This window comes from Indicator indicator, chromosome 34 (assembly GCF_027791375.1).
Source record: "Indicator indicator isolate 239-I01 chromosome 34, UM_Iind_1.1, whole genome shotgun sequence".
Classification (NCBI taxonomy): Eukaryota; Metazoa; Chordata; class Aves; order Piciformes; family Indicatoridae; genus Indicator; species Indicator indicator.
In genome coordinates this window covers 3,503,878-3,645,182 of record NC_072043.1, presented here as the reverse complement: position 1 = coordinate 3,645,182, position 141,305 = coordinate 3,503,878, and the positions used below count along the sequence as shown (strand labels likewise).

The 141,305-nt window shown below is 45.8% G+C and overlaps 4 protein-coding genes across 4 annotated transcripts; 1 reads left to right on the top strand and 3 right to left on the bottom strand.

Annotated features, from left to right (window-relative positions):
* The first annotated feature begins 3,484 nt into the window (after positions 1–3,484).
* BSX (brain specific homeobox) lies at positions 3,485–5,336 on the top strand. The gene is made up of 3 exons (XM_054395722.1): positions 3,485–3,752; positions 4,762–4,958; positions 5,100–5,336. Exons 1-3 carry the CDS (start codon positions 3,485–3,487, stop codon positions 5,334–5,336), a joined length of 702 nt encoding a protein of 233 aa, XP_054251697.1.
* Positions 5,337–13,452: 8,116 nt separating this feature from the next.
* On the bottom strand, positions 13,453–31,505 carry JHY (junctional cadherin complex regulator). The gene is made up of 7 exons (XM_054395719.1): positions 31,120–31,505; positions 27,073–27,562; positions 19,023–19,657; positions 18,178–18,439; positions 15,824–15,904; positions 14,701–14,826; positions 13,453–13,653 (listed from the first exon to the last, which is right to left on the bottom strand). The coding sequence occupies exons 1-7, from the start codon at positions 31,503–31,505 to the stop codon at positions 13,453–13,455; spliced, it is 2,181 nt and encodes a 726-aa protein (XP_054251694.1).
* A 3,031-nt stretch (positions 31,506–34,536) lies between these two features.
* On the bottom strand, positions 34,537–47,777 carry CRTAM (cytotoxic and regulatory T cell molecule). Its single transcript, XM_054395569.1, has 12 exons — positions 47,729–47,777; positions 45,012–45,158; positions 43,307–43,459; positions 42,985–43,116; positions 39,219–39,389; positions 38,406–38,468; positions 37,935–38,042; positions 36,632–36,703; positions 36,325–36,426; positions 35,818–35,961; positions 35,391–35,474; positions 34,537–34,667 (listed from the first exon to the last, which is right to left on the bottom strand). Exons 1-12 carry the CDS (start codon positions 47,775–47,777, stop codon positions 34,537–34,539), a joined length of 1,356 nt encoding a protein of 451 aa, XP_054251544.1.
* A 7,869-nt stretch (positions 47,778–55,646) lies between these two features.
* Positions 55,647–121,850, bottom strand: UBASH3B (ubiquitin associated and SH3 domain containing B). The gene is made up of 14 exons (XM_054395661.1): positions 121,690–121,850; positions 75,258–75,311; positions 74,510–74,696; positions 73,797–73,995; positions 72,310–72,479; positions 69,976–70,184; positions 66,106–66,241; positions 65,347–65,467; positions 64,401–64,523; positions 62,285–62,377; positions 61,335–61,479; positions 58,343–58,449; positions 57,575–57,684; positions 55,647–55,784 (listed from the first exon to the last, which is right to left on the bottom strand). Exons 1-14 carry the CDS (start codon positions 121,848–121,850, stop codon positions 55,647–55,649), a joined length of 1,953 nt encoding a protein of 650 aa, XP_054251636.1.
* Positions 121,851–141,305: the final 19,455 nt, after the last annotated feature.

Below are 141,305 nucleotides of genomic sequence, written 5' to 3'. Positions count from 1 at the left end.
ATTTCCCCATGATATTTTCAAATGATCTTAAGTAGTGCAGATGTTTTCAAAGGATCTTAAGCAGTGCAAGTAATGACAAGTGGTGGTTATGAGAGCAGAGCACATGTGTGTTATGTGTGTTCATGAAATCATGGAAGGAGCTGTGTGTCTATACAGAGAGCTATAGAATGGCTTGAGTTGAAGAGGACCTTCAAGATCACATGTGGGAAGGGGGATATGCCTGCATTGCTATCAGCAATGTTTATGAAGTTGTTGGAGCCTGTAGAAATCATTTTATTTTCCTTGACTGAAGAACAAGGAACAACCTCCACACTAGTGTAGCTGGCTGGGTTCAGAGATGCATGGTCTCAATTGGTTGGGGTTCCAAGCTGAGTTGGTTTGCAACCCAGCAAGGTGTTTGGAGGAGAATGCAAAAGCAATTCTAGGTCTTCCTCACAGAGAAGGAACACACAATGAGTAAAACACACAACAAGTCAAATAAACAAACCTGCTTGCACTGACTCCAGATTGTCTCATTTTCTCCCTTAGATGTGCCATTCAGCCCAGCAAGACCTCAGCTTCTGCCCAGTTTTGGGACAGTTTCTGCCACATCTGAGGAAAAGATGTAGGACTACCTTGATAGGGGACACCACTTCATTGAGAAGAGAATTTCTTTGGAGCCCCAACTCACCCATGAATTTGGCAGCAAAGTAAGGTGTTTGTGTATGCAAAAATACATAGGAATATCAGCTTGTGTGCATATCTGGCCAGACATGGGTCAAAAAATAAAAGAAGGAAAACATCTAATCTATGATCTGGGGACTAGTCCTCAGGGAGGACTGAAGGTGCAGTTGGGGATCAAAGTGTTTGAGGGTCCTGGGTTAAGATCCATACTGCTGGGTCCCCATCACCATGGCAACCTGCCTAAAAGAGGAAAAACAGGTAAGAGGCATGTAGGGCAAGGAGGCCACCCTGCCAACAACACCCACTGGTGGTGGGAAGCACCTGCCCCCATTCCTTGTGGGACAAAAAGCCAGGAAATGTTAAATTTAAAAAATCCATGGGTATGAGAACCTCAGTGCAGAGGTCTCCCTTTCCTGAGGGTTATCTTCCTTTCATGGGATATCTCCACAGACAGGGGACTATCACCTCTCTTTCTTGCCCTTGATTTAGCTCCAGGGAGATGCTGCTATACCTGAGGCACCACTGCCTAGCTTGGGACCAAGTTTTACTGCTGTTGCTACAAGGTAAGAGCAAGACAGCAGCCACACTTCTCCCTCCCCAGCTCTACCCTATATAAAAGAGGGACTCAAACAGCAGCCTCTCTCAGTATCTCTCAGGCAAGCAAGCTCTTGTCTGAGTCCTAAAGCTCTGACCCAATCTGGCTGAAGTAACACGCCTTTAATCTTTCAGATCTACTTTAAATACACATATACACACCCCCTGGTGATGAGCAGAGCTGTGCTCCCCCCCAGTTAAGCAATCTGAGCTGATGAAATGGCCAGTCAAGCTGCTTACACCCCCCTGGCTGCACTCCCTCTATTAACAAGTCAGGCATTAGACCCATTTCATCACTGTTAATTCATTTACTTACTCATTTGCTCCTCAGAGAAAGTTGTTAGCTGGTTGTATTTTTAAACCCCTGGCCAAAATCCTGGGCTGATGCTGAAATGAGCATTTCAGGAGGGGACAATGCAAGGGACTTTAAATTTTTGTTGCTGTTGTTTTTTTTTTTTTTTTCCCTCAAGGAAAAGAGGGAGTTTTGCCAACCTTTCCCCTGGCCCTGCCCCTCCCAAAACGCTCCTGCCTCTGTGCAACGCTGTGCCCACATCCATACTGCGTGGGCACAGATGTATAGCAGATATAGATACAGAGATGTATGTGTTGCTTTCAAGGGTGATGCCCACACCTGGGTACCACACATCTAAAATAAAGCATGTGCATGGGCTGCTGTATCTAGAGAGAAAAACACTCCTATGTTTTTTTCCTGCTGAGATGGGGAGCTCTCCAGTCCCCTCCAGCTCTGGCCAAGTGGAGCTGATGTTGGAGCCACCACATCTGTATTTCCAAAGCTGCCTCATGAGATAACTGGCTACCCTGGTGCCCTGAGTGGGCACCACCCACTGCTCTGCCCACATGTGTGGTGCCAGGGAAGAGCAGACACCACTGGAAAACTGCAGGCACCACGAGTTGCAGGTTCATTAACGCCGGACGCTTGCAGTTTCTATTCTTTCAAAGGTTTGGTTGTTTTTTTTTTTTCCCCCTCATCTATTTACCATTTACCAGCTCATCCATATGGAAGACGTGGCTTACACTTCCCTGAGAACTGTACTTTTAGGACTAATTGATTCTGGTAATTAATTTGTTCTACCTGCTGGATCAGATGGAAATGCTGTCCGTGTGCCCAAGGATTAGCACTTGCCTTTCTAACATCTTTCTTAATTATCTAATAGCATGGGTTGTGCGAATTCTGGCTCTATTAGAACACTTTTACTATTAACAGTAGTGATTGGAATTGTGATGACAACTCGATTTCAACAAATTAGAGCTTAAAATCAGGAGATGAAGGAGAAGTGCCTTCTTTTAATTTCCCTGAGTTTAACATCAATAATTAGAGCAATTTTCTGAGATGCGAACCGAAATTATCTCAGCTCTGATGTGGTGTATCACCCTCATTTGAGCAAATTGACTCCTGGGAAATGAATGTTACAGATTAGGGGAGGGGGAAAAAAAGAAAAGAAAAAACAAAAGACAAACAGAGGAAAGACCCAAAACAGGAACTAAAACCAACAACCAAAAAAGGGTGAACAAACAAACCCACAAATAAACCCACAAACAAACAGAAACAAACTATGTGTGAGCACAACACTGAGCAGGCACTGGATGGGGACAAAACCCCAGCAGGGTAAGAACCTGAGTGGAAAAGGACAAGTAGAGCATGGAGCAGGTCGGGAAAGTGCCACTAATGCCCCCTCACCTCATCATCCTCCCTTCCCCCAGGTTTTTGCTTTTAAAAGGAAAAGGACCAAACACCTGTGTTTGGGAAAAGGTCCCAAACCCATCGCTGGGACCGGGGCTGAAGCTGCTGCGCTGCTCGGGGGAGGCTGCGCGGTATCGGAGAAGCTCCGCGCCCCCTCCGCGGTTCGGGTGGCTCGTCCCACCCCACCCCGGGCGTTGGCGATTGGTTCTCTGCAGAGCCCACTGCCCACCGCGCCTCAAAGGTGCGCAGCTCCCCGCGCAGCCCGCGCCCACCCACCTACCTCTCATCCCCCGGCTCTTCCCGTTTATTTCTGGCTGGGGGGGGAGATTTTAATTTTTTTTTCCTCCCCTCAAATTGTTGTTATTTATTTTTGCTCTGGATATTTTTTTAAATCGTTATTTATTTATTATCTTTATTTTTGTTTATTATCTTCGGTCCCGCTAGGTGCAGGCGGCCTCCCTCTCCGGCAGCCAGCGCTCAGCCCAGCTCCTTCCCTTCCCTGCTGCCTGAGAAGGGACAACAGTAATGAACCTCAACTTCACCTCGCCCGTGCACCCCGTCTCGGCGCCCAGGCCCACCTCCTTCTTCATCGAGGACATCCTGCTGCACAAGCCCAAGCCCTTGCGGGAGGTGCCTCCCGAGCACTTCCCCGGCTCCTTGGCCTCCCGTGTCCCCCTCTTGGACTATGGGTACCCCCTGATGCCAGCCCCGACCCTCCTGGCGCCTCACCCTCATCCTGCCCTGCATAAGCCGGAGCATCACCACCACCACCCCTACTTTCTCACCACCTCGGGTAAGTGCAGCCCTTCGCAGGAGGAACTTGTGGAGTTTGTGGCCAAGTGGTGTCGAGGTGGGGACTCGGGTGGGGACAGGAGCTCGCAGCCTCGGACGGGACAGGCTCCAGCAGGGAAGGACGAACTCTTCTGTGGTGATGGGCACCTAGCCGCATCCTTCACCTAAACCCCGGCTCCGGGCAGCAGCCATCAGCTGCCCGAGCCCCGCCGGCCGCAGCCCCCAGCCCCGGGCAGTGCCAGCTTCATTATCGGGTAAAGGAGCACCCTGCGCTGCGCTCGTCAGGCACTAGATTGATCAAGATCTTGATTTATACTTAAAATTACTTTTATTTTGAGAGCGCTAGCATCTCTTTTTCCTTGCGTTGTCCCTCCAGACGGTAACCGGGCTTCGCTTTCTCCCCTTCAGCAGCACTGCTGGGGCTGTGCCTGTTCCACTCCCAGGGGCTGGACAGGTTTCCTCCCCCGGCTGGAGCCAGGGGCTCTGCCAGCTTGGTGATGGGCACTTAGACCTTCCCGGGCCCGTTCCCTGCTCTGGAAGCAAACCCTCTTTCAAAGTTTCTCACCGGGCACCTCAAGTTACGCACCGGTGGGGCTGCTGGAGGATCACTCTCCTCCCCCCAGCCTTTTCTAGGGTTGCTTTGTATCTTTCCGCCTCCATTTCGTTGTGGTTTAATTGCCGGCAGGTGAAGGTTTTCCTGGCAGGGCTGAGCAAGTAGCCGTGGGAAGGTTGAGGGAGCAGCCCTCTGCTGAACCCTGCCTTGCTGGGTTCAGCAGAGGAAAAGCGCTTTGCAAAGCCCCGTGTTTTCAGAGCAAGAAAAAAAAACCAAACCGATAAAATAACCTCACAAACGAAATAAACGGGTGGGGAAAAAAAAAAAGAAGGGTGAGAGCCCAACTCCGAGCCTTTGCCGCCCAGCCGGGGGTCGTAGAGGGCAGATGTCCTCGGGCAGCTCCGGGACCGGCTCCCTGCCCGACGGCAGCCCGGGTCTCGGCTGTGTGTCCCCCCAGGAGTGCCGGTGCCAGCCCTATTCCAGCACCACGCTCACGCCGAGCTTCCCGGGAAGCACTGCCGCCGCCGCAAAGCCCGCACCGTCTTCTCGGACTCGCAGCTATCCGGCCTGGAGAAGAGGTTTGAGATCCAGCGCTACCTGTCCACACCCGAGCGGGTGGAACTGGCCACGGCCCTCAGTCTTTCCGAGACGCAGGTACTGCTGAGGGGGTCTTGGGAGCCGTCCCCATCCCGTATCCCGCGCAGCATCCCCACCTTCACATTTTAATTTTTATTGCCTTTTTTCCCCCCCGACTTTTTAACTATTATTTTTTTCCCTCCCTCCTGCTCTTCCTAGGTGAAAACTTGGTTCCAGAATCGGCGGATGAAGCACAAAAAGCAGCTGCGGAAAACGCAGGATGATCCGAAGCAGCCGGGTGCCGAGGAGAGCCGGGAGCTGAGCTCTCCCGAGCCTGAGCTGACCGAGGGGGCCGGCGCCGAGCCCCGCAAGGGCCCTTTCCTCCTGCAGGACCCCGAGGACGAGGTGGACATCCTGGAGGAGGGGGACCTCTGCGCCGGCCCCCACCGTCTCTAGCCGGCCCGGGTTCACCTGCCCCTCCGGGGCGGCTCTGCCTCAGCCCCAGTCCCGCAAGCCGCCCCTTATCCCCAGCCTCCAGCTGTGCCGGAGTCCCGAGGAAAGGGGATCACGTTTTGGAAGGAGGTGTTGATGCAGGGGGGAGCCCCCTCCCCGGCGAGCAAGCCCAGGGAGAAGGCAGCGGAGCGGTGCGGGGGCACCGCGTTACCCCCGGCATCACCCCCGAGCTTGGCCCGATGTGGCAGAGCAAAACAAGGCAAGTTTCCTTTCCCTTCCCTTCAAAATATCGGACTTCTTCCTGTTCCCCGAGCTTTCCAATAAAGGTGCAACAGTAGCAGCTTGCTGTGGTCACTGAGCGGCAGCGGGGATCCCTCGCTCTGACCCCACCAAACCCCGCAGAGCACTCCCGCGCTGGACTGGTGCTCGCCGCATCCTCCTCGGCGCAGTAGGTCGGGGTTTCATCCCGGACAGAGCTTCCAGGACACCGTATATTTAAAATAAAATTTAAAAAAAAAATCACAAAAAACCCCAACAAAAAACAACCGAAAGAACAAACCCAAAGAATTGTACAAAAGCACTCGGAAGAAACAGGTGAGACCAAACCAAGCATTTATTTAATTCCGAGATGGGGAAAGGGAAGGGGGAGCAGCAGGAATCTCTCGATCCTGCCGGGACTGCTCGGAGCAAAAGAGATTTTCTCCATCTCGGAGAATCACCTGCATGGGCAGCCTGACTCTTTCACGGCTTCCAGTCGTGAAACACCTTTCGGATAGTTTTTCTTTTCCTCTCAAAGAGCCGCAGAGCTGCTCCCACCTTTGGCTTCTGTTCTCCCTCTCCCCAGCCTGCTTCTGCCCCAACGCCTCTCTGAGCTCCCGTACTGCAGTCAGATAGAGCAGCCACCCTCCGTGCTCGCTTTGCCTTTTTCTTCCTCCCAGGGAAATGGTTTAATTTCCAGGTAAAAGAAGAAATTATTTTTTAAATTATTATTTCTTTGGGTTTATTATTATGTTTGTTTGCTTGCTTGCTTTGTTTTGTTTTGTTCTGTGGTGAGCTGCTGGCTGACAAATGCGCTGGGAGTGCACTGGAGACTGCATCTCCAGGGGAAGGTTGGAGCTTTCCTCGGTAAAAACCTGCAGCAAACGCTGTGTTTGCTCAAACGCTGGCTGTGCAACCCCTCTGGCATCTCGGTGCCTCGTTGGGTTATTTACCCCCCCCTCTTTTTGGTTTGTGTTTTGTGTTGGTTTTTAACGGGAAGTTAATTTGGTTGTCTGATGTCGTTAGACATTTCAGGGCATTTTGGACTCTGGGACACGCAGAAAATGTGTCCCTGTTTAATGTATGATGACTGAAATGTGTATGTTTGCTTCATTTTTGTGGGTTTTCCTTTTGTTTCTTTCGGGTTTTGGTTTCTGGTTTTGTTTGGTTGGTTTTTCGGTTGGTTTTGGTTTTATTCTTTTTTTACGTGTAAAAGAATGAAGATCAGATATCGGGAAAGATACTCAATACCCAACCATCTGTCCAGGAACTGGTTAGTTGTCTTTTAAATGGTGTACAGAAATATTTTCAGGACAAGTATTTTCATCAAAAAAAAAAAAAAAAAAAAAAAAAGGTAAAATGCCACACACCTCCCTAAAAAAAAAAAAAAAAAAAATTCAGAAGAAAAATGAAACCAATTTCTCCCTAAAGCCTTGGTGTGATTTGAAGATCATTTGGAGAGCCAAGTGCAGGGTACAGCAGGTTGTTTTCCATTGCCATGGTGCTGGCTGGAAATGCTTCTTTCGGCTCGTGGCTCTTCCTTTCTCTCCACACCTACCCAGCTGTAGGCAGGGAGGTGATGGAAACCACCTCAATAAGCTTTGGACTCGGTGCTGTTGTAGATCCCTATTCAGTCGCCCACCACGTATTTTGTTTGTTTTGCTCTGTGCTGATTGTCAGCCTCCCCCTGAGTGTGCATTTCATTAGGAACTATTAAAAGTGATATAAAAGAGAAGCTCTACTGTGATATTTACATGGTAATTCTTTTCTTTTTCCTCTGACTATTACTGCTCTTTCCGGAGCTGTGGATGTGCTGTGGATGCCCAGCTCAGAGCTGGCCTGGCAAGCCACACTCTGCTTGCAGGGGCTACTGAATTCACACCAGTCACTTGCCTTTGGTAATAGGATTGGGCAGCAAAGTATTTAGGGAAAAACAAAATAAATCCCTTTAGTGAGAGAGAATCTTAGGAGCAAGTCTAAAGTAAAAAAAAAAAGAAAAATATATATATATATTGCACCTAGGTGAAAAGGGACATTAAAAACATTTTTTTTCTTTACAGTTGTGTGTGATTCCTTTTACTTCTGCAAATAAATGTTCTCTCTAATTATAAAAGAGAAAGGTGTGTAAAAAAAGACTTCTGAGCTGCAAAGAACATGAAGGGAAAAGGCAGGAGAAAGTAAAAATAGAAGATTAAGATGCACAAGTGACATTTTTTTTGGGCATGGGCACACAAAGTCAACTTTTTCCTCCTCTATGCGTTTGCAGCACTCTTTTGCAAGGCATGCAGGGGATGTCATGAAAGTGGTGGTGTCAGCACTGCCATGCTCTGCCCTCCCAGTGCAGATTGAGGAGTGTGTAACCAAGTACACTCCTTCTGTGCCAAGCACCCCCAAAATTGGTGCTCATTGCAGGGGCAGGGACTGGAGCATTTGCACACTGGTGGTTCTCAAGGAAGGGAAGTATGCTGGGATTCAGGAGTACATCCAGGAACAGGCTCTGCAGCACAGGACCTTTACTGTGCCACAACCCAAACAGCGCTGCAGGTGGGAGGTGAGGGCAGATAAAACCCTCAGGTATCCTCACCTCAGACCTCTGGGCAGGGCCATGTTCATGGGACCCCTTTAGCAGCAAGGGGCCACAGGTTTTCTGGGGCACAGTGAAAGACATTAAATAAGCCTAAAAGTCATGTTCCATCATTAGATCTCTAAAGACACACTGTCAAGGATGAGGACTGTAAACCAGATGAGATTCTGTCTAACTCCCAAAGTCACTGAATAGTTCAAATAGGTATGAACAAGATGTAACATCCACGCTGCCCACAAGCCAAGCATCTGATAACTATCAGCTCCTGTTAGGGATTGCTTCTACAGTAAATTGCAATAGCATAAAGAATATGCTTCCTCTTTAAAAAATGTATTTATTTTTAATTTATTTTGCATGCTGCCCAATCCTAAGGGCTCTCTGTGTGAGAATAAGGAAGCCTGTGAAGGAAGGACCAGCTTTGGTGAATGTGAGAAAGAGCTCTAGATGCACAAACCCAGTGTTAGGTAAAGGCAGTGAATCTCCACTGGTGACAGCTGGCAAGGGTGACTTAAAGCAGCCTGCCTTACAGAAGAGCCTGCTTTGGACAGAAGTGATACTGAGCCAAAAACCTGGATAGAGCAGATGCTAAAGAAGCATCCAGCAGCTCAGCAAGAGCTTTGCATAATCGTGAGAGCAAAGCAGGCAGCTGCAGGTAATACCACAGGGCTAGTTTTCTGAGTCTCACAGAAGCACTTAAGGGTTTGTTCCAGCAGTCACAGCAAAGCCAAGATGCACAACACCAGAGGATATTGAGTCTTTACTTTAGGAAAGTAAGCTGTGTGGCCTCAGCAAGACCCAAACAAAGTGAGTCAAAAGACTTGGTCAACTTGCCTTTGCTCCAGGCATTTCAGAAACCTGTTACCTCGTTACCCTTACTTCAAACCAACTTCTTCCTTGAAAGACTATCTGTGCCCTAACAGGTAGAAAAGGCACTGCAGCCCACTCTGGGATCACATTTTCTTAAGCTACACTTCACACCCTCCTGCCTTTATCACCAAGTATTGCTACTGCTATATGAACACTATGTCAGGATCTGGAGCCAGTTCAGGGCTCTCCAGAGCTACAAGTGTTTCATTTAAGATTATTATGCTATAGAAAGAAGATAAATCCAAGACATAAGCCAACTTTTTAAAGCTAAGACCACTCAAGCAGGAGTTTGTAATTAATTCAAGTGATGATGCTTGTTTTTGTGACTAGAGGAGAGGAAGAACCAAGTCACAAGTTCAGGTGGCTACAACACTCAGCAGGAGTGCTGCAGTCAGCATCTTCTCTACCTTCTGGGGCACAGAGGTGTGAAAAAGAGCCCAATTCCTTTTCTGCCACCAGCATTATCACACTTAGGACATACCAAGTTTATCAAGAACAATCAGAATATGCATCAAATAACACCCAAGCCTCTGCTGACTCTCCCATGCCACCATAGGAACTTTCCTCTTCACGAAGCATTTATGCTGATCAATAAAATAAAATTAAATTCCCAATCACCCACCTATCTTCACCTCTCTGTGGTTCTAGGCACCTTGGCTAACATTTAAAACCGCAACCACATTTAAAACCAAAAGCAACCTCAGTGATAAACACACAGAGAATGTGATTCACCCCATCCCACCCCATTGAATCCCCATCCCAGCCTATTCCTGAGCATTGCAGGGAACAGGAGGAGACTTTGGGAACAGGCTGCTTATCCCAGAAAATTTAGTTCAAACAAGGGCTAACCCCCTGAGACTGAGGCAGAGGAAGGAAATAGTTGCTACCTGAGACATCCTCTCCCTCACCAGCCAGCTCCTTGCAGGCTGGGAAGCAACACCTGCCAGGCTGCAGAGAGGAAGCTGGCATGACAGCATCTTGGTATCACCATCAGATTCAACTCAACCCATGACACACTGATAAATCAGGATGGCTTTGTCAGTCAGCAGCCTGTGAGCCAGCTCTTGCTACCTTTTGTGAGACAGTGGTGACTTGAAACCTGCTGGTGATGCAGCAGCCTTGCTCCTAACTAGAAGTGACCCTGGGATATTTGACCACTGAAGGTGCTCTCAGCTTCTACACCTCCTAAATCTAAAATATTGAGGCATCAAGAAATATTAAGAAATTTAAAACATTAAGAATGGCACTAGAAAGGGCCCAGCAAGTACATGTTGAGAAGTGTACACAAATACATTCCTGCCCCTGTGAAGGCAACCTGTGCTCATGATGAGTAACACTGCTGGAGCCATGCAACTATGCCAGGCAGGTCCAATCTCTCCCTGAATACTTAATGCAAAAATCCAAGGCCTACTTCATATTTAAATCCCTTGCCTTCCTAATTTGAAAGACATGAAGTTTTGGCCTTTGCTTTTAAGCAGAGGGATGCTCATCCTTTACTTTTATGGTCCCTTTTTGTGCCACCATACCTGCTAGGTGCAGGGGAAAAAAATTGCATTGGTATTGAGGTAGATCAAAAGGTTTCCTTCCCACGTGTGCTGCAAATAATGCATTTTTCTGGGAGAAAAAAAAATAACAAAAAAATCCCAACCCAGTCCTTTCCAAATGGTTTGTGAGATGATCATGATCAGTGTTCTTAAAGCAATTCATCTATCTCCTCTCCCTGAAGCAGCATATTATGGCTTCTAGTCTAGTGTGGGTTTAGTATTTCAAGGGTTCCTAAAAAGTTCCTTCTTTCAGTGAGGACAAAAAAAGCCCAAATGACACACACCACCCACCCAGAAAGATCACCCTCATTTCTGGGAGCTCTAAAAGGTAGCAGGATGACAGATAGGGGGAAGGTGATCAATTAAGACATTAAGCATTTTGCACCACATGGACGCATCTGCATGGCAGCCAAATAATAAGGCCATCAGCTCATTTTCAGGGGGCTGTTGCCTACTTCAACTCAATCCTCAGATCAAAGAGAAAATGTCTGCTTGCATTTTCTAATCAGAAAAGGGATGCTAATTTAGGTTCCTTAATGTGTGGTGGTAAGAGACTTCTTCAATTAACTGAATTCTATAGCTCAGAAAATAAAAAAGGGGGATACAAAGGGAGTCAGGATGGAAAGGCAGAAGTTCTCATTAAATCAAAGGTCCAATATTCATTACCTCCAGCATCTGGGGCTAAACACTAAACATGGAGATCATCAAAGGGGGTTTAATGGGTTAAATTGAGAATATAATCTAATTAAAATATTAGATACGAGTAAATAGCTCTTTGATATTCATCTGAAGGTTTCATTAAAATGGGTACTTGAGGTTTGTATGAAGGGGGGATTATCACTTTTAAGCAGAAACAACAAGTTGAGGTTCCTGAATCAGAAATGCTTCAAAGTGTTACCATTGGGCTTAAAATTAAAAGTAGAAAAGCAGCAACTGGCAGAGGACAGAGACATTTAGCCAGCCTAGCTTGGTGGATCACACCACAGGCATGCATCTTGGAGAAAGAGAGGGCAAACACACTTCCCAAAGGCAAGGAGGCTGAGGCAGAGAATGGGCCTGTTCCAGGAGATGCAGAGGACATTTTGAAGATGTCTACTGTTGCACTTTGATCTGCAAAGCATTTCCTGACCTGCATTCCCCACACTGGAGGTCACCTCTTCCACCAAGCTTCCCCCAAAGGGTTATGGAATCATAGAACCATAGAATGCTAGGGGTTGGAAAGGACCTCTAAAGATCATCAAGTCCAACCTCCCTGCAGAGTGTGGCCACTTAGGGCAGGTCACACAGGAATGAGTCCAGGTGGGTTTGGAAGCTTTCTAGAGAAGGAAACTCCCCAACCTCTCTGGGCAGCAGTAATGCACCTCACATTAGCCTGTGAAGGCTAACAGTTTAATTCAGCACATGTGGTGGGAAACAGCCAACAGGGTGGAGAGTTTCCTATCTCTCAGATGGGTCAGGAGGACTTCAAAGCAAGGCACATGTCCCTTTTCTGCGATGGAGAGATAAGGTATGGTGATCAGCTTTCCTCTTATTAGGTTGGGTGCCTGACTGGAGATCCTGCAGGGTGCATTTCAGCAACTAGCTCACTTTCAGAAGGACTGAGGCATCCTGAGGACTATGGGATAGAAGTCAATGGTCAGGCATCAGAATAGGTTACCCAGGGAGGTGGTGGAGTCACTGACCCTGGAGGTGTTTAAGAAAAGTGTGGCCATAGCACTTTGGGACATGGTCTAATGGCTATGGTGGTGTTAGGTGGATGGTTGGACTCCATGATCTTAGAGGGCTTTTCCAATCAAAATTACTCTGTCATTCTATGAAACTCAGCCAGGACTCTCCAAAATGAGAGGTACAGAGCTTTTCTACCTTCTCTTTCTATTGTTAGCCTCCTTCAAGGAGACTCGATCCCCTTTTTCTTCCCCCAAAGACTAGTCCTCCCTCTCCTCCTATACAAAAGGGGACCCAATAAATTGCATAAATCAATTACACATCATTACAAGGTTGTTGCTGTTTTCCCCTTTTAACTAGCCCATTTTCTAAGAGGTTTTTGTGTGTTTCCTTCAAAATTCCCTTGTGTTCTAATCACATTTCAGATGTTGCCCTAATTCCCAATTCACTGAGTTAAAGAAACAGAACCACTGTCAGAAACCCATCTGTTTGTTGTAACTTTGATAGAATTAATCTGTTAAAAGCTGCTTCCTCTCCAACATGTAGCTCTCAATTATCCTCAGTTAGTCAATACATTTCCCAACTGCTTCTGGCTAATAACAGATTGTCTGCATGATCAGCCACTACTTGGTTTGCATTTTCTTGCCCCACATGAAGCTCCAAAACGTTGGTCTTGATGTGACAACTATTCACTAACAGAGTAACATCTGAATAATTAGCATTGTACCATTACCAACTGCTGGCTTTGGTGCACATTTTTTGTTGTCTTTCTCATCAGCAATGGATTCTTTTTGGCCTTTATTTCTGGATAGTCTGCCAACATCTCCTCTGCACTTCAAAACAAGAAACACTGCTGGTATTAAAATCATCAAATGAAGCTGCTGGTTAAGGCTCTGCAGATATGCTTGTAGGTTTGATATGGCTGAAAATGACCCAGCTGTGACAGTTTGAAAGATGCAACTGCTAGATCAGTGGACTTGGAAGCAGAAGAGCACCACAGATGACATATTTCAAATGCTACATAAGCAACTGTTTAGATTTTTTTACATTACCTATGGTTGAACTGATTCTAAAATTTAACAATGATTAAACTTTGTGTGTCAATGGAATGGAAAAAAATCTCTGTGTGATAGTCACAGTTCCATAACTAAACAGTTCAGGCATTTGTGCCTTGAGGATATCCCTAATAATTTCCAAAGGCTTATAAGATATGAAGGGTTCTAAAAGCAGCCACAATTTGCTTCTCCTTCTCGTGTCGAGTTCGCAGAGTTTCCAAGGATGCAATCTGAGGCAAACTGTCTTCATGTGAAGTGAACAGAACCCTTTCCTCTTTCACCTCTTCATCTGATTGTCTTGCCATGAAAGTCTTTGGTCTAGGAATCTTCTTAGCATATTCCAGGGCCTAAAAACAGGAAAATTGGGATAACCAATTAAAACCCACACAATATTCCCAAGAAAATGTAGGAGTTTCTGCGACGAATCTTCTGAAGACATCCAAAGACTTTTTGCCATCCAAAGAATGCAGTTTCATCTCTTTGTGGTTTATGTGAGGTTTAGGAATAAATGCAAGAGGTTGTGGATGCTCCCTCCCTGGAGGTGATCAAGGCCAGGCTGGATGAAGCCCTGAGCAAGCTGGTCTAGTGGGAGGTGTCCTTGTCTATGGCAGGGGTTTGGAACTGGATGATCTTTCAAGTCCTTTCCAAACCAAACCATTCCTTGAATTCAGGAAGAAGGGGCTGCAGTTTATCACTCCTGATTTGTTCTGACTGCTGACAGTGCAGCTCAGTCAGATCCTACTGAAGGTGAGACCAGTCCTGCCCAAGGCTTGATAGGTTAAGAGAAACCAACACAAACCCAACTGTGATCTTGCTTTGAATGTTGCCTTTGTCCAAGTTGGCCAGCTTGAACTTCTGTGCCATGCAAACCTTTAAGGTCCCTTCCAGCCCAAACCATTCTACAACTCTATGAATCTGTGGTCTCTTTGCAGAGTGCACTCTGCAGTAGCGAGGCCTCCACTGCTGATGTGAAGCAGAGCAGGTGCTATGCTATGCAGCATTCCTAGGCCTGTCCCACCCTCCTTTATCTTCCCTCTTTCCCCAGGGAAACATCACTAGCTGGTTAGGCCCAGTTGAGTGCTGACAGCTTAGAGTACTGCTCTGTTTCCACATGGTGCACTCTCACGAAGAGCAAGGCAGATGAGGACTGAGGACTGCTGCTGGCACAGAAATCAGCAACTCTTGGCATACATCAACAGCTCCAACAGGATAGATGCACAGGGGAGAGCCTGCCAGGATCCCATGAGAGTAGAAGTCCTGAGAGTTGTTAAAATCAAAATGGAGAAATAATTTTAGACTACTGTGAGTGAAATCTATGCTCTTCCTTTTTGTGTGTGTGTGTGCAAAGTCCAAAACCTCCCCCTGCGTGCACTTTCAAGGGTCTCTGTTCTTACCTTCTGCCTTGACACTGAAGATACAATCTGGGGTTTTGCAGGTAACCTCTGAACCGAAGCAATGCTTCTCATGTTGTGTTCCTTAATTTGCTTTGCATATTCCTTTAGTTGCTTTAACCTCTCTTTCTGCCCCAAGGAAAAAGGTGTATGGTTAATTCAATGTCTCAGCAGATCCATCAATGAAACACTGTTGGCTTTTTTCTACTGGAGTCTTCCATTTACACCTCTGTTGCTGGTTAACCTGGCTGTGCTATTGATCATTCCTCAGCAGAGCACAACAGGAAATCCTGACAAAAGGCACAGATTTTTTTAGGCACTTTTCATTTTTAAGAGCTTTTCTGGATGGTATTGAGGCTAGAGCTCAACAGAAATGTGACAGTCTGAATGTTTCAAGGTATCTGTTCAGTTCTGTGCTGTGCTCATCTCTCTCAGCTTTTGCAATGATTTTTGAAACTTCTGTATTTGTTTTAAGGCTTTCAGTGACTCAGTGCTTTTACTTAACTGATAGTCTGTGTCTTTATATTTCTAGCAATTTATTACCCTCAGATTCAGCAGTATGCTCTACCTCGCCCCCTGTTAGGAGCCAATGTTCTTTTCCTTTCAATTTATTGATACCCCAGTGGCATTCTTTACAGTGATGGTGGTGAGACACTGGAAGAGACTGCCCAGGGAGGTTGTGGATTCTCCCTCCCTGGAGGTGTTCAAGGCCAGGTTGAGTGGTCTAATGGGAGGTGTCCCTGCTCATGGCAGAGGGGTTGGAATTAGATGATGTTCAAGGTCACTTCCAACCCAAACCATTCTATGAATCTGTGAGTCTATGGCAGAATAATGCAACTCAGTCCTGGGAATGTGGAATTTAGTCATGTGCAATTAGCCTTGTTGGCTTCTGTGAACTACTCCCTGGTTTTGGAACTACAAAATTGGAGGGTTAGGTTTATCCACAATACAGTTCTTTCCTTTCATTTGTATCTCCCCTTAGGATCTCAAGCTAGATCTAGAGTCAAGGACATACAGAATCTGACAAATACAAGCTGCTTCTTAGGAGTGATTTCTTTGCCATTTTTCCCTGCCTAAGCTCACTTTGCACAACTGAAAAGCAGGTCATGTAACAGGGACTGCTTACTTTCTCTTTGATTGCTTCATAGTCAGGTCCAAGCCCTCCAAGCTTCACATTCAGATTTATGTAGGCCTTTGAGATATGTGGCTGAAAAACAAACAGCAATGACAGATTTCCCTTTTTTTTTTTTTTTTTTCCTTTCTATGATTTCATGGAGAGCATAATTGCAGCAAGTCTTATAAGGGCAGAATTCAACTTTCAGGCAGCTGTGTCTCATTTTAAGGGCTGCAAGTGACCAAAAAGATTGAGTCAATTGTACAAGTCAAAATCATTCAAATCAGGAAAAAAAAAAATTCTCAGTCAAAAATGATCTATTTGAACAGCTTAAAGTGACTATTTGACTGCTATTGGAATGAAGCTCCAAAGAAAATGGAAGGAGAGAAGCAGACAAAAGTACCTGATTTTAGTGGTAAAAAAAGGTAAGCAAATATTATCAGTGGTGGTAACCTTTAAGTTCTCAAAACTGCAATGGAAAATTGTCCAGGAAAAAACACCTGCCTGGTAGCACAGCAACAGCTTCACAAGCACATAGGGAAGACAGAAGATGAGTGATGCCATTTCAGTACTTCATGACATTACTCCAAAGACCCCAATAATTCCAGAACCTTTTAAATATGGAACTGATGGAGTGGGACCAGAGGAGGGCCATGAAAAAGATCAGGGGCCTGGAACACCTCTACTATAAGGACAGGTTGAGGGAGCTGGGGTTGTTCAGCCTGGAGAGGAGAATGCTCCAGGGAGACCTAATAGCAGCACCTGAAGGGGCTACAAGAAGGCTGTAGAAGGACTGTTTGCAAAAGCCTGTAGGGGTAGGATGAGGGGCAATGGTTTGAAATTAGAGAAGAGCAGATCTAGATTGGATGTTAGGAACAAGTTCTGCACCATGAAGGTGGTGGAACACTGCAACAGGTTGCCCAGGGAGGTAATTGAGGCCACATCCCTTGAGATATTCAAGGTGAGGCTCAACAAGGCTCTGAGCTACCTGCTCTAGTGGAGGATGTCCCTGCTGACTGCAGCAGGGTTGGACTGGATGAGCTTTGGAGGTTCCTTCCAATCCAAACCAAACCATTCTGTGATTGATTTTTAGAAGTGGACTGTGCATTAAAAACTGATCAGTGGAATCTCATCAGCACTCTGGTCATTTCACACACAGAGTAAGGCAGAGACACCAAGAAACTTCTATATGCAAATAAAATGTGTATTTCTTCAAAGGGCACCTTCAAGTTAAACTCAACTACAGAGAAACCAATCCTGTGCACTGAATTTTGCATTTGATGCTTCTTTGTGTCAGTCATCCCTTTTCTTTTGCAATAGGCTTGCATTCAACGCTTCATGTAAGGTACTGTGAAGAGTTAATCATTTAGCTGCCTACAACAAACTCAGGGTTTTCTCACTTCATGCCATGAGCATGAGTGCATTTGTTTATCAGGGGGAGCTGGATTTTTCTGAGAGACATAAATAGTCTCATTCCTGTGCCTCTCCTCACATATGAAGCGTGAGAAAGCTGTTGAAAACACAGGAGGAAAACAACAGCTTGAACTCAGGAGAACAGAGAGGGAAAGAAATCTGCCCCTCGGTTACTATCATAATCCAGCTAATTCTTCTTAGAGGCATTCAAGCAGCAATCCACAAACTGCCTCCTACATGAAACACAGAAGTCATTATTCCAGCTTAGTTTTGTCTGCCCTGAGACTTGGAGCTAACCTCTTAAACATTTAATTTGTCCTGGACACAGAGGGCTCTCTGCTGCTCCACTGCATCGCTGTTCAGTGGTTACAGCATGAAACTGGACACACAGAAGAGAGAAAAAAGAACCAAGTTTTAATAAGGCCCCAAATGGGATCATCAGGAGACTTGCAATAGTGTTTATGCCCTTAGCTTTACAAATCCTCTAAGTTTGTTGTTGTTCAGTTTGATTCCCTTGGAAACAAGAGATTGGAGTTGGATCACAAATGAGCATGACCAGGATAATGGTTTGCTTAGATCTTGAGGCCTGGCTACCTGCTGCTTTATACAAATAGCTTTATTCTGCATCATTTTACCACTGGACAACTTAAAAGACAAACACTGCTCTGTGTGTTCTTAGAGCTAATCAAGTTTGAAAGTGACAAAGGGAGAGGTGGTGGTGAACTGCTTTGCTTTTCAGGCTAAAATGATTTTAGTGTCTGCTTCCACCTTTTGTTCTTGGGTTTTAACGCTGTGGGCAAGTCAGTGTGTGCCAGTGACAATGAAACAATCCTCAGTCCCCATTCCCTTTTGTGTGTGTGTGTGTGAAGATTGTTAGCTTATTAAGGAGAAAAAAAAAAAACAGAGGAGGGAATAGAAATGTTAAACCATCCAACCCACATCTAGCTGCTTACCTTCCTGCTGACTTTAGGCTGGTTTTGCTTTTCCCTTTGCACGAGAGACCCTTCTGAGTTGCTTCGGCTCGTTTGCACTTGATTTCCTTCACCATTCTCTGGGTCGAGCTCTGAATCACTTTCTACCAGTGGGACTGTGGGTGGAAGGAGGTTGAACATGTGCCTGTCAGCTAGGTGAGCTTCTGCCACACGACTGATTGCTTGGTGATGTTGCTCCCACATCTGCGCAAAATGGGAGGTTGCACAAGGGGCTGTTGGTGAGCTGTGTATAGAAGATTGAGAAAGCCTTAAAAGAGAAGGGAAAATAAGACTCTTTCTTTGTCTATAGCAGATAGCTCAGCAAGCAACCTGTGCATGGCATGATCCTTGCTCACAGAATATACTGGGAATGTTCAGAGGGGAGATTGAGACTGGGTATTGGAAAGAAATTCTTGACAGTGAGGGTGGTGAGAAACTGGAACAGGTTACCCAGGGAAGTTGGGGATGCTCCCTCCCTGGAGGTGTTCAAAGGCAGGTTGGATGAGGCTCCAGCCCTCTGATCATCTTTGTGGCCCTCCTTTGGACCTGCTCCAGCAGGTCCCTGCCCTTCTTACGTTGGGGGCCCCAGAGCTTGACACAGCACTGCAGGTGAGGTCTCACCAGAGCAGAGTGGCAGAATCAACACTCTCCATATGGTGGCCCCATTTCATTTGGTACAGCCCAGCCTGCCACTGGCCTTCCAGGCTGCAAGTGCACACAGCTGGCTCCTGTCCAGCTTCTCATCCCCCAGCACCCCTTTGTCCATTTCTAATTTTTAAGGGCACCGTAGCATTAGGATAATGCTGTTTCAACACTTCCATCCTTACCCTAAACCACTTCTAGCACAGTTCTGATACCTTTTAGCCACACAGATATGTCTCTTGCAATCCTGAAGTGATGCTTGATCCATCAGCAATCCTGGGAAGTGTGCATTAAAAGTAGATGGAATATTCCTCTGGTTTGGATGTGCTTGACCATTGGTACTGTCACCTCTTGCAGAAGGCTGCACAGTGCCATGGTTGTATGAATGTTGCTGGTCATGTAGAAGACCGTTTGGAGAATCATGAAGGTATTTCTTGGTCTCCTTGCTGGTATATGTTGAAGATACAGACTCTGCTGGGTTGAATTTCTGTGGGGTTGACTGAAAAGGATAGGCAGATGTGGTAAAATCCTGATTAACAAAATTTGGGAAATTATTTAGGCAAGAATGTGAATTTGCTGCCACATGAGTGTCAAGGCCAACAGAAGGACCTGCACCCAGCCATTTCTGCAGTGTGCTGCTGTTGTCTTGCTCCACTGCCTGCATGGGAGCAGCCTGGAATTCTGATATTTGGTGGTACCAAGACTTTGCTTCTTCTGACCTTCCTGGTGGTTGCTGGCTATCATTCCTTGGGAAGGCTCTCTCTCTGAGACTCTGGTTGGACTTGACTTTATTTCTCTGGGAGGACTTATTTCGGTGATCCTAAAAGAAGATATCAAAGTTGGAGTGAATTTCAGTGGTAGTTACTTCACCTGTTCCTTAAGGGTAAGTTTGCCTGTCACAGTGCTTTTCACACCTTTGAGGGTCCCTCCCAACCCAATGCAACCTGTGAATCTGTGATGTCAATGATTTACATGCTTGGACTTGTAAACCAACCTCTTTTCCCTGCCCTATATCCTGCAAAACATCATCCAAATGATAAGAAACAATTTAAGAATTTAAGCACACCAGGACTCCTGCTTTGAGCTAAACTCTCAGGCTGGAGTTTATTCAAGACTCACCACTTTCAATTACAGCATCAGGTGGGGCCCGTTTTGAGGAAAGACAGAGCTTTCCTTCTAGGAACTATATAAATCCATTCTCAGCCCATTTAATCTTTGCCAGCTCTGAAATCCTCCATTTCATCCTTCTGTCTCTCCAGGGTTCTTTTGTTAGCGACCCTTGCAAGCACTGCGTGGCACAGGCACTCAGCATAACTGCCTAATGGCAGGTCTGAAATCCACATATAGAGCAGAATGTTTTGGCCAAAAGCTTTAGCACTGGGGAATCCTGACTCCTGGTGCCAAGATGATGATTTGTTAGCTCGACCTCTGCTGTAACAATTAATGTGCTGGCACAGTGAGAGTCGCTGGTGGAAAGCAGGAACGGCTGCCAAGCTGGGAGCAGGCCAATGTTTGCCTATTTAAATGGAATGGGCAGCCCTCTAAGATCCTTCCTTCATTCTGAAATGCCATATATAAAGCACAGCTTTCACAAGGAACAGCAGTATAAGATCTTGTTTGTCCTTTGCAAGAGTGCAGCTTCCAGTCTTAAAGTGAGCAGCAGGGAATGCGAAGAGTCTGCCTGAAATCAGACACTTGGAATGCAAAGAAGCTGAGGTTTGCCAGTCATAATTCCAGTTGGCTGGAAGTTCTGGTTCAGAAGTTACTGATTTTTTGTTTTCATGAGTGATGATAACCTGGTGCATTTTATTGCTCCAAAGACTATCCCCCTGCACTGGCTGGAAAGGTTCAGCATAGATCTACAGACTTTATTATGTATATATGAGGAGTTCAGTGCAGAGTTTTCTACTTGCAACATTTTCTGGTTTATGGTCACCTCTTGATCTTCAGGGGGATTTTAGGGGACAGAGTAATGCAAGAGTAGTTGTAGCTCAGAGTCTTTTCACAAACCATCAAACATGACCATGTACCACTTTGCCCTTTTCCATTATGGTTACATTATTTCACCAAAATGGGGACATTTTCATAGAATCATAAAATCAACCAGGTTGGAAGAGACCTCCAAGATCCTTCAGTCCAACCTATCACCCAGCCCTATCCAATCAACTAGACCATGGCACTAAGTGCCTCATCCAGTCTTGAACATCTCCAGAGTTGGTGACTCCACCACCTCCCTGGGCAGCACATTCCAGTGGCAAATCTCTCTCTCTCTTCCTCCTAATATCCAGCCTATTCCTCCCCTGGCACAGCTTGAGACTGTGTCCCCTCAATTGTACTCTATTATCAAGCAGATAATGTCCTAAATTGAGACAACGAGGGTGGCAAACTACTGGAACAGGTTGCCCAGGGATGTGGTTGTGGTCCCATCCCTGGAGACTTTCAAGATCAGCTTTGATGTGGCCCTGGGCAGCCTGATCTAGTTGGAGGTGTCCCTGTTGACCACAGGGAGGTTGGACAAGATGACCTTTGAAGGTCCCTTCCAACCTGCTGCAATCTGTGAAGCTGTGTAAGTAGGTAAGATTCACTGAGCTCGGAATTTCTTGGGCTTTGGGATCTATTTTGATTTAAAATCATTCAGTATATACAGCAGCATATGCATTAAACTTTGGGGATTCTCTACTGATATGTATCTAAGGATTTGCTGCCAGTAATTGTAACTTTAAAAGTAATGAGATTACAGCTTTTAAACATTCAAACTTCAATTCTTTTACATATACTTATTTCAATCATCATGAAAAGGAACCTTGAGCTGCTGTGCTTTCTGGTACCATTTGTCTTCAGGCTCCACTTTCACAGTCTGGAATGGTAGGAAACTCTCAACTGGTTCCTCATCAACAGTTTTAGGACCTGTAACCTAAAAATCAAGAATGTGTATGGCCACAGCCCAACCAGATGAAAGGATTTTAAAGCTTTGGGGAAAGGATGAGAAATTATTTGCCTCCTATTAAAACTAAAATGCTGAAGTTAGGCATTATCTAATAGATAACACAAAAATGAATGGCTGAAAGAGGAAATGAAAAAGGAAGCAAAAACCCAGTCAGCAGAGGGGTAGTAGCAGGGATTATTCCTTCTATTTTTAAGAAGAAAAGAGGGAAGGAAAATTGCAGGAAGCTTGCAGCACAGAAATCTACTTGTACCTCTCAAATGTCTGGGCTCCTCCATTTATACAAGAGCCAGTGGATGCACCTAATAACAGAAAAGCAACTAGAAAATCATCATTGTCCAAGCAATCAGCCAGTGTAGCAAGATTCTGATGGATGTCATTCACCACAGCAAGGTCTTGAACAAGAGCCATGTAGGTGGAAAAAAAAAAAAGAGAGATGGCAAAACACAGTAATGTTGGTAGGAAAGTACAAGGAGTAGCTTGCAGAAAGAAACCATCTAATGTACCCAGCCTGGCAACAGCAGCAAACAGCTGGTGCAAAACAGCAAGCCCACAAACAAGGAGAACATCTTCCTGTAGCCACAGTCATGGCAGCATGGCTGGAAAGCAAAGGTGAGCAACGTTTTGCAAGTGGCTGTTGGCACTGCAGATTTCAAAGCCAAGTGATAGCTGTGGAAACACAGCAACAGAGAGAAGTTTTCTTCAACTCATAGAATTGTTAGGGTTGGAAGGGACCTCAAGGATCATCTAGTTCCAACCCCCCTGCCATGGGCTCATCAAACTTTTTTTTTTTTTTCCCTGATCTATGCAACTTCAGGATAAAAACCAACACTTTGTTATATTCTATTGTTATATCTATATTTAGGTTGGGGATTAGGAAAAATTTCTGTACTGCAAAAGTGGTCAGGTGTTTGGGGGTTGGACTCAATGATCTCCACAGGTCCCTTCCAACTCCTAACACCTCTGACTGGAACAGGCTGCCCAGGGAGGTGGTGGAGTCACCATCCCTGGAGGTGTTCAAGAAATGTGTGGACAGAGCATTTTGGGATATGGCCATGGTGATGCTGAGTTGATGGTTGGACTCAATGATCACAGAAGCATAAAATAGCTTAGTTTGGAAGGGACTTTAGAGATCAGCTGCTTCAACCCCATCCTGCCATAGCCAGGGATGCCTCTCAACTAGGCTTGGTTGCTCAAGGCCTCTTACAGCCTGACCTTGAACACCTCCAGGGAGGAGGCATCCACTATTATCTGAGCAGCCTACTCCAGAGTCTCACCATCCTTGTACCAGAGAACTTCTCCCTAAGCTCCAGTCTCACCCTATTCTCCTTCAGCTTCAAACCATTCCCCCTTGTCCTATTGCTAGACACCCTCAGGAAAATTCCCTTTCCAGCCTCCCTGTAGGTTCCCTCCAGGTACTGCAAGGCAGCTGTAAGATCCCTTTGGAGTCTTCTCTTCACCAATCTCATATCTCAGAGGTCTGTTCCAACTAAAACAATTCTATGATTCATTGCTCCAAATGTAGGTTCTATCAGTTGGGAGCAGAAAAGTTCACAGATTCACAGCTACCACACAGCTTTCCTGAACTGTGGAGAGATGCAGCCATGGCCATCAGTAAGATGTTTTTGGTGGAACCAACTGACTCACTGTATTGCTAGTTTACTGGGCAGGTAAAACATACTTCTACATTATCTCTTTGAAAGAGGAACAGGAACACAACCTCTGGCAGCATTTTTTTTTTTCTTCTCTCTCTCTCTCTCTCTTTTTTTTTTTTTTTTGGTGAACTATTCTATTAATACCAATCAAATTGAGAAAATGATCAAATGAAATTGCATTTTGAGAATCATAAGCTGTGTAATGCCTATTCTGTTAAATTGAGGCCCATAATTGCTTCTCTACTGAAAAGATACAACAAAGACAGCAATCATGGCTTGTCATTATCCCAGACTAGCAAACCGGCCTTTGCAGTGAGGACTTCAAAGGCTCCTGGTTCTCGAATTGCATTTGGCTGCTATTGTTGAAGCGCAGGCAATCTTGATTAGGTGTTTACACTGAGGTAAGGCTCAGTGCACAGAGAGTCTGAGTGCCTTGGTCTAGAGCCATTAAAAAATTGTACATTATGTTCCTTGCTTTGAAGTAAGGGGCTTGTAGGTAGGAAAGCAACTCACAGTGAGTACAGCTGAGCTAGCTTGGGCCACTGCTTCTCCCTCTCTCCTTCTCTCTCTTTTTTTTTTTTTCCTTTCTCTCAAAGAGACTCATCATCAGGTTCTTAGAGGATCAGGCAACACTGCAAAGAACTTGATGCTTTCTAAAATGCTGTGTAAATTAGTAAATATGCAGCTCAGCACAGATTTGGTGTGTGTTTGGGTACATGCAGCCTTGCTGGCTGTATGCACAGAGGCAACAGCAACGAGGCAGCAAATATTTTTACCTAACGTTATGTCAGGTGAGAAAACAAAAAGCTCAATGCAAAGAGTAAACACTGTTTCATTACCTGCCAGCCAACAGGGATCATGTCAATAAATCAGCCTTGACATCCTTGCAAAGCTCAGAATTATTGAATTGTTTCAGCTGGAAATCACAGACTCACAGAATGCCAGGTTGGAAGGGACCCCAAGGATCATCTGGTCTAACCTTTCTAGGTGATAGTGGAGTTGAAATGAGCTGGCCCAGCACCCTGCCAAGCTGAGGCTTAAAACTGTCCAGGGTAGGGGAATCCACTGCTTCCCTTGAGAGATGATTCTAATCTTTAACTGTCAGGATCCTTAACTACTGCAAGTGCCCTTGCCACCAGGCATGGGACCAGTCTAGTGCTTCTACCACAGGGAGCTAGCAGGAGGTGATGCCCCAAGTGCTTGAGGTCCTGTTCAGTTCCTTGAACTGGTTTATTTTTAATCCAGGTTAGGAAAATAAAAGTACTCAGTAAGATCCCTGACTGCTCCAGCAGAAGACATGTGGCTTGTTTGTCTCTTCTCATGCTTAGGTGTTTTGTGCAGTTTTGATGCAGTTTTGCAGGTGAGATGATCAAAGCTGGCTGGTCAGCAAGATGCTTCTGTCAGGCCTTCTTTCACCCCTTCCAACAAGGTGGAGCAATGGATGTCTCAGTTAATTAAGAACAAGAGTGATTATTACTTCGTCATATCCACAGCAAACACAAAGGTAGCTGCCAGTAGGTGGTGATGCTGCTGCAACTCTATCACAGATTGCATTGGGTTGGAAGGGACCCTCAAAGGTCATCTTGTCCAACCCCTCTGCAGTCAGCAGGGACACCTCCAACTAGATCAGGCTGCCCAGGGTCAGTATTTCACCACTCTCATTGTGAAGAACCTCCTCCTGATGTCCAACCTAAATCTCCCCTGCTCCAGCTTCAAACCATTGCCCCTTGTCCTATCACCACAAACCCTTCTAAACAGTCCCTCCTCAGCTTCAAACCATTGCCCCTTGTCCTATCACCACAAACCCTTCTAAACAGTCCCTCCTCAGCTTCAAACCATTGCCCCTTGTCCTATCACCACAAACCCTTCTAAACAGTCCCTCCTCAGCCTTCCTGTAGGTCCTCTTCAGAAACTGAAATGCAGCTAGGAGGTCTCCCCAGAGCCTTCTCTTCTGCAGGCTGAACAGCCCCAGGTCTCCCAGCCTCTCTTCATAGGAGAGGTGCTCCAGCCCTCTGCTCCACTTTGTGACCTACTCCAGCAGGTCTGTGTCTCTTCTTGTGTTGTATCAACTTGTTGAGGGCAGAAGCACACCTTTCTACATGCATGCTGCCTGGCTCCCCCTGTGTCACAGGACATAGCCCTGAGTTTCACAGATTTTTTTTTTCTCAATTTCTTACCTATCTTTGAATGGTGTCTACACAACAGAGTCCTGATCTCTGGCTCCACTACATACATCTGAAACATTTTCAGAATTCCCCAACCAGTAAACACAATTGTATCAACACAGCTTTAATTAGCATCAATCTACACTCATTATTTTGGCCATCAACAAAATCACAACTGAAAAAAAAAAAAAAAACAAAAAACAAACCAACAACCAAGTGCTCTTAATAGCTCTGCTAGGAAAAAAAGCTTGTCCATCACAACACTCCTTGCCATGTAGTCAGCAGATGCCCTCCAATGTTGTGTCAACTGCTCACCAGCCTTGGAAAGTGTTTCACTTGGAGCAGAAAGTCTCTGTGGCTTTTGCAAGTGAAGGATTTTCCATACTACAGCTGGTGGAGTGACTCACTCACTCCCACCTTCCCATTATGTGTAATAAGTATCAAGTAAAAGCAACAAACTCATCTATAATCGTTCATTAGGAACTGTAATTACATTTCCACTTAATCCTTAATGCAAGTTGTCTGATGTTTCTCAGTCAGTTGTAAGAAAGCTAAGCCCTTCAGATCCAAGTGGTGTGCATGGCTGCTATCTGCTGACTGATTTCAAGCACAAATCCAGACTGGGAGAGGAGTGGATCAAGAACAGTCTCAAGGAGAAGGACTTGGAGGTGTTAGGTGGAGAAAAACTCAACATGAGCCAGCAGTGGTCACTTAACAGCCCAGAAACTAACTGTGTCCTGGGCTGCATCAAAAGCAGTGTGAGTAGCAGGATGAAAGAGGTGATTCTTCCCCTCTACTCTGCTCTGGTGAGACCCCCTCTGGAGTACAGCATCTAGTTCTGGCACCTCCAGCAAAAGAAGAACATCAAACTGCTGGAGTGGCTCCAGAGGAGGCCAAGAAGATGATCAGAGGGCTGAAGAACCTCCCCTGTGAGGACAGGCTGCAAGAGTTGGGGCTGTTCAGCCTGGTGAAGAGAAGGCTCTGGGGAGCCAGTGGTAAGCAAGAGTAGTCATGGTGGCCCTTGAAAGCAGTGTGACCAGAATGTATTTTCTGCTTAGAAATGTGGCTTCTATTAGCAGAAATAATAATTACCAAATGCATGTTGGCCAAGAAGAGGAAAAAAAAAAAAAAGGAAAGAAAAAAAGGACCACTAATAAGGTGCAATATAGATCCCATAGGAAGGAAGACAGCAGTGCTCCAGCTTCAAGATTAAAAACTAGTCAGAGATCACCTCTGTGCCACGGGCAAGAATATACAGAGCTTAACTGGGCTTGTAATAATGTCTTCAATGGGGTTCTAATTGAAGACTTGTTAATTATTCCATAAAGGGTGACCAAGATTTTTCACTGGAAATTAGGAGTTATCAGCTGCATGATAGATTGTAAATCTGCTTACCCTCCTCTGCAAAGCATCAGGCAGGGCTTACACTCCTCAGTTTACACCAATTAGAACACATCAAAAAGTTACCTACCTGCTCTTGGAGTAGAACTTGTTGCTTTTTACTGTGCAGCTGAAGGTATGAATTTCTCTTCTCTGAAGGGAAGCCTAAAGTCTGTTTGTTTTTTTCCACAAAGTTTTTTTTTGCTTTTTGTGGTCGACCTTCTTGAGTGTGAAGAGCAAAAGCAGTGGGGCTGGCTTTGAAGTGACACCCACCTGCAGATTCCTTCCCTTTGGTGCATAGCCTAAAAGGTTCATTGCTGCCCACAGCACTTGTTTTAGGAGAGCTTGGTGATTTTGTACCAAACTCTGAGAATGAACCTTGTGCCTTTGCCTCTTGTTGATTCTTTTCTTCTGAGAAGTCATTGGAATGGAGGTAAAATGCATCCTGTGCAAAGTCCATGCTGCTCCTTCCAGCAACCTGACAGGCTTGTTCTGCCTCAGAAAGTTCTGCTACCTCTCTTGTGTTCCTCCAGCTAGGGTTGTATCTTAGGCTGGAATATTTGTCCACAGCCTGTTGTCTCCTGTGTTAAAAAGAAACAAGAAACACAAACTGATTTGGGTGCAAACTGTATGAATTTTCTATCATTTCACTGTGCCATTTGAGCCAAGAAACGTCTTGCAAATATGATCGCCAGAGTTATTCCAGTGCATACACTATTGCTATTTGAATCAGGGAATGGTTTGGGTTGGAAGAGACCTTTAAATCCAACCATTGACCCAGCACTGCCAGGTCATCACGGGTTGAGCCTTTACTGGTGAGCAGCTGAGCTAAAGGTCTTGGGTAGGGTCCAAGGGTCAAAGCCAGGTTCATGCATCCCAGGGAGGGAACACATACAGCAGGAGCAGACAGGAGGGACAAGCCACAGGTGAAAGGAGGAGACAAGGTGCCCTTTGCCATGAGCAAGCTGTCTGGAAAAGACACCCCCACCACCCCACCCCATTCTGCTGCATTCTCTCCCCATTCCCAGCAGCAAACTGGTGAGGCTGGACTTACGTAAGTGCATAAAAGAGGCAGTTCATAGGGAAGGGGGAAGAGATGCTGAGGGATGGATGGGAGGTGCTGAGGTGAAGGGTTGTCTCCCAGTCCACCACCACCATCTTCCAGCACCTTTCCAGGTTGTGCCTGATCAGAATACTTTGATCAAACGTTTCCTGTGTAGAAAATTTAGGCGGGACCTCCTCTTAAGTTTTCATTTTCATTATCAGTGAATGATAACTCTTAACATCTAAATCTAATCTAAGAATGATAAGTCTAACATCTGAATCATGGCAAAACAAAATCTTTATCTTAAATATATTTCAGAAGTCATAAGTACTAGCAGAATCAGCTAAAAAAGAGGTGATGTAAAGGGAAATGATGTAAGAGAAATGGTAATAGAAGGGAAATAATACAAGAGAAATGATATATTGCACTGCTTCTCTTGTTTCCTTTAAAATGCTGGAGCCCACAGAAGCCAGGAAGTGTTGCTCATTCTTCAGAGCCTCTGCAGTGTGAAATAAAAAGTGATACTCCTGGTAAAATCACTCTCTCAAATGTCACTTGGACACTGTCTAAAGAAGAACAACCTCCAGCTCTGCATTTTAATTCTCTTTTCTCCTTCCTATGAAACATCATGGTGTTGAGGTTTCAGTAACAAACCCCCTCCAGAAAGACTTCAAACTTCTCATTACAAACCAAGCTGTAACTGACATAAGGGTAGAAAAACACAGATCAGGAAGGTTTGTGGAGTTTTGGGTTGTTTGGGTTTTATTTGTTTGCATTTTTTAACAAGTCAGGAGGGTTTGTGGAGTTTTTGTTTAGGTTTTATTTGGTTTGTAATTTTTAACAAGTCAGGAGGGTTTGTGGAGTTTTTGTTTGGGTTTTATGTTTTGCATTTTTTAACAAGTCAGGAAGGTTTGTGGAGTTTGTGTTTGTTTGGGTTGTGTCTACTTACTTATTTTCAGCAAGCATCCACATGGTTGCTCTAAACTACATCTGTCATCAAGCCAACAAAGGTGGTCTGCCTTCAAAACCCCCACAACTGATTTTATTTATGATCTAACAGGAGGAAAACCAACTATAGGAGCTAAATACATACAAATTGGCTTCCAGGAAATGGGTAGGCAGTGGCAGGAGTAAGAAGTGTGGGAGGAAAAAAAGCTTTTAACACTGTTTTTCTCTTAACTGGACCTGCTGTAGAGTGCTGGTTCCTTGGGCACTGACCAATGGTGAGCATTTCAGAGTGACATTGATTTACAGGCACTGAAACCTGGTTGAATCCTGATCTGCTTGGATCCTCCCACCTGGGGCTGAGTTAATTCTAATAGCATTTCCACAAATCATTTATTCATCCTTTCTAAATTAGTTACATGCCTATGCCTCTGTTTCAAGTGGCTCCCAATGATAAACTAATCTGTCTCTCCAGCAATGCTTTTTCATTTCAGGTAAGCATTGGTGCAGGGGTAGGCTGCGTAGCAGGGATTAGATGATTTACGCTGGTGAAAAGATTATTATTCCCAGCTGTCACACACCACAGGTAAACAGAAATAGGTGAGCACATTTTGCAATGAGTACAGAAATATGTGATACAATTGCAAGGATTCAGATGACACAGTATAATGCTAAGGAGTTCTATTGTGCTGAAATGTGTGCACAGCAGCTCAATTGTATCCTGCAGGCCAGGTCACCGCACGGGAACAAAATGAGTGTGAAGAGCTCCTTCATCTCTCATCATCTGCAGACAAGAAGTGCACCTTTTATTCCTCCCTCCAACTTGATAGAAAGGTTAGATGGACTCTGTGCTCATCAACAAAAGTGTTGCATGCAGACAACAGCTGCAGTGTTTCCTCTTCAAATTCCGAGGTTAGTAATGGATGTAGAGAGGGGGTTTCAGATGTATATGCTGTGATATTTGCTCCAGTTAATGGACTGGGATTTGAGTACTTGCTAGGCTAAGTTCAAACAAAATAAAAAAATTAAATTTCCACTTAATGAAGAGCCTCACATTCAGCACAGCATTCAGTCCAGGAAAAAAAAAAATCACTAAAAATTAGAGCATGTTTCCAGTACAATTAACATCATTTGCACTCACAATAAAATATTCAGTAACTGGCCATTTTGCCTGGTGAGGAGGTGAATGCAAGTATGCTATTAATCATTTAGCCTTCATTTGTTTGCCATTTTCTTTTAAGTAGACAATTAAACTGAAACTGCACATTATTATTGCTTCAGGTTTAATTTACTCCCTTTAAACTTGAGAGTTATTCCCAATTTGTACAGTGTTAAGCCTTTTATGTGTATGACAGCAAATTAAATTTTATTTTATGTACTGAGTTAATGCTTTCTAAAGGGTAATAATGCAGGCCTGGGAATGTGAATTTTAGATTTACACAGCCTTCAGGACAAAACTTAAAGCACTTTGGCAATATAAATTGGTCTTGAAGATGTGGACTTGGGACTTCAGGACATGGTTTAACAGCCATGGTGGTGTGAGGTTGAGAGTTGGACTCGATGATCTTTGAGGTCTTTTCCAACTGAAACAATTCTATGATTCTATGTCATATAAATTCTGAGGAGTGGAAGCTTTTAAAATATTAGAACTATTCAACTTGTTTATTAAAGTTCAGAGTCCAGAGGAGGGCCTCAAAGATGATCAGAGGGCTGGAGCACCTCTGCTGTGAAGACAGGCTGGGAGACTTGGGGCTGTCAATCTGGAGAAGAGAAGGCTCCAGGGAGACCTTAGAGCTGCATTTCAATATCTGAAGGGGACCTACAGGAAGGCTGGGGAGGGACTGTTTAGAAGGGTCTGTAGTGATAGGACAAGGGGCAACAGTTTGAAACTGGAGCAGGGGAGATTTAGGTTGGACATCAGGAGGAAGCTCTTTGCAATCAGAGTGGTAAAATACTGAAACAGGTTGCTCAGGGATGTGGTTGAGATCCCATCCCTGCAGACATTCAAGATCAGCGTTGATGCGGGCCTGAGCAGTCTGACCTAGTTGGAACTGTCCCTACTGCCTGCAGGGGGGTTGGACAAGATGATATTTGAGGGTCCCTTCCAACCCAGAGCAATCTGTAAATCTATAAAATCCTATGCCTTACCTTCCATCACCGTTATTCTTTTGTTTTCCAATGGTACATTGATCTGTCTCATCCTCAAGTCCTTCTTTTAAAATCATCTCCTCCAAGCTATCTCCTTCTAAGCTGTCATTCTCCAACTCATCTGAACACAGTTCTACCAGCTCTTCACTTTCATCAATCCACTGCTGGAGCTCTAACTGGTACTGTGTCTCTTGAACAAGGCTTTCAGAGTCAGACTCTTGGGAGTCACTCAGACTTGAGGTAAAGCTCCCTTCGTTTACAGATGGCCTTTTCCAGTTGGCAGCGTGGAAATCTCCTTGTGTGATGTTTGGAGGAGAATAGATTTCACTTATGTTGCCAGTGAGTGGAGAAGAAACTGAAATATACTTCATCTCTGAAGAATTCATTCTGTGCTTTGCACTGATGGGATACACCAGCCCTGTATTTTGAAAGCAGGAGAGTAAACATAAAAAGGCTGTTCACTCTATAATAATTATGGTATTTGTTAAAAGCAGGTAGTATTATTGGCTTAGGCTCAGAATTTGACCTTCAACTGTTAAAAAAGGCTCAGAATTTGACCTTCAGCAGTTAAAACAGGCTCAGAATTTGACCTTCAACTGTTAAAAAGGCTCAGAATTTGACCTTCAACAGTTAAAAAGGCTCAGAATTTGACCTTCAACAGTTAAAACAATTCTTTGCTTTTATCTGTTACACTGATTTTTCCTTTAAGCAGTTGATATCAAGGTCCCTATTATCCCAAATGCATGACTGATTGCTATGAAATCTACCTTAAACTATTAATGATAACAAAACTGTGTATAAACAGGTTATGGAAAAGAAAATGAAGCTAAGACAAAGCACTAACGTTATCTGTAAACTTTTGGACTGGAAAAAAGACATTTTCTATATTTTCTTTATACAACTTTATGCCATTTTGGCATGGAAGCAATCAGCAAGAAGTGTGTGTGTGTGTGTGTGTGTGTGTGTGTGTGTGTGTGTGTGTGTGTGTGCCAGAAAAGAGCACCGTGAAAAGAACTGGAAACCTTCTTCAGTTAGGAAAAGCTTCGTTGATTGTATTTAAATGTTCTTAAATCATTTGTACCACCAGAGTCTTACAGCATGAAGTGTCTGGGAGGAGGGAAAAAAAGCAGTGTTTTGTGACAGAGGTACTTGGGACGGTGTGACACAGCTCCTTTAAAGGTATGTAGTGAACTCCAGTAGGAGAGTTTAGTTTAGTAGGCGAGTCCACGTGTGCGGCTGCTAAGAGATGGAAATGCAAACTGTAACTTCTAATTTTGCAGGGTCAGCGCTGGCAGTCCCACAGCAGTTTACCCTCCGGAAGTCCTTTTACAACCGGGACGATGCCTCTGGCCGCTGCTGCCGCGGCCGGTCCCTGACGAGAGGTGGCACGCAGCCTGGCATCGGCATGAAGCTTTCGCTGGAAACTGCCTGTGGTCGGCAGCCCCCTGCAAGCCAGCCCCCGGCCAGCCAGCCCCGGCCAGCCAGCCCCGGCCAGCCAGCCCCCGACCAGCCCCCGCTGCCTCCAAGAAGGGAGGGGAGGCCCCGCTGTAAGCCCTGTCCCGGAGCCTCTCTGCAGCCCGGACGCAACCCTGCAGCAGCACCCCGAGAAGAGCCGAGCCAGATCTGCAGCCCCGCCAGAGGCCTCGCCGCGCCCCCGGTTGCCCTCACCCCAATGCTCTCTCACCCTCGGCGGTCCCGGCTCGGCTCCGTGCCCAGCCCCGGCCGGTTGCCATGGCAGCAGCGGCGGACGCCGCTCTACCAAGCGCCGGGGCGGCGTGGGGGGGAGCCGCTTCCCCCCGCAGGGAGAGTGGTACCGCCCGGGCCGGGCTGCAAGGAGCTCTTCCCGCGTGGAAAAGGACGTGATTCCCAGCGGGAGTTCGTTCATTCGCTAGTACGACAGCAGCTTTCAGCACTTTTCTTACTTCTAGTGGGAAATAATAATCGCTGTTTCTTGCTTCTGTTGAGAAACGATAAGCTGTAATGAGGAAAGCAAGCAAAGCTTTCTGCTGTCATGTAAATTTCTGTTGCTTTAGGAATTCCGTTCCTAAAAGAAACCTTCCCTGGGACAGCGAGGCGCAGGGCTCTGCAGGTGTATGCCCTGGTGATTCCCCCAAGTGACTCTATCTGCGGATTTGAGTAGTGCCATGTGTCACAGAATCACCCAGGATCACAGAATCGCCGTGGATAGAAAAGAATCACAAAATCATGGCATCAATAAGGTTGGAAAAGACCTCAAGGGTCATCAAAGTCCAACCTGTCACCCAAGTCCTGTGAGCCAGGACTGGTGGAAAATGATGGAGAGAGGCTTGGCCAGCTTGTCTGCCAGCTCTTTCAGTACCCTAGGATGAATCCCATCTGGTCCCATGGACTTGTGAGTATCCAAGTGGCTCAGCAAGTCCAGAACCTCATGGAAGTCAGGGGTACTATACTGCTCCCTGACCCCATCTACCAATTCAGGAGGCCAGTTATCCTGATGTCTTCCTGCCTTTCTGTTGAAAATTGAGGCAAAGAAGGTATTTAGAACACCACACCAGGTTGCTCACAGCCACATCCAGCCTGGCTGCAAATACCTCCAGGGATGAGGCTTCTACCACCTCCCTGGACAACCTGTTCCAGTGTCTCACCACCCTCATGGTGAAGAATTATTACACCATGCATCATGTCACATCATCCATATTGCAACATGCATCCTCCTCATGTTTGCCAGCCCCTTGTTTCAGGACTTCCATGCTCTTGGAAACAGCCCTGGAAGCTCAGGTGATTTGGGAAGCTGCAGAACTATAGCACCCAAAAGTTTTGGGTTCAGAGCCCTTTGCAGGCTGGTGTAGTCTTGCACAGCACAGAGTGATGTTATCATTGCACAGGTGAGCAGCTGAGCAGAAGTCCTAGCAAAGGGGGGAACAGGTTTTAGGGGTTTTAAAAACACTTTGGATGTCAGGATGCTTTCCTGCTGGATGTCCAGGTTTTGGTTCAGAGAGAAGTAATACAAGTCCCAATTGGTTTGCACCTCCTGGGGTTTCCTGCTCAGTTCCATGCTTGCAGAGGAGGTAGCTGAAGCATTGCATGATATCTTCATAGCCTGTGGTCCTTGGAGCTAATTGCATGTTCCCTAATTGCTGATAGGACCTGAGATGGGATTGATGAGCTCTATTTCTGGCAGTGCTTAATGAAGTCCTTTGAGGATTACAGGTAAATCAGTGTGTTCATTACTAATAGTTACAGGTAAATCAATGTGTTCATTACTACTAGTTTTCTAGGAGCACCAGACACATCTGCCTGTCCCACCATTTGAAGAGAAGCTATGAGGGTAGCTGTTTGTACTTCTGCCCCTTGATGAAATCACATTAAGATCAGAACACTGTAATGTAACTATCAGGAGCCAGTGGTGTTTCTGCAGGTTGCACAAGTTTGCCATTGCTATACATCTGTTTCCTTTCCACATCCAAACAGTTTCTCTCTTATTGCAATGGTTTTGTCTCTTGGATCCTTCTGTGCTGTTTCCCTGCAGCCTTCTGTCACATACTGCATGTTGGACTTCTGACTGACAGCTGAAAGATGAACACATGTTGGTTGGTGAATTTGGAAAAGAGGAGGGGGGACCTGAATGCTTTAAATATTTTGTGTTTAAAAACATTGGAAAAGGAAGAAAACTTTTGAAAAATATTCTAAGACTAATTAGGAGCCACTTTCCCTTTTAAAGCAGTTTAGGGGCTGCAAGAAAGTCATGTGGAAAGACATTGGCAAAGGTCCCTCATTTTTTGCCACATGGACTTATTCACCTGCCAAAAGATGCCTTGGTCTAGACAAAAGTCCAAGTGTGGAGCAGAAACACCCCAGCTGAGGAGCCAGGCACTGGCTGGGGACAGGACTGCTGAAGCTCTGATGTTTTGGTGGTGGTGAAATCAGCTAAGAGCCATTCAGGACAGTTAAACAGTCACAGTATTCCCACTACATCTCATGCATATTGTGTTTCAGTACATTAGCTTTAGAAACTATAGATAAACCCAGTGTGATAACCCAGTCTAACCTATCAGACTATCCAGTCTGTCTTGTCTAACCTTACTGAAACTAAGATTTTCATTTTGTACAGTTTTGCATCACTCCTGCTAAATCTATAACATCTCTGCTGGCCCTCCTTGTCTGAAGGGCTGGGTTTAGAATATTCACAGTTTAAACATGCAATTTGCAAAGGAGGCTTGACTGCAACCTGCTTCTGTGGGCAGTAGCAGTGCTCTACCAGGAACTGGTTTATGTTGGTTAAAGCTTTTTACCATGTCTGTTCTTCTCATGGCCTGGGCAGTCTTCATTGGATCTGGATTTATAACTCTCCAGTGTCTGCTCTGAGACATCATTTTCTGTGCAGAAAACAAATGTAATTAAGATGATGAGAATTTTCCCATGACCATTCCTCATGCTTCAGCATAAAAATCCTAAGAGAATAGTTATAAAATGAGGGTTCAACCATTATGACCATCTAAGAGATGTGCTTAAAATGATAATTCCATGGCTTTTGTGGCATCTCATGATGACCTGAAGGTCATCAGTTACAAAGACTCTTAAGCAGTTTGCACTGTTTATAGGAGAAGGACATTTAATCAGTGGCTGCAGGAGCTGTGTCTTGTCTCTGCTTAACAGGCTCCTCAGCTCTCCCTCTGAATAAAGCATCAGCAGCAGTTGCTGGGTTGGGCCATCACTCACCTCTCTTCCACACTCCATGAGCTTTTTTCAGCTTCCTCATAAAAAGCAGGACAATGATAAGCAGTGCAAAAATCAGAGCAGCCACCAAGATTGGCAGCAAGAGATTCTTCTTCTTTTTGATGCCTTCGGATTTCAGATCTCCCTCTGTAAAAGAGGCAGATGTATGTTTGTGCTGTTAAATAGGTTCCCATGAGTCTTTGGTAGAAGGATATGTCCTGGACCAGGGAAGATGAAGATGGTGAGAGAGCAGAAGTCACCAATTTGACTTAATCACAGACTAAACAATCATGTAACATAAACCACAGCATTTGTGCAAAAATCAGTGGACTCGTGCTTGGTCATCACAAACAGTAACCTTGAGCTTTCTTCTAGGTGATAAAAATGGTTGTATTTCTGTGGTCTGTCTCCAAGCCTGCAAGCCAGCACTACCCTGACAAAAGGTTTGGAGGTGGACACATGGTCAGAGAGCACCAGCTTAGTGTAAGAAACATTTGGAAGCTGTCATACCAAGGGTGATGGAAATCACAGTTACATTTTCACTTGGGAGTGGGGCTTCTGTCTTGGGAAGTTCCTCCTCTGTGACATTGCCATTGAATGCTGCTTCAGTCCCTGGAAGAATGGAAAGGAGAACAGCATTTGTCTGAAAGGAAAAGTGATCCTTAAGAAATGCAGAGGGGTTTTTTTTGTGGGTTTTTTTGTTTTGTTTTGGTTTGGTTTTTTGTAGTCTTTTACTGTCTTCATAGCTCAGAGTGGTGCAGTCCCCCAGTTCCCATCCTTGCCACTGCCACCCTTGTCTGATGATGTGAGGTCATACCATTGGGGACACGATAAGTTGATGAACCAGCCAGTCCTTCCTTTCCTGCTGCAGATGCTGTTACTTCAGGCCCTGTGCAACCAGAGAGGTGAGCTCTGAGTTTCTTATGCACACAGACAGCATATCCTTGTATAGTTAACACTGATCTATACAACTGAAATGATAATGTGCATTGTGCCTACCAAAACTTTAGTCAGAAGAGATTTTCTTCCTTATCTAAGCACACCTAGTGAAAATTCCTATTAAAGATTCAGGCTCCTTTTCCTTGTATGTTCAGCACTGTAGGTGTGAACTCTTTTTTTGGGTTGTAGCCATCCTGTGACATTTGTATTCACTCATGCAGCATGGTGATCTTAAAGGCCTTTTCCAACCTAAATAATTCTAGGATTCTAGGGCAAGATTTCCAACCTAAATAATTCTAGGATGCTAGGGCAGGAAAGCTTATGAAGGGTCTAGGGAAGAAGTCTTAATAGGAGCAGCTGAGGGAACTGGGATTGCTTAGTATGAAGAAAAGGAGGCTGGGAGGATACCTAATTTCTCTCTACTGAAAGGAGGTTGGACTGAGGTGGGGGTCAGTCTCTCCACCCTAATATCAGATGATAGAACAAGAAGAAATGGCTTAAAGTTGCACCAGGAGAGGTTTAGGTTGGAGATTAAAAAAAAAATTGTTTGCTGCAAGAGTGGTCAGGGATTGGAACAGGCTGCCCAGGGAGGTGGTGGAGTCCCCATCCCTGGAGGTGTTCAAGAAAGGAGTGGACATGGTGCTCTGGGACATGGTTGAATGCTCATGGTGGTGTATAAGTTGGTGGTTGGTCTTAGAGATTTTTTCCCAACCCAAACAGTTCTGTGATCTCTGATTCTATGTTTCTCTGTATTTCTGAGACAGCCAACTGATTTTTCACTGTAGGGCCTGTCACATTCAGCAGGTGTCTGTGCCCAACTTGGTGGGTTTTGCTCCAACCGATTTGGATAGTGGAACTCTGAATTCTCCTGCTGGAAAGAACTCCTCAGCTGAAGAACTGCAAGTGCAGGCTGCTGCATGCACAGATAACTGTTGTTGTGCAGTGCCACCTAGTGCAGCTGTCCAGAGAAATCTCAGTCTGGCCTCTCACCATGCTGCTAAAGCTGATGTTCTTCTGCATCTAAAAAGAGATTTTTGTCTGCTTTCACGGCTGTAAAACCAAGGGCTCCCCACACAAGCTAGAAATGCTGGGCTTAGATTTTGTGTGTGTGCTTGTAATGCTGTTCTCAGTAGCATTTCTCTCCTGGTTTGTTCAATTCCTGTAACTAAGGCCAAACTTACAAGCAGATGTGAAATCTGGTTGGAGGTTTTGCTGGGTTGGTGTGGGTGATGAGCTGGCAACTACTGGATCTTCTAATGCTGCAGAAGGGATGGTTGGTTGTTCAGATCCTAAAGGAAATCCCCCCCAAACACAGGACAAAAATCAGCAGACACATTTGGCTATTGAACTGATCCTTGAAAAATAAAACCTGCTGCTGTTTGGTTGCTCTGATCAGTGGTTAGACCTACAGTCCTATCCCCCCCACCTTCACCTTCCCTGCCCTCCAAATATATTTAATGCTATGAAATGAAACCTTACTAGGATGCTGTGGGTAGCTTGGAGTGGAGGTTGTGTTGCTCTTGAGATCTGGCACTGGTGTGGTCACTGGGAAAACAAAGTAGTTCTGAAGGCTGTGCAAAATGTCCCTCAGTGCTGATGGCAACTGCTGTGTTTGTGCATGAATTAAAAAGAGACCAAGCAAGAATGCCTACCTGTAGGTTGCTCATTCTCAGGGACATGTGTGTCCACCTCTGGTGCAGGATTTGGTTTTGTCACTGAAAAAAAAAAAAAAAACAACAACAACAATGCACCTTTCAGAGCACTTTATGAGCATTTGTTGAATCAAGCAATCTAAGGCAGAATCAAGACGGAATTGTTAGATCTGTTCTAAAGATGAGGTGGAAGGCAAAGTTTACTCTGAGAATTATTAGACAGGCAGCTTCAGTGTTAACTGACATTTTTTACACCCTGCTGGCTTTTCCAAGTGGATGTGTCTAGTGTGCAGAAGGCACAGGAAGCACACAGCTTCTGGACAACAGAAACTTGGAGTTAGCCTTAAAGCTTCAGGATGAACATACCTAAATTCTGTTAGGAGCATTAGGGAACTGACCTGTCTGGGCTGCTGTGGTTTAACATTTAACAGATTTTAAGGCAGTTAGGAAGCAGGGGAAAGCCTCCAAATCTTAATTTGGAGTTCTTCTTCTGCCCCAGATAGCCCTCATTTAAAATAGATTCTACATGGGAGGCAATATCACAGGATCAGTGATTGGAAGTTCAAGTCCAACTGATCACCCAACCCTAACTAATCAACTTGACCATGGCACTAAGTGCCTCATCCAGGCTTTTCTTAAACACCTCCAGGGATGTTGATCCCACCACCTCCCTGGGTAGCCCATTCCAATGGGCAGAAACAGAAGAATTTAAAAAGGAGGCCATGAGCTTCAGCTTTGCCTATGTACCTGCATAAATTTCACCACTTCAAAATGGTGAAATGGGATAGCCTCTGGTTGGGGAGCCTGCAGTACCTGTCCTAGGGAGGTCCTCAAATTGGAAAGACAACATCAGCTTCTCTTCTCTCAGTGCTGGGTGGTGAATGATGCAGCTGGCTGTTGAATTTGGCCCATAGGCCAGGACTCTCAGGGTGCTGGTTGTGCTCCATTTCTTCCCATCAGCTTCCAACTTGTGCTTAGTGTCACCTATACACCCGTTGGAAGAAAACATTTAAGTGCTTTCTAGTCAAGAGCAATTTAATGAAAAGCCTTCCAGGTGCCATCTGCATCACTTTGGTGTGCTGAAGCAGCACCTGATTGCTCTGCAGAAGTGGTTCATTGTGTAAATGGGAGGCCAAAGGAACCAAGGTCAGGTTTTCTTCCTCAGCAGCTAAGTGCAGAACTTGCTGCACCTCCTGCACTCAGTCCAAAGCCTCTGCTTCCTTTTATGAGTGATGTGGGGAAATTCCACTGCAGCACCATGCAAAATGTCCACTCTTGGTCCTTACTGAAGGGAATAAATTCCTCTGCTGTCTGCCACAGCCATGCATGGCCTGCAGTGGGGAGCCTCAGGGCTTGGCACCTGCTGTTTTTCAGCACAACTAAGATCTAGAAAAGTTCTGCTTCGTAGATTCCTCGAATGGTTGGGGTTGGAAAGACCCTTAAAGATCATCTAGTTTCATCTCTGGTGCCATGGGCAGGGACACCTTCCACTAGAGCAGGTTGCTCAAAGCCTCATTCAACCTGGCTCTCAACACCTCCAGGGAGGGAGCATCCAAGACCTCCCTGGGCAACCTGTTCCAGCATCTCACCAGCCTTACTGGAAAGAATTTCTTTCTAATCTCCAGTTTAAATCTCCCCTCCTTGAACTTCAATCCTTTCCCTCTCATGCTGTCACTACAAGCCCTGTAGTGGTTATGTATGATTATGCTGTGTGATACACAAGGGTATTGAATTTGTGTCCTAACAGCTGTGGATTTGCTACCCCAAACACAAAAAGAAGTTGTGCCCTATTGATGAACGTGCACAAATAAATATTGATGTGCAATACTTAAAGCTGTAATAAAGAAACATTTCTAGAACTCTATGGTACCCTGCACAAGTCCTCCATCATCCCTACCATGCAGGTTTGACTTTTCCCCTTTGGCAGCTGGAGAAGTTAAGCACAAAGGTTAATTGCCTTGCCATAATGAATTAGAGAGCAGAATGTAACCTGTCTGATGTAGCCTCTGCTCCTCTAGGTAATACTGACTACTGCTCATTTATAGGATATGGAAAAATAAAGATGTGTTTCATGTGGCACAAAGAGAGGTGTTTGAAGCACCCTGGTGGAGAGAGAGGTTTGGGAGTATTTTTTTTTTTTTTCTTTCTAGATATGTACCTTAAATGCCCATGGTGGCAGAATAATTCCAATTGTCTGTTTGTAGTGTAGAGCTGCTTTGGAAAGAGCCTGCCTGGTGCTTTCTCTCCATCTGTTACCCTTGGTAACACTCATTTCTTAAGTGAGAGAAATTCCTCATTTCCAAATTAGCCTTTGCAGATAACTTGCTGTATTACACAGAGCAGTATTTCCCACCCCTCTTTTCATCCCCAGCAGGGTCACGTAAGAGCTCAAAAGGATTTCAAAGTGTTTTGGTTTTTTTGTTTGTTTGGTTGGTAGGGTTTTTTTTTTTGCTAGGAAGGAAATAATCCTTGTCAGCAACAGCTCAGTAATTACAGCTGGTTTGCCCCTGCTGAGCCCTGGTGGAACCGAGGTGCTGCCAGTAATTAAGATGTATTAGCTAGTTTCTGATTAGTATAAATATTTGCAGTAAGTGATTAGAGCTGAGAATGGGAGGTGGGGAGGGGGGGAAGGCAGTGTTACTCAAGAGACAGTCACCTTCAAAAGGGGAAAGGCAGCTGCAGAAAGTTTGAGAAGCAGTGCCCAAGGGCAGTTATTTTCCCCTTTCAAGCCCTGCAATTTGTGCCTGCTGGCTGGTGAAAGCAGCACCTCAAGAGACACCCAGTCACACCTGATACTCTTCCTAGGTAATTGCAGCACATGCATTGGTTGGTTGGTTGGTTGATTGATTGATTGATTGATTGATTGATTGATTGATTGATTTCTAGGTGCCCAGGTGCTGGGCTGGAAGCTCAGCTGGGACCCGCTCTGATGGCTGGCTGGGACAGTGCTGCAAGGACAGGAGGTAGGAAAGTAGAAGGGTTTTTTTTGTTAAAATAATTGGAGAGGTGTTTAGTGCCTGTGTTGTTACCCCAAAAATGTACTTTATCAAGCCAGAAGGGAGGCTGTTTCATGTTTAAGGAACTGCTACTTCTAGAAGAACACAGGGAGCAGTGTATGTAAATGCTTGGCCATTGCTCCCCTGAGCTCCTCACAGCAGGCATTCCCCCAAGCTCTTACAGCCACACACAGCCCAGCTCTTCCCACACATACTGTGGTTCAGAACCTGCTTTTTCAGGACCTCTACACTACTCCAGAGCAATCACCAGGCAGCTCTCTACCCTGGCTTTCATGTGGTCTCTTACCAGCTACGCTGCTTTCCTGGAGCACAGCTCCTTTACAGCTCAGGGCTTTCTACACTTGCATTAATGTCTGGGGATCTGGCAGCCAGGAGGTTTTTCTTTCAGCCTTGGTTTCTAGCTATGTTCTGCCCAGCACACCTCTCTGCTGTTTTCCAGAGCTCTTAGTTAAATGATAATTAAAAAAACCCTATCTTGGTGGGGTAGGAAGATTACAGGCTTTGAGTGTGTTGCTTGATGATGCAAAATACAAACAAGAGCTTGTTAGTGCATTGAAGGAAAAGGCATTTGCATCTGTGGGTATTTTCCTCACACTTTGATAGAGATTTCCTCTCCACTGTGCAACAGTTACAGCTGCTAAGGTGGTGGTTATTATTAGAACATGGTCTTCAAAGCAGCTATTTCTGTAGTGCACAAAGTGAAACTGAGCTGTGTGGTGGCTCTGTGCCTCCTCCTGCTTGTCCATCTAGATGCCTGCAGACTAAGGAGAGCTTCCCAGGGCAGTGTGAGTTGTGTTTCCTGAGCTTTTGCTTCTGCTAGTGAGCTGCCTGGCTCTGATTCATGAGAGAAGCTGCTGGGGTGTGTGTGTGAGCTGAGGCAAATCTGTCTACCAGTTACAATGTGGAAATAGTTCTAATGGATTTATTAGCTGACTTCATACTGGGGCTTTGAAACCTGTTCCCCTCAGAGTTTTGGTTTCATTTTATTTCAGTGGAATTTTACTCCAGACTCTAAGGGATTTTGGTTTGACCAAGTGGTGGTGGTCTGAATATGGGCAAAACAGATGAACTCTCTGCCTTGCACAAACACAATGTAGTGCTGACTTTTCTCCAAGCCTGCACCAGGGAGCCAAGTTGTACTAAATGAGTGGAGGATGAGTGGTGGTCCCAGCTGATGTACCACAGAAGGTGTTTCAGCCTCCAGTATTTTTAAACACAGAATCATAGAATGATTTATGTTGGAAGGGACCTTAAATATCATCCAGTTGCAATCCCCATGCCCTGGGCAGGGACACCTCCCACCAGCCCAGGTTGCTCAAAGGCTCATCCAACCTGGCCTTGAACACCTCTAGGGAGGGGGCATCCACAACCTTCCTGGGCAATCTGTTCCAGTGTCTCTCCACTCTCACTGGAAAGAATTTCTTCCTAATCTCCAGTCTAAATCTCCCCTCCTCAAGCTTCAATCCCTTCCCTCTTTTCCTGTCACAACAAGCCATTGTAAAAAGCTCTAGGCTAGTAAGAAGGAATTGTTAGTAATCAATCTTCGGTCCTTTAACACTTACCAGGGAGCTCTATGCCATTGTCCAACAGCCAGGTAATCTGGGGCTGTGGTTTGCATCCTTGGGTGTGGCCAGATATTGTAATGCTTCTTTCTGTATCTTGGGATACTTCCAGCACAGGATGAGAAGGAGCAGCTGCAGCAATAAGATTTAGAGTCAGTTACAGCTACTTGGCTTTATGGATGGCTGCATACTTAGCATTATTCAGAGAGGCTGAGCTAAGGCAGGATTATGTTGTGTTAAGCACTGTGCAGAAATGCAGGTGTGGAGTTGAGGAGCTGGCTCTGTTCTGCTCCTCTGGAACAAAGCAGGTGAAGAAACTTACCTAATACCTCCACAGTCTTGTTCTTGCTTTTAAATGGGATGCCATAGCAGAAGCATTTGTATACACCTTCATCCTGCACTGTGACATTGGACAGTTGGATGGATAATTCTTCTGCTGAGTGATGGAGAAGTTTGTATCTCTGGTCTCTTAAAGCTGTGAAGAAAATAAACCTCAGCATGCTAAACATTTTGGTTCATAAGAGCAAGACATAATCAAAGCAGTCATGGGTGAGGGTAGTTTTCTTTATTGCATTTAATTCATCAACACTTGAGGTAAGGGAGCAGCTCTAGCACAAAGCTTTCCTAGCTGGTGCTGAGCTAGTACAGAGGCAGCAGTGAACTGAAGAAGGAAGTGCGTGTGCTGCCAGGGGGTAAGATGACATGAGTTTTTTTCCTTCCTTTCACTTTCAGGGGTTCTTATTCCTGTGTTCCCAGGTATTAGAGCAATTTGGGTTCTTTAAATGTCTAGATGGATAAATATAAGCAACCATTGGGGTGTGAGGACATGGTATGTGGTCAGAAAAGCAGTAAGACTTCTGAATATAGAGAACAGATGTCTGAGCTGAGGACCTGTCTTTTCCCCATTCCCCAAGCCTTTATTTGGCCTTGAAAAAAAAAATCACTTCCCCTCTTTGGGTGTGGTAAGTAAATGAACACCATGGTCAAGATGCACCTCTTATTAATTGCCTGTTTGACTTCTCCTGGTCTTGTCTAATTAACTATGATTTTAAAGAGAGCTTCTCATAGGCTGTTTGTACTCTGCTGTCCTGACTTTCTAGTTTTGGCTTTGCTCCTCCTTGTCCTGGTTTCAGCTGGTTGGGGTTAAACCATGACACTCCTGCTGACTAACACATGGGAGTCCTCAGGGTCAGGCCAGCAAGTCACATGAACTATTCCCACAATCACAGCACAGAAAGTGTAAACTTCTGCCCTTAAATTGAACTGAAACCAGGGATATGTACCAGACATAAGGGGGAAAAAATATTTCATTGTTTTAAATTATTTGTTTAGCTGAGGTCTTGTCAAAATAAGGATTTGGGAGAAAATGGCAACAGTATTATAGTTTATGGAAGTGATTAAATGTGGAAGGATTTTTGAAAGCATCATCATGTAAGGCTTGTAGCTAAGCTGTCATCTTTTTAGCTACAGTGAGACTGGAGGGAACTGATTCCCCAAGTGGTTTGCTGGAGAAGCAAGGTGACAGAGATTCACAGGGGTGATTCAGAACAAAAAATGACCCTGTGCAGTCCTCATCTTGCAGAGCTGTTGAATTTGAATCAACTGGAGGAGAGAGATCAGGACAGAAGGATGTGAGGTGCAGAGAGTGAAAGGCAACACAGCTGTAACTTTGCCTTTCCAGCACATATTAGGAGTCACTGCTTGTTTTCTAAAAATTCCCTCTTGATGCACTACATCAAATTCCCTGATGAGCAGAAGAGCACCCAGGGCTTTTATACAAGTCCACTTCTGTCTCTCTTGTAAGGCAAGAGTGAGGTTTTGTGCTAATGTCTTGGTGCTGGTGGTAACTACAGCCTGAAGCTCTAGTGCCAGACCGCTCTCATGGGGGTTTCCATTTCATCAGCTGAACGTAAAACCACCTCAAGTGCTCTGAGTCAGCCTGGCCATGGGTGGGAGCAAGGAAATTCTGCTTCTGGGTGACCCTCCAGCTGCACATGGAAAGTGTCGTGTTCAGTTTTCACACTTACCCCTCTGGTTGTTGAGAAAAATGACAAAGCCATGAGGGTTTAACCACTGCAGGGCAGAACTGTCGTGGCTGCTGAGGGTGCAGTTAAGGTTTAGGTCCTCTCCTTCCTTTAGAGTTATAACTTCACTGCCAGCTCCTGGAAAATCCCCTGACAGAGAAGCAAAAACAAAAACAAAAACAAAAAAAAAAATTGAATCAACCTAAGTATTAATAATGTGACATTGTTTCACTGCATTCTGGAGCTGATTTGCAAGTGGTGCAAATCACAGCTCTGAAAACATGAGATCGTTTTATTCACAGAATGCCAGGTTGGAAGGGATCCCAAGGATCATCAGGTCCAACTTTTTAGGCAGTAGTACAGTTGAAATGAGCTGGTCCAGCATCCTGTCAACCTGTGTCTTCAAACTGTCCAGTGTAGGGGACTCCACTGCTTCCCTTGGGAGGTGATTCCGACGTCCTGACTGTTCTCATGTAGAAAAATGGTGTTCTGGAGTCCCTTCCAACCCAATGCAACCTTGGATTTGCTGTGGCTGATTTACTGTCAGATATGGCAGATCAGTGCCTTTAGCTTACATTTCCTTCTGACTTTACCTTCATCTCCTAGGGTCTCAGCTGGCTTCTCAGGGCTTGTGCTCCGTGGGGGTCATTTACAGAGGACTGATAGAAAAGCAAAACCTCCTTGCATGGCTTCCACTTGTGAAGACCTGTGTCAGGAGGTGCAGAGAGGGCCTTGACTGTGGGTTTTCCATGGGGCCCCTCTGCACTTTTTCTTTGTGACTGTTTCCTGTTGCTAACAGCAGTGTGGGGGTCTTCAAAGTCACACCTTTTGAGGTGGGAGCAACAGGAGAAGCTGAGGGTGTTGCTTGCTTTTCTAAAACAGGAAACCCTAGCCCTCAGAATAGAGCATAAAGGTAATTTCCATGAGAGACCATGGCTTCATTCAGACCATGATTCACAGGTCAAATTTTCTTCCTTGTACAGGGAACAGTTTGATGTGGCTGGGGTCTTCAAGCCACTGTAGCCCACCACAGTATGGTCACTGGGGTATGGGAGAGATGCTCCTGTGCCTTGTGGCTCTTGTGCACAGCTACCTAGGAAAATGTCTGGCATGAAGTCCAGGGATATAGCCACCTTCTTGGCAAGGAAGGGCAACAACTGCTTCCCAGAAATTGCAGGGTGCAATGGAGTGGAATGGTTCATGCCTCTGGTTGCACATCAGAAGGTGCACAGAGAACTTGCTGTGGTGATCTGCACTCAATGCACCATTGCAGAGTTATCTTTAAAACTGCAGCCTGTAGAGACATCCTGGTTAATGATTTATTCTTGACCTCTGGTGGCAGACCTGGGAGTGGAAGCCTGAATTAATTCTGAGGGTCAAGAGCAGCTAGCAGTTGTCAGCAGCTACAAATTCATCCTGCAGAAGGCTCTGTCAGTACTGGGGGCTGAGGGGTTGTAGGCTATAGAGCGAAAGCTTCTGATTTGGAGCAAGTCTGAAGGGCACTGCAAGTGTTAGCTCAGCTAGAATTCAACTGACAGCTCCTTAGGGCCTGGCTTCTGCTAGGCACAATCAATGGCAATAAAAGATCCTAAGCACATAGTTGTGCTGCTCAGACACTGAGATTTGATGTGGCCTCTGTGTGAGAGCATTTAGCCAAATGTCAGCAGTGGCACTGCCATGCTTTCTGCTCCAGCATTCCTTAAGAAGGGAGAGAGACTATTGCATTGTCCAACACCAGCCTGGTGTGTGCGTTCCATCCTCAAAGGTTGGGAGTGAAGCCTGCAAGACTCCTGAGCTGTAGATAGCTGTGTTCCTGCTTTCCTTACTTAAGCCTTTCCCTATCTGCCATGCTCCAAGATGAATCTCACTCTCCTGTGTATGAAAGCCAGACTAGCAAAGTAGGCATAAGCTATATCCTCTAGTAGGAGTAAGGAGATTAAGCATTTAAAGTGCTTTTCATTTTCAAAGTACTTTACCAGGGCTTTCTAAATTATTCTGACTTCCCCTGTTAGCCTCTTCTGACACAACACATGAACCAAAGCACACAGAGATATCCAAGCCACAGAAAGCAAGCAGTGAGCTGCTGCCCAAATTTTTCGGGACAGTCTTTTGGTTTCCAAATGCTTTGCCATCTCAAGCATGCTACCAGCTGCTAGGAGGTGAATTGCTCCCATGGATCCTGCATTTACAGGAGAAAGTGGAGTTGAGCACCAGTGTGCTTTGGAAATTGGGTGACAATGTGACATTTTCAGCCAGAAAATAACACCAGCAAAGCTGGCTTGCACCCGAGCTGCTGAAACTCTGGGAAGCAAGCTCTCCAAGCTGGGCTCCTTGCAAAGGAGAGATCATGGAGGTACTGTGGCCTTCCAGTAGCTGAAGGGGGCCTACAAGAAAGCTGGTGAGGGACTTTTTTGGGTGTCCAGGTAGTGATAGGACTGGGGGGAATGGAGCAAAAATAGAAATGGGTAGATTCAGATTGGATGTTAGGAAGAAATTCTTCCCCATGAGGGTGGTGAGAGACTGGAACAGGTTGCTCAGGGAGGTGGTGGAAGCCTCATCCCTGGAGGTTTTTGCAGCCAGGCTGGATGTGGCTGTGAGCAACCTGATCTAGTGTGAGGTGTCCTTGCCCATAGCAGCGGGGCTGGAACTGGCTGATCCTTGAGGTCCCTTCCAACCCTGACAATTGTATGACCCTAGGTAGGACAGCATGCATGGCTTACCTTGCATCAGGAACAGAGCTGCGACGTGTAGCACCCTGGTGAAAGTCATGCTGTGGTCTGGGTGCAGGCAGTCAGTGCTGGCTTCCTCTCTGCTGGGGCTGCTGTGCAGCAGGTCCCTTTTCAGCATGGAGGGAGCAGATTTACCATGACTTCATCACTGATGGGGGCTCTGCCTCCTTTCCTTCTCTCTGCTGTCCCACTCACTTCTCCCACCGTCTCACATTTCCTATGTGTTGGTGACTGCTGAGAAACCTGTGACATCACAGGCCCCTAAAGTGAAACTGGTGGGTGGCAGGACTGGGGGCACTTCACCCTGCACCCCCTCCAGTGCTGTCTCAGTGTCTGTGAAGGGGAGAGATGTACATGGGGGGAAGCAGGCAAAGGTGGACCCCTGCTGCAGCGATGCTATAGGGGCACGGTGGGCAGGATTTAATTCCCCAGGAAGGGAAGGCACCTAGGAGGGCAAAGCTTATCTGATGGACGCTGCTTTAGTGCAGTAATTGACAAGGTTTGCTTGAAGACTGTGCAGTTTGAATCCTTGGAAAAATACTCTTGTGTGACTCTACCTTGTAGCATCACGTGCATGGGAAGTTTGCTTTGCTCTGCATACTGCAACCCTGGCAAAACAATTAGCAAGAGAAAGGTAATTTGCTGTGTGTGGTTTGTGGCTGTCTGGGGAGCAAAGAGTGTTGATGAGGTGGCTGTGAAAGGTTTGCTGAGCACCAAAGCATGGGACAGATGAATGTCTACATCAAGGAGATCCCAGAGGACTGGTGAAGAGTCTGTGTTTCTCATATCCCCTTTCAGGTCTGATTATTTCATGAGCAATCTGGGCCATGGCAAAAGCTTTTTGTGTCTCCTGGGTGTGTGATGTCCAGCAACATCCCAAGATTTATCCAAGCCTGTTGTTGGCAGAGCCTCTTTTTCCTGGTGTAGCCTGGTGTGCTGATTTCCAAAAAAGCTTTGGCAGATCTTCTCTGGCACTACTCTGCAACTGCAAGTGACTAATGTTGGCAAAAGGAGATGATGTTAACAAGAAATATGATCAGGAATCTGTGTGAATTTGCAGGACATGGGTTTGAGGGGAATGGACTAAACAGTTATAAATACATTGGGCACCTCACTTCTAATTTATTAGAACCCATCTCCACCCAGCTTGGAAATGCATCTTTCTGTTAGTGTATATTTGATTGAGAAAAGCTATGACTTTTCTCTTTGTCCTAATATAATCAGTTTGACTGGAAAACAGAGCTACAGGCCAGAAAGTTTAATGTAGGGATTTGATTTGAAAGAGTTTCACTGGCTGATAAAAGCTGGATTAAGAAATCCAGATCCAGAAGACATGTTGTAAGCATGGCTTTGGTTGAGAGTTTGTGCTTCCAGCTTCATGCATCTCAACTTGACACTAAAATAATTCTGGAGATTAAAAAAAAAAAAGAACTATCAAGCAGGAGGAGGGACACTGCAGCCCCCTGCCTTGAAGCAGGAGGAGGGACACTGCAGCCCCCTGCCTTGAGGCAGGGGAGAAAACTCCATCCCTGTGTAGCAGAGAACCAGACTCGAGAAGGTTTTGTGCCATCTGCTGTCCAACAAATGAATTTCAGCTGCAGTGGAGGGAAGAAAAAATGACCTCAAATTCCCTTTTATTCTTGATGCTTCCGGGGCTTACACCCCATCTGGGTGGGCATCCCAAAATGGGATGTGGTGAGGGCAGCACTGCAACCCAGACTGGGAAACAGCCCTGACTCCCTTTTTGTTTCAAGGTCCCACTGCAGCTCTTCTCTAGGTATCACAAAATTACAGAATGTTAAGGGCTGGAAAGGATCTCTAGAGGTCATCAGGTCCAACCTCCCTGCCAAAGCAGGATCACCTAGGGCAGGTCACACAGGAATGCACCCAGGACAGGCATTTTTCCTACCTACATCTTGCTGGAGCTACTGAAAATATTGCTCAGGTGCCCCGCAGTAACCCATGGGGCTCTCTGAAGGAGGGTCTGAAGCAGAATATTCACCCTGGCAACATCCAGCATGCTTGAGAGAAAAACAAAAAGGGGGCAAGGTGTGGATGCATGGCTCTGGGGAGATCTAATAGTGGCCTTCCAGGACCCAAAGGGGGTCTACAAGAAAGCTGCAGAGGGATTGTTTATAAAGGCCTGGAGTGATAGGATGAGAGGCAATGGTTTGAAATTAGAGAAGAGCAGACTTAGATTGAATGTTAGGAACAAGTTCTGCACCATGAGGGTGGTGTAGTAGGTTGTCCAGGGAGGTAGTTGAAGCCCTATCCCTGGAGATATTCAAGGTGAGGCTTGGCAAGGCTCTGAGCAACTTGATCTAGTTGAGGATGTCCCTGCTGAGAGCAGCAGGGTTGGACTGGATGAGCTTTGCAGGTCCCTTCCATCCCAAACCATTCTGTGCTTCTATGATTCATTTTAAGAAGTGGACTGTGCATTAAAAACTGATCAGTGGAACCTCATGCTGATCAGCTCTGTGCTCATTGCAGTATCTTTATTAAATCATCCATGAGACTTTTTTTTTTTTTTTCTGTCTGGCCAGAGAAATCCATTTAATGTCATAAGCAAATCAAAACACCAGTGGTTGTTCCAACAGTTGTTAGCATCTGAAACTTGAGATTTAAAAACAACCAACCCTTCTAAAATAAAATAAAATAAAAAAATAATAATTAAAAAAATTACAGATGGCACAGGTAATTACAGCTATTTTTTTTTTTGGCAATACAATTATTTTTGTGGTTTTTAAACAGCAAACAGTTGTGAGGTTTTTTTCCCCTCAAATAAATACAATCTGCTCACACTAAAAAAAACAAAAAACCAAAACCCCCAAAGCAAACAAACATAAAAAAATAACAACCCTAAAGAAACAAAAAACCCAAACCAAACCCCAACATAATAAACAGAATGATACAAGTTTAAAATGGAAAAAAAATTAATATATTAAAATAATAGAATAATCCATTGATAACATCAAGTTTTAAGAGATGTCCACAGAGAGAAACTTCAGAAACTACATTTTGGTGGGAAGGAAGAGAGAGGAAGTGGCTTTGTGTTTTCTGTTCTGTAGCATGTATGGTTCATGAAGATTCCCCAAGGAACAAGTGTTGGAGGGAGGAAGTGGTGAGAAGGAAGCAGCAATTTAAGAGTGTCTGCAACCAATCACACTTACTGCTTGCCTTTAACTTCTGTTGTTCATTCATTCATTCATTCATTCACTCTTTTAAGCCTCTCTGCTACCACTCTCATACGGTTTTTAGAGTTGAAATGGTTTCCTCTATGCTTAGGCTCTGCATTGAAAACAAACCAAACCACAACCCAAATCTGTTTGTGCTCCCTTTCTAAACAAAGAGTTTTCCTACAGGATTTCAGTGCACTTGAAGCTGTGAAGCATCACAAAACTAATTTCCAGCTCTGGATTTACATGAGGGTGAGTCAGCTGCAGCCTAACCCCGCTCTCTGCTGCCCCTCTTCTTGAAATGAAGGCGGATTACACCCAGGCAGTAAAATCTCACCCTAGTTCTGCAGGCATTTCTTACATCAGGACTGGAAGGACTCCACCCTGCACGGATGCGAGTCCTCCGAATTCCTCACGAAGCCAGTGGCAGGGAGCAGCCTGCGGTGGGACCAGGCTTTGCATGGTTTCATCCCATGCCTGGGGACGTCAGGAGAATTCTTCCTCTCGGTATCCCTGGGCTCTGGACCCACGGGACCCAGAGGGAAGAGCTGACAACCCTTCAGATGCAGTGCAGTACTCGGGAGCTGAGCAGAGAGGCTGAGTTTGTCACAGTGCTGCTACCCAGCTCCCTCCCCATTCTCCAACCTTTTTCCTTTTGTCCCAAGAGCTGCAGTTAGCACACACTCAAAGACGACAGCACCCAGCCGCTGAGGTATTGCTGCTTGGGGTGCTCAGGGCTGCAGATACAAACTCACAGGGTGGGAAGTAGCATTTTTAGCATTCCTCCTCCCCTCTTTCTTTGGCAGAATTCTTCTCTAAAGAGAACTCCTGCAGAATTCTTGTAAACAACCAGAGATGTGGGGATGTAAATTAACCACTTTCATAGTAAGGCTGACACTAGAAGCTAACACCAGAGGAGAGGAGCAGGCTCCTGCCACCAGCTGACTTGTCTCTGAAACTGTACAAACTGAAAAGGGAAATATGTGGTTTGGGTTTGGGTTTGTTTGTTTGTTTGTTTGTTTTAATTTTTCCTGTAGTTATGGCCTGGATCCTCAGTTTGCATAAAGCTCTGTTGGTTTGAGTGTGCAGTGTCAATTTACACTCATGGAGAACCTCAGGGGATTTAAATATTGGGCTGTAGCTGCCAATGTAAGGGGAAATGCATGGAACTTTAGACCTGGCACCTCTGTTAAACTGGAAAGGTAACCCCAGGCAGAGCTGAAGCCTTGAGGTGGGGGCATGCTGCAGCCCCTTCCCACCCACTTCAGCAGAGGGAGAGACCAAGTCCAGTGATAAGGACAAACTCTTGATCAAACCTGAACTCTTCCAACCACCCTGGTTTTGACCTCTTGGTGCTGAGTGGCATCCCATCAGCTGCTGCTGTGTTAGAATTTGCTTCTGCACTTTGTATTTTTCTAGCCCAATCTGTAATTTCTGAAAATACTGAACAAGCAACTTGCTCTTGACAGAGCTCTAGCTTTATTCCTTAACTGGGAAGGAGGGGGGGAAGTCTAGGAACTGCTATTTACCTCCTATGCCCTAAACTGTTGGGATCTGATGCAGCTCACAGTGAAGGCAAGGAAAAGACTCACACACACTGCAGACAGGTCAAGTCTGATGTTCTTTTGGGACAAAACACTGAAGTGACATTAAATACACACTAAGGAGCAGCAATGGAGTGAAAGTGAAGCAGCAATTGTTTTGCATTCTTAACATCTCAATTAAAAAAATCTTAAAGGAACGTATTTTATTTAATCCTTTCTTATTTTTTTCTCCTCCCCAATAAGCCATACCAACATGAGTCTACTTAACACAAAACCCCTATGAGAAATCAAAAGGCTAGAAGAAAATAAGATTATTTTTTTCCTTTCTCAGATTCTTGACACCTGAAAAAAAAAGAAACTGAGAGAAAACTACAATTGTCAAAACACTTTCCCAAACATCCAAAAATAGACTTTAATTATTTTTTTTTTAAAAGAAAAGAGTGTTTTAACATCTACCTTGTCCAACACAACACTCTTTTCTATATTACTTACTATATGCAAAGATCAGCTAGTACAATATTCAAATTGTGCATTCAGGTTTAGTTCCCTCCCTGTTTCATGCTTCTGTCTCAAGGAACATCATAAAAGGAGTTCATTATCTGGAGCAGGGCCTGAGCAGCCTCTGCTCTTCCCTATAGGCAATATTTGATGCCCCAACTGCATGAGCAGCCTCTGCTCCTCACTATAGGCAATATTTGTTGCCACAAAATGGCATCTTGCTGACCCATAATATGAAAGAAAAAGCAGCCCAGAGTATCACACATGCAGCAGGAACCAAATTAGTTTTGCTGTGATTGTCATTCACCTGTTTAGTTTTAAACTCTTTGCAAAGTTGCAGTGAGTAAGCATGGAGGAAAACAAGCCAGAAATGCTCTGCAGAATGTCTGTACACAGCCAAAAATAGTTTAAATTACAGTTAAAAACTAAAGTGACAGCAGCATAACTGCATGGGAGCAGTTTCTTCTGTCAGCTCATAAGTTATTTCCCTGACTTATACATCCCTGGTATAATAATGCACTTATGAAGAGCCTACTGTGTATTCCATAGTCATAAAGATATAAATAATGGCCTATAGTTAGGGATCATGACAAGGGACATATTGCACTGGATGAGTTCTCTGCTGACTCCAAGTATCTACAGAATCTGGTGTCCTCTCCCAGGCAAGTTCAGTAAAACCCAGAGACAAAGCTGAGCTAAAATCCCTTCAGACTTGTTGCATTGACTTGCTGCTGAGTGCTTTCCCTCATGGCTCAGGGAGGTCCTGGATGCCCTCTCCCTGGAGGTGAGCAACCTGGGCTGGTGGGAGGTGTCCCTGCCCATAGCAGGGGGTTTGGAACTGGATGATCTTTCAAGCCCTTTCCAACCCAAACCATTCCTTGAATTCAGGAAGAAGGGGCTGCAGTTTATCACTCCTGATTTGTTCTGACTGCTGACAGTGCAGCTCAGTCAGATCCTACTGAAGGTGAGACCAGTCCTGCCCAAGGCTTGATAGGTTAAGAGAAACCAACACAAACCCAACTGTGATCTTGCTTTGAATGTTGCCTTTGTCCAAGTTGGCCAGCTTGAACTTCTGTGCCATGCAAACACCTCAAATGAGGACATGAACACTTTCTGCAGGGGAAGAGAGGTACTTAAGATGCCAGAATTTCTTTCCTTGCCTTTGCTGCTCTTTATGGGAATACAGACTTATGGCCCAACCAAGAAAGGAGGATGCCTAAATCTTTTTCATCCCATTTAAGCACATTTTTAAGTACCTTCTGGTAAGATCCATACAAATGCCTGCAGCAACTTTTTGACCCAATAATATTAACCTAGAAGAAACCTGTCCTAAAGCCAATTTATTAAATAAACTACCCACTATGTTGGATTCTGCATTCTCCTGTGAACTGGCACCTTGCAGGCTGTTGCACTAAGAGGACACTTGTTGTCATTTCAAAGATTTTAGCTACAGGTGGAAACCCTTCTCCTCCCCTTCTTCCCAAATCCTAACCCTTCCCCAGCTGCATAAATAGCATCTTAATAGGCCAGAACTTCTTGCTTTTAAATTTAAGTGAACTGTTTTTCCAGCTCTGCTTTGATTTTTATGATAGGTGGCACTTAGGAATTAAGGAAAGGGAAGCAAAGCATGCAGCAGAAGCTGCATGTCTGTGTCATTTTCATTTCATCATTACCTCCTGAAGAAAGCTGCTTACTGCAGCCTCTCAGTAAGGATGAGAGAGAAAAGCTCACAAGGGACAGAAAGCCACCACTGTGTAAATGACTAGCACAAAATGTCAGTAAGAAAGGGAAAACATTTTCCCAAGCTTTTCTGAAGGGAATTTAAGTGACAGTTTAGGCTGGATCTGTGCACAAAGGTGGATTTCAATAAATAAAGGGCAAAAAACCCCACCTCCCAGCTTTCTAATCATCCAGGTTGGGTTGGGAAAGATTTATTTCATTTCCACTTAAAAGAAACTTCTTTGTTCACAATGGGGTTATCTTTTTGATGTGCAAGCTTCATCTGTAACTGATGTGAAATTCAGAACCTCCTATTGCCATGGATCAGCATCCATCAATCTTTGCATCCAAGGTATGCCCAGCACAACACCTAACACACAACTCCAAGAGAAGAGAGGAAGAATCTGATGCTGCCCATGGAGGCAATGCTGGAATCTTGTTTCCAGCTGGTGGTGATGCACTTTATGGAAGGTGCTGAGAATCTGGGGGTTGTGAGTGAAGGGGGGGGGGTGTCAACACGTGGTCCTGAACAAGCCTGCTAATGCTTTGCAAAAGTAGTAGTTGAAAAAAAAAAAAAACAAACAACAAAAAACCAAACCCCAACCCAGAATCCTGAATGCTCCATTTTTACACAGTGCTACTTGTTTCTAACATGATGCAGAAGGCAGTGAAAGATATTGGTGTTACCAGAGCTCCATTCAAGGTGGGGAAAGCCTACCTCAGCTACTGACTAAACAGAGACTCCCTGCAGTGCAAGACCTTCAGTCTGGATTTTAGTATTGTGTTTTTTTTTTTTTTTTTTCCTTTCAAATCTCACTCCCTTTTGTATTTGCCTGCTTGTGGATGAGAGCTGTTGCATGCCTGTGGCTGGGGGAGATGTGCTGTTTGTGTGACTATTTTTCCACTGTCAAGAAACACAAGGAAGAGACATTCTCCAATGCTTAGAAAGGCCATGGGTTCTCCTTGCTTTGCCTATTCTTGCAGTAAGGTTTCTCTCCAGTTAAAGCCTCCAGTTGGTCCATGTGTGAGAGGGAGGATGGGGGGGTCTGTGAGCTGCCAAACGCCTGTGTCTCCCAGTTCTTCACACGAACAAAACCCCAAGTATGGAATCTGTGTGAGGAGAGAGGGAAATAAAGGCAATGAGCAGGGATTGAGCTGAGCTGCCCCCAAGGGCTGAAGTCCTGCTGTGCCTTCTCCTTACCCCTCTGTACACAAGGGACAAGAGAAAGGAGCAGAGAGATATTTTTGTTAGACTTAGCCAAAACAATGCAGCCAAGGTCGAGCAGAAGCAAGTTAATCTCTCCCAGAGCAAAGGAACGAGAAGAGAAGAGAGATTGTTTTAGGAACCAAATCTTATGGTAGATATCTCTCCAATGGAATTGTTGAGAATTATCATTGTTTTCCTTTTTGCACCCAATAGTGATTTATTTACATTTTCACTACTTTCTGTTCAAGATCTGTGGAAAAAAATTGTTAAAGGCATAGCCTAAAACCACCACAATATCTCTGTCTTCTCTCTCTTCCCTCTCTCCAAAGCCCATTTCCAGTAGGGTGTGACAGCCAGAGTCTGTGTGCTGTTGTGCACAGCAGAGGCCACCCTTGTAATGTAGGTTAAACCTGGGTCAGTTCAAATCAGAGATGTCCTGCTGGCTGTTATCATCTCAAACCCTGAAGGTCAGCACAGCTCTGGAGGAAATTTATGGCTGTTAGCCTGGCTTAGGTGTCCTCAGATCAGGTATGAGTTATGGATATCTTGGAGAGTGGTCTGCAAGGCTGGCAGTGGACAATGCCACCTGCTTAGCCTGCAAGGCTGGCAGTGGACAATGCCACCTGCATAGTCTGCAAGGCTGGCAGTGGACAATGCCACCTGTATAGTCTGCAAGGCTGGCAGTATACAATGCCACCTCCTCAGCCTGCAAGGCTGGCAGTAGACAATGCCACCTGCTTAGCCTGCAAGACTGGCAGTGGACAATGCCACCTTCTGAGCCTGCAAGGCTGGCAGCGGGCAATGCCACCTGCTTAGCCTGCAAGGCTGGCAGTGGACAATGCCACCTTCTGAGCCTGCAAGGCTGGCAGTATACAATGCCACCTCCTCAGCCTGCAAGGCTGGCAGCGGGCAATGCCACCTGCTTAGCCTGCAAGGCTGGCAGCGGGCAATGCCACCTCCTCAGCCTGCAAGGCTGGCAGCGGGCAATGCCACCTGCTTAGCCTGCAAGGCTGGCAGTGGACAATGCCACCTCCTCAGCCTGCAAGGCTGGCAATGGACAATGCCACCTCCTCAGCCTGCAAGGCTGGCAATGGACAATGCCACCTTCTGAGCCTGCAAGGCTGGCAGTATACAATGCCACCTGCTTAGCCTGCAAGGCTGGCAGTCTACAATGCCACCTCCTCAGCCTGCAAGGCTGGCAGCAGGCAATGCCACCTGCTTAGCCTGCAAGGCTGGCAGTGGGCAATGCCACCTCCTTAGCCAGGGTGAGAGTAAAGCAGTGAAGGCAGCAGACCTCCTAATGCCGTTAAAAGCTCTTTCAAGTGACCAGAGAAGGGGAAGTGCAGAGCAGAAGCGGTGCCCTGTAGCTGCGGTTAGGCTGTTTTCAGCACTGGGGGGCAGTGTGGGAGTCTCTGTAGAGCCCCAGCACGTACAAGGATAAAGCAGAGTCCCTGCAAGCCCATCTGTAGGTGGGCATCCGATCCCATGCTATCTGTTACAGAAGTGCCACGTTCAGATAAGCCTCTTAAACCAATCTGCTTTGCTCTCCTGACTTGTGAAATGGATGGAGCTCCCTAACGGGCAGAAGGAGGATCAGAGGAGAGGAACAAAGTGTCCTCTGCCTGGTTAAGCAGATTGCAAACTCCTTTTCCCTTTGTGCAGCCAGCCAGCTTTCCTCCTGCCTGCTAATTACCTTTCGGACCATCTGTACAAAGTCCTTGGAGTTCTGCGGCGAGAGCCCTTGGAGCTGGCAGGTACAAGCCTCCAGGGAGGATGCATGTGCCACTATCAGGATGTTGTTTCCTGAAAGAAATGGAGAAATGCAGGCTCAGGAAAAGGGGGGGGGGGGGGAATGAAGCTAGCTTGTAGAGAGCACTGAGGTACTCCCCTCAGCCTCCTCTTCTCCAGATTAAACAGCCCTGGTTCCCTCAGCTGCTCCTCATCAGCCCTGTTCCCCAGACCTTTCACCAGCTTTGTTGCCCTGGTGGAATGAGAGATTCCTGCATGGGATTCACAGAATTATTGAGGTTGAAAAAGACCTCTGAGAACATCCAGTCCAGCCTATGACCCAACACCATGACATCAGCTAAACCCTGCCACCAGGTGCCACATCCAAGCTTTTCTTAAAGACCTCCAGTGATGGTGACTTCACCACCTCCCTGGGCAGTCCATCCCAGTGCCTAATCACCCTTCTGGAGGAAGTGCTACCTAATATCTAACCTAAACCTCTCCTGGTGCAGCTTCCTACCAATCCCTCTTGTCTGGTTGCCTGGGAGAAGAGCCTGACCCCCACCTGACTAAACAGTTGTAGAGAGTGATAAGGTCCCCTCTAAGTTTCCTCTTCTCCAGGCTGAACAACCCCAGCTCCCTCAGCCTTTGAAGAAGGGAAGATTGGTCAGGGATATCAAAATTCCCATCCCAGGGTGCCTGCCTTGTTTTTCACCCCCTCTGTGGCACTCACCTTTGCCTTTACATTCACTGATGATTTCTTTTGTTACTTGGTAGCTTCTACTTATATATGTATCATAAGATTCAGAAACCACTAACTTGCTGACAGGAATATGAGGTCTGTGAAGAACAAAAACAGGTGTGGTGAACTGGGAGAAGTGATCAAGTTTAAAGTCCAAGTTATGCTTCATCTGCAAGGAGCTGTTTCTTTTAATCACCCCTAACTGTGTCTCCTGTCAGGACCACTATGAGGATTCTTAAACTTCAAGACAGAGATCTTTCCCATTCCTGCATTGAGATTGTTCAGTTAGCTGGGGATGCCACTTTGCACTTACTGAGGCACATATCCTTTGATCAGCAGATTTCAGGCTTCAGCCTGCTACCTAAAGTTAGTGAGTGGCAGGAGAACAAAATCTGTCCCCAGCAGGAGTGGGTGAGCAGGAAGGGAGAGCAGGACAAGGACAGCAGAGCCACAGCCACCTGCAGACAGCCAAGTCAGCTCTGCTGGCTGGGAGCTGTGGTCATTGCTGCCCAAGCCCTCTGTAGCAGCTTACAGGGTGGGCTGACAACATCTGTGTCTGTCTGAGGAGTCTGGGCAGGTACAGGATGGAAACATGGAGTGTGGAGAAGGCAGCTGCTGCTGGTGCCTTGATGGTGAAGGGCAGAGGCAAACTGCTGCTTTGGCCATCTGTAAAGATGCATTGCTGGAAAATGCCTGGAATTAGCCAGCCCCCTCCTGGGCCAGGGTGTTTCAGAGAATTGCCTGGCAGGACTCTGGCCAATTCTATCAGCTGGAGTAGGTTGATGTACAGAGAGAAGCAGAAGGCTGTATTTTTGTGCTGTGCTCTGAGGAAAAGACCAAACTTTTCCCTCCATCCAGTGGTCTGATCTCTTCACAGGAATCACCCTTGTAAGGGGAGAGAGAGAGCACCAGGAAGGCTGTTTCCCAGTCCCCTAGATCTACAGGAATCACCCTTGTAAGGGGAGAGAGAGAGCACCAGGAAGGCTGTTTCCCAGTCCCCTAGATCTACAGGAATCACCCTTGTAAGGGGAAACAGAGAGCACCAGGAAGGCTGTTTCCCAGTCCCCTATTTAACCAGCTGACCACACAAGAGCAGGCTGAGTCTTCTGGTGCTGAGAATATTTGTTATGGTCTTCCCAGAAGGCATGTGTTTTCTGAAGCAGAGTCTCTCCTGTGGTCCAGCTGCTCTGCTGAGTGCCAGCAGGGATAAATACAGTGTAAAGAATTCTATTTAGGTACCCTCAGCAAGTTGGAATTTCAGCTGGAGACCAAAAGGATGCCACACAAGTCATTTATGGTATAATTAGCTATGAAAAAAACCCCATCCAGTTATTTTTTTTTCTTTTTCCATTTTTTTTTAAATTGTTTTTAACGTCTCAGCTGCTTCTATTCCACTTGAGGGTTTTTAAACACAGGGGTGCACTAGGACACCAGGCAGCACAAGTGTTTCTGGTGATCCCCTAAGGCACAAAAGCCCAGCCACAAAATATATGTTACTGAGCCCACGTAGGTGGATGTATCCTCTCTGTGTTTTCTAAGTGTTTTCTGTTCATCTGACATTTCTCAGCCAGTGGTCAGGCTCACACTAAGACAGAAAGTGCTACAAAAAGGCAGAACAATGCAGAGTTCAGCAGTGAGGTGCAGTGGAGAACTAAACTGTGTGACTTTTCTGGAGTTTCCTTCTTTGTGGGAGCTCTTTTGAGTCTGGCTTGTAGAAGTGAATCATAAGTTGGAGAGTAGGAAGCCTGAACAGCTCATCTTGTCTATTCTTTGCCACATGACTGTTTCTGCTGGGTTTTATTTAGCCTTTCTCTCTGCAGCTTACAGTAAAAGGCATCTGTGTCTTAGGCTGGAGGGCATCAACTGCTGTGCTGCTGCACTATGGAGTCAGAAGAATCTTGAGTTTCCCTCCAGACTCAAGCTGCAGGTTGCTCCCAGCAGCTCTGTGGTGCTTGTTGGCAATGATATTGGGAACCCAGAGGTATGGACATGTGACTGGATAAAAGGAAAGCAGCAGAGGCTGGCAGCAAGGGCGTGAGGTCAGGATGTGGAGCCCAACCAGGCACCAGGACTGAACTATGCAGATGTGGGGGTGGCTGGCAAAAAGGCCAAGCTTTGGGAAGGTCAGCTCTGTGCTTTTGGAGCAGCTGTCAGGGCTCCTGCAAGCTGAGCAAATTCTCTTTGTGCTTCCCTTTCTGCAAAGCCTGAGGAAAGATTAGTGGTGTTCAGCCTTTTGCCATTCAAATGGTTTTTAACCAGGTGTTTAGTTTGTTTGCTTTCAGCAACTGGGGTGGGTTTTGTTTGTTTGCTTGTGGGGTTTTTTGTTGAATGCCATGAAAACCTGAGTAGAAAAACCTGCCTTATTTTTTTTCCACTAAGAAGTGAGAAACACTCAGGGTTTAGCTCTTTGATAGAAAACTTCTGAATTTTGCTGTCACAAGACTCTAAATGCCTGAGAGATTTCAACAGCTTCCCCAGGGTGATGCAAAATTTAAGTTCCATCACCATGATAATCATGAGAGACAGACAAACTTTTTCCCCTGGGGAAAGGCAGGTGGGAATGAGCCCATGGTCCAGTTCACCCTGTGGATATGAGAGCCAGGGAACTGGATCTGCAAAATTAGTTCTGTGAGCTGAGCCCAAACTCCAAAGTTTTACTAAAAGGATTAAAGCAAAAATATGTTGAGGGTTTCCTGGACACCTGAAACATGCAGAGGATGAAAGGAGTAATGGAAAGAGGGCCTCCATCATTATCAATATAGCTGGACCTTGCCAGTGATCCAGGAAATCTTGTTTATAATAAGCATTCTCAGGTCCTGTTCAACACAGCAGTCTCCAACCTGTTCCAAGTTTATTCTGGGAGCCTCAGCAGCTCTTTCAGTCACTGCTCAAAGACTCAGCCAAGTGTTGCTTGTCAGAAACAAAGCCAAAAAGCAATGCAAGACCCTCTTCCCCCCCCCCCCCCCCCCCCCATTTCTGCTACCTGTAGGTTGTATCAACGCTTAGAGTAGCTGCAGCTAAATCCACAGGGGGTATCCAGGCAGGTAGTGTGTTCCCAGAGACCCACTTGGTCCATTCAAATAAGCCTGGCTCTATTCGAATTTTCAGGTTGTTCTCTTGCTGCATCCCTGGGAAAGAGAGAAAGGAGAGCAGATATCAATGGAAGTAGCTGGGGAGGCAGGCAGCAAGACTTTGCAGCTTTAATACTTCAGTTTGAATGGAAATGATTTTTTTTTTCTCTCTCTCTGAGTAGTCAGTCGATTAATAGCAGGTATGAAAGGTGAAGTATTTATTTAGTATATTATTTATTTTATATATATATATATATATATATATATATATATAATATGCCCAGGACCTATATTAAATAATATATATGCCAGGGAATGTAAATCCCTTGGCCAGCAGCTGTGTGCAGTATACTGACTGTGTTTTGGAGCTGTTTTTTGACTGTTTCCAATGCCAGGGCATCTCGTGCCTCTTTCACTATTTCCCTTCCCAGTTTCTACAGTAAATTATTCTTACTGATGGCAGCAATTGCTGTGGGAGCATGCAGCAAGGAGCAGCTGCAGGAGCACAAGCAGGCAAGGGCACAGGGCATGCTGAGCTGGATGAATCCACCCATCCCAAATGCACATCTGGCTTCTGTGGGGGGGGAGGGAACAATAAATCCCACCCTGACCAGCAGCTGCTGGTGGTAGGCTGTTACATAGGCCCAGCATGCTGCTTGCCTAAGCACTTTTCACAGCATGCAATTAGAAAAGGGCTCCTTCCAGGCACTGCTGTGCTCAGGTAAAGCATATTCCCCTGGAAATAATCCTCAGCCTGAATTATCATTTGCTTGAGTCTCCCACACCAGGGTTCCTTTTAATCTGGTGTTTTTCCCCAGAAAAATGAGGAGAATTCAGCCTTTCCTACTCATTGGGTTCTCACCTTTCAGGATGTTGTGTGCTGTCTGCACACACCTCAGGGATGGGGAGCTGTAGATGTAGTCCACGATGGTGTTCGTTTCGAGCAAGGCTTCACCTGCAAGCAAGTTTCAACACCCATGAATAAAAGCAGGCACTGTAACAGCAACATGCAGGGTATCTGCCACCCAGCCAGGAGCTGAAGCAGCTTCCCAGCTGCACTGCTTGTGTTTTGGGAAAGATGTGTGCCCCTCAGATTTATTTCAGGATACGTTTTCCTGTGTTGGTTGTTCCACGTGCACATAGGTCCTTAAAGCAGCAAGCAAAGAAATGACAGCAGCTTTGGCTCCATTTCTGCTGCTCTTAGATTTAACCAAAAAGCAAACAGCATGCTGAGGAAAACTGTAGAGAGCTTGAATTTGATTTTGTTTCAGTTCTAGGCTGTAAATCAGAACGATTCAACTTAACTGGAGTTCAGCTTAACACCATTGGCTCCATTCTCCACTAGTATAAATTACCATCTCATCACACAGGTGGGAGATTGCTGCAAATGAGATAAGAATCAACTCCACTATTAAGGTTATTAATATTCTTGCAATGCCTAAGGGAACTGAATGAGAGAAGGAATCTGCTTAGCACTGCACAGACTTGCTGTAGAGCAGAGTGGTATTTGAAGAAGCAGGACAAAGAAGTGGGAGCAAGAAGGGGCTATTAACCTTAACTTCATGTTTAATGATGGCTGTAACAATGTCAAACTGCTCTATAAATCTCTTGAGAGAAGTGAGGCAATTTAGAAGGAGCCACACATCTAACAGCCCTCTTTGTTTGCTTTGGTCACCAGAGGAATTATGGCTCAGGCAACCTCAAGGTCGAGGCTGTGCTGCAGCAGCAGTGGGCAGCAGCTGCCTGCAGATGGCCAGCGTGCCACAGCCAGCCTGGCAGGTTGATGGCTTCTGGGTCACGTAGGCAGTTGCCTCCTCAGACCCATTTAATGATCTCAGCAAAGTGTGCTGTGATTGCTCCCAGATTCACCTTCTGTTCTGTGCACCCCGCAAGCCCCTGATGCCACGTGGCTGGGCGTCTGAGCAGCCTGCTGTTGCACAGTCATTTCTGTTTGTTTCAAATGCAAGTATAATTTTAGCTGCCCCAGTTTGAGTGTGACCAGCACCAAGTGCTCTAAAGGATTTGCATCTGAGAAAATGCCAAGTACTGATCCCTGAAGCTCATGTCTTTAAGGCTCCCCTAATCAAATGCTCCCTGACTAACAATTTTCTGTCTGTACACCACCAGGCTCAGAAGGCTGAGGCAAGGATGGGGGTGTGGAAATAATTTGGACTCTGGTTTTGCCACATAAATGTAAAGAAGGCAGACTGATAAAAGCAGGTTGACAATCTGAAACCTGAACCTGCTCTTTGCTACACCAAAGTCACAGTAAAAGCAGATTCTGCATGAGGTCACTGTCACACTGCTGCATTTCTCACCAACACTGGTGATAAGAGCATCTTCCAGTGGTGCAGATTTACAGGGTGGTAGGAAATGCTCTGCAGCCACACTGCTGATGGCTCTGATTTCATTCTGTGCCCTAGATTATCTGCTTTGCCTCTTCTTCAGCTGCAGCAGCTGAAGGAGAAAAAGTTTCTTTTGAATCCTAGAATTGCTTTGGTGGGAAAAGACCTCTAAGAACATTGAGTCCAACCATCAACCTAGCACCACCATGTCCCAGACTGCCATGTCCACACTTTTCTTGAACACCTCCTGGGATGGTGACTCCACCACCTCCCTGGGCAGCCTGTTCCAGTGCCTGACCACTCTTTCAGTCAAGATTTTTTTTTTTTTCCCTAATCTCCAACCTAACCCTCCCTTGACACAATTTCAGGTCATTTCCTGTCATTCAATCACTTAATATTAAGGGAGAAGAGACCAACCCCCACCTCACTGCAGCTTCCTTTGAAAGAAGGAGCTTGCTGGGGAAGGTGAAGGGACTTGGCAAAGGTTCTTGAAACATCTAAATCCTCTTACTTTGAGGCACTTGATTCTTTTTTTTTTTCTGCCTTGCGCTTTCTCTTTCTCTGGCTGTCTGTGTGGGAGGGGGAGATATCAAAGCTTCCTGGGCAAGTTCTTGTCTGAGGAAGACTACTTACCAACCAGCCTTGCCTGTGTGCAGCCCAGCACAGTGATTGGAGCATCTTTTTCATAGTCCCTGAAACCGCCACTTCTCTGAGGTAAGCTGTGAGGCATATTCAGGTTACTGCGCATGTACCTTCCTGTGGGAGCACAAATCCTGCATCAGAGAGGGGCAGGCAGCAGCACACCTGCTTTATAGGATGCTCTAGATTGGAAGGGATCTTAAAGGTGGTCTAGTTCCATGGGCAGGGATGCATCTCTCAACTTGATTTGGTTGCTCAAGGCTTCATCCAGCCTGGCCTTGAGCACCTCCCAGGAGGGAGCATCCACAGCCTGTTCCAGAGTCTCAGCACCTTTGTACTGAAGAACTTCCTAAGATCCAGTCTAACCCTGCTCTCCCTCAGCTTCAAACCATTCTCCCTTGGCCTGTTTCTAGACATCCTTGTAAAATGTCCCTCCCCAGCTTTCCTGTAGCCCCTTCAGGTACTGGAAGGTAGCTCTAAGGTTCCCCCAGAGTCTTCTCTTCTCCAGGCTGAACACCCCCAGCTCCCTCAACCTGTCCTCACAGCAGAGGAGCTCAAGCCCTTGGATCATCTTTGTGGCCCTATTCTAGACTTGCACAAATTTTTCTGATGGTAATAAATGTTTGCAATGGACACTGACCAGTAACATAACTTCATTCCCAATAAAAATGCCCTTTGGGCTACCTTACTTCAATGTAATTTTTTCTGCAGTAGATTCCCAAATATTAGCAGATGTCTTCACTCCCTGGCTGGTGTTTCTGCTTCTGACTGCAGCCCTGCTCTGCCACATGGAGCTGCTCAAAGCAGCACTTTGTGTTAGGAAACCCAGCATTTTGTGTTAGGAAACCACAGCTCCCATCTAAGCTTTGCCCCAGGCAGTCACCACTCTGCTTCCTTCATCTAAACCTAGAGGCCAAGAGCCCCGAGGGAGCTGGCTCACCTTTGGCATCAAAACACTGTGACAACCAGTACTTCCCAAACACGACATCCATCCTCTCCCCATGTCTGCAGACAAACAGGCAGCGTTTCTGAGGCCCTGGCTGGCTGGTTATTCTCAGGGGCTGGAAGAAAAATTACAGGATATTTGACCTCCATCAAAGTGCAAGGGTTTTGCTGAGGTCTGGTTTACTAACTGGAGTCAGGACCTTCCTGCTTCATCCAGATGTGGGTACAGGAAAGCTCTTCTGAAGTTGGTAAATTTATGCTGGTATAAAGCTGCTAAAGTGAGCAGAGGATGGGACCCTGCTGCACCATGCTAAGAGCAAGTTTGGGGGCAGCAATGTCATAGGTTCATAGAATGGCTTAGATTGGAAGGGACCTCAAAGATCATCTAGTTCCAACCTCCCTGCAAGGACACCCCCCACCAGCCCAGGTTGCTCAAGGCCTCATTCAGCCTGGCCTTGAACATCTCCAGGGAGGTGGCATCCATCACCTCCCTGGGCAACCTGTGCCAGTGTCTCACCACCCTCACTGTCAAGAATTTCTTCCTAATCTCCAGGCTCAATCTCCCTTCCTCAAGCTTCAATCCATGTCTTCTGTGCCTGTGGTTGTGTCATTGAGAAGCTTGTAGAGAACTTTAACTTGTAGCTTGTGCTACAGGCAGCGAAAGGAGACCAGAAGGAAAGCTGGCAGGGAAAACTCAGCTGCTGGAATCTTGCCACTAAAGCTGTGTGTGATTTATGTGTGTGTGTGTCCCTACCTGCACATTCTGGCAGATGATAGTGAGTGGCCCTGCATCACCAGGTCCTTGGTCTTCCTGCTGTCTTCTTTCCAGAGCTCCATCAGTGAAGGCTTGAAGGGATGGGGAAGATGTAGTATTCAGAATTGAGTAGGACCTGCCAAAAATAGAAAGATGTTGGCTTTGGGAATGCTTTGGGCTTCGTGTGCTCAGGCTGCAGTAAGGAACTGATGGTAATTACTCTTGTCATGTTATTACTTTGTCATTTGTATTTTAGTGCTGCTTAGAGAGCACCTTGCTAGGCAAGGTGACAAACCTCATTTCAACAGACTTCCTGTCTGCTTGGAAGCAGCTTGATAGAACCACAGTTCCCAAACTTGGGTGTACAAGGCTCTGTCAGCCATTTCTCATGGCAAATGCCAAGATTTTCCTCACAGCCACAGGATGCTGGGGACCAGCTGCAAATTATTTATGTTGTCTTGTGGACTGAAGTTTGGAAACTAATGGCTGCAGGAAGCTTTCACTCACCTTTGTAGCATAAGTTCTTGATTCAGTAGAAAGCTGGAGCAGAGTCCTGAACTCAACATAGCTTGTAGCCACTGTTGGGGACATGGCAGGCTCAGTCTGGGTTGTTGTCTCTACATTTTTCAGTTCTGTCTATTCCATTTCCCATCTACAGTGGGGTTTTATTCTACCAATGTTTCCTCTCAAGTGTAGCCAGAGGGATAGAATAGATCCCATTCTCCCCTGAATAAAGTTCTTGTGTCCAGGCATTCAAGAACTTTGTCCTAGACCCTCAGGAGTAAACTCTTGACAGGCAATTAGAGAAGCTGCAGTGACTCTGCTGCTTCTGTGACACTGTTTGGGTTATGTTTGCTTAATCACTACCAGAAATCAGTTATCAGGTAGTGCATGGGGTCACTTACTTTGGAAGAAATAGCTGCCAATGCCTGCACTTTTCAGTGCCTTACATTTGTCAGGAGTTGCTTCTGCCTAGTCCCTAGCTAGGACAAAAGCTCAGAGGGGTGTTTCATAGCTGTTAAAGGAACACCAAGTTGCTCTACCAATGAAACAAAACCAGGTCATCAGCATTTTTGTGGAGAACTGAAATCATATGATCTGCATCTGCTTCAAGAAGGCAAAAAACACCACACTGTTGGTCCTGGTGTTGGTCCCTCACCCTGTGTGACCTGCTCTGAAGATCAGAAGTGACACCACTCCTGGTTTTATTAGGCAGGGAGAAGATTCAGACCTGGAATCTCTCAAGGCACAACCTTTTACATGAGCTATAAATCTACCTTAAAAGCAAAGCCTTAAGCTTGGCTTCTTAGTGTGGCAGCCTGTGGGTCTGCAGCTGATGTACAGACCTTACTATAGGGCAGGGACATCTTTTTGTTGTCTCTTTGTACACAGAAAGTTCTGTGTGCCAGGCAGAGCTCTTGGGGCACTGAGAAATGAGCCATGAACCTCACGTCCTGCAAAGGTCACAGTTCAGCTTCTGCCTGAGCTGTGCAGCAGAGAACCCTTTTTGAGGTGAAATGTGCAGTATCTAGAAATCTAATTTAGCTGTATTAAATACAGAACAGTATTTTGCCTGTCATATCTCATGTGTGGTACAGCCAGGGTGCTGTAGCCCAGCCTGAGCTGTGTTTTCCTGACTCAATCACCCAGGATTTTCACTTGAAGAATGCACTCTCTTGTAATGGGGAGGGGGAGCTTCATGGCTGTTTCTTCTTTCTTTTTCATCCTCTGCAGGACGTCTGCATGAAGACAGCATAAACCAACCCCTAGGATCACAGCATCATTGGCCAACTGCAGCCTCAGTCCCAACACAAAGAGCTGGGTCCTGTCTCCTGCACCCTGACAGTTCTCCTGCAGTCCTGGTGAGTACTGCTGTGCTTATTCTCATGTCCATGAAATGAAGGTATCTCTGTGCTGTTCTCTTACCACAATGATCCTACTGTGAATACTGTGGCCTAGACAGCAGTGGTGCTTAGGTTGTCCTCAGCTTGCTGTGTTGTTCTGACCAGATGACTTCCTGTAGTGTTAATATTCCCTGAGGGAAGCCCTTGTGTAAAATGAGGCTGTTTCTGGCTATGTGACAATGTTTTTGATAAATGCTCTGGGTTGCATGCTCCAATTCATGATTTATAGTCTTTAGAGGTAATCAGGGAAGGGGCATTTCCTTTCTTTGCTTGTCTGGAGGCAGAGGTGCTGGAGTTACAAAACATTTGGCTTTCCTTACAGCTGCTGCTCTACAGCAATAGTAACTCCTTCCCATGCTGCTCCCTGGGCCTCAAAACTCTGCCAGGCAGTGTAAGAACAAAAAGGCTGCTGCAGAATATGTGGGTTTGAGACCATTTTGGCTGACCAATTTTAGAGGAAGAAAGGGTGGTCTTGCTGGATGACAAACTGGAGAGTCTGGATTAAGTCCTGCCTTTGTACAAACACTCTCATTGCCTTTGCTCATGTGTCTTGATGTTCATTTCTTTAAGCCCTGGCTACTGGCGATGTTTTCTTTCCCTGTAATGAAAGATGAGCTGGAGTTTGCTACTGCCAGGCTCAGTGTAGATTGGTTTGCTCTGTTTGCCAAACATGCAGATGAAAACCCTTTTTACTAGTTGTGTTCATTTCTCAAAGAGCAAGCAAGAAAAGATGGTTGTGACAAGAGGGGTAAATGAGTGATCTCTTGCTATGCTAGTCCCTGCCTGACAGACTTCTGGGTTGGGGAGGACTTGGGGCTAAGCCAGGGCTGCCTTACAGAAAGGCACTGGTTGGTGGCAGTCACATCTGGAAGCCAGCCTGCAAGCTATGATTGCTCTGTGCCTGCTCTCCATCTGTCACTCACCAGGTTGCATGTGTTAAGCCAGAAAAGTCCCAGGCAAAGAAGCAGCCTGCTTGCCCTTTCTGCTCATTTTGTTTCCTGCATTTTGTTTGATTTGAGGAGCAGTTGGATCAGTTTCTATTTGAGTGCTGAGTTAGGTCAGTTCTGCTGGCTGGCCTGGGCTGACATGGGTTACTGAATGCTTTCCCTTTTTGCCTAGAATCTCCCTGAACAGTTCATGTTTTCCCACTGAAACTTGGAACAGTACCTGTCTGTATTTTGTTCTGCTTCTCCATCCCTTCCCTTTGTAACCAACCTGCTGACTGGTGTGACTGTAACCAAACTTCTGTACCTGCAATGGTGCTTAGTAGAGGGGCAGCAGGCAGGAATGTGTCCCCTCTCCCTGTCATCTTGTGCTCTTACATACCAACTGCTTCCTGTGACTTGTCAAAGGTATTTGGGTGCTTAGGGGTGCAGACAGCCTTGCAGGAGTGCCCAGGCCCACCCCTCAAGCACTAGGTTTTTTACTGCTGCTTAACAAACTCATCAAAATTAAGAGGCATAAGGCATAACTTTATTCAGAGGATGAGATCTGCATTCTCCTTGAAGCCAATGCAGGCAGGCAACTAACTGCTTCTGAAAATCCTGCTAAGTATCTTAAGAAACATTGCTTATCCCACAAGTCCTTTTCCCCAGGGTATTACACACAAAAGATCTTGCTTCCCAAATGAATGCTCAAGTTTAAACCTTTCTGATCCCAGTCCCATCACAGAGGTGTCTACACAGCAGTGGCTCTACAGTGGCCATCTGCTCTGTTAACCAGCAGCAGCAACTCTGAGTTGCTGTGACATCTTAGCTAAATAGATCACATCGTCCTCTAATCCCATGCACAGGGGACAGCATCTGCTCTCCCTTTGCTTATGAGAGGGGACTTTGCATCCCACTATATTCCCTCCCAAGCAACCTTCTCAGCAGCTCTGGGAAATTCTTCACTTACCCAAGTGAAATCACAGCTGCTGAGCCCTCTTTGTACAGCAATGGAAGCTGGACTGAGCAGCTTTACCTACCCATGAAACACCCAGGTCCCGCACTCGTCTGCCTTCGTGATGTAATTTTCAGGCAGTAGCCCAGAGCAGCCAGTTGCAAGGGAAATGCCATAAATCCAGCCCTCACTTGTACTGGTTTGTTCCACTGGGGACATGAAAATAAAATCCCCTGGGACCAGCTCCAGTTCATCATCATTCTGGGGGGTGTAAGGATAGATCACTTGCAGAGTCTGGGGGAGAAAGAGAAGCACAAATGAATGAAAGGCTTGTTAATGGAAGGGAACCTTTAGCAGAGTAAGGCAGGAGCACTCCCATACTGCACCTTTAACCTCAGCAAGGTGTGAACACCTCACCTTGTAATGCAGCACCTTGTGTTTTATCCAGGGAAGCTTTACCTTGAGGGAATTCCTGCCACTTCCCACCCTGCTGTTGGAAAGGTTTTCTACTTCTCCTTCTCTCTTTGATTCTTCCACAACCAGGAGGGGAAAGATGGATGATTTTTTTTTTTGGTGAGCAAAACCCCCTGCTAAAATCTTAAGAGCCCTGTTAAAATGGAACCAAATTCTTACTGGGATGTGGTATTTACACAGCTCTAGTGGTTAGTGACCATTTTGGTTTACCTATTCCTGCTTGATCTGAAAGGGGAGTTGTCCTTCTTGCTATTGCCTTTGAAGACAAGGCAGAGACAGCTAAGAGGTTTGACTCTGTGACATGCTGCTCTCCAAACAGTTCATGAGGATGCCCAGGAAGAAGCACAGCTGCTGAGAACTGTTGGGATGTGGCCACAGTGTCTTCTTTGTATTTCCTAACACAGACAGGTTTAAGTTAAAAGGTAGGGGAAAGATCAGTGAGTAGTAGAGTTCTGTAATCTTCACTGGAGCATGAGGAATCCACACATATTAAAAGTCTGTCAGTAACTTGCCTCAGCAATGGCAACAGCAGCTCCCCATTTAAAAGGAGAACAAAAATGGTATTGTGCCTGGCCAAGCCTAACTTCTGCAATGGCACCATGCAAAATAAAACCTAATCTGCTGAGCAGCTCTGATCTCCTGATGGTGTCAGCCCATTTGCTCACTAATCCTCCTAGACTACTTCTGGTATCTTTAAAGGAAGATGGAAACTAGTCACCATCACCTGATACCAACACTTTCACACAGGGCTGCCTGAAGTTAGATATGCAAAGATGTGAGCTGGCTTCCAGCTTTGCACTCAGTGATAGCGTTGACTATTTGCAACTTCTAAAGACAAAGAAGACTCTTTGGATAGGAAAGGAGGCTGCCATGCATGGGAAGCATGGCCTGGGCTGGGTCAGAGCACTATGCAGGAGAGACTTAGCCCTCCAGAAGCTGTGGCATCTCTTTATTCTGTGGTGTGTTACGTGCTGGACTCAAAGAACATTTTTCCCACTCCACCACAGGTTTTGTGTCTGATTCTGAACAGTGCACTTTAGTGGGATTAATCACCCCAACCTTAGGAGTCTGGTTAGCTTCCTAAGCCTGAGCAGGCACCTTGTGGAGGTTCCCTCCTCCAAAAGGTAGAGCTCTTAGATGGGTCAGATGAGTCACGTTCTGGAGGTGCCCATTTCTCCTCAGACTGGCTCAGACTTAGAGGTTTAACTTGGGGATATTTAGAGGGAGGTGAGACTGAATCTCACATGTGGTTTCTCTACACCCAAGATCCCAATCTACAAAATTGAAATAATATATTTTTCTTTTTTTCTGTATATTGTGCTGGAAAACAACATTATTAAGAAAAATATGTTAAGACATGCAGATATGGCAGTTATGGGATCCATGTGAGTAATGGAAATACACAGGCCAGGAGGGGAAATGCATGAATTAACATGAAGTTTAATTCATTTCTGTGATTAATAATCATCTCAAGTCTGTACAGAAGAAATGGGTAGCAGTCAGGTTAAGGTACTGGCCTGGTTCTTGAGAGGTCAGAGCAGCTTCTGCTGAGCTGACAGGAGAGTCATTGTTAGAATTAATTAATCCAGCAGGACATTGTTCCCACAAGAAGCAAGAAAGGAGGTGGGGGAAACAGCAAGTCTAGACAGTAGGAGTGAAAAAGCACAAAAAAGGCAGGGTGGATGTTGGTTAAGATGACTGGTGGGGTGTGGGACATCTATATTCTGGGTGTCCTCCTGGGACCTGGGGCAAATTCCTTACTACCTGCACGGTCTGCACTGTGTACCCATACAGCTCTCATTCATCATCTGAACGCTCTGGAGCTGCAAATGCAGCTCAAACAGCCTACAACTCTGCCAGGTCCTCTTCTATTTTATTTTATAGTACTTTTTTTTTTTTTTTTTTTTTTTAATGTTTGGACTGAAAGAAGCTCCAGAGCTTTTACCTCATGATTAACGAAGCGTATGTCTCGGGAGAATATGGCAGCGACCCAGTCGCAGCCCAGCTTGACGTCAATGTTCTGTGCCAACTTCTCCAGCGTGGGCAGGTGGCTGGTCTGGAAGTGATAGGCCAGTGTCACGTGGAGCTGCTTCTTGTGGGGCTCCACATGAACATCTGCAACGAGAAGAGGGCAGCTAACAGCAAAGTGACTGTCGAAATCAGCAGCTTCTCCAAGTTGTAAGAGAGTCTATCGCCTCCGAACGGGAGCTGGGAGCTGCACTTCACAAGACAGCTCAAGTGGAACAAATTTGGTAGGCCAGTATCTGAAAAGGCTTTGGAAAGTCTCTCTCTGCCTGTTGCTGCCTTCCAAAATGTGCATTTGTAAAGGCAGCAGCCACATCCTCCCTCTTCTGAAGGAGGAAAAGTTGTAGGTGACTGTCAGGTGAAAGCACTGCATTTCAGAGGGGTGATGAGCCTTCCTCTGAACCAGGGGCAGAGACATGCAGCTGTCCTGCATGGTTCCACCTCAACAGAGCAATGGAACAGACTTCCCAGAGAGGTTGTAGAGTCTCTTTCTCTGGAGACTTTCAAGCCCCATCTGGATGCATTCCTGTATGACCTGTGCTAGCTTCTATGGCCCTGCTCTGGCAGGGGGGTGGGCTTGGTAATCTCTAGAGGTGTCCCTTCCAACCCCTAACTTCCTGTGATCCTGTTATGGGGTACCTGTCTAGCATGGAAACAGCCCAGTGACTCAGAAGTATCTTGATGAACTTAAACTTCAGGCTAAGGCTGTGATAATGAAGGACTAAACCAGTTGTGCTGTGATTAGTCAGGACTGAGCAGTACAGCAACAGAGTGGGAGGATTAGCCAGGGAGCTATGATAGTGCTCTAATGCTGTCCTTACTCCTAAGTTTGGAGGTACTCAGAGGACACCCAGAGAATCTGTTCAACAGTAGAGATCACTGGTTCTGGTTCTTTCCCCTCCCTGGTTCCTCATGGGTTCCCCCATCTGGAAGCAGCAGAGGACCAGGCAATGGAGCCATGTGTTGGTACTGGGATTTAAAAAGGTCCCCTTCTAGGTAGGCAGAGCACTTGGGGTCTTGTCACAGAAATGCAGCAAGAAAATGAACACAGCCTTTATGTGGCTAAGGAAAGTTTTGTGGCAGTGGCTTGAGGTGGTGAGTAGAACAGGAAATGCTCAGCCTCACAGACAGAGCATCTATCTGAAAGGTTAAGGAACCACCAAATGTCAGCTTCCCTTTCAGGAGATAACACATGAGATTAAGTGTAAGGTGATCTTTGAACTGAGTAAGCACTGAAACCCAAAGTGACACCCTGTGAGGTGTTCCTCTTGAGCTCTTTGTCTTCAGGCCACTTCTAAGAATTGAGAGTATTGGCTTAATGAGCTTTGTTTCTTCCTGCCATGGAAACTTTGGGTCCTCAGAATGCCCAAGCTTTGCCCAAGCCATGAGCTCTTTGAAGTCACTCACCTGCTTTAGAAGCAGCCTCTGCAGCAAAGTCTGCAGCAAACTTCTTGAGCACCTCAGCACTTTCTTCCTTGACAAAGAGCCCAATGAAGTTGGAGGATGTGTAGAGCTCCAAAGGCAGAGGGGCAGGGAATTTGCATTTCCAGCGCATCACAGTGGCCTGCAGAGCTTCAGTGAGAGCATCGACCTTGCTGTCCTCACACTGGCAAAGGGAACAGGAGAAGCATTGCTCAGATGGAGAATCATTCCTTATGCCTGTGTTCAGCTCTTGGTGGAAAAGGAGAGGGTTGGGTGTGTGGGTGTGAGTGCTCTACCTTTGCTGTAATGCAGTGAGAAAAAGCACAGGGTGCTAGAAAAAAAAGCATGTTGAGAACTCATCTGTTCCTCCCTTGTCCTCAAATCAGGATCAGCTATCCCCAGGTAACCTTCCTAACCTCCCCTTCCCTCCCCCTAATATTTCCATATAAACTAGTACTTAAGGTCAGGAGAATTTGGATTTCTGCTGCTACTCTCCCCTGGAAACAAGTTGCTTAGAGCCCAGTAACCTCCTCAACAAGCCCAGGCATCAGCAGCAGTGGTAGCAAACCCCCCCAGCTCCCCAGCACAACCCCTTCTGCAGCCACTGAATGAACTGTGCCATGTCTCCAGGCTGAGCCTGGCAAGGGCTGCTCATGAATGCATGCATAAAGGCAACGGAAAGAGGAGCTCTGGTTTACCATAAAGAACTGGCAAAGGGTGATGTGTGGGAAGATGTTGTGAGCTTTGTTCTTCCCACAGATCTGCTTTGACTGCTGCCAGAACTCGGAGAGCTTCTGAGCCAGGGGACCGGTGGGGCGCAGGTAGAGGACGTACTCCCGGGGCAGGGTGTCATCAAGGAATGGGTCACCCACATGGGAGAACAGCCTGAGGGGGAGAAAGAACTGTTAGATTGGCAGATAAAGACATTGTATGTTCAGCAAAATCAACTTTCCTTGCCCTCCCTCCCTCTTTGTTCTCCTTTTAAGGAACAAACCAGCTCCAGCAGGTCAGGCAGAGGTGCCCTGTCTCGCTTACAGCCCATTACCACTACTCAGTAATACAGAAAATTGGGTTTTAGTTTCAGGCTGAGGCTCTGAAGATCTAACCTGGGTCACTGCTTGTGACTCTCAGTATACAAAACACAGGGAGGAGAGCACAAGAAATTGCTCAACCCCTCTGAAAAGGCAGCTCTCAGTTTTCTGTCCAGGTGGAGAGCAGAGTGGCTTCTTTCTCTCACCTCTTCTGTTGCTGTTACTCAGGATCACAAACCCTCAGACAAGGCTTGGTTGTGGGCTGCTTATTGACAGCCCATCGCTTTGAGAGTGCTTTTCAGACAATGCCCCTGTTTTAAACACATCCCACATCCTAATGGCTTAATCTTGAACATTTAAATTCACTGGCTCCTTTCACTCTTTTCGTTTGAAACATTTACTACTTCATACCAACCAGTCGCATGCTGCTTGAACGCTTCTTCCACCTGTCGATGCCAGCGCTTTTTGTCTGAAGAGAGAGCAAAACAAAAAGAGCATTTCAGTGCTGCTGGATTGGATGGCTGTGGTCACATCTACTGCTTCAACCTGGGTCCTTGCTGGGACTGTGTTTGGAAACCTGTGGGATATGCTCTCCAGATTGATTCCCTCAGTTCTGAGGCTTTCTTTTCCCCACGGGGTTTGCTTTCCCACATTCTTTCCAGCACAAGGACATGAAACTGTTGGAGCAGGTCCAGAGGAGGCCAGAAAGATGGTCAGAGGGCTGGAGAACCTTCCTTGTGGGGACAGGCTGACAGAGTTGGGGCTGTTCAATCTGGAGAAGGCTCCAGGGAGACTTTAGAGCAGCCTTCCAGGGACTACAGGAAAGTTGGGAAGGGACTTTTTACAAGGGCTTGTAGTGGTAGGGCGAAAGGAAATGGATTGACACTTGAGGAGGGGAGATTTAGACTGGAGATTAGAAATTCCTTCTAGTGGGGGTGGTGGGAAACTGGAACAGGTTGCCCAAGGAGGTCATGGATGCCCCCTCCCTGGAGGTGTTCAAGGCCAGGTTGGATGAGGCCTTGAGCAACCTGGGCTGGTGGAAGGTGTCCCTGCCCATGGCAGGGGAGTTGGAACTGGATGATTTTTCAGGTCCCTTCCAACTCAAACCATTTTATGCCACCTGCCAAATTACCATATGCAGTCTGAGTGGCAAAGCCTTGCAGCCGGTCCCTGTGTGAGACAGGGACCTCTGCATTTCCCTGCTTGGCACTGGCCAGTGATTGCATTTAATGACCTCTTTGCTCAACGTGACAATTAAAACATTTAGGTCTGGAAGTGCAGAGGCTGAGGACATGAAAAATTCAATTGCCACCAGAGGGCACAAACCAGAGGTTTTTCAGGTTACAATAATCTGCCCAAATTCGCTAGCTCCCTTCAGTTCTTGCTACACTGCAAGTGCTCTTTTGCTTATTTCCCTTCAGGATGCCTATAAATCCCTTTTCACTCCAGCTAGGAAGACTCAAGCCTTCTGTTCAGCAAGTTTTCCAGCTGCAGAACAAGCCAGCACAGTGCTGCTTGACTTGAAGACACAGAATAGTGTTTTTCAAATGCTTGGTGTCAGCATTGAAATGCAGCTGTGGATCAGCTCAGCTTTGTAACACTTGAGACTGCCAAAATCAGGCACCCAAGTGGCATAAATATTTAGCAAAAAATGATGAATGAAGGAGGCAGAAAAGGACAGAAACCTTAGGGTCATGGGGTAGAAATCAGACCCTCAGGTGTCATGAAGGCAAATTCAAAAGCAGTGTTCCATGCACCCTGTGGTATCTGCTGCAAGAAGATGCTGCTGGTTGATTACAGGAAGTGAGTCCAAGCGATGGCTTTAGGATTAGGGCATCTAGGACCATCCATAACTTCTTTTTTGCTGCCCATAGTGCTGTGTAGGATGCTTGCTGCTCTCTGTCACCCTTGCTGTCTGCAGTGATGACTTTCAAAAGCACTCTAATAACTGTGTGGGAATATGCAACGTTACCCACCACCTCAGAGACATGTGTTGTTGACTCAGCTGTGTTTCAGCTCTGCCCTTGGCTTCTCCACCCCTTGAATATACATATTTTTGTTCATTTTGAGAGTAAGAGGAAGGTAGAAAGATAATGCTGCTGCAAAAAGGGGCTGTGTTGCAAATGTGTGATTATGAAAATACTTCCTCCTGAAGCATTTTGCTGCCCTTATCTGCCAGCACTCATCTGAGAGCAGCAGATTGCTAGTCCAAGCACCTGCCTTCTGGAAGGAGGGATCTTGCATGGTCAACATTGTAGTTTGGTCTGTTCTATCTTGCTGACCTTTCCCTAGCCTGGCTCCCATGCACGATGCAAAACAGCCACTGCTTTGCTTTGAAAAGCAGTTCAGACAAGAGCAAAGAGCAAAAATTCTCTCTTGCACAGGCTGGGACCCTTTCAGGGAGGGCTGCTCCTCCAGCCAGCAACGTCCAGCTGCCTCAGCTGGCTTACTGTGGATCATCCCTGCCCTGGTTTCATCATCCCTTTCTGTTAAGTTGCCTTTGCTCAGTTCACCTCCCCTCTTGCCTGGATTGTTTATGCTCTTTAAAACACAACTCAAATGTGACTCTCCTAACCATACATCTTGCTACTCAAGTCTGTGTTGCATTCTAGGCAGTGAATTTCACCCTCCCAGTAAAGCTCTGGCTTTGAAATGAGCAGTTTCTCCTGTTACAAAAAGTGAGGGCTGACAAGCTGGCTCTCACTCCTTATTTACTCTCTCCAGACCCCAGAGCAGATCTCTGAAGGAGTCATGCACAATCTAGCAGGACAGATGGTTCTGCCACCCACCCTTGTTGACTTGTTCACGTAATGAATTGATGTTTCCTTGGAACAAATCGCACAATAAAGCTCTGCTGGAACTGACTGCAGCTCCTTCTCCATTGCCTTTGTGCTCCTGGGACCCCAAAGAACCTTAAAAAAATATGAGACTGGGCCCCACACACATTTGTTCATCCATGGTTTCAAAAGGTGCCTATCTCTTCCATGGGGACAATAAGCTCCCTTTTCAATTTGATTTCCAGTGCAAGGAGGAAATACTGCATAAAAAAAACAAAAGCCAAGGTATATTTTTATCCCAGGACCTGAAGCTGAGAGGCTTTCTTCTTTTGCTTTTTAATTTAGTGCTGGGAATGGTGATAACCACTGATAACCTCTGCTCAGGCACAAAACAGGGCATGCATTGAGTCCCTCCCAAATACCTTCCTCTGTAACCACCAGGCAGAACCTGGAGAGGAGGTTCAAGATCAACTCTTTTAAAAGCTGAGTACTCAAAACCAGTCACACCTACGTCTGACCACTTACAAAGTGGCCTGATTGTTCACAACTGCTGAGTGCAGTGAGAGCTGGAAGACATATTCTGCTCCTGAGAAAAATCAGGTCACTTAATTAGGTGACTAACTGTGGCTTAGGTGCTCGGATTTACTCGGGCTGGGTAGCAGCTTTTGGCTGTAGTATTGTAGCTGGTGGTGAGGAGAGGGTTTGTGATGCAGATGCACAAGAAAAGAAAAATGGAAAAAAAAATGCCCAGAAAACAACTTATTTTTCAGAATCTCCCAAATTGGCAAAGTACAGTAACCTATGGTAGTCATGTAAAAAGTGCAGCTGGATTCAGACAGGAGGTATAAAGCTCTGTGCAGTGTTACTGGTCCCTTGAGCCACCTAATTCCTCCATCTCTTAACTTCTGCTGCCTCTGAAAATCATTTAACAATGCACAGCAACAGGTAGTAGCAATTTTGAACAGATAGCAATGAAGAGGCTGTGTCCAAGTGCAGGTCTGGATATGGAGAGTTTAGGCAAGGGGAAAGCAGATCCTAAGAGTGTTTTCAGAAAGCAATGCAGTTATTTTAGCCACCACAAAGGATCAGAAGGTTTTGATTCTTCAGTCTCCCTGTGACACTGTTCAATGTCAAGTTACAAGCAAAGTTTTTCTCCACTCAGTCACTGATCCAAGAGCATCAAAATATTGCAAGGAAGTGTCCCAGCTAAACAACTGACCCCTTAGCCTGAAACATTGCAGAACTGCTGTTGTTGCCCTGACACACATATTCCTGTGTAAGTGCTGCCCATCCTAACCCCAGCCCACTTAACAGGAGAACTCACAGCTCTGCATGCTGCAGAACTTAACTCGTTACTGCTGAAGGATTTCTGACTTCCTGCAGTCTCAGGGTAGGGGAAAAAAAAGGCAACTGAGGAATATCAATTCAGTTAGGAAATATATATCAATAAACATAAAGTGTAATGGCAAAATCCCATTTACTTCAGAGGAAATGGCTGTAATGGGGAATGATGCATTGACCATAAAGAGAACCTTCAGTCTCAGAAGTACCACACAGAAATCCTCCCTCTCTAAGGGCTCAGCTTTCTTTTCTAGTCCAGGTTAAAGAAAGGAGGCTGTGTGTGGCTGCCAGTGGTGCTGTGGTGTGCAGGGTAAGGGACTGAGATGGGGGAAGTTAATGATAGCAGCACAAGAGCAAGGGTTGGGAGTGAACAGCTTTGAGCTGGGGCAGGAATGAAGACCAGTTGTGCACCACGGCCATGCAGGGCTCCAGTCTCCACTATGGCCAGGCTGGACTGCAAGAGCTGAGATGTTTCAAGGCCACACATCAAATACTGTGTTCAGTTTGGGGCCCTTCACTACAAGAAAGACATTGAGGTGCTGGAGTGTGTCCAGAGAAGGGCAACAAAGCTGCTGAAGGGTCTGGAGTACAGGGCTGGTGAGGAGCAGCTGAGGGAACTGGGGTTGGTTAGTCTGGAAAAGAGGAGGCTGAGGGGAGACCTCATTGCTCTCTACAGCTCCCTGAAAGGAGGCTGGACTGAAGTGGGGGTTAGTCTCTTCTCCCAAAGAGCAATTAATAGGATGAAGGGAAATGGATTGAAATTGTGCCAGGTTAGGTTGGAGATTAGGAAAAATTTGTTTGCTGCAAGAGTGGTCAGGGATTGGAACAGGCTGCCCAGGGAGGTGGTAGAGTCCCCATCCCTGGAGATGTTCAAGAAATGATTTGCTATGGCACTTTGGGACATGGTTTATGGCCATGGTGGTATTGGGTTGATGGGTGGATGATCTTAGAGGTCTTTTCCAACCAAAACAATTCTGTTTCTATGAGTCTATGCTCAAGGCCTCAGAGCTGGACCTTCAGGCTCATACAGAGCAGAGATTGCTGCAGGCAATCTCTTCTCCTCTTCACATTCAAATAGACCAAGGCTGAGTCACACAGCTGATCTCAACCCTCGGGTCCAGAGAGCCTGTTTGTTCTCCAGAAGCAATGTCTAATTCATGAAATGTTGGCCCCTCTGGCTGCTGCTTAGGGCTGAATTTCCCTGTTTCCACTGGTTCTCCCTTTGCTATAATAAGAAGAGATTCAAACCCTGCTGTCAGCAGAGCTGGCCTCTCTCTGTTTGCAAGAGGGAGCTTGCTCTGCTGCCTGTTCCTGCTCACAAAGGCTGTAGAAAATGCCAGCAGCAGCCTCCACCTCTGATCCACCTACGGTTGTCTGCCTACGGAGGCACTGAGGGATTTGTGAATGAGCAATGGAAGGATGCAGGCAGGCTGTAAAAGAAGGGGAATGACTAAATCTTCCCTTTCCTTTTGCACCTCAAGCCTGGGCAAACTTCTTATCTGTGAACAAAACCCCTTGGGGGGATGAATTCATCGTTTCAAGTAGCCCTGAATCTTTGGCCCATGAAAGATTGAGCTGTGTAAATAAAGGTTTGCTGGAAACTGCATTAAGCATGATGGAAGCACTTGGCTCTGCTCATTGCTGGGTTCAGTTTGAAGGACTGCCTGACAGGATAAGAGAGGAATTATGGATCATGATTTATGCCAAAGGAGTTTGAAAGATGAATGCTGTCCAACAGAACTTTTTTTTTCCCTTAGGATTTTCAAAGAGGCACTTTTATTTTGGCTTCTGTGTGTGTATAAAATACAGATCTGTGTAACAAAATGCATTCAAATAGGCACAGGCAGCTTTTTAAAGCTCGACTTTTTATCAGTCCGTGTTGCTTTACCACAAAAGAATAGAAAGGGAGATGCTGGCTGGCTTCAGGGAATGATAAAATATAGGTCTTTGGTAGAGGTGGCTGTAGTTGCATGCCTGTGAGCCCAGGTATAGGTCAGAAGCCTTCCCCTTTATTTTACAAGACAAACTTGGTCATGTGTGGGAGGTCCTGAATGTAAGCCCTGTGAGCCCAGGTACAGGTCAGAAGCCTTCTTCTTTGTTTTACAATTCCAACTTGGTCACGAGTGGGAGGTCCTGAATGCAAGCCCTGCTGTATGGTAGCACTGTGTGTAGGGAAGCAGTTGTGCATTCCTTGCACAAGCAGCACAATTCCCAGCTTTTTGTGTGGTTTTATTTCCATGTTTCCCATCAAGTGACATTTACATATTCCTTAATTATATTTTTTTCCCAAGTTGTCATCAGTTGTTTATACCATCAGCAGCACAGCAGTGGAAATGTGTCTGCTTTAGGCTTTCAATGACAAATTCTACACTGAGGCAAGTTTTGCAAGCAAAATTTCTGTCTATCTAATGACTTGATTTTTTTGATGTAGGGCAAGATATCCAAACTGCAAATAACTGACCATGTGTCTCAGGAATTGGTTTTGTTCATACATTCATAGAATGGTTTGGATTGGAAGGGATCTTGAAGACCATCTAGTTCCAACCCCCTAGCCCAGGTTGCTCAAGGCCTCATCCAACCTGGCCTTCAACACCTCCAGGGAGGGAGCATCCACAACCTCCCTGGGCAACCTGTTCCAGTGTCTCACTGTCCTTACTGTCAAGAATTTCTTCCTCATCTTCAGCCTAAATCTCTTCTCTTCAAGTTTAAATCAATTCCCTCTTATCCTACCACTACAAGCTCTTGTTAAAAGTCCCTTCCCAGCCTTCTTGTAGCCCCCTTCGTGTACTGGTGTTCTTTCTGAGTGTTCTACAGAAAGAAATGCCCACAGGGAGGTGTTCTGGCCTGATGAGTTTTTATGTGGGTGATTCAAATGAGTTCCTCTGAATTCTCAATATGCAGGCTTCGGTTGGTCACCCAAAATCATATGATAGCATTTCTGTTCTTATTTGGGTGACCTTACTTCTATAAATAGGGACAGGACAGGAAGATATCACTAGGGATCAAGTTCCTGTTTAGAGTAGGGGGTTGGGTAGGTTCCTTTACTGCAGTTAAAGGGAAAAAAAAAAATTAAATCAAATAAATTTGGTGTTTGTGAAGCGCACAGCAGAGGAATTACTTATTTCTCCCCTTCACTGAGCTTTGGGCTCAGTCCTTCAAGCACTACCTTCTGTCGCTTTGCACCCATGCTCTTGGACGTGAAGTCCTCCTGACGTTTAAGTGCATGCCTCCGACTGCAGCCACATCCCCCACCAAACATGAGGTCACTGCTATACCCTGAGCTCCCCTTAGGAACAGGCTGTTCAGTCCAACATCCCCAATTTAGGTCAGTGAATGCTATAAGCAGATCACAGCTCTGCACAGCCCCACATCTTGCCTGAGACACACAGGAACTTCCAGAGGAGGACGGGGAACTGCTCAGCGGCTACGGTGACTGCAAGATTTCAAACTGTGCTATATCCTGTAGGTCACATAAATATTTATAGGAGGTGCCTGACAGCATGAGAAGGGGCTCAGTAGTTCTCTTCCTCCTCCTTTCTCAAGGGCTGGCTGCTTACTCCCAGCTATTGAACACCAAGCTCTGGTAATAGGAAAGAGAGAGAAATAGGAAACGCTCTCAGAAGCGAGTTTGGGAAATGCACTGCTTTGGATTTCCAGTTTCATTTAAAATGCTGGATGATTGTATCTTCTTTTTTTCTTTTTTTTTTTTTTTTTTTTTTAAGAGGACAGTCCAGCTGGCAAACTGCAGTCTGGCCACATGATGATGATGATGATGGTTATTTTTAAGTGCAAAGAGTGACGGTCTGGGCGTGTGTCTCTCTTTTAGGTGTTTATTTTTCTAAGTTATGTAAGATTTTGAAGGTGGATTTTTTTTTTCACACCCCCCAACCCCCTCCTTTCTTTAGCACATGTACACTAAGTCATTCCCCTAATCCTCTGCTTAGCTGGCTCGTTACAGCAAAAGAAAAGGGAAGTACAGACTCATACAAAGTGTCCAGGATAAAGGCAGGAATGTAGCAGCCATTTAACATTTGTAAAGTGATACAGGGTTTAAAAGGGAAACAGGATATTATTTTCTTTAGAACAATAACAGTACAGCTTTTTATGAGGCATGGCCTTGAATGTCCAAGCCCTGAGCTCCCAGGTGCCAGCCATTCCACCAGGTCTCCCCTGGAGAAGCAAGGCACAGGTATTTCAGCTGATTTGAATGGGTCACACAGCATCAAAACTCCTTTTATTCTCCCCTTCAGTTTCAGATGCAAAACTTTGTCATAGATTTAGATTCACAGAATGGTTTGGGTTGGAAAGAACCTTGAAGATCATCCAGTTCCACCTCCCCTGCCATGGGCAGGGACACCTCCCACTCATCCAGCCTGACTTTGAACACCTCCAGGGAAGTGGCACCCATGACCTCCTTGGGCAACCTGTTCCAGTGTCTCACTACCCTCACTGGAAAGAATTTCTTTCTACTGTCCTGTCTGAACCTACCCTCACTAGTTTTGCTTGCAGTCATCATACTGTTTTCACTTTTTGGATGACATTTGTTGTCTGCCTTCTTAGTTCTCTTCCTTTTCTCCTTCTGTGCAAATCAAGAAATGTTTATTTGAGCAGGAATCCTGAAGCTGAAGGTAGAAGTAGATGATGTCTCACAATTCCCTAATGAAACCATAAGAGTTGGCAGAACCTCAGCTGGCTGATTGGGAAAGGTTCACAATTTTGGGAAAGAGTGACAGGGTTAAGGAGGAGAGGTAATGCCTGCTGCTCTTCAAGGGTTCACACAATTCTGAGTATTAGCAAAATAGCCAAATGTAGAGGATACAGAGACATTCAAAGAGAAGGTGGTTATAAATTGATCACATTCATAGAACCACAGAATTGTTTTGGCTGGAAAAGCATCATCAAGTCCAACCACTGACCCAACACCACCATAGCCATTAAACCATGTCCCCAGATGCCATGTCCACATCTTCTTGAACATCTCCAGGGACAATGACTCCACCACCTCCCTGGGTAACCTATTCCAATGCCTGAACACTCTTTCCATAAAGAAATTTTCCCTAACACCCAACCTAAACCTCCCCTGGCACAACTTCAGGTCATTTCCTCTCCTCCTATCACCTGATACTATGGAGAAGAGAAACAATCCTCATCTCAATCACCTTTCAGGGAGCTGCAATGAGGTCTTCCCTCAGTCTCCTCCAGGCTAAATTTCAGTTCCTTCAGCTGCTTCTCACCCTCCCTGTTCTCCAGACCCTTCCTCAGATTTGTTGTCTTTCTCTGGACATGCTCCAGCAAATCAGTGCCTTTCTGCCCTCTTTAAATGCCTAATTTTAATACTAGCCAGAATATTGCAGAATGACCAAGGTTCCATTATTCAAACAGTGCAGGAGAACAGAAGCTTTCATCCCAATGCTATTAATACATTTTTAGCTAACCAGGAAGACAATGTCTTTGCTAGGAGCCAAGTTAGAGGTTTAAGTATGCTCAAATGTACCATCTGGAGTTGCAGTGATAGCCAGGAAAGGAAGCAGTTGTCATGCTGATTGGAAATAACTAAGTTCCCTTGCAGCATTCAAGACAAACGTGATGCTTTCTTCTTTCTAATTGCTCTTCTTGCTAGGCAGGAATGAGCTGGGATGGAACAGAGATTTGCCAGCTCTCCTTTCTGTATCGAGGTCCTTTTATGGCTGGCAGGTCTTTTCTTTTTTTCTCCTCATGGGTGGGTTCTAGGCAGAGTGTGGATCTGCCACCTGGCTTGCCAGAGCAGGAAGCTGGGCCAGGTGGCTGCTGATGGCACGTGGTGCCTGGTGAGCGCTGCTCCAAACGTGCATCACAATTGTCTCACTGCCCCTCCACCAGCACCTGCCTCGCCATCTGTCACCTTCCCTCTTGCTCTGAGTGGCACAGCTCTTTTCCTGGAGACCACTGTTTCAGCAAGTGGCCACAGTGCCCAGCACAACTCCAGCTGGGTGGCATCAGGACCTGCTTCTGAAACAGAGGAATTGCCACAGCGATGGAGCACGTCCTTCACACCCCAAGTCAGAGAGGGCAAGATAGGAGGTGGAGTGATAGTGAGCTACCCAATGTCACACAGGTGAGGAGAGAGGAGATGGTCTTGCTGTGGATGCTCTGGTGTGCTGTAACCTGCCTGCACTGGGGCTCCCTGGAAAGACAATCAGAGGGCTGGAGCACCTCCCCTATGGGCTGTAAGAGCTGGGTCTGTTCAGCCTGGAGAAAAGGTGGCTCTGGAGAGAGACCTTCCAGTACCTGAAGGGGGCTATAAGAAAGCTGGGGAGGAACTTTTTACAATGACTTGTAGTGATAGGATGAGGGGGAATAGATTGAAGCTTGAGGAGGGCAGATTTAGACTGGAGATTAGGAAGAAATTCTTGACAGTAAGGGCAGTGAGACACTGGCACAGGTTGCCCAGGGAGGTTGTGGATGCTCCCTCCCTGGAGGTGTTCAAGGCCAGGTTGGATGAGGTCTTGAGCAACCTGGGCTGGTGGGAGGTGTCCCTGCCCATGGCAGGGGGGTTGGAACTGGATGATCTTGAAGGTCTCTTCCAACCTAAACCATTCTATGAATCTCCACTTGGTTTTCTGCACTTAGCTCCTTAATTCAACTCCACTTCTTTGTATGTAGAAATTTTTTTTACCATCATGTAGATCTTTAGGAAGGAAAAAAAAAAACCAAAAACCCCAAACCAACAAAACATAAAGAAAAAGCCCCAAGTAGCAATTTAAAGTGCCGGTGTTAACATTTTCCAGCTTCTTGGGGTTTCAAAACAGGAAGTTTGGGGGCGGTGCAGTTGCACAATTTGCCAGAAAGCTGCAGTTCTGTGAGCTTGGTGACACTGGGCTGTGCCAGGAACTTGAGCCCTGCAGGCCACCAAGGCTCTCATTTGCTGGGACTGATTCTCGGTGCGACGCAAGGAGGTTTGGATGTGCCGCTCCTAGCAGTAGGAGCGTTGTGGTTTTAGCTCCTCTTGACTTCCAGTGGAGAGTTTTCTTGTTCTCCAGAGAGGGAGTAAACCCCACAGCTATGGGAGAAGTTTTCCCAGCCCCACAGAGAGGAAGCTTTTAGAGATAACATAGACCAACGTCAACAGGGTATAGCTAAAGACTGAAAACAGAGCATTGAGCTACTTGGTGTAGATCTCATGATGAAACTTGTGATGCAAACTTCCTTCTGGGTTAGAGTCCAGGACTTTGTATGATGCACATCCTCAGAGGGAGTGTTTGAATGTTTGTCTGATCTTGCTCAGACTTGATGGCAACGAGATTTGGACCACACCATCCACTGCCATGCAAACAAAAAGCGCTCCTGAAGGTCTGTTCAAAGAGGGTGAAGCATCAGGTTGGGGCCTGCATAGCTAAATCCACTCACTCCTTCCATCTAGCAGAACATATTACAACTAAATCCCATTACAGCCTCCTCATTGACTCAATTTAGTATTACACTTGGTCAGTACATGAGATGGAATAACCTCCTACCACGAGAGAAGGTGATGGTTGACACCAAAGCAATGATATTTTGTGGCTAGTCTGAATATCTCTCTGCCAGGGATGGAAGAGTTAAGACACCCCTGTCCTGACAGCTGGACTCTGCAAGCTTAATTTGGTATTCCTTGCACTAGTCAGCTTTTGCAGTGTTTCCTGCACTTGGAAGAGCCTGGCTGTGTTCACTCTGACACTTTATTTTCTTCCTAAGTGGTCATTTTCTCTCCTTTATGGCCAATGCCTGTTTGGCATGAGGAATTTTACATGCTGTATATACTAATGGACTCACATCTTTGCTGAAAAGGCAAACCCCAGAGACAGAAAATGGGAAGTAGATGCCCAGCAAGAAGCTAATCACAATCTCAGACCTAAAATAGACTCACTCAAAGAAGGAAGTCTAAGAAATTAAGGAAGGTGGAAGGAAGAAGGGTGGAGTGCTGAGATAGTTGGGTTAAAGGGAAAAAGAGATGCTCAAAATAGCTTCCTGCTCTAGACAGCTCTGTTCAGGAAATTTTTCAAGCCTTGCTTATTTAATGGTATTACAAATAATTATTCCTCCCTTACTGTTTCTTGCCATCCAGATAGGAGCACATTATGTCAATATTTGTATGGGAGACCTGGGCAAGAACTTTGAAGTGCTGGAAAAAATGGGGGAAAGGAGCACTAATGCAGTAGATGATAAGGCACACTTGCCAATGACTTAAGGCTAAAACCCCCTGAACAGTCTTGGGGTTGGGAGGGCCACAATCCCCCATCTGGGGTGAGAAATTGCACACAGGTCTCAGCCTCTTGCCTGAGAGATTCTGCAGTGTGTGGTTAAACCAGTAAACTAAAGCTAATGATGTCAGAGTTTCCATTGGGGGGGGGGGAAGTCAGTAGAAGCTCTGGTCTGAAATTCAGTTTGGGTCTGTATTTGGATTTTCAGATCCTTCTGTGCTCCTCAGCTGACACAAGTCTTTGCTAGCAAACCCCCAGCCCAGGGCATAAGGAAAAGTGCAGTTAGACGAAGCTGTAACCAAAACTCAGGTGGAAAATTTAAAGTTAACTCAGCTTTGGCTTGCTGCTTCTACTTCTTGTTGCAAGAGGAGGGAAATTTAGGCTAATGTGGATGCTTTTGAAAGCCCTCTACACTAAAGTGAGGTGGGACATACACTAAAGTGAGGTGGGATATCTAAACTGGAATGAAGAATTGCTGTGTTGGTATCTGTCCCACACCAGCCTCAAGTGGCAGAAGATATAGAGGCAGAGTACAACAATTTTGCTGCCACCCCATTAGTAACAATGAGAAGAGAGAAACTCTTGGCCAGACTTGAAATTCAAACACCAGGTTATATATTACAAATGTTCTTGTAGTGTCTGGTTAAGTATTCTGAAAATTATCTAGCCAAAAAGTGTCTGACAGGGTTTAGGTATGGAAGGGTTAATAAAAAAACCCCACATTAAAAATATATGATTTGAAGCCTAAAAGGGAACAGGAAATGAAGAATTGTGATAAAATGAGAAACAATAAGATAAAGAAGGATCTGAGAATGTAATGAGAAAATTTTACCACAGAGTGGGAATATTTCCCTGCATACTTTCCTGATTTTACTTTCCAGTCAGCATGGGTTTTGTTTTGTTTTCCCTCCTGCATCTGATCATATTCTTGCAGAATATGTAAGGGTATTGCAAAAATAAAAAGAAAATAGGAAGACCTTAATGAGACCTGGATTTAGCAATTATCCCTGCACCAAAGAGTACTTATGCATATTTTTAACTTCAAGCATCTACTTACTTCAGTGAGGCAGAAGCAGATGCCAACTGCTCTTCTGCAAAGCATGTGCTGGAAGGTTATTGCAAATCAAAGCTTTGAGTCTGTTCTGTCTTCTAGCAGAATTTCTAAGGATTTAGAACAAGTGTTTGCCTTGATAAAAGTAACTTTTTTTTTTTTTTCTCCTGTTCACTGAAAACCTAGGGATTTGATGCTAGCAAATAACAAAGGGATGTGTATTTGTTGGAGTAAGAATGTATTATAGGTTCCCACTTCCTCACAAACAGTTCCAAAGCAGCACACCTGACCCCCAGGCTCTGTCACAGCCTTCAGCACAGCACAGCACTGCATGGCCCTGCTTCATCCTCTCTCCATGGGCTTCTCCTTGACCCAGTTCATAGCCTGCACTTAAGGGCTTGCAGGTCTAGCAGGTGTCAGGATGCATTGGTTATTCTAGTGCTTAGGTCTCATCTTTACAGAGGAATAACTTCACCCTTCTGTGCTCCAGGATGTCTGTTTGCTCATAGATTCAAAGAATGCTTTGGGTTGGAAGAGACTTTGAAGGTCATCCAGTCCTAACCCCCCTACCACAGACAGTGACACCTTCCACCAGCCCAGGTTGCTCAAGGCCTCATCCAGCCTGGCCTTGAACACCTCCAAGGAGAGGGCATCCATGACCTCCCTGGGCAACCTATGCCAGTGTCTCACCACCCTCACTGGTGCTCTCTGCAGCTGCAGCACTCCCCAGGACCTGGCACAACAGGGCTCAGAGACCTCAGTAGGGCACAACCACATTATAGATCATAGAAGATCAGCTTGCCAGGTCTCTCCCTCAGTCATTCAGTCTCTTCTGAGCCATATGAGTGAATTCAAGCGGCATTAGATCTTCAGAAGTGCTCAGCACGCAGTTTCATCTGGCCTCAAAGGATGGGAATTCCCAGGGGCTAAGCCCGGCTGAAAACCTGCCAGCTTTCCAGCACAGAGCAGAATGGTGCTCAGCTCCTGCACTCTTCACATCAAGAATTGACATGAAGTGGGTCCCACAGCTGAGTTATGTTACATAACTACTCCTCCTTTCACCGTCATCACTTGAGTTTCTGACACTGAACAAGTCAGGCACTGGGAGCAATGGACTAGAAGCATGTAAGGAGACAGACCTTTGCCTCAGAAAAGCTTGTAGTGTGTGTGAGGCTCAGAGACATAACCCAGCCTGTCCTCTGCCTCTTCTGCTCACATGCTCGGCCAATGTGACTACTGATGTTTTGTGCTTTTTCAGGTACCTAAAAAGTGAGAGATTTGGGGCTTCCATTGAGTTAAGTTTGCACCATAAGGCTCCTCAAGTGAGCTGTGCTGTCTGAGCACAAAGTGTTTGGTTTCTTTCTCCTGATTTTTCCTTTGCCAGTCACCAAAGGCAGCTAGCACCTTGCCTCAGGGCTTGCATCCCCCATGTGGAGGCACACTCCATCCCATTACCAGGGTTGTGTAGGAGGCCAAGCCTTGCCTTGGAGACCTTGTTGTCCAGATTGATCTTTTCAGGCAGGTATTGCCAGCCAGCCAGCCATACACACTAGTATCACCTCGTTCCCATGGCATAGCTCTCCCCCACACTGGAGTATCACTACTGCTGTGGGGGTGTGTTTCTAAAATTATTCATCCTGCAAATCTTCTACAACTGATCCCCATCTTATCTCTCTGGGTTTTTTTTTTTTGTCGGTGTCTGATAGCTTGAAAGCATACTAAGAAGTACAATTTTGGTTGTTTGTTGTTTTTTTTTTTTTTCTGAAATTCTTGAAGTTTTGAGATGTTTAAGCCCAGTTCTGCATGGATTCCTGTGTGCAAAGACCAAACTGCAGAGAAATTACTCCCTCCTGCAAGACAGAAAAATGTGCACTGTGCTAAACGGTATCAAGACCATGAGGCATTCAGAAGAGCTCAGCATTAGCCTAATTTTGCTCCCAGTGGTATTGAAAGAGGCAGAATTAGGCTAGAGCTGAGCTTCTGAAAGCTGTACCCTATCTTCCTCTTGCTACAGTTGTCTAAAAATAAGGAGTCCAATTAAGTCAACAGCAGTACAAAGTATGAGGGAATGTATAATTAATTAAGAAAACCAAAGGCTGTCTTACAGCACTGATCAGCATTTAGCAATCCTGCCACCAGCTCCTACTCTTTTCATTCTTCCATTTTAATCAGTGATTATTGTCCAATCTCCTTCCATTATGATCACAGATTCCAGTAGGATTTCAGTCTGACTCTGTTCCCTGGGAGCAGTAAACCCAGCCACAAGAGGAAAAAGAGAAACTCCAGTCAAAGAGGAAAGGAAAAATCTGTTAGCAGCTCCAGCTGTGGTCCTGATACCTCACTGGAGCCCTGATACTGGCGAAGGATAAAATTTGTTTATTGAGGTGGTCAAGGCCTTCATTTGCAGCAAAGCCCTGGTGACAAACTAAAGCCTCGAGAGATAAGAAACTGCATGTCCAAGGTCACCTCTTAGAGCTCTTGCTCTCCTTGGTGCTATTATTCTGTATCCAGCACTCCCAAAATCAAAGGGGGTTTGTTGGTCCATCAAGGAGGGAAGGCTGAGGAGGAGACCTCATTGCTCTCTGCAGCTCCCTGAAAGGAGGTCACAGTGAGGTGGGGGTTGGCCTCTTCTCCCTACTATGAGGTGATAGAACAAGAGGAAATGGGCTGAAATTGTGCCAGGGGAGGGTTAGGTTGGAGATTAGGAACAATTTCTTTGCTGCAAGGAGTGGTCAGGGATTGGAACAGGCTGCCCAGGGAGGTGGTGGAGTCCCCATCCCTGGAGGTGTTCAAGAACTGTGTGGCCATGGCACTTTGGGACATGGTTTAATGGCCATGGTGGTGTTGGGTCAGTGGTTGGACTGGATGATCTCAGAGGGCTTTTCTAGCCAAAACAATTCTAAGATTCTAAACAAGTGTTTTACACTTTTTACTCTTCCAGTGCAGTGTGAAGGGAGCTGGAGAGGATGTGCTCTTCTCTCAGTTATCCTGGCAGGAATCCCCAGAAAGTGTGCTGGATTCACAGCAAATCTGGAGGGACTCCATCTGGGTTGCTGGGAACAGAATCTGGCTTATGAGTGCCAGCTGTTAATGGGAAACAGTAAGACAACATGGAAGGAGAATCCACATCATCTCCTTCTAGTGGCTCTTCATTGGTCTGGGCCTACACTTCTCTCTCTTTCCTCTGTCTTGTTAAATTTCAAGTTGGTTCAGTTCCTTTGTGGTAGCAAAGGTGGAGAGTTTAAAAGCCTTATGACAGGACAGCAGTGTCAGGGTGAACTTTTGCCTCAAGGAAAGGTTGGGGGAGGTTCCCCAGCAAACCAGCAGCAGTGGCACCAATTGCTCACTCTGTGGGTAGTCTGAGTGAAGAGAATGAATCTGGTGGTGGTGGCATCCTTCCTTTTAACCATAGTCCTTGACACTGTAGATACCTGCATCTAGAGGAGGCACTCGTAGGGCATGTGTACTTTGGTGAGGGCAGGCTTTAAAACAGGTCAGATGACTCATGCTCTCTAAGTGCCTGTTTCTCCTCCTTGCCTGGAAAAGGAGTGAGATGACTAGCCCAGACATGGGCATCACCTACTGACATGTAAGGTGATGTGAAAGTTCTCCTGCCCTTTGTTGTTCTCTGCCTTTTCCCTGTCTCTGCTTGCTGCGCTCTCCCCTTTTCTCCTGTGCATTTACATCACAAATTCCCCATGGCACTGTAAACTCCTGGAGTGTGTGATTCCAAGGTGATGGCCTCTTGGGACCTCTCTGCAGTACTGTCACCAGAATAACAGTACAATACTTTCCCATCAGTACATACAGACAGTGCAAAAGAGATCAGTTGTGAGAGACAAACTACTCATAGTGCATTCATACCCTAGCAAAAGAGCTGAGGGGGAAGATCTTTTACCTTAAGCCATGCAAGCAGCTTTTATGTGTGATTCACAGTTTCTTTATGCTCAACTAAATACCCCTTGCAAAAAGCATGGCAGAAATTGCTAGTAAAAGCTCACCCATCTCTAGGTTTCAGTGTAGTAAATTTCGATCCCTGCTGTAGAAGGATGTAGAACAGCTCAAGGAGGGTAGACTTAAGACTAGATTTAGACTCCTCAGCTTGAGGAGGGAAGATTTAGACTGGAGATTAGAAAGAAATTCTTGCCAGTGAGGGTGGGGAGACACTGGAACAGGTTGCCCAGGGAAGTTGTGGATGCCCTCTCCCTGGAGGTGTTCAAGGCCAGGTTGGATGAGGCACTGAATAACCTGGGCTGGTGGGAGGTGTCCCTGCCCATGGCAGGGGGTTGGAACTGGATGATCTTTAAGGTCCCTTCCAACCCAAACCATTCTATGAAAGAGGACTAAAAGGGACTGAATGGCACCAGGGTTCTCTGAGATTTCTAAATGGCTTTAGGGCTTGTATTTGCACAAACACCTGCCCTGGGCTCTGTTACAGTGGTGTGCCTGTCAAGCAGAAGGGATTCTTTTTTGTTTGAAAGACAATTTCACATAGTTCCTGCCTTGTTGATTTGCAACATCTGCTTTGGCTATCCACTCGTGTATGAAGGAAGAGTTCAGTGCTGCAAACCTGACCACCCTGCATGCAAGCCTTGTCTAGTTTGTTTAGTGTCCTTCTGAAGGATTATACCCTCAGATAAGTCCTTCAAACAGATTCAGGATTCCTCCTGCTGCAGATTTAAAAATAAAGATCTCTACCAAGGTTGGGCTTTTTGTGTAGGAAGGAGTCATTTTCACTCTTCCTTTGCTGCCTGGACACTGGCTTCCAGCTAGAGGCTGCTGCTCTGAACTGATGCATTTGAAGTTATTTTTGAGATGAATTATTACCCTGAAGTTGCATATTCCTCCCCCCCCCCCTTTTTTTTTTGATGCATAATTTAGATTTTAGCCTCTTACAAATTCCATGCCTTAAGGAACTGCTGATGCTTCTGAGAAAGAACCAACAACAATAAAACTGTACAAAGTATTCTTGGTGGGGACTGTTCTGGATGCAAACACATTTCTACTTCTCTTGAATATTCCCTGTTTTTATCTCTGTTGATATGCAGACAGAACTTCTACCATTTGATAATTCACCAGATTTAGATTGGAGATTAGGAGGAAATGCTTTCCAGTGAGGATGGGGAGACACTGGAACAGGCTGCCCAGGGAAGTCATGGATGCTACCTCCCTGGAGGTGTTCAAGGCCAGGCTGGATGAGGTCTTGAGCAACCTGGGCTGGTGGGAGGTGTCCCTGCCCATGGCAGAGGGGTCGGAACTGGATGATCTTTAAGGTCCCTTCCAACCCAAACCATTTTGTGCATCTATGGTTCTGTAACTGAATTCCTTTGTAGTGCTCCTCAAATTTAAAATAAAATAAGAATTGCCTGCAAACATCTAAAATGTTTTCTAAGTATCGAAGAGAACTTCAGCAGGTTTTTAAGTATGCAGTTTGTAAGGGAAGTGACTCAACTGAAATGATGCACTTTGAAAAAGCAGCAATGTGTTGAGGGCATAATAACCTTTGAAGAATTTTTAAAGCCCTTTCGTATTTGTATTATTAGAGTTCCTCAATCCTGTAATTTTACTTCCTTTTTTTTTTTTCTTTTTTAATGGTCCAGCTCCTAATATCAAGTGATTATTTCAGGATCAATGAGTCTCATTAGAAATAGCAAAGTCAATCCATATCTTTCCTAGCTAGGGTGAAAAGCTTAAGAAAACAGCTGAAGTCTATCCTAAAACCTTAGAGACCATGACAAATTCACGTTTTGATGTCCTGGTTATTAAATCTTACTCTCTTTATGCCACTCTCATTGGCTTCCATCCTTAGTCATAAGCCCTAAGTTTTGCAGCCTTCTGTTGGAGTAGGTGCAAGAGGGAGACAAAAAGGGATTACAAACTCCAGTGCTTCCATCCCTCAAACTTTGGGGCAGTTCACCACAGGAATTAAAATTGCCTGGCAGGTTCTGCTGAGTTTATGGCTAATTTTCTGTGTATCTCCATCCATTAATAGGGAGACCTGCAAGAGCATTTTGTGGTGCAATCCACTACCACTTAAAAATCACTTTATTCAAGTCCTCATCATTTTCCTTCTCTCTTCTCTTAGATCAAGAAGGCTTGAATTAATTCAGACATGACTTGTATAGAAAAGTCTTTTGCTGCCTGTTCTTGCTGAAAGAGCCTTCTCTGAGCATTTTGATCCACTGCTTTATGTCTTTATTGTAGTATTTGAGACCTGCTCTATTAGATCAGATATAAAGCCTATGCAGACTATTTTTCTCCTCTTCTGTGACCAGCACTGAACACTCAAACCAAGTATAAAAGCAAGCACACAGGCATCATCTTCATCTGCCCATCCCCTTTGCACCTTCCCAGCATTCAGCAACTGACAGTTTAAGCAGATGACTGTAAGGGATTTTAAAGTTCCCTTCCCACCCAAAGCATTCTATGATCCTGTGGAGTATTTCTTGAGCCAAAAAGTGCATCTGAATGCCTGGGAGATGATCTCTGGCCACACATTCACTTTCCCCCTTTACAACACCCTGACCCTGTAACTTAAACCCTGTGCTTTTTTGCTGCTTGGAAAAGTTCTTCCTTGAGCTTGTTTTAAGCCTCCTGCACCAGCTGTAGGATCCAGGCAGGCTCTTCCCACTGCTTGCAGCCAAAGCAATGTGTAAAATGGTAACTGAGACCATCAGGATAATGCACTAGGGAGTTATAGACCAAGTGATGGAGGACCTTTACTAAGACCAGAACACATGATCCTGGGTAAAAGCCAAGTAAATGACAGCCTCACACCTCCTCCATTTCCATGAGGATTAAGCTTTCTATGTAGCCTGAAGAATCAACTTTCTTCCTGTCTGGGAACTGCATGATTGCAAATAAAATCTGCATTCATTTTGGTGGTTGTTGAAAAGGGCTGCAAATGTTCTGCTTCCAAACTTGAGTCTGTTTTTAGGGAATGGGTTTTCTGATGACAATAGAAAATTCTGATCAACTCTTCTGCTGAACATTTCAGCCTTTCCTTGCCTTTGTAACAAAAACTACGTTTTTGTAAGGGTTTCTGAAGGGTCACCTGGAGGCAGGTTGATTTTTTCATTACTCCCCCAGCCTATCTCTGGAGGAAAAAAGGTAACACCACTGAATAAACTCCCTTCTGCCTTTGACCCAAAGCCTGCAAACACCCTTCACAAAGGACCTGGGGTTTGCTTCAGAAGGAGTCAAACAATAACCTTTCAATGGATTCCATCACTTCCGGAATAAACAAAACCTGATTCCCTTTCAAGCTTATCTGTGTGCCAAGTTCTGTGCTTCCAGTACAAAAGCTGCATTGTTCTTCTATGCTAGAGGCTAAAATGTATTTTGGTAACTGCTGCTCTTTATAACACAATTGTCTGGTGACAGTCACTCAAGCGAACCATTAACCCCTTCAGGCTGAGAGGACCTCTTCCGAGCAGGCTGGAGAAGCCTCAGGAAGTTGATTTCTCCCACTGAGCTTTGAGCAGCAGAGAAAATAAGATAAACTTGGGGCCCTCAGTGTTAGGTAACATGTAAATGACGGTGACTCAGAGAGGAAAATCACAGATAAAAATGACACAAGGACTTATTTAACCACCATCTTATGATTCTCACCATCTTACACGTTGAGTGTATGAGATCCACTCACACATAGTTCGGAATAATGCTACTATTTGGCCATCCCCCCACCCTGCAGCTGTCTTGGAGGATATGAGATAGAGAATAAAAATGTACATGCATATTCATATTGGCTGCACATTCCCCACTGAGCCATGAATGAGCCCTGCAACACTTTTAATCACTGGTGCAGTGGTGACAACTACACTAATTCCCACAGTCACTACCCTCTCCTGAAAAACCTTGTTGGTTTTTGCTAGAGTGCCTGGGTTGCTAATGAGATATTCCCATTTTTTCAGCTTGGTTTAAAAGAATCATAGGCTGAGACCTCACCTGGAGTACTGTGTACAGGTCTGGAGCCCTCAGTATAGGAAGGACATGGACCTGATGGAGAGGGTCCAGAGGAGGGCCATGAAAATCATCAGGGGGCTGGAGCAGTTCTGCTACAAGGATAGGCTGAGAGAGCTGGGGGTGTTCAGCCTGGAGAAGAGGAGGCTCCAGGGAGACCTAAGAGCAGCCTTGCAGTACCTGAAGGGGGCTACAGGAAGGATGGAGAGAGACTGTTTAGAAAGGCATGCAGTGACAGGACAAGGGGCAATGGCTTCAAACTAGAGAAGAGCAGATTTAGATTGGATGTTAGGAACAAGTTCTTTACTATGAGGGTGGTAGAACACTGGAACAGGTTGCCCAGGGAGGTGGTTGAGGTCCCTTCCCTGGAGATATTCGAGTGAGACTTGAGGAGCTCCTGTGCATCCTGCTCTAGTTGAGAATGTCCCTGCTGACTGCAGGGAGGTTGGACTGGATGAGCTTTGGAGGTCCCTTCTGGCCCAGACCATTCTATGATTCTATGGAAGAAAACCAAGAAGTCAAAGGGTGATCCTATGCAGTGCAAAGCCTGGAGGTACAGAGTCAAGGTGATGGTTTCCCAGGCTTTCCTCCTCGATGAAACCACACAAGCCTACAAGAGCTGCTTGGAAAGAAGGCCAAATTAGGCAGAATAGCTGTCTCCTCATGGCAGGAAACACTGAGAACAAGGTTGGGCTTGGGTTTTTTTTCAGTGTGTGCATGTGGTATTTTTGTAATTCAAGCTCAAGGCATAGCCAAACTCTGAAAACAAACCAAAAAGAAGAGCCAAATATGCTAACATGAGCTGGAGAGTGATTCCAGCAGTGACTGAGAGTTTAAGGACAGGAGATATTTCTTTCTCCTCAATTCCATGCTAACATCCTAAACCAGGCTAAGGATATTAGGAGGGAAAAAACAGCTGGGGAAGGAAAACCAAAAGATTTTCACTACTGAAGGACACAAGTTCATCAATAAGTACCAAAAACTGTGGCTGGATTTTTAGAGGAAGGCTGTAAAAGTGCATTACAGTGTAGAGGAGTTTCCATGTTACTCATCCTGCCCAACTCCCCATCAGCACAGAATTGTTCCCAGGAGTATCCTTTCATTTGCTTCCTGCAGCTCAGCATCCAGAGGCTCAAGAAATGAGGCCAGGCAACCTGGCAATTAGAAATGTTCTTCCTAATATTCTGCCCTGATTTGTCTTTGCTCATCTTCATGCATTAGCCTTTATGAACTTCAGGAGGCAACCTTAATTGCATTCCCTGCTGGCTGCTTAAGGAAGGGCTTTGGAGATTTTTTTTGCCTTTTTTTTTTTTTTTTTTATGGATTGAAAGCAGGGTTTGAAGGCACAGCTTTTGGCAGTGACATCAAGGGAGCATGGCCACTAACTGGTAAACAGCACTGAGCTGCTGGTCTTGTCCCAGCTGCTTCCCCAGTGGATGATGCTCCAGCAAGGGCATGAGATTCATGTCCCTTTCACTCAGCCAATGCACATTTTATTATTCCACTGTATGCACAGTGCTCACTGGCTTGTGACCTTGATGTCAGAAGGAGGCTTTATGGTTCTACCAGCATATGCATTATTAATGTAAATATCATAACAACTAGTTATGGCCTGAAAATTGTGCCAGGGGAGGTTTAGGTTGGAGGTTAAGGGAAATTTCTTTATGGAAAGAGTGGTCAGGCAGGTGGTGGAGTCACCATCCCTGGAGGTGTTCACAAAATATATGAACATGACACTTTGGGACATGGTATGGGACATGGTTGACAGCTGGACTTGATCTTAGAGGTCTTTTCCAACCTAAGCCATCCTATGATGAGAGGCCAGAAAGGACTTCTCACTGTCTGATTTGGAAGAGGAAAAAAAAGAACCAAAATACTCAACAAGCTTGGTTGGTCATTTCTGTGCTCACAGCTTGCTAGGGGACAGTACACCCCCAGAAAAGGGAGAAAACCTCTGGCATTGTTTTCCCCATCCTCCTGCAAGCACTCAGTGCCCTTATGGTGGGATGCTGCATTCCAAAGCAGTGAGGCACCACAGAGTTATCACAGCACAGATAGAGTCCCAGTGCAGTGCCACAGATAAGTCCTTGAGTCTCCAGCTATGGCTGGAGTTTGGCAACCCTCTGTGGAAATGCTGAAAGGAATCACAGTCTAAATGCACAGCTGTTTATAAATTCATGAAAAGCTCTCCAACTCCTGTGAAATTCCTCTCTCCTTCATCCAAATGCTGCCCCTGCCCACCCCAGTCCCTTTCCAGAGACCAAGGTGTCTCCTCTTTCTGCCAGCAGAGAGTCCATCTGACTGCTCTAACACCAACAGGTTCTGCTCCCCTCTTCTGCCTCCATGCTTAGATGAATACAGAGATTGCATCAGCTTGGAAGGGACCCCCAAAGGTCATCTTGTCCACCCCCCCTGCAGTCAGCAGGGACACCTTCAACTAGATCAGGATGCCCAGAGACACATGAAGTCTGATCTTGAATGTTTCCAGGGACAGGACTTCAACCACATCCCTGGGCAGCCTGTTCCAGTGTTTCACCACTCTCACTGTGCAGAACTTCCTCCTGATCTCCTAAACCTCCCCTGCTCCAGTTTCAAACCATTGTCCAGTTAAAATACCATTACAGAATAGGTGCTGCCATTGTCTGCAGGCTGGGATGTATGGTGGGTGTCACCATATAACATAATTTCTGTTGGCCTTTTGATCTGGACCCAGAGTGTGACATCTGGGGAGTCTTGCCCTGGTGAGTACCTGGTGAGTTGTCTAGGAAATATTCAGAGAACCACTTCCTGTGCTATTGATGGGGTGTGATGAGCAGTACTGCTCACTTTGCCTTCATCTGAGTCCTGAAAGACTCAGCAAAGAGCAAACAGCATGTGGTATAACCATTTTGTTAACAGAGGGAAAATCCTGATCTTTAAAGCACCATTTTCCCCTGTATAGATACATGGTACAGAAAAGCTAATTATAGCCCCAAGGCTGACAATTATCAGGGACAAACACAAGCCCCTAAACAAACCCATCAGTTTCTCATTTTCAGGAAGTTCTAGAAATGCTCTTTTAATGGCACACACCACCTGATCTGCATTTCAGCTTGCTCTCCTGCTGATGCTCCCCTAGAATGAATCACTGCTTAGAGGGGAAGCAGAAAGCAAGGGAGAAGTTAAGGCCTGGCAGCCATCTGAATCTCAGGCATCTTGCTTTACTTTCCCTTTCTTGGTGGCAGATGGTAGCTTTGCAGAGGTGTTAAATCTGCTCATAACTAATAGGGTGTTGTTTCTTCAAGTGCTCCAGCTATTTCCCCTGGAAGAATCCATCAGTTCTCACTATAGCATGGCACCACCCAATAGCTAAGAGACTCTCATGTGACTGGGGAAAAAAAATAACCTTAGGTCCCTATAACCCCTAGCAAATAAAGAGTAATAACTCAAAGTTGTTTGCTATGCCTTCTCCCATCTCATGTATTGTTAGTTTAAGAGCTGAACCCAGTGTGCCATCCCCCAGGGCTTTCACAGGCAAGCTCCTCAGGCATGCTAAAATATGCAGACTGAGAGAGATGCTTTGGTTCCTTCAGGCCCAGAGCTGCTGTTTGTTCAAAGGATAAAACACAATCCCTGCCCTGAAGTACTCACAGCTTAAAGAGAGAATGGAGTAAAGAGTGCATCATCCTTGGGACCTCCTAGCATCAAAGGGCATGGGTCAGATGTGTTGTGTAGGTCTCAGTCCTTGTTCTACTCAGCTTTCCATTCACAAAGCAGTGTCATTTCTGCAGCAGCACTGGCATTTTGGTTATTTCCCTTTCACATAAACAGCACAGCCCTTGGCTACATCTGAGAGTGTTCAGCCACCAATTAGGTGAATCTGTACTGGCTCAAGCTGCTGTAGGGGATTGAAAGCAAAGGTCAAATTCTCTCCCTTCAGTATTTCCCCAAACTGTAATGCCATAGACTTTGGCAACCCTTTGCAGTCTCAGATGAGTGCAGGATGGGATGGGGGGCAGGTGGTGGTTATACAACTGCCCAATGCTTGGCCATTCACATGACTTCCAGCTCCACTTCAGAACTGAAAAGTAACCTGTTTGGGTGAAGCTTTTCCCTTACCATCTCCTCTCTACTACAGCCACTGCACCTGCTAAGAGAAGAATCACCAGAGATCACAGCAAGGCAGATTTTGAATGCTGCTGAGCTTTGAAGTGGCCCATATTTAGATTTTCCTCTGCCTTCCTAGGACTGCAGGGAAGAGTTTCAGTTTTAATCCCAGCATCTGGTGTGCATTTGGTTGCAGAATAAAGGTTCATTCATTCTACACAGGCAGATTTCAGTCTTCACTGTCAAAGTGCTTTCACTCAAGCTCATCTGGGTAGAGTCCTTATCTTATCTTGGTAGCCCTGCAAATGTCCCTGAACATTTTGGCCTCTCCTGTTTTGCCAAGGATCTTGTAAACTATTTGAAGCTCTTAAGAAAGAGGGGTGAAAGTGCAGCTAGCACGAAGCCCCTGGTGGTCACAGCATGATTTTGTGACCTTTGTTTTCCTCACCTGCAGACCCAGCTCAGCCTGCACACTGCCTGCTGCTCAGGGCACAAGCCCCAGCTTTTCCAACAAGCTCTGTGATCAAGTATGCAGGATGAATGAATAGACAAAAGGGACACCAACTAGAAGCAAGGAGTTTTCCCACCCACAGAGCAGACACAATGACACCTTCTTCTGCTACCAAAAGATAGCCCAGCTGTTTATTAGTCTTAGTCACTTTTCAAATGTAGAGGCTGTGACCTTTCCATTCAGGTCGAAGGAAATGGCAGGGATCCATCCCAGTGATTTCACAAGCTGGATCCTGTTCAGGTTGTAGACTCTGTTAACTGCAGGACAAATTCTGAAGGCCTTCCAGTTTCTTGGTTGTGCAGACCTAAGCTCACATGGGGGTACTCTCTGCTGGATGAAACTCCAGAGACCAAAGGGGCAGGCTTGGCTTCCAGCTATGCCAGTATTGTTGCAATTAACCTTTATCATCCATCAAATAATAAGCTCAGCTAAGAATCAAAGGAATCAGGTGCTGGAATTTGCTTATACCACACTTTTACATGATGCTGTAAACTGGTTTAGAGCTCTGTTCATCCCAGTGATGGCTCAGAGACAAAACACATGACTGTCTTGTCTGATAATGGCTCACTCCTGTTCTTGCTGACTGATTTTTGGGATGTTCAAGCTAAGCTGAGTTCAGAAAACTTTAATACTGAAGTGTGGCACAGCCCACGTTGCAGCCTGAGGAATGGAATACTGAGCAGCAAGCAGGAGACAAGATTCTTATGCTGAAGCATTAAGCTAATTTATTTTTATCTGAAAGGGAAAAGAGGGATTTCCCACTTCTACTGAACCACAGAATCACAAAATGGTTTGGGTTTGAAGGGAACTTAAAGATCATCTAGTTCCAACTGCCCTGGCATGGGCAGAAACACCTCCCACCAGCACAGGTTGCTCAAGACCTCATCCAACCTGGCGTTGAACACCTCCAAGGAGGAGGCATCCACAGCCTCCCTGGGCAATCTGTTCCAGTGTCTCACCACCCTCACTGGAAAGAATTTCTTTCTGATCTCCAGTCTAAATCTGCCCTCCTCAAGCTTCAATCCATTCCTTCTTAACCTACCAGAACAAGCCCTTGTAAAGAGTCCCTCCCCAAAGCCCTTCAGGTCCTAGGAGGCTGCTCAAAGGTCTCCCTGGAGCCTTCTCTTCTCCAGGCTGAACAGCCCCAACTCTCACAGCCTGTCCCCATAAGGGACGTTCTCCAGTCCTCTGATCATCTTTGTGGCTTCCTCTCCAACAGTTCAATGCCCTTCTTCTGCTGGGAGCACCAGAACTGGATGCAGTACTCTGGGTGGAGTCTCAGGAGACCTTTTTGCTTCCCTTTAAGAGCTAATGCAGCTATATGGTAGCCACCAATTTCTGTTTGTCTGGACTCTTGCAGTGGCTTGCCTCCTCAGTTCTCTCCATTTCCTTCAAAAACCAGTAAGATCAGACTCTTCTAAACTGTATTCACAATGATTTGATTACAAGGCAGAACTGTGCCCCCATTGATTTTCATGTGGCTTTGCAGCATTGTCTTTGAAATCGCTCCATAATATGCTCGTGGCCTCAGAGCAATACTTGATGGAGTTACAGCAAGCAGATGCCCAGCTCAGATGAACTATGGATTTGTTAACAACCACTGAAGGCCAGGATTATTAAAATGTATCTGACCCAATACTTTTTGTGCTGTCAAAACTTATACAAAGATTAATAACTTAGCTTCTGTCAAATGCATTTAAAAAATCAAGGGCACGCCACATCCATGCTTTTACCCAGGTCTATCAATCTACAAAATAGAGAAGCAGCATTCACAGGAGTGGCTGAGGAATAAAGGGCTTGGGTGTCTTTGAGAGGAGTGGGAATGCAGATCATAAAATCATAGAATGGTTTGGGTTGGGCTGGAAGGCACCTTACATATCACCTACTTCCCACCCCCTTCCATGGGCAGGGACACTTCCCACCAGCCCAGGTTGCTCAAAGCCTCATCCAATCTGGCCTTGAACACCTCCAGAGAAGGGGCAGCCACAACCTCCCTGGGCAAGTGTCTCCCCACCCTCCCTGGAAAGAATTTCTTTCTAATCTCCCCTCTTTCCTGAATCTTGTTTGCAAAACTGAGGTTTGGATGCTTCTCACGTAACTGCGTTTGACTGAGTCACCTCAAATAAAAGCTTAGGAGACTTGGGGATCCTCTGGAGTTGACTTGGATGGTTAAAACATGAGCAATCTCAAGTACTTTTAACATAATGCATTACTGAGTGGTGAAAATTACTGGCATACAGTGTGGTGGAGGTTAAAGTATAAATGCATTAAGGAAAGGCAATTTAAATTAGGACTGGCTTAATAGTGGCTTTCAAGCATTTGGGGCCAAATGCAAAGTTTAGCTCAGGAAATTTCCAAGTTGCTGACTGGCACAGAGTAAGAACAGCAGAACTGCTTAGTGGTGTATTAAGCTAAATGAACCTTTCACCTACCAGGCTGTGCAAGTCTTACATTTTTATGCATGCACATTAGAGGAAGGGCAAACCATTCTTCTTCAGAGCCTGGATGACTGATTTCTGACATCTCTCCTATCACAGCGGGCCAGGACTGATGGCTGAGTTCAGTGTGACAGCTGTGGTAGAGCCCCTGTGGCAGCAGGGGATTTGGACTGCTCATTTATCTCAGTGCAAACAAGATGAGAATTAAGCCCATTCATTTCCTGAAACCACTGGCTCACATCCTGTATGTGTTCAGCCATGCGATGGTGTGCATCTCTCAGATGAAACCACAGCAAATGAGGCCTCAGAAGACAATACAGACACACCACTTTCCCCAAAGCACTGTCCATCTCAGTAAGAGCCTGAGGACTGTTTTGAACCCTTGTCCTATATATTGTTTGCCCACTGTTAATCCAGAGCACAACTTGCAAAGCAGAGGTGAAACAGTAGTCGCAGAATCACAGTGCCAGGTTGGAAGGGACCCCAAGGATCACCTGATCCAACCTTTCTAGCTGATAATAGAGTTGAAATGAGCTGGCCCAGCACCCTGGCAAGCTGAGGCTTAAAACTGTCCAGTGTAGGGGAATCCACTGCTTCCCTTGGGAGATGATTCCAATGTCTGACTGTTCTCACGGGGAAAAATTGTCTTCTGGAGTCCGATGGGAATCTCCCCAGCAGTAACTTGTCCCCATCACCCCTTGCCTTTTCCATGGGACTCCTTGTAAAAAGGGAGTCTCCATCCTGCTGGTAGCCACCCTTTAAGTACAAGTCCTTGGTGATAAGGTCTCCCCTAGGCTTTCTTTTCTGAAGGCTGAACAAACCCAGCTCTCTCAGCCTTTCCTCATATGGCAGGCAATGTAGCATGTTGTGCAAAAGTAAGGCTTTATTAATCAGGCATCAAGTTCCTATGAGTGTGGTCAGGAAGAGATCCCTCATCAGAACAAATATGCTGTAGGACAAGTTTGTGTTTCTACTGCTAGCCCTTGCACAAACTTTGCTTTTGGTCTGAATTGCTTAGCACTGCAGACCCTCCACTGTGGTTCACATGGCTGGCATGTGTTTGCTATTCAGCTTTTGTAAGTGGTGTTTGTCCATCAGTCTCCAGGTTCTCTGCTGAACCAACAAGTTCTCATGGCTTCTACTGCTAATTCTGATGGTTTGGTTTGTATTGTGGAGAGGTAAGGGGGAAAAAAAAAAAGAAAGAAACTCACACACACTGGCCACAAACTGCTGCCAAACTTCAAGTGTATGTACTTCATTGTATCTAATGTACAGACATATGCTTGTGTATGTGAATAGAAACCTGTGCAGATGCCTACTATCTATAGTAAGTAGCTATTGTGCTGTGTATTTTTACAGCTTACTAGCCCTAAGTAATCTTGGGGATTTCCAGCATTAGAGATATGTTGTATGTGAAGAGGTATAAAATTGCCTTAAGATGTTTTTTTTGAGTGAGCTACACAGTTGCAGAAGGGTTGCAGAGATGGAAGAAACTCTTTCTTTCCCAGACTCAGAAATACACAGGAGACAAACTGTCCTTGTGTTGTGCCATCACAATGTCCCTGGGATGATAGGGGAGGCAGAGCAGGGAGCACACTCAAGTACAAGTGTTTGGGTGGAAGAAGAGGCCTCCACTATCTTCTAGATACTCTTGTGCTTCTGTTATGGCTTGGAAATGGGTAAAAGTCAAAAGTGCTCCAGGGAGTGCTCTGACTTTGGCAAGAAACCATGAGTCTATGACTTACAGAAGTCATAGCAGTGTTAAAACTTGCAGAGCTCAGGGAGGAAAATTCTTCTTTCTCTCTTTTGAGCGTGTCACAAAGAGGAAGAAAGAGGAAGAGACAAAAATCCTGTATTTCAACATTTCTTTTCATCTAAGGTGAGCCAGCTGTCACCAGAGCATATTTCTGTAACCAGAGGTAAAAGCAGAAGCAGCCACTTGTGGCAGATTTCCAGCTCCAGATTTCTGACCTTTGTTTCCTGCCCAGAGCAAGGACAGTTGTGTGCTGGGCTCTGTCCGACACGCTCCTGGGAGAGGGAAGGGATGGAGAGGAAGCCAAGGACTGTGTTTCTGGGACAGATTCAAAGTTACTTTGCTGGGAGCTATCACGTCATGGAAGTACAACATTCTGCAAAAGCAGAGACCCTGAGAAGGGAAAAAAAAAAAGGTGCACTAGCCCAGGCAGAAGCTGCTTGTGGAGCATGCCTGGAAAGCATTAGCACTGGGGAGGAAAGGTTGGCCACATGCTTACACTGATGCTGATTGACTTCTGTAAGGAGGGAAGGTGGTGAGGGATGTGCTCTGCAGCTGGATGGGAGGTCACAGTGTTTATAGCCTTCTTCACATCTGCTCATCACGTTTCTCCAAACACCACTCAGAGACAAACCTCTGCAAACACATCAGCTGGCCCTGGAAGCCCAGAGGGGTGAAAAGGGCACAGAGCTGGATGCCTGCAGTGATTCAGAAACCTCCTGAAAGTCAACCCCTAGTCACTTCAGTGCTTTCTGAAAAAAAAACCAAAACACCACCACCAAACCCTGTATCAGTAAAGCACACCCCTCTCTGAAACCCAGAGGGTTGGGTTTCCTACTGCCATTTGCTTTCTGCAGCCATTTTGCAGGCATGCAAGGTGGGAGCTGGGCTGCTGTTCCGACAGGCTGCCCACTCCCCTCAGCCTGCACAGGGAAGGAGAGAGCAAAATATTTCCCTACCTCGGCCCATCCCATTCACTGCAATCAATGGGATGTAAACATGTGTTTAGGGCTTTCTTGAATGGGAGCCTAAATGTCCTTCTCTGTGTGTCTTTAATAGATGCCATTGAGCCATCAGCATAAAAGCTTCATTGTCCCCCATTACTGCAAACATTTACACGTTCTCTGCTCAGCCTGCTCTCCCGAACCAGCAGAACCCAGGCCAATCTCACCAGCCAGGCTAATCACATTTCCTGGCTGAAGCTGGTTTATAGCTGACTTGGATATCACTAGCATACGAGGGAGGGAGGGAGGGAAAAAAAATCAATGCTTACAACCCGATTCAAAGGGCTGCTGGATTCAAGGGAATGATTCCTCTCCAAGCCAGTGTGCTCTGAATGAGGCTGGACAAAAGGAAGCTTTGATGGCCATTGATTTTTGAAGGGAAAGGAATGGCATCCTTTGCTAGGTTTGAAATGAGTTGTTTAAAGGTAAAGACAAAATCCATGTGAGCTTGGAGAAGGTGATTATGGCTGTGCAGAGGTTGCAGTGAAGAGACACAGGCAGGCTTCAGTCTCTAATGAAGGGAATTGAGAGGAGCTGTGCTGGATATACAGAAGTACTCTGCTGTGAGAAATGAGACAGTGAGAACTGATAATGAGAATGAAGGACTTCCTTTGATTATTGCTTCTCATTTCCTATAATGCAATCTACATCTTTAAAGAAAGCTCTTCTGTTAGAAGTTAGATCCCCTTGCCTCCTCCACGTGGTTAGAAGATCTTAGGCACTGGTATTGAAAAAGAGAGGTTAACATGGATAAAGTAGAAGCTAAGCCTCTTCCTTTTTTTCTGATTTATATGCTACGGTAATGCATTGAAACACCACAGGTATGAGTGGAGCCATTTCAGATGTACAACAAAATCTGGCAGGCAGAAATGTGCAGACTGGTACATGGTAGCAGCCAAGAGACAGAATGGCTGAGAAGGAACAGAAGGTGATGGCTGAACCCATCCTGAGTTGGCCCTGGGGACTAGGCACAGAACTGTACCTGTGGTTTCTTTTTAAAAAGCTACTTGGAAACAATTCTTTTGTCTCTAGGTGCTGAAATACTTTGAAACCCTGTTCCTTTGCAAGTGGTAGACCAGGGACATGGCCAAGAGCATGGGCTCATGCACAGCACTAATTCATAGAATCAAGAATGGTTTGGGTTGGAAGGGATCTTAAAGATCATCCAGCTCCAACCCCCTGCCATGGGCAGGGACATCTCCCACCAGCCCAGGTCGTTCAAGACCTCATCCAACCTGGCCTTGAATGCCTCCAGGGAGGGAACATCCATGACCTCCCTGGGGAACCTGTTCCAGTGTCTCAGCAACCTCACTGTGAAGAATTTCTTCCTAATGTCCAGTCCAAATCTGCCCTCCCCAAGCTTCAATCCATTCCCTTTCATCCTATCACTACGAGCCCTTGTAAAATCAGTGCCAAACAATGGAATTGTACATTTCAGAATAAACAGGATGCACATAGACACATACCAGAAAAAAAAAAAATCTTGATTAACACCCAAGGGGAAATGAAATTTAGAGATAGTAATCCAGATAACCAAATCGAGTGGTTCTAATGTGGAATGGAATGGTGACAACAGCAGAGAACTAACAGCAAAACTCCACCCTGAGCCACAGTATTTAAACCCAGAATTGTTTCAAAGGCCACAAGCTAGCTGTGAAATTCATGTGCCTGAGTAACTCAATTAGAGCCAATGGAACTAGTCATCTGTTTGAACTTGAGCAACATGTTTGAATCCTTTGCCAGATTGGCACCTCGATCCATCCCAGTTTCCTCCTTGAATGTGGGGCCTTGCAGGGGAGCCTGTGGAAACTTGTGTGGTTCCTCAGAGCATGCTGTTCAAAGGGTGATGTTCCCACTGCCCAGCATGCTGCTGCAAAGCTCAACTTTGCAAGCCACAGGGATTTGTCTACCTTAAACTTACTCTTCAGAAACAACTCTGTCCAAACCATGCAGGGTACAGATGAGCTGCTGCTAGGATTTACCAGGGTTTTTTTGCACCAAACAGGGATAACTAAAACAAAAAAGCCATAGTTGTCAGGAATTTGCATTCAATGGCAAACTTGTCTCTGCTTTGACACATCCCTTGGAGCAGAGAGACAATTATCTAGTCACAACACTCAATCCCATTTGTGTAATCTCATCTCAATTGTTCAACTGCTTCAAATACTTCTGTGATTAGAAAGATACTCCCCAAATAAACTGACTGCGTGTTCCTGACACTCAAAACGAAATGTGTTGCAAGTAAGGGAAAGATAAAGCAGTGTGGAAAAAGGATTCCTTCCTTACCATTACTTACCCAACCTATGAAACCACAAAATTTCATGTCTGTTATTGAAAGTCACATCAAAGGTCCTGCAAGACTTGGGGATATGCTGCAATCAAACTGAAATGATATTTAGTAGGTGGAAAGTTGAGCTAGATGCCTGGAACAGCATCTAATTGCCACATAAGAGTAGATTTTTGTGTTATTTATGGCCTGATGGCAAATCCAAATTACTGAGATCTAAACCCAGTACTTCAAGACTTTCTTTGTGCCCTCAGGCAAATACCTTATGATGCTTTCATGCTTGTTGGGAGATGTTTCATTTGCAGAGACACTGAGCATCAGTTAGCCAAGATTTTCCAAAGTGGTTGCTGACTTTAGGTAATCCATTTTGGATCTCTGAAAATGGCTTAGCTTCCAGACACAGCAAAGCACTCTGATTTCATAGCTACATTTCTTTTGGTGAATCAACTCTCATTTCCTGCCTGTCATCACATTGTAGCTGGGTGGCCTTGGCTCTACCCATTTAAAGTTCATTTTGCAGCAGATGGGCCTATCTAAACACCAAGTGCAAGCAAAGCAATCACCAGTTGGTCACAGGAGTTTCCTAGGGGGATATGAGAATATAAGGCTGCCCTGTGCCCTTGGTTGGGCTGACTCACACAAGAAGCCTGGTGAGATGTTTCTTGGGCACAAGAGTGCCTAGGACACAGCCTGAGCTGGAATCACAGGGATGATGTGCTGGCAGAGGTCCCTCTGCAATGCACTTTCAGAGTCAAAGGACATGGCAATAAGATCTCCCCTAAGCCTTCTCTTCTCAAGGCTGAACCAACCCAGGAATCACAGGAGGTTCTACCTCAACATGAGGAGAAACTCTTTATGGTGAGGATAATGGAGCCCTGGAGCAGGCTGCCCAGAGTGGTTGTGGAGTCTCCTCTGGAGACTTTCAAAACCTGCCTGGATGCATTCCTGTGCAGCCTGTCCTAGGTGATCCTGCTTTGGCTGGGGGGTTGGACTCAATGATCTCTAGAGGTCCCTTCCAACTCCTAACGTTCTGTGATTCTGTGATTGTCTCAGCTTTTCTTCATGTAGCAGGTCTTACAGCCCTCTGATCCTTCATGTCCTAAAGAGCAAAGCCTCCTGAGAGTGTAAATCAGCCCAGCACCATTTACTACTAGTATACACCAGCTGAGGATCTCACCTAGGAATAACCCAACTTGCATTGCTATGAAAGCTTCCCATAGAGAAAGAAGGATTCTTTTTTTTTTTTTTTTTTTTTTTTACATCAGTCAGGTAATGCAAAGAGCCTGTGTGTAAATAAGAATCATTAGCAAAGCTTCTAGGAGAAAAATACAAAGCTCAGGTGCTTCTTGCCTGTCCACAGCACGTTTACAAATGTTAAGTCCAGCTCTGTGCCACAGCACAGCTACAGCTGCTGTGTGCTGGGGAGCACCACAGCCTCTCCACACCTGATCACAGAATGTTAGGGGCTGGGAAGAGACCTCAAGAGATCATCCAGTCCCACCCCCCTGCCAGAGCAGGATCACACAGGAGCTCATCCAGGCAGATCTTGAGTATCTCCAGAGAGGGAGACTCCACAACCCCCCTGGGCAGCCAGGCAGTGTGGGGGCAGCTCTCTCCCCAGGTGCCCTGCTTGTTTGGGTCTGAAACACGTCAGCCAAGCACAGCAGGCTGGGGAGAGGATGAGTCAGGATGAGTCCACAGAGACTCAAACCATGCAGGCTTCCTGCAGCAGGCAGCTAGGTTGTGCTGCGATGGCAGCTGATGCTTTTTCCTTCCACAACTGCACCGATTACAGGTTCAGTGCTCCAGCAGCACGTCCATGGTCCAGGCTGATTAATGCACTCTCTCCTCTGAGTTAGCCCTGGTGTGTGCAAGAGGCCTCCTGTGTGGGGTGAGCTGTGCAACTGGGACCTCTTACACCAACCTGAAACCAGCTGCATGAGGCTATTTTAAGTCTTGCTTACTCATTCCTTAGTGGCATTTCCTCCTTTTACCCTCTCAGGTAAAATCTTTGCCTGCAAATGGTAAGGCCAGCCTGTATGAGGACTACCCATTCCATCACCCAGCTTCCCAAAGCTCATCAGGTGAAATCTCTGAGGCAGGATTTAACTCTCTGCAAAGAGCTGGGGTTGTTTAACCTGGAGAAGAGGAGGCTAAGGGGAGACCTTATTGCTCTCCACAACTACCTGAAAGGAGGTTGTAGCCAGGTGGGGGTTGGTCTCTTCTCCCAGGCAACCAGTGGCAGAACAAGAGGACACAGTCTCAAGCTGTGCCAGGGGAAGTTTAGGCTCAAGGTGAGGAGAAAGTTCTTCACAGAAAGAGTAATTGGCCATTGGAATGTGCTGCCCAGGGAGGTGGTGGAGTCATTGTCCCTGGAGGTGTCCATAAAAAGCTTGGATGTGGCACTTGGAGCCATGGTTTAGTTGTCAGGAGGTGTTAGGGATTAGGTAATAGGTTGGACTTGATGATCTCTGAGGTCTTTTCCAACCTGGGTGATTCTGTCATTCTGTGACCTTGACTTTTGGGGGTCAGCATATCTTCCCCCACTTCCTGCCCCAAGGCTGCTGATCCTCATCAGGATCAAAGGGCTTTAACCAGTACATAAAGTGTGGCTACCAGGAGGATGGAAACTCCCTTTCTACAAGGAGTCCCATGGAAAAGACAAAGGGCAATGCAGACAAGTTACTGCTGGGGAGATTCCAACTGAACTCCAGAAGACAATTTTTCCCCATGAGAATAGTCAGATATTGGAATCTTCTCCCAAGGGCAGCAGTGGATTCCCCTCACTGGACAACTTTAAGCCTCAGCTTGCCAGGGTGCTGGGCCAGCTCATTTCAACTCTCTTATCAGCTAGAAAGGTTGGATCAGATGATCCTTGGGATCCCTTCCAACTTGGCACTCTGGGATTCTGTGGTGCAGCTACACTCCAGGAGGGGGTTGAGGAGGCTGTAAAGGGATTATCAATGTGTGTCTTGTAAGGTGTAAGTTAGATCTACTTGAGGGCTTGCTTCCATTTCCCACAGACTACTGTGAATATGAACCAGATCCAATCTTTAGTTGGAGATTTCTTTGAGCAGTGCCTGGGAGAACTGACTGCACCTTATCCATGAGTACTATATTGTGACTTGACACTGGCTAGGACTTGGCAGCTACTCTCAGAAAGAAATATTGACTGAGAAGAATAAATTCAATGCAATAGTAGAACAAGGGAGCAGGACATCATTGACACCATTTGCAGCCTGCAGTTCTGAAGTGCCTTTTGTTTTGAGTGGATGGCAGATGTTAATTAAGGTGCTCTCTGTGGCATCAAGTGACTTGATGGATCATCTCATTGTACATTTTGCTGCCTGTAAGATGGGAATGGTATTTATTTCAAAGTAGCTGTTCCTAACAGTGCCCTTCTCACACAGCTGTGAATTTCACCCAGCAGACTACCTCTGTGTAACTATGGGTAACCACTGGGAGTAAAGGCTTTTGGAGGCAATGCTGGGATCACTGCCTGTCAGCAGGAGCTGATACTGTCTGCTTCTTCATGTGGCCTCTCCCTGTCCTCTCTAGAGACATTTACTCTTTCTGACTCCCATTTAGGAGCAGGGATGGTATTTTCCTTTTCTCTTTGCACAGCTCCCAGCACAACAGGATTGTGGTGTACTAAGATCAGCTGCTTCTTACCCATGCTATTGCAAGGGAAAAGCAACACTGGTGCTGCATGTTAGTACAAACTCAGGGCTTGAAATTGTGTCATGACACTGATTTAATCACTCTCAGTAAAATAAGGAAAAGCTTAGAAGAACAACTGCTACTGGAAGCAGCCTTCCAGTACCTGAAGGGGGCCTACAAAAAAAAGCTGGGGAGGGACTTTTTTTGTGATAGGATGAGAGGGAATGGATTGAAGCTGGAGAAGGGCAGATTTAGACTGGAGATTAGGAAGAAATGTAGACTGGAGATTAGGAAGAAATTCTTTCCAGTGAGGGTGGGGAGACACTGGAACAGGTTCCCCAGGGAGGTTGTGGCTGCCCCCTCCCTGGAGGTGTTCAAGGCCAAGTTGGATGAAGCCTTGAGCAACTTGGTCAAGTGGAAGGTGTCCCTGCCCATGGTGGGGGGTTGGAACTGGATGATCTTTAAGGTCCCTTCCAACCCAAGCCATTCTATGACTTTATCTATGTCACATATTTCCAATGCCATGCCACATAAGTCATCCTCCTTCACTTTCTGCAGAAATGTAGCAGATATCTTGCTCTCAGCCACCCAAGAGCAGCACGTGCTCAAGGGCTTTGCTGAATCAGGCCATTAATGAGATTTGTGTCATGTAGGAACCTGCTCTATTCCTTTAGGTAGAGGAGGAGGGAAAAAAAAAAAAAGAGTCATTTATACAAATCAGGAGATGAAAAATCTCTCTGAAACACACCTGCCTCTACCCTGGCAATTATCTGACAGTCACCAACAAGGAATGATGAATTCTGCAGTGTGGTGAACTGCAGAGCCCAGTTCTAACACTGCGTGAAAGGGAAAAAGTGCCACTTGCCTTGCTTTTGATAATAGCAGGGGGGTGATGGGTGTGAGTGAAATACAGTTAAAAGCCCTTTTGATGGCAGGCTATGGAATGCTAGGGTGTTTCTGAGTTGCCTATCTTTGGGAATGCCTTTGTGTTCCTGGTGCAGAAGGCAGATATCCCAGCGCTGCTCAGGGCTGCTGATTGCTCAGCCACCTGCACAGCCCTTCACTAGCATTCTCCTGCTGACCTCTTGCTGCCTGCAAAGGTATTCATGCTGGCAAGGACAGGAGACTTCAGCCTTCAAGGACTTGAATTTGGTGTCTGGGGAAAGCAGAGATATCAGACACAGCTCCTGTCACTCATTCCAGGTTCCAGTGTATAATTGCTTGCTTTCTGTTTCAATTTTATGCTGCTGCTTGGTGGGTGACAGAAACCACTCAGTTATTGACAATATCTGTCAGGACACTGTCACATCTACACATTCAACTCTGCTTTCTGTGCTGATCTTTATTCTTTTAGGAATTCCTTAAAAAAAAAAAAATAACAAGCCACAAAAACCAAACAGGAAAGCTGAGGCTCCCCAGGGAATGGAGGAGCAGTGGCTCCTACTCCCTATGTGTGCAAGATCAACACCTTCTAGCTGCATTCCATGAATTGAGGATGTTTGGGAGGGCCTAAAAAGTGATTTCTTTGTTTGTTTTTTTTTTTTTTTAATTCAGGAGAAATATTGGGAGAGTGGATTTGAAAGGGCACCACCTGTGTCTCATGAACACAGACAAGGGGTACAAGGTGTCTAAGCCACTGTTTATGTAGATTGTCAGCTGCTTTGTCGTGGTGACTTTAGCAATTCTCTCAACCCATCCTATTCTTTCTTACTGGTTTTTTTCCCCCCCTCCACTTTACCTTGCTCTCTAGATTCAGTCTTTGTGCACAACTGGGCACCATAGGATGTGGTAGGGGCAGAATAATGCCAAGCAAAGCCAAAGCCTATTCTTTTCAGGTCTGTTTATACAGGGAGTGAGTAAGACACAGGCGCCACCGAGCACCCCATTGTAATGCACAATGCCTGCAGCGAGTCTTGGTGATGGAATCCAAAACACTGTCAGCTGCTAAACTACAGCTCTTTTGATGACTCTGCTTGTTGAGGATAATTAGACTGGTGCAGTACAGACACACACACACACACACACACACACGGATGTCTCTATTCTTTTTGCAGTTGCAGAGCACATGCTGTGAATCCACTATGAGCACCAGTTAAAACCTAGGGCAACATTTTCAAATGTGAGCAAGACTTGGGAGTCTAAGATTCATGTTCAAAGGTGACTAAAAAACACAAGTCCCATCAGGAGCCAGCAGGCTTAGCACTTGACATTTACAAGCACCGTTTTTTTTTTTCTTTGTATTATTTTTTGAAACTTGTGCTCATGATCTTTCAAAGAGAGGAGTTCCCCTCTGACTTCTGACAGTCTGTTTGTTCAGGAGGTCCCAAGGGTTGGCAGCACCCTCTGAGAGGAGGCTCTTGCATAGCAAAGTGACAGCAGTAATCTAGGGGTAAACTTCCAGAGGGCTTTGTAAGGAAATGATCCAGAATCCTGCTGAACCAGGCCAACACTCTGCCACTGTCACCAAGTCTCCAAGGGATGGAGAATAATCAGCATCTTATACAAACAAGGCTCCATTCAAATGGTCCATGCTGGCTATCCAAAATCAGGAGTTTCTCTAGTGAGTCTTTGTCTTGAGAATCTCATCAGTAAATTTAAACTGGCTCCTGACAGTAGTATCAGGTCTGTGAAGTGAGAGACAAAAAGGGACAGAAAAGGAAAAGATAACGCTGGTATCTGTAGCATTCAAAACTGATAGGTAGCTTTAAAGGGAGTTGCATACCAAGGATCAGGTGATTAACTACTTGAGTTTTTGACACAGGAGGCACAAAGTAATTTTTCAGGCTCTGGCAGTGACATACTGGATCTGGTTGCACTTTTTGAAGGTTCCTTCCTTCCTAGTGCAGAGGGTAGGATCAGGATCTTTGCTCCAAGACAAATAAAAAACAACCCTCAGAGAGACAGAAGTGTGAGCAAATGTTTTCTTGTCACCATGTCATTTTAATATCAAAATGAATGGAGTACTCAGGGACCAGGAAACTTCCTGACATCTCTTAACAGTGTTTGCCAAAGTTAGCCCTGAAAAACACATCTCAGAAATCCAGGGATTGCTGTCTTCTGGCTGACTTGCCACTGAACCAGGAACTCACTGCATGTGGTGATGCTGCTGAGACACTTAAACATGAGATGTCAGTGAAGAATGGTTTGTGCAGGCACTCTAAAGGTAGGATTTTTTTCTCCCCTGAACACGTGCAAACTTTCTTTCTGGGCAGCTAGCACTTCTGCAGCAAGCACTGCAGTGACTCGCTGACCTTGGCTCTGCTGTGAGCACTCTGTTTACAGGGATGCTCTCCCCTTAAACTGTTTTCTCCATGTTTGTGGCAAACACTTTGTCCATATCAGACCTGAATATCTGCTTGCTCCACTCCTCCCAACGATCAGATAGGGTTGATGGCAGTTATGTATACAGCATCCTGAATCACTGAGGTAATATGGAGAGCCACTGCTGCCATTATCATTTTAGAGCGGGATCTTATCACAGGAATGACTTCTTCAGCCTCTGATAAGAGAAGGTCTCTCTCCATTTGAAAATTTTTAGACCCTGTCATGGAAATAGATGTTTTCTTTAGACCACATATCTAAATCTTGTGATTAAGCTAACAGACTGAAACTCTGCAGATTTAGGTGCCAAGTGCCAGCCCAACTACAGATTTGACAAATATATCTAAGCTTCTCTATGCCTCAGTTTCCAAACTAGGCAGGGGAAATAAAGAGCCCTCTATGATTTATCACTTTAGATCTTTAAAACAAGGAACTAATTGATAGAGATCTCCCCCACACCAAACACAGTGGAGCCAAAGGCACATCACAGTCTGCAGCAATCGTCTCTGGGTCTCACAGCAGAAATCTGCAATGAAGCCAATGAAAAGAAAATCCATATGCAGAGCAGCCATGGGACTCAGTCCCAAATGTAGGCTTGCTCAAGCCTTTCTCCAGTGCACCTTCCTGGCAGCTGCTAACTCAATTGCAGTATCCATGTACAACTTCACAGTGCAGACCTGTTGGATCCCTTCCAGCACAGATGTACAAAATTGTTCAGAGGCCTCAGTGCTGAACCTAGGAATTGTAATACATGGACAAGACTGGTTAATTGCTCCAACTATTGCTCAGGTTACAATGCCTTAAAACCCAGCATAGCCAAAGAGCTGCATACCTCCTCACTTCCAACAAAAGCTTAAACAGGCACAAAGAAAGGAAAGGTCACAGTAGGGAAAGCAGGTCCTGTCCAAGTGATCTGCCATGGAGTGCACCTCCAGCAAGCTCTTCCTCTTTCACTATCTGTAGACTGCAAACAGATCACAAACACTTCTTAGGAAGCTGCTACTTAAAAATGCCCCTTGGCCTGATGGCTGATAGGCAATGGTAGAAATGGATGCATCTTGCTTAGACAGTTTCTTTACTGCACAGACCAGTGGTTCAATTTAAGCCCAAACCTCACTGTCTCAAGTGCATCAGGGGAAACTTTTGCCTAAGCCCTGGCAGCTACACCACCTGAATTTTCTATTCAGTAGCTGAAGATTCTCTCCAGTGCTGTTAACAAACTTGGAAATGCACTGTCAGCGTAGCTTTCTAAACTGTTGCTTCTAGAAACATTTCTATTCATAGACTTCTTCACTTGGGATGGAGTTTCCCTCCACACTCTGGGCCAACACAAGTCTATGTGAATCATGGAAACCCTTCTTAAGCTTGGTTTGGGGAATGCCTATGTTTTGGGCTGCTCCTTCGTAGTAGGGTGAATTTCAGCCAAGAGTATTTGCAGAAAGCTCATACCCTGAAGGCAAGGCTGTGAAGGAACAGAAACCACTTCAAAATCTAAAAGATTATCTCCAGCACTTTTTCCCCATGCAGTTATTTTCCCAAATCCAGTTGAAACCCTAGAGGAATGAGAGACTCTGCAGCCTTTCTGTGCTGAAATACTGCTGTGTTGCTAAGTCTGTTACTAGGCAAAACATGTTTTAGCAGCCTAGAAAACATTTGCAAAACACAAGAGAAGATTTTGCTGTTTGTAAACTGGATCTGAGCTTCTTTTCTTTGAGAATAATGAAACTCTTCATACTCCAAAATTCTCACAGTTACTGGGAAACAAAATCAAACTGGTTTGGTTCCATTCAGGACCAAGGGAAATGGGCTACAGCTTTGTGAATTAAGTCCTCTTCATGCCCATGAATGCAGAGTTAAACATAGGTGGTCTTTTGTGGGAAGGAGGAAGGAGTAAATGAGTAGTATAGGAAAAGCAGTGAGGTTGATTCATGGTAAACTGTACAATATTCCTGTGTATCCCATTTTTATGAGGGGGAAGTGTTTGCAATCATGTATAGTGCCAGCAGATCCATCCAGGAGCACAACATTATGCATTGAACCGAGACTGTGGACCTGTCTGTAGAAGATGGTGCCCCCTTTTCAGGCTGAGATGATAGGAAGGAACATCAGGTCAGTTCTGGAAAGCTTTGCCACCTGTGTTGAAACAGAGCTCATCTCTTACACTTATCACTGAGAGCGTGGCAACCAAAAAAAAAAAAGGATGCTGACTGTAATTTAAGTGGTGTGTTTATGGGCAGTGATTTACCCAGCTTGAGTAATGACAGGAGCCAGAGAATGCTCTTTATTTTTCTAGAGGTCTGGATCTCTTCTTGAAACAGTAGCTTGGGGCTGTGGTTTGAATGCAGAATTGTATGCAGAAACTTAAGGAACATTTCCAGTTTTATAGGTTTGTATATTCATGCACATATGTGCAGCCAGAATTAAAACAAAGAAAAGAGACTTTTGGTTTTCATGGTAGAATTTTAACTTTCTGGTTTGGGAGGATGTTTTGAAGAAGCTTACATTCTGACAAGAAACTTTTAAAAACTCTGAATCACTCACAGATTCTGGGGCCACGCTGATTTCTGCACCATTGAGGCCACAGGATTTCAACTGCTTATCTCTGTATTAGCTCCAAGAGTTTAATTTTGGGGCAAAGATCTTTTTTCCTCCCAAAAGAAACTGCAGTCCATCACTAATTTTGTATGATATGGAGATTTTTAAGTTGCTTGTACATGAATAATAGCTGGAAGGGATCCCCTGTGGTTTCAGTGATGTGTGAACTACACTGTGCTCCACTTCCATTTATTCTCAGGAAGACTGTCAACACCTATGTAGGGACTGCCACACAATAGCAAGAGGTGCTGGCAGTCAGATTATATCTGTGGGTGAAAACACTGACAGTAGATCCAGAAGAAGATGAGGTGCAATATTTCAGGGCAACTGGGAAATAATAGCTGTGTGAAATCTCTGTCCTCTCTATCTACAGGAAACTTGGTTTTGTGTTTAGGGTCTTGAGACACTGGAGATCTAGTTAGACTTTTGTGTGACCCTGGGTAAAATGCTTGTCTCAGTGCCTGCATTGCAAAGTGGCAATCATAACATCACCTTTGCCTGCCTTCCTTGTTCAAATCAGAAGCTACCTGGGATAGGGACAGCCTCCTCCTGTGTGGCTAGACAGCACATAACATAATGGGCTAATTGCAAAGGAAAAAAATAGTGATTATGTGCTGACAAACCTCCCAGCAAAACACAACAGCTCCTCATAGTAATAGTCCAAAGTGATGACATCCTACAGTGGTTTGAGCAAGTGGCACCCACAGGTGAATGCATCCTAAGGTGGTTTGTACATCTCTGCATCACCATTGTCATTTAGAGCAGCCCAGCTGAACTGAGGCAAAGAGACAGACACAACAGAGCTGCTCTTCTGCTTGTGCCAACAAAGGCTTCAGTGAGGGAGTGGGGATGTTGCCATCAGTGGAGCTCTGTTACCTTTGATACCTGCTCTCAGCTTAGCTTAGCTCACAAAGGAAGGATATGTCCTTTGGTGGAGCCTTTATCCCTACTCTCCCATAAAGCATATGCAGGAAGGACAGATAAAGGCTATTATAATAATGCCTTAGTTTGAACAAAGGATCCATGGGCAGTTTTGCATCAACCCTTATGACATTCTCTCTAGGTTTCAGCCTGGCTATGCTAACCATCCAGTAATACCTGGAAATCATGTTTTGTCTTGATTTTTCTAGCATACATAGGGTAATAGTGGCTTGCTCAAAGTGACACAGAACCAGGAAAATAACATTAACATGCGAATCCTCAGCTCTGAGCTCTACCTGCTGTAATGAACTGTAAGCACGGAGAAGTATTATCAAATAATCACCTAATCCAGTTTTGACGAGACAAAAGCTGACCTGTCCATTGGTAGGGGTGTGAGGTACATGAAGTTACTCAAGCTGAATTAGAAGCTGAAAGTTAGGCAATGTGAGTGCTCCTCAGGATGTCAGTACTGTCTCAATATTATATCTGAAAACAGCACTCCTGTGATCTCAGGTAGCTCCTGTGTCTCTTTACCCTGGCTTCAATAGTCCTCTCTGTCAGCCCCCCTGGCTCTAACAAGAAGCCAGGAGGCCACTGATGGCATTTTGTGACGTGCCTGACAGACTAGTCTGACAACTTGGGAGCTTTGTTTTGCATAAACCTTCCAAACAGATGGCCACCACTTCTAAGTATCAGCCTGGCTTGTATTTGTATGCAGCATCTACAAGCACAGAACTGCAGTCCCCTGTTTTGCTGAATTCTCTGCTGTTGTAGCTGTGGCTTAAGGGGTAGAAAGCAGGGCTGTGAGTTCTGGGAGGAGGCTCCAAGGGGCTTTCCTGTAAGGCTACTTCTCAATACCAGCTTGGGGAAGCAAGGTGTTTCCATATCCCTGGTAACTCAGTCATCTCCTTCATTCACATTTGCAGAGTAATATGCTGCCAGTTGAAGAGCAGCGCCGTGAAGAATGACCTTTAGGCAATGTCCTTTGCCATGCTTCTGAACCTGCAGGCCATTCCATGCTATACCCTTGGTGACAGTAGTTAGTTGTTTGTGTTTACTTCTGCTTTACTTCTCATCTGTGTTTTAATGATGAATTATTTGCAATATTTCCAGCAGGTTGGAATAGGGGCACTAACTGCTATTTCAGATCAGGAAAGTGGCCCCCTTCCAGCAGTTAGTTATATTGCAGTGTCTTGAATTTAATACCAAGATAATTTTCATAGACTCAGAAAGGTTTGGGTTGGAAGGGACCTTGAAGGTCATCTAGTTCCAACCCCCCTGCCATGGGTGGGGACACATTCCACTGAAACAGATTGCTCATGGCCTCATCCAACCTGACCTTGAACACCTCCAGGGAGGGGGCATCCATGACCTTCGTGAGCAACCTGTTCCAGTGTCTCACCACCCTTACTGTAAAGAATTTTACCCCAAATTATATTTACAATAAGTACTCTGTGCAGTTGGGGATATTTTACCCCTTTCTCTGCCTTGTTCTCTGTGTTTAACTTTCCCTATCTCGTACGCTGAAGCTTTGGGTTTATTTTTGTCAAATATGAGAGTTTTCCTGGGCAAGTCTATGAACCATAAACAGTTCATCAGCTAGCAGTTAGGTAAGACCAGGGCTGTCAGCCTTGATGGCACTATTGTACAGGTAATAACTAGTTTCATTCAGAGAACCAAGCTGTTTTTATCTCCAGCTCCACTGAAAGATGCACATCTGGTTTTTGAAACGAGCAGAGCATGAAGTCACCAGTCCCCTACTATCTCCATTTGCATTCATTGTACATAACTGCTGTATGTGGCTTTCAATAGATATCTACAGATCACTGGCAGACATACAGAGCCCAGGCAGGACAATGGAAAACATACATCAGATTTTCTGTATGTGCTAGGACAATCTCATGAATCCACAGCTAATATATTTATTTAAAAAAACTGCCCATAGACAGGCTGCAAAACCTCTGAATTCAGACTAGCATCAACAACAAAAGGAAAACTTAAGCAGATCAAGGAATCATCCAAATCCCCACTGGGTTCATTTGCACCCTGAAGTGCAAAGTCCCACTTCAGGAGTCACTACGTTTAAACCTGGGGAGTCATTGTTAAGTTTTCAGTAGGTTGCTGCCTAATTAATTTAAAGCATAAGCACATGCAGGGAGATTACACCAGGGCATTGCTAAATTGGGTAAGAAAAACCTACCACTTTGGACCAGGGCAATCTTCCTCTATTGCTCCATTCCCTTTTCTTGTCGGCTTGTACACGGATTAAAGAAAATCTCCCGGGTGACCGAGTGAGCCAAAGCAACTGCGTCAAGGGCTCCTTATTTTCAAAGTGCAGGAGCGATGGGCTCTGACTGCAACTGTGGAGGCAAAAATTGCCTCCCCGGCCATCCCAAACTTTCCAGGGATGCTTGCGCCGGGCGGTGCAGTCTGGCTGCTCCGGGCAGCGCCCAGGCCCTTCAGCACCCTGCGGGGACGGGACAGGAGGGGACGCGCCCCGGGACAGCACCTGCCTCCCCCCCACCCCTGCACCTCACCGTCTCCCTCGCCCCCCGGAGCCGGGCCAGCGCTCCTGCTTGGCTGCGGCAGCCGCCGGGAGAGGCGACCCAGCGCATCCCTCAGCTCGTACAGCATCCTTGGGCCGCTCCGGCAGCGCATCCCCGGCCGCTCTCGGCAGCGCATCCCTGCACTGCCCGGGCCGCTGCCGGCAGCGCATCCCTGAACTGCCCGGGCCGCTGCCGGCAGAGCATTCCGTGGCTGCCCCGCATCCCCAGTGGCCGGAGCTCCCTCCCGCGGGCTCGGCGCCGCGCCGGCCGCCGGTGGCGGTCTGGAGCAGCGAAGCAGAAAGGCGCCCGTCGCTTCTCGCCGCCGTAAAACGAAAGAGGGAAGAGCCGCGGGGGGAAGGGGGCCGTGCGGCGACTTACGCCCGAGCCTTGGGGAAGCCCATTGACAGCAGGATCTCCAGCGACGAGCCATGTTTGATGGTCCCCGCGCGGTGCTGCCGGTTCCGCCGGGGGATGACTTTGCTGTACAGCTCCTCTTTGGCAGCCATGGCGTGCGGTGCGGGCTGCCCGCGCTGGGCCATCACGCAGCCATCGCCGCCCGCGCAGGGCCATGCACACCCGCAGCGCCCAGCGCCCCGCCGGGGGCCGCGGCCGGGCCCTGCCTCCCTCCCCGCTCCGCGCCCTGCCCAGCCCAGCCCAGCCGCTCGGCCCCCGCCGCCACACGTGCGCTCCCCACGCAGCCCCACGCCGGCACCGGAGCGGCGAGGAGCAGCCGCCCGCCCCCGTGCTTAGAGCCGCCTCCGGGCGGGCGGGGGCAGCCCCGGCCGGCAGCCCCGGCCCCGCTCCGGCCCCCCGAGGGGTTGCGGCGCCCACCCGCTGCCGGCCGCTACTCTGGGGCTGAGCCGCGGCGGGGAGGGAGGCGCGGAGCGAGGGATGGGGATGTGCGGAGTGAGGAACGGGGGATGCGCGGGGCAGGGCCGCTGCTGGAGCGGATGGGAGAAGCCAAGGCGTGCTCTAGGAAGCTAATACAACTGCACAGACGAATGTTTGTTTTAATTTTTCTTTTCTTTTGGAGGAAAAGCTCAGTGCAATATGGACCAAACTACACAGGGCAGAGAGCAGAAGGCAGGCAGGGTGCTGTGCATGACAGTGCTTCAGAGGCTTTCTCCATCACTTGGCATTGCTTTGATTTGGTAGCACTAGTGGTTAATCCAGATGTAGTCGGATGCTCCAGAATTTCCACTTCGTTCGTGTGTTTCTGCATCCTTCTCAGCCCTCTCCAGGCTGTCACTTGGAATTCGGGCCCCGGAGCGTGTCAGCTCCGGGGCAGTCCCTGCCCCTCCCAGTGTCAGGTCTGCTGTGACACAAAGTTCTGCTCCTCTCCTTGCTCCCACGCAAAAGCTGCATGTTCCTGCGGGCTGGGTGGGACATACGTTGCTGCTTTCTTCCCTGTTGTGTTGCAGCTCAGACTTCAGTTTGGCATCATTGGGATGTAAACCGAAGGGGTTTATTTGTGACAATGGGCATTCTTCTTTCCCCCCCCCCCCCCTTTTTTTTTTTTTCTTAGGTCCTCCTCTTCCCTCCTTTACCACACACCCCACAGCCTCCCTGCTTCCCCCTCGTTTTTAAGGACAAGATAGCAGTACTGATCTTCCCAGAGCAGGCTCAGATCAAGGGTTATAAAGAACAGTATGAAATTACAACCCTGTAAACAAATAAAAAACACTAAGAAGTTGTTTAAGGTACAGTAGTTTATGTTGGGGAAGGAAAGCAATATTGGCAGTGACAAATCTGTCACTACAGTTATTAGTATTAGGGAAAACAAACAGCCCATTTCCATTTTGTTGTCTCAGTGAAGCCAGAGAAGGGGAAAGCTCCCAACTATCTATTCTTTCCCCTCCCATGCCAGTTTGTTTTCTGCTGCTTTATCCAGAGGCATGAAGAGAAAGGACCACATGCTGCAGTCAGCACTCCCATGCCACACTGGGGGCTGTGTTCCCACCAGGACAACAGGCCAGCAAGTCATCCTCACACTGCCTGAACTAACAAGCACCATGAAAATTAAAGCTCCAGAAGGACATTGCACAAAGCCCTGCTTGTTCAGTTCTTGAAGCCACTTTCAACCCCTTTGATGTTGCTGAGGCCCTGATTCTTTCGTTTAGCCCCACTATTAATTGGCAAGTCCTTCGTTAGAGTCAGTGTGTGAAGCCAAGGAGGGTTTAATTATGGATTTCAGCCATGGCAGACATTTTGCAGCTGTGAAATTGGGATCAGGCACCTAATCTATTCCAGTTTAATGGAGGAGGAGAGTTAAGGATCATTATTAACAATATTTGTGCTGACACATACATTGCCAGAGGCCCCAGAAGTGTTGATCACTGATGAACTCATGTCCAGCCATGCCGGAGGCACCACAAAGGCACAGCTAGCTGTGGACCTGTGAAAGGACAAGATGAAAATCCCAAGTTAACACTGACCCCACCTCCCTAACAAGCACTTGCAGACAATTCCCAGGGGAATCTGATCAATGTACAGGGATTTGCAGCCAGCAGAAATCCATGAGGAGTGTTGTGTTTTGACTTCACTCAATGTGCTTTCACTCATGCATGGATTTTTGCTCCAGCTGTATTACTCAATCAGGAAATAACAATAAAAAACGTAATTTGCTATGGAAGTAGCTTCCAGGGACTTTGCCCAGATGAGAATCTTTCCTTTATCCGTGGCAGAATCATAGCATTCATTAAAAAAAAAAATCCATGTTATAGAAGGTATAATATTGAAGTTTTGTTGATTGGATGAATGGCTGCAACTCCACTGGAAGCATTAAAGATGTTAGAACAAACCAGAAGAAACAGAAATGGGATGTTACATATCTAGGCTGGCTGAGGGTATTATCTGTAGTCTATTAATGGGGCTGGCTACACACTGGCTTGAAAAAGCATTTCAAGGCAGCAGCATCTCAAGTCCCACTGCGAAGAGAAGTGCCTCATGTCCTTGTGACTTTGGTGAGTGCCTCTGCCTTTGGTCTGGCTGTGCTTTTTTACATGGAAACCCTTTCACTGGGAAGCAGTCCCTTTATATTCCCCCAGCATTTAAATATATGCCTTGAAATAATGCTCCCTCCCACTTTTTCCTTTTTCTCCCAGCTAAAAATGGGAGCTGTCATAGTGATCATATGAGAAAAGAAGAGAAAATAAAAGTAGAAAGAAGATTTGTTAGACACCCAGAAAATTGTGTTTCAGTCCCCAGATTAGCAATAATTGTAGGGGGAAAAAAAAAAAAAAGGAAATACATGAAATGATTGTGCCTGAATGAAATCCATGCTATGTAGTTTATTTTAAAATGCTCAGAGGGATTCACATGAAATCTTCCCTTTTTTTTTTTTTTTTTTTTACCTCCCCCCCCCCTCCCCCTCTTTGCTGGCCTGATCCTACATATTACTGTGTGCTTAAATAACTACTGCTAACCTTTTTCCTGACTTCAGAGCACCAACTTCCAGGTGCCCAAAGCCAGGCAAGTGTGTGAGTTCCTGCAGCAGGAGGCTTGTCCCTGTTCTTGGTGCTCTTCTAATTTTTTCCTGAGTGAAACTTCGATATTATCCCTTTACCTACAGGAAAATGCATCCTTAGGGGAATTATTTATATCACTTCCTTCAATGCAACCCAGAAATAACTGCAGGGGAGTGTTTAAAATTGCCCCACTAGACAGTGAGTGGGAGTGTGGCTATATACTTCAATAGGAAGAGGTCAGGCTCCTGAGGAATTGGAGCCAAATTTAGCCATCTTCCCAGCCTGATGCGACCTCCTCTCATTTGCATGCAAAGGGTTGAGCCTAACAATGGCAGCACTCTGAAATAAACCAGCACAACAGCAGGAAACAGAACAAGGAGTTTGCTTTCCTCCTTCCTAACCTCCCTGCCTTAAAGAAAAGGGTCAGATGCTTTCAGAAAGTCCTTGTTCAAGGCTCTGCTTTTGAATTATTACCAATCAAAATGCATTATTGCCCCCGGGACTGGGGAGGGAGGGACAGGGAAAGGGGAAGGAACAGGATGTGGAGCTCTTCCTGGGCCAGTACCTCTTTTGTAGGAGCAGCAAGGCAAAGACTTGTCCCTTCTCGCTCATGTCCCCAGTGAAGAGAAAATCTGCCATAGAGCAAACCCTGAGCAAATGCTGAGCAGTTAAGGACACAGCAAGATTGCTGTTTCCTAGACTTGGAGCCTGGTCTTGCAATGATTCCCACATTTCAACCTTTTTACCTACACAGTTATTCCACAGGGCAGCTTCAGGTGCACCAGCAGATGGGAGGAAGGCTTCTCCCTTACCTTCCTTTGGCAAGTCCATCCTTCAGTTATTTGCCTGCACATTGAAGTGTCCACACACCTTTGGGACTGAGCATCAGAATGTGCTGAATAATTAAAACTGAAATTGAGTCCATCCTCAGCACTTTCCCCCCCTTCTTCTTTTTTTTTTTTTTTTTTTTTTTTTTACTGTTTTTGTCTCCTGATTTTCCCAGCGTAAAGGAAGATGATTTATCACCAAGAAAACTGAACAGCTGCTTCACACTTGATTCAAAACAGCATGCAAATTGAGTACAAAAAAAAAAAATTAATCAGAGCTTTTACAGAGCTAAGACCAAAGAATCTTCAGCAAACTTCAGCCCTTTTCCTGTGCTGTTGAGAATTGCTCTGTGGGCAGTGTTTTGTGGCTGCTTGGGATTCTGTGTTATAACACCCATCTGAGCATGTTTGGAACAACTGCTGAGCCTTGGTGAAAGTGGAAGGACAACATTCCTGAGAGGAGCTTAATCTTAAAACCTAAAACACCTTTGTCCAGATATTTTACCTGTCTGGGCTTCTATAATTGAGCTGGAATGAGCATTTCTCTGCGGTTCTGTTCCACAGGGATAGTTTCCTTCCTTTGCTAAACATCCATCTGCATAGGTACTTACATTAGCCTCCTCTTCTCTCATCACTGCAATATTTGAGTCCCTCCAGAGTATTTAAAAATAGAAAGAGCATCTGGTTTATAGGAGAACAGGGTTCTGTACTTTGTGCAGAAGGCTGTGAAAGGACTTTCTCACCTTTCACTATGTCTACCTCACCTCAAACCTCTGTCATGAGATTTGGGCTCTGGGAGGATTCATTAGGGCTGCAGAACACTCTCTAAGGACCAGAGATTTTTTTATCAATCTCCAGCTTTTATTTCCTTGAGGCTGTAACTCCAAACTCTGCTGCAAACCTGGAGGTGTGGGGGTGGATTTGGGCCCAGGGTTGGTCACAGCACTACTGGCTTCATTCGAGAGCAGCTGGGGTTTGGGCTGGGAGGATCCAAGCTGGTCACAGGCACAGGAGAATTTGCTTTTCTAGCCTGGATTTCCTTCAAATTTGGGGTGTGTTTTCCTCCTTACAGACAAAATTTCATCATAATCCCTTTATTTGTGCATAGAGCTGTGGAGCCAAGCAGGACCATCAGGTATGTCAAGAGGCAAAGAGTCCTTCAGGTATTTCACTTTGAGAGCAGAGGGCAGGAGATGACGTCTGCTGCAGTTTGCTTAACTTCCAAGCCCAGTTTTCAGTGTAAAAGCATGATAAAATAACAGATGTATTTTTAAATGCTATGAGCTATTCTTGGTTAGAAGGCAAGGGAGGATTCTGTGTGAGGAAGGAGTCCTGGCTTTCTTTCTGGATGTACCTAGGAAATGATTTACTGAGCCAACTTTTCTCCTCTGGAGCCCAGTTCTCTTGATTCAGTGGCCCCGTGGAAAAGGATACTCAGGGTACATAAGAGCAGAATTTGCCTACTGGGAGGGATTGGTAGCTTCATTTGGCAGTCTTAGCAAAATGACCTTTTATGGGTCATTGAAACATGAACAAACCACAGGAGAAGGAGCAGTGCAAAGGTGGAGTTCACCTTCTCTTCACCTGTGCAGCACTGCATCCTTTCCCATATTCAGCAAATAGCTGCATGTTTTGAGTTTCTCCTTACAGAGAAGTGCAGCTGGCCAGAGGGAAGTGAGTGCACAGTGTGCTGTGGAAAATGCTTTCAGCCCCTCCTCAGTCACATAGGTGGGACTTGCAAAGGGAACTGCAGCCACTAGTGAGTGGTAGTGAATTTACAGCATTTCACTGGTATGAAATCCCCTGATTCTGGGCTTGAGAAGCATGGTTAGCTGGTTCCTGCCATGGTCTGCTTGCTGTAATCCTGGTCTCTGTAAGAGGAAGAACAGTTGAGCAAAGAAGATGAATAGACTCCCAGCTTCTAGCCCATGTGCAGGCAACATCTTGAGCGTTGGCTACCTTATCTGTTGGATTTCATGGCTGTTTCTGCTGTGCTTGTATGAATCTAGTGTATTATGATGATTATTTATTCGCCTGGGAATGAGCCAAGAAATAACAAGATACAATAGAAAGCTGCTGGGATTTCCCCAACTCCCACACACAGTAAAATATGCTGATCTGCAGGAGGTTGTACAAAGTCTGCAGCATTTCTGCAGAGGCCTTTCTTTTTGACTTTTGCTTTTGTTGTAATTATTGCTGTTTGTTGTTGGGATTTGTTTAGCTGCATTCCTGTCCTCCTGAATGGGACCATTGTCAGATTACTTGAAGAAAACCACATTTTTTTGGTATAATGCTGAAAAAAAGGCAGGGAAGGAGGTGTTTATGGCCACTTGAAATCGTCCTGATTATTTTGTAGAACTGTTTGAAAAGATCTGAAGACTGGTAATTTGCTTTTGTCTCCAAGAAAGGCAATGAGAAACTGAAAGCAGTGGAGTGATGCTAAGGATTGATCTGATTCCTTTTCTCATTTTTCTTTAGCTCTTTTTAACTATGATAGAGTCATTGAATTGTTTTGGTTGGAAAAGACCTCTAAGATCATCAAGTCCTAAGACCTCCGTGGCCATTAAACCATGTCCCAAAGTGGCACATCCACACAAGTTGGATCCTCTGTTTGGATACAACCCCAGCCTTTGAGTGGAGAAGACAGTGAAAGTGCTTGCAAGCAAAAATGAAAGTGATTAATCAAGTTTCACAAAGTTCATTGAAACAGAAATAATGAAAGTGCAATAAAGCAGGAGTGATAGAGATAGGCAACATTAAGCAAAAAAAAAAAAAAAATACTTCTAATGTAGTCATCAAACCTGCTTAGGAGCATAAAAGACCAAAAATTTTCCCCCCCCTGTTTATGCTAATAATTTAAGCTGGAAACCAGCACTTTAATAATGCAGATCTCTTAATGACAGGGGAGGATTACTTTACATGTAGGTGTATGGCTGTTACAGATACATTTATGGAGCTGGAGAGGAACTTAAAGATGTAATTTCAATATGAATGAACATCATCCAACATCCTGCTTCAGCTGCGAGCGCTTGCAATTTATTTCCTATTTAGGTCTTCATTATACGAAGGGCTAAAAGCTAGAGGCTGTTCTCTGCAAATTAAATTCCACCCTATGTGGCTTCCACGTGTAACTCTTTGCAGTCATTTACTTGAAACGTTGCAATCAGAGCATAAATTTCCATGGTGCTTTGATTTCAGCTGTCTTCATCTGACTGAGCGATGCAGCAAATTAAATATGCTTAGTCAAAACTCTAATCTCTGCTAATAACACTTAGCATAAACCTTGCTCTTGTCATCCACAAAGAGAGTAATTAAGATTTACTGGGTAAGGCTGCAGTCCTAGAAGTCTACACATATGTTTGACTTCACCACCCAGCACAGCCTCGTTGGACTCCCAGCAATAAAATTAAGTCCATGCATCAATGTCTGCTGGACTGGGGCCCAAGGTAAGACTTGATGCCCTACTCAACACATCACATAAAAATAAATGTGGTGCTTTGTCAGGGCTTTGTAGTTTTTGTTTGTTCTCCCTTGCTAGTATGAAGTAGGCTGCAGTTGTGTGATCCTGCTTGTGTTTCTTGTTAGGCTTTTGAGAGGTAAACAAAACAAGGCAAGCAAACAAGGAAAGGAAAGAGTTCCTGTTTGCAAATCATTGCCCATCTGTTTCTCATTCCATTTGACTCCAGGGAACATTTCCACACTGTATACACCTCATTTTAAAGAACACAGAGTCTGGATGAAGGTTTTGAGCTTCCTACTTCTAACCTGGACTCCTATTTCACTTGAACCTGTGTAGATGGCCTTTAGCCCTGTAGGAATCCTTGCTGTTATGCTGAGTTAGAAGTAGCCCCAGAGTAATTCAGGACATAATTTAGTGGCCATGGTGGTGTTAGGGTGGTGGCTGGACTTGATGACCTTAGAGGTCTTTTCCAACTGAAACAATTCTCTGATTCTGTGAATGACAACCAAGCTCTGTGCTGCTAACTAAGAGGAGACAGCCCCTGGTGCAGGGGCTGATACTGCACACCTAGTGATGCACAGACCTGCTCAGAAATGGGAAGGGCTAGGAAATGAAGGTGTGATTGCCTGGGTGGTCTCTGTGGCCAGTTCAGGAGGTCAGGGGCTGCTGAGAAATGATGCTCAGGAGCTTTTAGCCCAAGCAAACTGATCAGCTCTCAGCCCTGGACAGTTATGCTACTTCAGAGAAAACATGGTAATGAAGCATGAAAGACTTTCATCCTCTGAGAAAGTGTCTTTGGAGAACTGCTAGGGGTCCTAAAGTGCAGCTGTCCTTTGGGTTTTCTGGAAATGCAAAGGGATCCTGCAGAAATCCTCTTTACAACCTAAAAATCGTTTTTGAAGAAGGGTTTGCTTGACAGAGGGATTTTGAATCGTTCTGTAGCATCATTAAGATGGAGAATTCTTGTGGCTGTATTCAAAGTACAGTCTGAAAGCTCATTATCTCCATTAAATCTGGTAGGATTTCCTGTATTGACCTCTGAAATACTCAATACAGAGTCCTGTTTGGCTGGATTCAGATTCCTGCTCTAGGGTCTAGTAACATTGTCTTTTTAGAGGCATGTGTCAGAGAGTAGCTAATGAGCTTGCTTTAGACAGGGGAAATTATGGATAATTGCAAAAGTACCTTCTTGCAAAAGTACCTTCCTGCAGTCCAGTTGAATTTAACCCTGGGTTTCAATGGCAACACTTGTTTAAGTAGTTGGAAACTGTGGCTGCCACACATCCTGTACTCAGCTGCATCTTGCAGTGTTGTTCACTAAAATGGCCCCCTTCAAGCCATGTAAGGTAAAGGAGATTGTTCATGGCTCCAGGCATAAGCACAAGGGGAAGGAGGAAAGGCTCTCCCATGCAATGACCTCTCTCTTCATTGCCCTTGTGTGTGAGCACAGAGCTTTAAGCCCAGCCTGGAAGCCTGTTGCTCTTTCCCTGCAGCAGGTTGGATTTTGGTGCTGCACTTCCCTCTTGTGTTTGCTGATAATACTGAAATTCCTCTCTGCCAGCTTGCAAGGCATGCAGAGAGCCTCAGGGTTGTCCTCTCGACTCCTGTTTACCCTTCCTTGATTGTCTCCTCTCTTAAGAGCTGCTGGAATAATTCCCCATGCCCTTTTGGATATTTTGCTGAGGTGAGAGCCCTGGCTTTGTGCACTGACTGTAGCATGAGATGATTCTGGCCAGCTTGTGTAGCACATGGCCGAGGTCACAAGAAGATGAGTTGTCCCTGTTTTAACTTGTTTATGAAAGAAAAGGCCCTGTAAAGGAACAGAGATTTCTCCCAAGGTCCTGCCTGTCCTTTCATACTCTGGTCCACAGAGTTTAACACTGCCTGTAAACAATGGCAAAGTCAAGGTCTGGTCCTAGAGCTCTTAAATGAAGTAAGATTGTATAATCTTTTTTTTAGGCAAGAGTTGAAGCAGTGGAATTTTCTATCACCAGCTGTGCTCCAGCACATTTTTCTAGTTGTTGCTGTAAAGAAAAAATTGTGTGGTAAGTGGAAAACCCAGAACTAAAGTGACTCCAGTACATTTCTCACCAGTGTGAAGGAGGAGGTTGGAGCTGCTTAATTACAGTGTGGCTGAAAGAGGCTTTTTCCTAGTTTTACTGTTCCCAAGCTGTTTTCTGGAGGTTGAAGTCTTAGACAACCCCACGGAGCTATTTCAAAGCAGGGAGCTACCATGGTCATGGAGGTGTTGGGTAGGAGGTTGGACTTGATGATCCCAGAGGATCTTTGCCAACCTTTATGATTCTATGACGTATGGAAGTTCTGCTTTATTTCTGAAAGATTTCACTGCATTCTCCACAATATTTGGCTACCCAACAAGTCCAAGCATGCAGTTTCACAGCAGATGGGGCTCACAAGATCAGGCATCCTTACAGGATATACAGACAGATGTCTGTCTTCCTCCCTCAGCTCTGGATTTGACACCATAAGGAAGGCAGACATATGAGCTGGGATCAGCTTCCCTTACTTAACAGCGCTGAAAGGAACTTCTAACACTGAATATTGTATAGAAATATTTTCCAGTCATGTCTTCAATAGCTTGGGAGTCGCTCCACTGAAATTTATCTGTCTCTATGGTGAGATGCAGTTACTTGTTAGGCAAAAGTTTCCCAAGGGCATTTAAGTATGGACTTTCTTTCTATTCTTCCCATACAAAGTAGGTTTGCTTGATGCTATTTAGCAGGCACCATGCTGCTCTCAGCTATTGATTTGGAGCAGGGCCGAAGAGGAAGTTTCCAGCAGGTCAGGTAAAGAGAGATGAGAGCACTTGATTTTAATGCAAGCCTCAAATGACTTGTTTCCATTTATCCTCCTCCTTGAAAGCCTGGCAATTATTTATTACAAACCAAGGAGGGGGGAAAAAAAGAAAAAATGAATGGAGGTACAGTATCTGCAGGCCAAGTGTGTGATTGAAGATGAGGTTTTCAGACATGACGTGAGACCTTTAATGGGACCGCATTAGGATGTTTAGCTCGGATGGATCCTGAGCCGCACGCTGCCTCTCAGAGTGCTGCAAGGTGCTTTGGTAGTGGTGGAGAAAAGGATTGTGGCTTGTTAGAGATGAATTGCTCTCCTTGGAGGTACAGGAGAGCTTTCAGCATGGAAATCAGAGACCCAGGCCAGGCAAGGCAAACTAAATTAACTGGCTGCATTCATATGTGCTCTGATTCAGTCTGGGAGTCAGCATTCAGCCTGCTCGTTAGTCTCACTGAGTCTGGACTGAAGATTTTATGCTGCCTGCCTTAGATTTACCCCTGTTAAAACAGGAGCATGCTTCTGACCAGGAACAGCTGCATTTCAGTGGTGAGGCATACAGGATTACAGTGAGCTGGCTTGTTCTACTTTGGGTGCTGAGTCTGGATTATTTCTGTGTGAATGGGGAGTTTGCAAGAAGTCTGTTGGAAGCGAGGAGGCGCCGCAGGAGGGGCGAGAAGGCACAAAGCAGGTTGAAGGATGCAAAAAGTTAACTTCTGTGCCAAGTTCTGCAGAGGTGTCCAGTTGAACAAGACATGGGGAATCAGGCACTCAGCAGAGACCAGAGCTGTGCTATGGAAAGAGCTACAACTCTTTTGGTGAATCAGATCTTCCTGGCTTCACAGAGTGGAAGTTCACAGTAATTCAAACCGAGGTTTTGTTTGTTTTTCTTTGTGGAGCTTCACCAAGTCTCATTAAAGTTCCTGTAACGTGGTCTTATTAAAGCATAAAGAAGAGAAGAAGCCTTTTGAGGTGGGAAAATTTCATTAATCAGCTGGTAATTCTGGGTGTGGGTGGATGGTCCTTCCATTGGAGAGGAGGCTGTGGCGTTTAGAAAGCTCATTTGTAGTCTGTGGTTATAGCAAATGCTGACATTGTTTTGTGAGGTACAGATTAGTGTCTAATGGCCACTCCACTTGTGGCAGAAATTGCTGGGAGTAGAGAGATGGGTTGAGTGTGCCTTTAAAAGCCTTGAGTTTTAGGTGCTGAACTAGCTGCTGGGCTGGGCTGGTGGGGTTTGGGATTACTGTGTAATCAGTGATAGGATCTCAGCCTGCAAAACCTACCTGAGACCTGAACGTCATCCTCCAAGTGTTTTCTAGGAAGGTTTGGGAAGTTTCTTTCTGGATGGCCCATGGAAGATCAGTGGAAGCTTCTCTGTAATTTCTACTCATGTCTAATTGGCTTTGGATCAGGATTCTGTGCTCTGTCCTGGGGTCATCAAGTCAATGTCTGGTTTGTCAGCATTGCTGTGTGTAAATTCCTGCATAAAACCAGAAGTTTGCTCACTTGTGCAGTTCATGAGTGCAGTACTAGAGAATAGTATTAGAATCATAAAATTGTTTTGGCTGGCAAAGACTCCTAAGATCATGGAGTCCATCCTTAGACCTAAGACCACCGTGGCCATTAAAGCATGTCCCCCAGTGCCATGGCTACAGGTTTCTTGAACACCTCCAGGGATGGGGACTCCACCACCTCCCTGGGCAGCCTGTTCCAGTGCCTGACCACTCTTGCAGGAAATAATTTTTTTCCTAACATCTAGTCTAAATTCTTTGGAGCTGTGAGTTGGCATGGGGTTCATGGCACTTCCAAGGTGCTGCTCTTTCCTCTGTAACATCAGGGCAGCACACAGGAGCTCCTGCACACCATCCTCAGCAGAGGATCCCCTTTCTAAGTGACAGCTCTGCTGCAGAGGCTGGATTTGGCTGGGCTCTTCAATTCCTGGCTGCAGTAATTCCAGCCTGGCACATCAGTGTGGATGTGCGGTATATGGGAATACAGCCAAGGCACTGGGCTGCTCCAGCCTGGAGCATTTTGGGAAATGGGGAAAAAGAAGCAGTTTAGCACTTACAGCTCTTTATGCTGTGGCCTTCTCCCCCGTTGTATGGACCAGGTGAATCTATAGTGAAAGGAGCACCTGGAGAATTACTTTTATTTTTAAAGAGAATATAGCTTTTTGCCCCCTCTAGTGGGTACACCTCGTATAGAGCCTGCAGATCCTCCTGGTGTTTTAATTGTAGCATTCAACTTATCCAATGCAGCTGTCAGTCCCCTGTTCTAGCTTTACCTTCTGGCTGTTTAAGCAATACTTGTACATGTTAAATGCACAGAGAGAATTCTCACACAGAGGAATAGCTCAAGCAGTAGTTATTGAAGGAAGTGGTGAGAGGTGGGAGTTGGTCTCTTCTCCCTGGTATCAGGTGATAGGAGAAGAGGAAATGGCCTGAAATGGTGCCAGGGGATGTTTAGGTTGGAGATTAGGAACAGTTTGTTTCCTGCAAGAGTGGTCAGGGATTGGAACAGGCTGCCCAGGGAGGTGGTGGAGTCACTTTCCCTGGAGGTGTTCAAGAAACCTGTGGCCATGGCACTTTGGGACATAGTTTAATGGCCATGGTGGAGTTGTGTTGATGGATGGACTTGAAGATCTTAGAGGGCTTTGCCAGCCAAAACAGTTCTATGATTCTATGACCAGGGCACATTTTTAGAGTAGCTGTTTTTGTATTGGTACAGGATGTTGTTGGGTTGGAGAGATCCTTTTCCTCCCTTGCCCCTTTTGCATGACAGCTGTTTCCCACATGGGGAAGATCTCACCTCTAAAAATGTAATGTTGCAGTTTTAAATGGTGCAAGGGGACTCTTCAGTGTGATGAGCCTGCTCTTGACACTTCTGAGAATAAAAAGAAAATACTTAAATTCTTAACTGTGAAGCAAATTCAATTAGATCCAAGTATAAAAAAAGCTTGACCAAAATTAACCTTGCTTTTTGGGGGGTGCCATAAGTGCTTAAGGTCTGAAATGCTCTATCTGACCTCAACATTGTTTGGTATTTTGCAATACTATTATGGAACTGACATTCAAGACCTGAAGGCTCCTCTGTGCCACTGACTCCTTCCAAACTTTGCTATGCAGCTCCAATGATCCTGTGCTCCAGAAAACTCCTGGCAGGACAGTCTGTAGCTGAGCCAAGATGTGAGTTGTATGGCAGCTCTGCCTTCTGCCAGGAGGGGAAAATCATTTTCAGACCTCAGCAGAGGAGAAGGATATTTCTCACAAGAAATTTTGTATAACAAGTTTAGCTTCTGGGCCAAGGAGGTCACTTTGTACCGAAGGACCATCTGGCCTGAGGATCAGTAGAAGGTTTTAGATGGAAGAAACTGCATGAGCACTGTGATGCAGGGGTTGAGAGCAGTGTGATGCAGGGGTTGAGAGCAGTGTGATGCAGGGGTTGAGAGCAGTGTGATGCAGGGGTTGAGAGCAGTGTGATGCAGGGCTTGAGGGCAGTGTGATGCAGGGCTTGAGGGCAGTGTGATGCAGGGCTTGAGGGCAGTGTGATGCAGGGCTTGAGAGCAGTGTGATGCAGGGCTTGAGGGCAGTGTGGTGCAGGGGTTGAGGGCAGTGTGATGCAGGGGTTGAGAGCAGTGTGATGCAGGGCTTGAGGGCAGTGTGATGCAGGGCTTGAGGGCAGTGTGATGCAGGGGTTGAGGGCAGTGTGGTGCAGGGGTTGAGGGCAGTGTGGTGCAGGGGTTGAGGGCAGTGTGATGCAGGGGTTGAGGGCAGTGTGATGCAGGGGTTGAGGGCAGTGTGATGCAGGGGTTGAGGGCAGTGACTGTCTTATTAGTGGCTGTGGGTTAGGGTTAGTACAGCTTCACTTCCTGAAGTGTGTTAAGGACCCTGCTGTCACTCAAAAGTGACATGACCTGCAAGGTTCTGAGATGCTTGTGAGAACAGAACTAAAGCTCTTAGTTCAGCTGTGAGCTTTCCAGGGCTTCTCTGCTCTGTTAATGCCTCAGTAACACTTGCAAATCAAGCATTCTTCCTACCCAGCAGCATGCATAGAGGCTGTTGCATACAGTGGCCAATTCTTTGTCTCTTGATTGTACCAAGTGGGAATATTTCCTACCTTATAGAGATTGAGTCTTAATTTAATACATGTAAAATATTATTCTAGCTCTTGGATAAAAAAATATCAGAGTAGTGAGGGAACAATTATTATTTCATTTACTCTAATATGCTAAAGGAGGTTGTCTTCTTTCAGGCATCCTTCAATCTGGTTAAGTAGTGGAGACAATACACCATGAGGGTAATATCAGTGTTTCAAGTAGGAAAGAGCTAAAGCAGTGAGGATTTACCATTATAAAGTGCAGTAACTCTGAATTTGTTCTGGTTATGCTAATCCTTCCTTGCTGCTTAGGTTAGGGCCTCCTCATCTTTAGAAAGCAGTAATTTGCTGACAATGACCTGTGCTGAGGGTGGCATTTTCAATTGTTGCCTGTAGGAATAGGAAACAGAAACAACAACATTAGGTCTTTAGAGGATGAGACAATTTTATACACAGACCCTGGGTACATCCTGCCCTTCCCTTCTCAGATCCTGTGCTCACGTTTCAGTTGTCCCAAGGCTGATTATTGGAAGGTATGCTGAGCACACAGCCAGAGCATCCAGCTTTCTAGTCTATGGAGTGGAGAGCAAGATCAGACGAGAGATGAGCAGCACACAGAGAAGGGTTTTGTTTTACAAGGATCTTAGGAACAGCCTTGCAAAACTGTTCTCAGGGCTGCTGGAACTTGGACCATCCCCTGAGCAGCTCCAGCCTGGAGAGGAGGGACATGAACCTCCCATTGTGTGGAGTAAAGGGGAGTGGGGTATCCCCTGTTAGACTGGGTATGAAGTTTATTGTTTGGTGAGAGGCACTCTTGTCAGATTCCCTGTATGCTAATTTGTGACTGTGTCATGTGTTTTCTGTGCATCCCCAGGCACGGACAAAGCACTCTGTGCTTTGCTTACCTGGCTGGCACAGGTCTGAGACCAATGATTAATAAGTGGTTGCAAAGGGCTTTGAGATCTCTGGATGGAAGGAGCTATAGAAATGCAAACTATTATTATTTTCTAGGTCAGGGGAAGAAAGCAATTACTTGTAGACCAGTAATTTTCTTTCTTTCTTTTTTTTTCTCCTTTTTTATCCTTGCAAATGAATATGAATAGAGGATAGCAGCAATTACACTGATGGAATGGAAAAAGACTTTCCAACTTCTCTTGGACTATTTTACATTCACTTTGAATTCCCTTTGAGCTTGAGAGTTTAGTTTTACCATGGTGTAACCTCTGTCTGAGCAAATCCCTGTAGTTTCTGTGTCCAAGGCTAGAATGACAAAGCATGGAAGGATCTCTCTGTACATATCCTGTTCCTTCATTCTTCCCCAGCACTGTCTGGGGTGACTGTGGTCACACAGGATGCTTGGACTAGAGGGGCTATTGATCTCTTGTGCAGAGTGTCCCCTCCATGTACACACCAGCAGCACTTCTTTGTCTGCATTGTGTCTCTTGGGAGAAACAGATGCAGCATCTGATTTGAGCTTCCTTCATATCAAACAACCATAGCTAGGACATCTTCCATGCAAAGCTAACTCTTTTCCTGCACTGGATGTTTGAGGAAGGGAAGACAATTCAGCCTGTCTTAAGGTTGTTTAGCAGTAGCTGCTGGTGTCTCTGTGTTAGGATGTGTCAAGAAACTGCTCACACGTGGGTGGGATTGCAAGCCATTATCTAATGGAAAAAGTGGTAGACATCTATGGCTGGCTGGAATTCAGAAATGACAGGCTGCCTAAAGAAGGCCTGAGATTTTACCACTTTTTTTCATCCAGTTGTGAGGCTGAGCCATGATTTTCAGAAAACTTTTGTAGGGCAGCCTCCTTGAACAGAGCAGCTGCTGGCACAGTGGGCCAAGTTCTCACCTGGGATGGGAAAGGCTCCAGGCCAAGTCTGGGCCAGAAAAAAAAAGAAAAGATCAGAACCTAAACATGGCATTTTCCAATAACAGACCCAATTACAAGGTTATTTAGCTGGATTTAGAAGTCAGTGTCTCTCTGAGACTATCCTGTGGCATGGTCCCAACAGAGAATATCCAACCCAACATCCTTCACACCTGTTACCTGTTCAGGCAGCTATATCAAAAGTCTGCAAACCTGAAGGAAACAACAGAACTAGTGGAAAAGAAATAAATTCTCTGCTTCACAGCACCACAGATTGGGTCAGCTCTGTTGTAGGTAATTTCTTGTGTTTGTGTCCAGCCCAAAGCAGGCTTAGAAATGTCAGCATGAGGTAGCTGTAAAATTGGTGCAGGCAACCACAAATCCTTTTGTCACAAGTGTTGCAGGTTGTCTTTGGGTCTGTCACCTGAGGTTGGAGATCTGTTGGAACAGGTTTGCTTGCAGTATGTAACGAGATATTGTCTGATCTTGGGAAGTTGAATATAAGCAGCTCGGAGTGGTAGGCGCAGCAGAAGCAAGTTGCTGGTGGATAGATGAGGAGCACAGAGGTGGCTGAGGATTGCCACTTGAAAGATAGAATGGTGGATATCTTTAAAGCCTGGTCCTCTGGGATTTATTCAAGGTCATGCAGGGAGTTTGTAGCAGAGCCAGGGCCTGCATCCAGATCTGCTGACTCTCGGTGTGGTGCCTTGAGAATAAAGGCTATCTTTCATCTAAATTAAACCCCTACAATTTTAGAGAAGCTTCAGGGCCTCTGTCTAATCTATTCACACAGCATTCATCACCATGGCATCTAGGTGCCACTCTCCTCATCTCTTAACCTTGCCAGAGTCTATCATGAATATTCTGAGCACCTCGACACGTTTCCAGAGGAGATGAGAACGCCCTCTTCCACTCTCCGCCTCCCCTTTCGCTGTACACCTGATAAACAACCCCATCCATTCCAGCCTCGAAACCCAGAGAAAGACAAAGCACCAAGAGGATGTGCAATTGGCAAATATCTCACTGGGCTCATATTTTGGAGCTTCTCTTCTCCCTTCCCCGTTAGAACTTAGGCAGGAGAACGGCGCGCAGCCCGCCAGCTGCGGGAAATGAAGGCATCAGGCTTTCTTAATTGAATGCATAATGAGTTGACTGGCAGGTTTAATTAACAAAACTCATCCTGTCTGTGCACCTGGAGGTGAAAATAAGTTTAATCAAGAGGAGTTGGCAAGTGCCAACAGCTCTGTCATGGGTTTGGGTGTTTCATTGGCTTTTGTTTGTTTTTTTTTTTTTTCCTCTTTGCTCTCTTGTTTTGGTTTGTCTCCACCAAGCTTTGTGTTTGCAAAAGTAGCTCTGGGTGCTGATTAATTATCTTTTGCTCAAGATTGATGAGTTGCTGCAGCCTGCCTTGTCATGAGAAATACTGCTCCTGGAAAAGCTGCACTGAAAGCTTTAATAAGCAGCCTGCCTTAGATAAACTACTTATGGCACACATTCAGGGTGCCTGAATGTGGCCCTATCGCTGTAACCCTTGAGGACCTCATCCATGTGAGGAAAATGTGTTCTTAAAATGTGTTGGCTGCCATATTATTGGTCAGAGAAGCTGGATTCCTGGTGGAGACAGTGGGGTGTAGCTTGCTTAGAAGTTACAAGATTAAGGCAGAAACCACAAGAAATGTAGCTACTTAGGTTGAATGGCTTGAAATCAAATTGAATTGCTTGAATGCCAATTATAGCATCTTTGGTGGGACCTCTGTGTTAATGGACAGTCATAGGTAAAAGGTAAGGAATGCCTGTCTTCCTCCTGGAGAAAGGGCTAGTGGATACATTCTCATGTGTAAGGACAACCTGTGCTGTTATTCCCTCTGCCTACAAGAGAGGATCCACGCTATCTCAGACATCCACTTTGGCCCATCTGAATCCAAGCTAAAAGTGCAAACATGGGAAGGTGGAAATGGAGAGAGATCTCAGAGATGACTATTCATAGACTCATAGATTCATAGAATGCTTTAGGTTGGAAAGGACCTTTAAAGATCATCGACTTTCAACCCCCTGCCATGGGCAGGGACACTTTCCACTAGCCCAGGTTGCTCAAGGCCTCATCCAATCTGGTCTTAAACACCTCCAGGGAGGGAGCATCCACAACCTCCCTGGGCAACCTGTTCCAGTGTCTCACCAACCTCAGTGGAACAGGTTGCCTATGGGCAAATGCATCTCCCTTGCCTACCAAAATGGGCCCCTGGACAGCTGAGGCCTCTGGGTGTACCTGCAATAAAGCTTCTGGAGTCCCTCGTTCCTCACCCAGCATGTGGAAGGTATCTACCAAGCCAAGTTCTAGCAAAGGTTGTGGGTGTTCTCCGGGGAGGTTAATGCATTCAAGCTGTCAAAATATTCTTCCTGCTGTTCACCCAGTTAACATGCCCTCTCTTTCTTTTGCCTGAAAAGGCATTTGCCATGGTATTCTAATAGATGGTCTGTGTTCAAGATGCTAGTGACAGCTGTTGTATGACTACAGGAAGGAAATTATGACTCCCTAATGATAACATGTCACGGCACGTCTCTTGCTTTTCTCTTCCTTTAGACGTACACCACTTCTGCCAATGGCTCCGTCACTGCACACATGCAGCTAATTGTGTATCAGTGACATGTGTACCATGTGTTGAGAGCAGGGCTTTAAAAAGGGATCTTCTGAATGCTTCTACCTTCTCTCTAAACAACAGGGAGCTGGTGGTGAAGATGCTCCATATGGGAGCCTGATCTGTTGAACTTTGGGATGCTTCGTATCCGAACATCACTGTCTGGCTACAAAGATGCTCAGCTAAGGAGGCAGCGTTCAGGGTGATGAATGTGTGCCTTCAGATGTACTGTCACTTAAATCATGGAATCATGGAATTGTTAGGGTTGGAAGGGACTTCAAGGATCATCCAGTTCCAACCTCCCTGCCATGGGCAGGGAGACCTCACACTAGATCAGGTTGCTCAGAGCCACATCCAGCCTGGCTGCAAAAACCTCCAGAGATGAGGCTTCCACCACCTCCCTGAGCAACCTGTTCCAGTGTCTCACCACCCTGCTGGGGAAGAATTTCTTCCTAACATCCAATCTGCATCTACCCATTTCTATTTTTGTTCCATTCCCCCTAGTCCTATCATTACCTGACACCCTAAAAAGTCCCTCCCCAGATTCCTTGTAGGTGTCTTATAATACCTTCTAGCCTTACCCTGATATCTTTTGAAAGGACTGTTGGTGTTGCAGAATGAGCCTGTTAAACACATGGCAGTGGCTGTCTGGCCACCACAAGCCTCCCCCAGCTGTGACCTAACACCTCCAGCCTTTGCATGGAATCTTGTTCACAAAACTCAGATGAGAAGTGACCAAACATAAAAGTGTTTTTGCATCTGCTTTAAGGAACTTACTGGAGTGACAAGTATTGTTTAACCTAGTTTTTAATTCCCTTGGTA

What these genes read in the sequence shown, in the direction of transcription:
- JHY (XM_054395719.1), bottom strand. Translation starts at nt 31,505, where the DNA reads ATGAATTCTTCAGAGATGAAGTATATTTCAGTTTCTTCTCCACTCACT. An exon ending in TGTGCTAGAAGTGGTTTAGG is followed by an intron (nt 18,440 to 19,022) that starts GTAAGGATGGAA and finishes TTCTATACACAG; the next exon opens with CTCACCAACAGCCCCTTGTG. An exon ending in ATGAAGCAATCAAAGAGAAA is followed by an intron (nt 14,827 to 15,823) that starts GTAAGCAGTCCC and finishes TCCTTGGGGCAG; the next exon opens with AAAGAGAGGTTAAAGCAACT.
- CRTAM (XM_054395569.1), bottom strand. Translation starts at nt 47,777, where the DNA reads ATGACTTTCACCAGGGTGCTACACGTCGCAGCTCTGTTCCTGATGCAA. An exon ending in CAAGACTGTGGAGGTATTAG is followed by an intron (nt 43,117 to 43,306) that starts GTAAGTTTCTTC and finishes TTATTGCTGCAG; the next exon opens with CTGCTCCTTCTCATCCTGTG. An exon ending in TCATGGAGTGTGGAAGAGAG is followed by an intron (nt 35,475 to 35,817) that starts GTGAGTGATGGC and finishes TTTTCTGCACAG; the next exon opens with AAAATGATGTCTCAGAGCAG.
- UBASH3B (XM_054395661.1), bottom strand. Translation starts at nt 121,850, where the DNA reads ATGGCCCAGCGCGGGCAGCCCGCACCGCACGCCATGGCTGCCAAAGAG. An exon ending in GGGACCTGGGTGTTTCATGG is followed by an intron (nt 66,242 to 69,975) that starts GTAGGTAAAGCT and finishes TATTTTTGGCAG; the next exon opens with GTCCTACTCAATTCTGAATA. An exon ending in AGCACACAACATCCTGAAAG is followed by an intron (nt 61,480 to 62,284) that starts GTGAGAACCCAA and finishes TCTCTTTCCCAG; the next exon opens with GGATGCAGCAAGAGAACAAC.
- BSX (XM_054395722.1), top strand. Translation starts at nt 3,485, where the DNA reads ATGAACCTCAACTTCACCTCGCCCGTGCACCCCGTCTCGGCGCCCAGG. An exon ending in CTACTTTCTCACCACCTCGG is followed by an intron (nt 3,753 to 4,761) that starts GTAAGTGCAGCC and finishes GTGTCCCCCCAG; the next exon opens with GAGTGCCGGTGCCAGCCCTA. An exon ending in TCAGTCTTTCCGAGACGCAG is followed by an intron (nt 4,959 to 5,099) that starts GTACTGCTGAGG and finishes TGCTCTTCCTAG; the next exon opens with GTGAAAACTTGGTTCCAGAA.